The sequence below is a fragment of the Pelophylax lessonae genome (genome assembly GCF_965119305.1).
Source record: "Pelophylax lessonae genome assembly, chromosome: 1".
NCBI lineage: Eukaryota > Metazoa > Chordata > Amphibia > Anura > Ranidae > Pelophylax > Pelophylax lessonae.
In genome coordinates, this window is record NC_138768.1 from 310406715 (window position 1) to 310549336 (window position 142622).

A 142622-nucleotide genomic window follows, 5' to 3' on the forward strand; every position below is an offset into this window, starting at 1 on the left:
GCCCGTGCAGCAGAAAACTGTGGAAGGAGAGGGGGGGTCCCCTCCACTGTTGTAAAAGCAGTCTAGTGGCTAATTAGCCTCTAGGATTGCTTTTACATGAAAGCCGACTTCTGTAAAAAAATTATACCAAGATGATGCCTAAACCTGCATGCATCATCCAGGTATGACCACTCAAAGTCCAGCAATGTACCAGTACTTTGCTGGTCCTTGTTGGGCATACATTGTAAGGCTCTTTTTTTATGCAACCTGTGGGCTGAATGGAAAAAGAGAACCTAACATATTCCTCCATTCACATCGATCTATGTGAATGAAGAAATCTCTGCCAGAAAGTGTGTGGTATGCTCACCATTAGACCTCCCTGCATCCACCGACTTCTAATGATGGGCATACATGCAATAATCTTTTTTTTTTTTTTTTTTTTTACTTTCAGCCCATGGGCTGTATGAAAAAAAAGAACATGACAGATTCCTCCTTTCACATTGATCGCTGTGGATGAAGAAATTTCTGCCAAGAAATAAGTAAAAAGTATATGGCGAAGCATAGGAGAGATCCGCCCTCTGTGTCCACTCTATCCCCTATGCTTCGCCATATATGCTCTTTTTTTAACTGCGGTGCTGTAATCACCTCTTACAGCGCTGCAATCATTGATTGACAGATATGTTGCAAGCAAACGCTGTTGCTGTCAGGATAAACAAATCAGTGCTGCAGCTGATGGGCGTAACTGCAAAGCAAATAATGGTTAACAATAAAACACAGTAACAATAAAACATTGCAATATAATAGTATACAGTACAGTAAACCAGTAAAATGGCGGTATTTGCAAAGCAAACTATGGTTAACTATGAAAAACACAGTAACAGTAAAATATTACAATATAATCGTATACAGTACAGTAAAACAGCATACCTCCCAACCATCCCTGACTCGCCAGGATCAACCCGGAAAATGGTCCGTGTCCCGGAATCAGGCTGAGTCCTGAATGCCCGCAGCGGTGTGGGGCGGCTTGGTTCCCGCATGCTGCGAGCAACACATGGCAGCTGGTCTCTCTTCCTGGCTGCCTCTGACACAGTGCAGAGAGTGGAGTGCACTGAACATGCCCCTCCTCCTTCCTGTGTTTTCCTGTACATAGAGGAGGAGGCGGGGAGCAGCACACCACTCTGCCACAATACGGCTGTGATTATAGAACTATTACACTAACTTGCAGAGGAGGGAAGCATGGGGAGGGGGTGGATGGAGCTGGGGGGTAGATGGAGCTGTGGGGGGGGCATTTGGGGTGGATGGAGCTGGGGTGGGCATTTGGGGTGGATGGAGCTGGGGGGTGGATGGAGCTGGGGTGAGCATTTGGGGTGGATGGAGCTGGTGTGGGGGTTGGATGGAGCTGGGGTTGGCATTTGGGGTGGATGAAGCTGGGGTGGGCATTTGGGGGTGTATGGAGCTGGGATGGGTGTTTGGGTTGGATGGAGTGGAGCTGTAGTGGGTGTGGGGGGTGGATGAAGCTGAGAGGGGTGTTTTAATGGAGGGAGTTGGGAGGGGAGGTTGGGATGGATGGAGCTGGGATGGGTGTGGGGGATGGATGAAGCTGGGATGGATGTGGGGGAAGGATGGTGCTGATATGGGATCAGGGGGAAGGATGAGTTGGGATGTGGAGGATGGATGGAGCTGGTGTAGGTGTGGGGGTGGATGGAGCCAGGATGGGATTTGGGATATGGATGGAGCCAGGATGGGTGTGGGGGATGGATGGAGCTGGTATGGGATCAGAGGGAAGGATGGAGCCAGGATGGGATCAGGGGGAAAGATGGAGCCGGTAGGAGATTGGGGCGATGGACAGAGCTGGGATGGGATCGGGGGATGGATGGAGCTGGGATGGTATCAGGGGGATGGATGGAGGCAGGATGGGATCATGGGATGGATGGAGCCAGGATGGGATTGGGATATGGACAGAGCTGGGATGGGATTGGGGGGATGGACAGAGCCAGGATGGGATCATGGGGGATAGATAGAGCCGGGATGGGATCAGGGGATACATTGAGCCAGGATGGTATCGAGGGGGAAGGATGGAGCCAGGATGGGATCGGGGAAAGGATGGAGCCGGAATAGGATGGGGGGGAAGGATGCAGGCAGGATGGAATCAGGGGATGAATAGAGCCTACGTGGGATCGGGGGACGGATGAAGCTGGGATGGGATTGGGGAACAGATGGAGCTGGCATAGGATCGGGGGAACAAATAGTGTTGGGATGGGATCGGGTGCCAGAAAAGACCTGGGGGCAAGTGGCTATTGTAGTAGTAAACCGCAAAAAAAAAATCCAAAAACTGGACCCTTGCAGGATAATAGCATATTGTGCTAGTATGCATCGCATACTAGCACATTGACAAAGACTTATCTTAGAACGAATCCCTCCAGTGGTGCGCTGTCACGGCTCCACGACACTTTCATCTTTACCAGGTCTTTGGCTGTTTGACTGGCCGATCTGCGATGACGTCACTCAAGTGCATGCACACGGGAAGATGCCGCGGCATGGCTCTCTCGGCCGCAGTCGATAAGAGTACAATGCACCTTGGGGTTATCTGAGGGAATTCTTTCTAACTCATTGTTTGTTTGACTTTGCAGAAGAGTTAAGACTGTCACTGCTGTCTGAGATCTGTTATTGGATTTGGATGACAAGCTGAGATCTGTACTGATTTGTACTACTTGGTCTATTTTATTGACTCAATGCTTCATTGGTGTATTTGGGTGCGTTTTCTCAATAAACGTTTCTCTTGATTTAAAAAAAAAAAAAAAAAAGTACAATGTACATGTGCCAGTGATGCCACCGGCTGCTACAATAGTATATATCTCTTAAACAGTGCACGTTTAGGAGGTATTTACTATACCTACAGGTAAGTCCTATTTTACGCTTACTTGTAGGTACACGTAAACCATGGGGACTTTACTACCACTTTAAATGTTGCAATATTAAGGCAAAATGTGCACTATAGTGTAGGTTCCTTTTAAAGTTCTAGGAGTTCTGTCTTTTAAAGTTCAAAACGAAAAGACAGCCAGTACAAGGGTGGCTTGGTAGGCTAAGATTTTACCTCAGGGCTAAATCTCTGACTCTTTGTAGGGTGGAAAAAATTGGCTTGCATGCAGTTGGGTTAATTTTAGGTTAAAATATGCGGTGAGGAGGCATTACATCGCCTGTGAAAAGCGTTCCTTGCACATTTCTCCTCCTCTTATTGCCACTGCCCACCACTGTAATCTTCCAGTGTGGCAGGGGTATTGGAGCTGACAGGGCTGTGACAGATGCTCATTTTGTGTGCCCGACTATGCACGCACTTTTAGCGTGATCTTTGAAAAGAGGATGGGCAAATGATTGAAAGGTCAGCTGCTGCAGCTTCTACTTATCTCTACCACATAAGACCATGGGCTCAGGCAGGAGGATGCGCTCAGGCTCAGAGTGAGCGCACAGCACACTCGGAAGTCGGGGACGGCAGGCCACCGGCGCAGCACTTTTCTGCGCCCCTCTAGACATTGTGCCTGGGGCGAGAGTCCCAGCAGCCCCCCCCATGCTACGCCACTGCTCTCCAGTAGACTTTTCAGCAGGCAAAGTTTTACCCCTGGCGTTCCAATCCAGGTAATCACATTCCTGTCCCACTTTTCCGGGATATACCTTCCAGCAGGATAGCAGAAGGGGAAAGACACTAGACTTGGGATACTCTGTATCACAGGCAGCACACCCTCCTTAGATAGCAGACCTGGGAGGACCAGAAACAAAGCCTGGAGGGCAAAAGGACGTTACAAGGTCATTCCTAGGTACATATATCCTTCCCCGCATACACCCTTGGCAATAAACCAAGGAGAAATAAATATTTATAACTCAGGTTTTTTCATCCTCCTATGCTATTGCCAGGGATAATCTCCAACAGCAGGAAGAAGCAAATAATATATATATGAACTTGGATGATCCTTGGTTAATAGTGCTGCTGTAGTGATAGCGCATATCTAGCTTGGCAATAACATCTGTCCAATAGTGCACCAGGAATAGAAGGGCTCACTTTTTAGTATGACAGCCTCTCCGGGATGAAAAATTACCAAGCAAGTGGCAGCTTCATTCTACCAATTTCCTGATTATATTTTATATAGGTACCTTTTAACACGTTTATAGAGGAAAATACTCTTAAGACAGTTATCACAACATAGTGTTTAATGAAAAAAATGCAGTTTCACATAGTCATTACAGTGCACTCTAATGATATTGTACAGCAGAAGCAAACAAACGAGACACAGTGATAAAAGTAGTTAGAAAAAAAAAACAAGTCTAATTAAAGCAACCGTGAAATTATAGTATGAGCACCAGACTGGTAAATAAACATTCCCAGGATACCCAATGAGTAATAAAAAAGAAGATTTCAATATAAATAAGCCAGTATCCACAGTTACAAACAATTAGCAATATTAGTCCATGCTCCAGCAATACTAAGTCATTTTTAAATCATCATAGTGAAATGAAATGTTATTTAAACGTTGTACCTTAATGTTCGTGCTCTGATTGTAAATAATGCATTGAACATTTTACTGTGCTGATTTCATTTTTTGCTTTTTTTTTTTTTCTCTGAAGTTTCATTTGACAAATTACTGACCATTATGTGAAATTAGTAGTATCCAAAGGCTCCATCCACACCTGAGCGTAGTGATTTACTGGCGTTTTTTTTAAGCGTTTTTTCAGCTTTTTACAAGCATTTTTAAAGCATTTTAGAAGCGTATTACAAGCGTTTTATAGCTTCAGACATTTTTGTTTAGCCAATAGAAAGCACTAGGGGGGGGGGAGAGCTGCTGTTTGAGCAGAAAACGAGCGACAAAACGCTGATAAAATGCTCAAGTAAGGCATTTCTATTGAAGGCTATTGGGCCACAAACACTTGTAATTTTCCCTAAAAGAAGCTCATGTACGTTTTTGAGCGATAGGCATTTTGCTTTAGATGACAGAATGCTCATATCTGAACAGGGGTCATTGATATGAATGGGATTTGTGCTTGTTGAGCATTTTAGAGCTATAAGCTTCAAGCAGAAAATCGCTCAGGTGTGAACGGGGCCTTGTAGGAATATGCAATGACTAATGGTTGGAATGTGCCTAGACTGCACACGAATTTTCTCGGCCAACAAAAATCTACTTCAGAAGTGATGTCATGTGCTGGTTTACTTTCCGTGTGTTTTTTCTTCTCTGAGCATGCCCAGTCTTGCTCATCAGATTTTTGTCTGCCGAAATCTGTACTGACTGACGGAAAATCGGCCGTTGTGTTGACGGCCAACAAAAATTTTATAGCCTGCACACCAGATTTTATTCGGCCGAAAAGTCGGAGTCGGTTGTCGAAAGCATCATACTAACAAGCTGAAAATCGGCCGATCGGACGTTGGCCGAAAGTTCACGGCCAACTATCAACGCGTGTGTATGGGGCATAAGGCTGGCCATACATTATACCATTTTCTTGTTCAATTTCCTTTAGATTTGCCTTCAGCTATGTAGTGCAAGGGCCTGTCTGATTGCATATAAATTGAAAGTGTTTAGGTTTGACCTCATATTATATGGTTTTTGTAAATCTAAAGGAAAATTGTACAAGAACATTGTATAGTGTATGGCAAGCCTAAGTCAGTCCAAATCAGACATTTGAAATGTGAGTGGACACTTTTGGGTTTTCTCACTTGCTGGTCTTTCATATATCTTAATGACTTTGAGTTTAATTCCTCTTTCTTTATTCTCCATAATTTAAATATAGAGAAATCCAGCAAGGAGAGAATCTTCTAGTATCAGCACCTGGTGAGATTGAGGACTATCAGATGTCTCCCTACCCATTGTTCTCAGGCCTTATTTAAAATATCAAAATGTATACAAAATTTAGAATACCAGTTTTGGATGGATTTAAATTCCTTTTGAAGTGAATATTCAAAAAAATGTGGCTGAATGTAATAAATTCATCAATTTTGTCATAAATATTTTAATATTGTTTCAGTTCTCAACATAACAGTATCTATTGATGAGGTAAGGATAATGGTCACCCCCTGCAGAGGATGTGCCACCAATGTTAATGTCGCCTACCCAGCTGGGTTTCAAGAAATCTATCTCTTTCATATAGTGAGGCAGCACAGAGTGGCTTAAAGCAGAGTTCCACCCAATAGTGGAACCTCCGCTTTAAGTGCTCCTGACCCCCTGACATGCCACATTTGGCATGTCATTTTTTTGGGGGGGGATGGGAACCTAGATTTGACAGCTACCCGCTCCCCCTCCCTCCCTGCAATCTTCTGGGACACGTCACAGGTCCCAGATGATTGCCCAGCCATTCACGACACACAGTGCAACTTGCACATGCGCACCTAGCTGTGCAGCTACAAGCTGTCACAGTCGGGTGCCCACACTAGTGATGCCGGGGAGAGCCAAGGGAGAGAACCAACAGGTACTGGGACAGATGAGTGTGTTTATTAAAAGTCAACAGCTACACTTTTTGTAGCTGCTCTGACTGTTAATAAAAACAAAAACGGCTGGAACCCTGCTTTAAGTTTCCAAAAGGACGTAAGAGAGAATACAGGATATTAAATAATTGATTAAAGTATAAAGACGTTCTCAAACAACATTGTCAAACACCAAGTCTCTCTGCTGCCAGAATACATTAGCTCAGGGCGAAGGTTATATGAAAAACGGATTCATCTATGGGCTGCCTAGTTTATTTTATCTGTGCAGTTAGCTATGAAAGACATATATTGAGTCATAAGTCAGATTTGATAGTTGTTGTCTTTACCCTACATATTGTATTACACAAGCATCATAATTTAAAGCTGAATACTTCAATTGCATGGACTCAATTGGGGCTGATTTTCTATGGCCATAACTATGGAAAAAACACATACATTATATTTCCAAAAGTATTGGGATGCCTGCCTTTACACACACATGAACTTTAATGGCATCCCAGTTTTAGTCCATAGGGTTACATTTTGAGTTGGCCCTCCCTTTGCAGCTATAACAGCTTCAACTCTTCTGGGAAGGCGGTGCACAAGGTTTAGGAGTGTGTCTATGGGAATGTTTGACCATTCTTCCAGAAGTGCATTAGTGAGGTCAGGCACTAATGTTCGAAGAGAAGGCCTGGCTCGCAGTGTCCGCTCCAATTCACCCTAAAGGGGTTCTATCAGGTTGAGGTCAGGACTTTGTGCTGGTCAGTCAAGTTCCTCCACCCCAAACTCACTCATCTATGTCTTTATGGACCTTGCTTTGTGCACTGGTCCAAAATATTTTGTGGAAGGGGGGATTATGGTGTGGGGTTGTTTTTCAGGGGTTGGGCTTGGCCCCTTAGTTCCAGTGTAGGGAGCTCTTAAGGCGTCAGCATACCAAGGCATTTTGGACAATTTTATGCTCCCAACTTTGTGGGAACAGTTTGGGGATGGCCCCTTCCTATTCCAACCTGACTGTGCACCAGTGCACAAAACAAGATCCATAAAGGCGAGTTTGGGGTGGAGGAACTTGACTAGCCTGCACAGAGGCCTGACCGCAACCCAATAGAAGACCCGATAGAATTAGAGCGGAGACTGTGAGCCAGGCCTTCTTGTCCAACTTCAGTGCCTGACCTCACAAATGTGCTTCTGGAAGAACAGTCAAACATTCCCATTCTGTAAACACACTCCTAAACCTTGTGAACAGCCTTCCCAGAAGAGCTGAAGCTGTTATAGCTGCAAAGGGTGGGCCAACTCAATATTGAACCCTATGAACTAAGACTGGGATGTCATTAAAGTTCATGTGCATGAAATTTTGTGCCACTTTGTGTTGGTCTATCACAGGTGTCTCCAAACTTTCTAAACAAAGGACCAGTTCACTGTCTTTCAAAGTTTAGGGGGGGGGGGGGCGGACTGTGGTATTAGTGGGGGATAAACAATGCCCTAACTTTGGTATCAGGGGCATGAATAGTACCTCATTTTCAGTGTCAGTGGTAGGAATTATGCCCCATTGTTGAAGTCAGTGGGAGAAATACGGGTTGATTTACTAAAGGCAAATAGACTGTGCACTTTCCAAAGGGCAGTTACACCCTGGAAGTTCAGTTGCTCCAGAGCTTAGTAAATGAGCAGAAATTCTGCTGACCGCCATCATCCAATCAGGTGCAAGAAAAAATTCTGTTTATTTTTTTATTTTTTTTGCACGTGATTGGGTATTCTTTGCAAAGTGAAGCTTTACCTCATTTACTAAGATTTGGAGCAACTGCACTTGCAGAGTGCAATTGCACTTTGCAAAGTGCACAGCCTCTTTGGCTTTAGAAAATCAACTCCATAGTGTCTCTTATTAGTGGGAGGCATATTGCCCCAAGGGCCGCAGTTTGAAGACTACTGGTCTATCACATAAAATCCCAATAAAATACAAATATGTTTTTGGTTGTAACATGACAAAATGTGGAAAATTTCAAGGGGTTTGAATACTTTTTCAAGGCACTGTATGAAATGAAGTCGGATGGGTTTTCAATGCACATAAAAAACGCAGAAAGTTAACATTTGCTAGTGTGGCATTGTCCTGATATCTGATGGCATTAGGCTTGCATACTCCTCAAAACCAAGAAATCACATGTCATGAACTGTTATTTTCACTAAAGATCTCCCTCACGATAGCTGAACTAAAGCTTTATTTAAAGTGTAACTGAACTCCCAAAAGGAGTTTGACCATCCTCCCCCCACAAGCAGAATTGCAGGAACTTTTTGTTCTAATTTTTTGGCCCTACCTCCACTGCCTTTTCTGCCTAGGCCAGAATGATGTGTCTCTGGAGCCTCCTGGGATACTTACATCATATCTCCCAGAAGGCTGCATTATTGACACACAGCATGGCCGGGGGAGGGCTGGATCCTTTGGTTCGTGCCTTCAGCAAAGTTCACCTGATATGTAGTAATTGGCAGGCAGCAAGCCCATCAAACGCTACAAATTCAAGTAAATGGGAAATGCCCTGCTACTGTGTGCAATGGAATGGGGTTAAAAAGGGTGGTGAGGAAGCATCGTATCGCTTCCTCACTTCCTGTCAGTAGCTTCTGGAGCGCGATGGCATGTCGCATGGTGCATGTCTAAATCTAACCTTAGTGAAAAGGAGCTAGCCCTCCCTGGGACTAATTTATGTATGTCCTATTTGGAATTTCAAAATGTGTTTAAACACAGGAGACTAAGCGCCGGTTCACATTACCGCGACGCTACTTGCAGGGGCGACCTCCGAGATCGCGGTGCGAGCAGCGCGCCGCGACCTCGGAGCGGCCGCCACGGACTTCATAACATTGAAGTCTATGGCGGTCGCCTCCTGGTCGCCCCAAAGAAGCTCCGGACCCTTTTCTAGGTCGGAGCGACTTGTGTCGCTCCTATTAGAACGGGTCCGCAGCTTCCCTATGGGAGGCGACCTGCGGCGACCTGTGAGGACCAGTGTGAACCGGCACTTATATTGCATTCAGGATGAGGCAAAGACAATAGTTTGTGTAATATAAAAACATTGCCTGTCATCTACACTTTAAGGGCAAGTTCACACCACATGCAGTCCAGTACAGGTTCTTTTCTGCATCAAAACTGCATGGATAGTAAGTTATATGGTTTCCAATGGCATAGTTCCCACCAGTGCAGTCAGTTCCAGTGTGTTCCAGTGGTTCCAGTTCCAGAAAAAAAAGTATAACATGCTGTATTTTTCCTGCACTGGACTGTACTGGCATACCTCCCAACTTTCTAAGATGGGAATGAGGGACACCTATTAGTAAAAGTATGTAGGCATAGGATATACCCCCATGCCACACCCCCTTAAAGTAGAATTATATAAAAAAAAGTATTGGTTAAACCAATAAGTGCTTTTCTTATCACTACTATTACTTTATATTGGCTTTTAAAATGTAAAAATGCAACAATTTAGAAATTGGATGAAAGGTTTAGCAGTGGGAAATACTTTTAATAGTGCATTTTATATACACCTATATAGATTAGATCAAAATGAAGGACAAATGAGGAGGAAAGAGGGATAGAGGGACTTTGTTCCAAATCAGGGACAGTCCCTCGAAATCAGGGAAAGTTGGGAGCTATGTGTACTGGAACACTGTAAAGGGCTATACACACTATAAGATTTTCTGAAGACTTTTAGACTCACCAAAACCATATAATATGAGGTAAAACCTAAACACTTTCAATTTGTATGCAATCTGGCAGGCCCTTGCACTACATAGAAAAGGTAAATCTGAAAGAAATCTAACCACAAAAGTTGGATAGTGTGTATCCAGCTTAAATACGCACCAAAAATGCACTGGAACACACATGTCCTTATTTAAGGTTAATAAAAAAAGAGGGGGGGGGGATGCACTGGACTGCATTAAAAACGCACCAAAAACCCATCAAAAACACATATACAAAAAAGCCTCTGAAACGCATCCGGACTGCGTTTCTATGGTGTGAACTGGCCCTAAATGTTAACAAAAAGTATCTAACTAAATATATTTTACAGGTGTAAAAACTCCTCTACGTTACTGATCAGATATACATTATAATTCGACATATTTAAAAATCAAAGAGCAGTGTACAAAGTGCACAAACCTATAACGACATATCAGCTTTTTATTTCTGCTTTTCTTCTAATAGTCAGCTGAAATCTGATTAGTTGCTATGATATGGACTAATGCACTTTACACTTTCTACCCTATTAAACAATATGTTCACCTTTTGAAAAAAAATACCTTACCCTCTCTACTCCCATTAATACACTAAATTGTTCCCTTTCACCTCCCTGCCCAGTTAAAGGCCTCTAATATTAAATGAGATGTAACTTCTGCTACCAAGTTTCCAAAAGATGAACCTGTCCTTTAACCCCAAAAGGAGATGGATGAAAAAATGAAATGGTAATTGGTAAAACAGCAATGTGTTAGCATACAGTTCAGAATTCTAATTCATCTTGAACAACTACTTACAGTCTAGTGGCATAGCTATTTTCCAAAATGTAGTTCAATTCTCCTGCGCTCAAGTGCAATAATGGGAAGAAAGAGGAAAGTTTCCAACAAATTTGGATAGGTATGACCGAAGGTCCTGCTGCCACCTCAGGACCAAGGGTATCCAATACAGACTGGAGAAAGAAATTAAAAAGAGGGGTGCACCGACCTAGTGCATTACCACTAAAAACATTTATTAAAATACTAAAATGCATAAAATATACTCACAAAAATGGTGTGAAAATACACACATATCGACAAATCAATAAAACAGTCTCCAAGGTAGCCCGGCACTGCGTAATGCTGGATGGCATGCAGCGAACCGCATGGAGCTGCTGTGGCTAGGCTGACACATTTCAAGGACGGACCATCTTTCTCAGAGCCCAGAACTGCTGCTCAAGCAAACGCGTCAGCTTAGCCACAGCAGCTCCATGCGGTTCGATGCATGCAATCCAGCATTACGCAGAGCCGGGCTGCCTTGGAGACTGTTTTATCGATTTATTGATTTGTCGATATGTGTGTATTTTCACACCATTTTTGTTAGTATATTTTATGCATTTTACTATTTTAATAAATGTTTTTAGTGGTAATGCACTAAGTCAGTGCGCCCCTCTTTTTGTTTTCTTTCTCCAGTCTGCATAGCTATTCTCCCCTACAAGGTAAAAAGCATAGATATTACTAATGGCTGCAGTAACACCAGGAGTTGGTTACAAAGGTACAAAACAGATTAATTTTAATAAGAGTGGCCCAAGGGAAAGAATAAAGTAAAACCCATGATAAAACCACAAAAAGACAAGTTGCCACGGAATATCATATTCTAGTGAGGTTTCTGGGTTTTCCTTTATATGTCGCTAACTATTTTATCTTTCAGTCAATACAGCCTACTATAAACGTTACTCATTTATTAAATCACTTCAATAGAATGAAAGTCAAATTTACTTAAGCTTGCTGGCTCAGTTTCTATTAACTGTGTAATAGTACGTAGAAAAAACAAACTCATTCATATTAAACAAACACAAACTCCTATGCCAAGCGCTCTATATAGCTATTCTCTCCAGGCAATAAAATGCTGGCCTTGGACAGATTTGCTGCCTGCACACTTTTATAACAGGATGGTTTACACTTTTTTTTTTATGGACCGGAAGGATTTGCCCCCTTAACCACTTGCCGACCGCCGCCAGCCCCGTGCAGGCAAAGTGACGTATGGGTACGTCACTCGCCTGCGAGCCAATAGGGGGAGAGCGTGCTCCCGCCCCCGCTCGTTCACTGTGATCCCCGCGCGTGTGACCGGCGGACTCGCGATCGTCCGTTACAGAGGGAGAAAGGCAGGCGGCTAATGTAAACAAAGCCGCCTGTCATTCTCCCTTGTGTAAGTGCAGAGATCATACAATCCTGCTATGTAGGATTGTATATCTCTGTAGTTACACAAACAGCCACATCCCATAACAGTTAGAAGCACGCCCCTAGGGACACATTTAACCCCTCCTTCTCCAATAAAGTTAACCCCTTCCCTGCCAGTGTCATTTTTACAGTAACAGTGCATATGTATATCACTGATTACTGTAGTAATGTCACTGGTAACCCCAAAAGTGTCAAAAATGTCAGTCAAGGGTCTGATCTGTCCGCCGCAATATCGCAGATTGCCGCCATTACTCGTTAAAAAAAAAAACCAATAAAAATGACAAAAATCTTTCCCTTAGTTAGTAAACTCAATAACTTTTGCGCAAACCAATCAAAATACGCTTATTGCGATTTTTTTTTTACCAAACATTTGTAGCAGAAAACAAATTGGCCTAAAATATTAAAAAATTTAGATTTTTACATTTTTGGGGGGAATTTCAATTATTTTTGCAAAATTGTCGCTTTTTTTTGTTTATAGCGCATGATCAAAAAATCGCACAGGTGATCAAATACCACCAAAAGAAAGCTCTGTTTGTCGGAAAAAAAAGGACGTCAAATTCGTTTAGGTACAGCGTCACACGACCGCGCAATTGTCAGTTAAAGTCACGCAGTTAATGACCAGGCCATTTTTTGCGATACGGCACTGCATTATTTTAACTGACAATTGGCTGGTTGTGTGAGGCTGTACCCAAATAAAATTGATGTCCTTTTTTTGCCCACAAATAGAGCTTTCTTTTGATGATATTTGATCACCTGTGCGGTTTTTATTTTTTGCGCTATAAAAAAAAGAGCGAAAATTCTGAAAAAATATATATATTTTTTTTTACCTTCTGCTATATAACATTCCCAATAAAAAAAAGTAAAATCTAATTATTTCATCATTTCAGGCCGATAAATGTATTTTGCTACATATTTTTGGTAATAAAAAATCCCAATAGGTGTATATAGATTGGTTTGCGCAAAAGTTATCGCATCTACAAACTAGGGGAAAGATTTATGTCATTTTTATTTATTTATTTATTTATTTTTTACTAGTATTGGCGGCGATCAGTGATTTTTAGTGGGACTGCGGAAGACAGATCGGACACCTAACTGACATTTTTTGACACTTTTGGGCTAAAAATATGCACTGTTACTGTAATAATGATACTGGCAGGGAACGAGTTAACACCAGGGGCAATCAAAGGGTTAAATGTGTTCCTAGGGGGTGCTTTTCAACTGTGTAGGGTATGGGCTTGCTGCATGAACACAAAGACCTTTGTTCCTAAATAGGAGGAAGATAGGATTCCTGTGTCCATAACTGATAGAAAAGCGGTCTGCCGTGTTTACAACGGCAGACTGCTGTTCTGTCTCCAGGGGGAGCGATCGCGGGTACCCGGTGGCAATCGCGATTGCCGGACCTGCTGATCGGCTCCCTCTGTGGCCAATGGGCATGCGTGCCCCCGCTAGCGGTCCCGCGAAGCGATGTACAGGTACGTTGTTTCACGGGACAGAGCCGACCCGCCACCGTAGAACTACGGCGGCTAGTTGGCAAGTGGTCAATTAGGTCAGCTTATGGGATAATAGGGTGATAGCAAGAGATATTAAATGCTCATGTAATAGGGTTCTATGGTGTAAAAATGGTATGGTATGGTATGGTATGGTATGGTATGGTAATGGTATGGTATGGTAATGGTATGGTATGGTAATACTGTAAAGCCTTAAAAGGTTGTCAAATAAATTAGCTACTTATGTAGAACATGGAACGGCTTGTGACACAATACAATGGCCTTTTGTTTATATATCTCTCTGTGACTGTTGGTGTCAATTAAACATCCACTTCCTTACAGGATACTTTTTTTTTTTTTTACACTAGATAGACATCATTATAATTGCTATTTAAATATATCTTTACAGATACTAAGATGATGCCACTTTTAGGTAAACCCAGTGAAAACATTCACAGTATGTTAGGCAGGCCATACACAGTGCAATATTTTTTTCTGCAAACACGGGTTGCAGGAAAGAAATGCACACGATCGATCAATCAACTTGGTACATTCAGTCTGCCCATTAACGGTTCAAATCTCTGCCAGTTCCTGCTGAACCAGCTGAGATTTGAACTGTGTATGGCCGGCCTTATTTTATCATATTTCAACAGGTACAATAAACACTTTATGGATGTCAGTTATAGACACATAATATTGTTTATACTTTAGTGGTTAAAAAAGAAATGTTTCTTTATTGCGTACATATATGTGTAATATATGTATATTTCAAGTCTTATAGTATGGCTGACTGTGCAAAAATTTCAACTCTAAGTGCAAAGTTTACCCTATTATAGAGTATATTATTTACTTTGTTGAAAACATAATTGATTTACAGTGATATATATATATATAAATAACTGGGTGATCTATATATGATCTATAACTGGATAAGATCTATAATATATATGATCTATAATTGGAGCTTCATAAAAAATCAATACAATTAAGGGCCTATTTTCTGATTTCTCCCTCTTCCTCTCTCTTGTTGTGCTCTTTTGTAAATTAGTCATACTTTGTAATTAACCTACAACCCAAAACACCTATACTGATCACAAAAATGCCACAGCAATACAAGTATGGGATACAATCCGTATACAAAAGTGCTACCAAACTTGCTGCTGCCAGATACAGCACTTTATTGGTTCCCCTAAGCCAAATCTACAGTAACCCTACAGGCTGGTGATAAAACGCATGTTATAGCTGTACTGTACCGTTAAAAAGGGGAAAACGATGTGGACCAAAGATCGGCAATGTGTTATCAGTGTGTTATCATTGTCTTCTGATAACAGTTCTTATCAGTGCGTTTCTTGTTGGTAAGTAATACTTAATGCCGTTGAAAATTTTTTTTCTTTTTGCTCATAGTGTCTGGCTATGATATATTTTTGCAAAAAAAAGGAAAAATTGTTTTTTGTCTTTCTGTAAATTAGGTGGGAGAGATAGAGATCTAAGTAGTCATCATTTAACCACAATGTAACTCTGCATAAGGCCAGCTGCCTTTGGTGGTGGTAATGTTGAAGAATGTGCAGCTGGTATTATAGATGGATTTCTCCAACAAGCAGCAACTTCCCAAGTTTCTGCTTACTTAGGATGAACTCTCTCTATTAAAGGCTATGTTCACCTTAAGGCTAGGTTCACACTATTGCAATGTCAGACATCGCATGTGCTTCGCACTGTATCGCTGTGCAGATCAAATGCGATGTCTGTGCGATGTGATGTCTGTGTGAATTTGCATCGCATTCAGACAAAAATGGTGCTGGACCCTTTTTTTGGAACACCCATGCGATCTGATTTCTGCACCATTTGACAGTTCGCACTGCAATCTGCAAACTGATCTGGTGGTGTAATTTACTTTGTATTGACACCCGCAGCAGTTTGCATAGGGCAGTGTGATCTGCCTGCTGGAGACATGCGATGCACTGGAATTGCGCTGGTTCCCGCATTGCAATAGTGTGAACCCAGCCTTACAGAAAAGATAATATATGCACATATTTTTTTTGCAGAAAAAAAATGTGCACTTATTTTTTTTTTTTACCTGCAGGATCCTGGAAAAGCATTGCACCCGTGATCAGTAGATTATGGAAGCAATGTGGCATCCTGCAGACATGTCCTCTACCTTTTATCCCATACCTCTGTAGAGGCTTTCTATTTGAAAGCCGAAGGACATGTCGTAGGACTACAAGAGCACTCACCCACAGCCTGTTGAAAATACAAGTCAGTCATGCCTTGGTGGCAGACAGTGCTTTTACTTTAATAATTCACAGGATTCTGTGAATGGATGATGTGGCTGAGTGGGCAGAGCCCCACACAGTGAGCTGTTTTTTAAAAAGGGACAGCAGCTGCGGGGAGAAGAACCCCCACCTGCTGTCACAGGGAGATTGGGAATGGAGAGGGGGCAGGAGTTGGATCATCTTACATGTTCCACCCTAAATACGGGCTGAACGTGTAACATGTTTCAAAGGTGAACTAATGCCTCGTACACACGCAATGATTATCGGCCGACCGATCGTCCGACTTTTGTCCAGAGTTGTGTTTTGTTGGTTGGAATGTGCCTAGACTGCACACTAATTTTCTCGGCCAACAAAAATCTACTTCAGAAGTGATGTCATGTGCTGGTTTACTTTCCGTGTGTTTTTTCTTCTCTGAGCATGCCCAGTCTTGCTCATCAGATTTTTGTCTGCCGAAATCTGTACTGACTGACGGAAAATCGGCCGTTGTGTTGACGGCCAACAAAAATTTGATAGCATGCACACCAGATTTTATTTGGCCGAAAAGTCGGAGTCGGTTGTCGAAAGCATCATACTAACAAGCCGAAAATCGTCCGATCGGACGTTGGCCGAAAATTCACGGCCAACAATCGACGCGTGTGTACGAGGCATTAGACTTTAAAAGCAATAGACATCCCAGTGGAACACAGGTTTCAGTATTTCTTGATGTGTTTCTGATTTTTGAATACAAGCTTAAGTATGTACTTCAGACAAACAGCAAAATACATAGTTGAAATACTTGAATGGGAGATGTTTTGCCCGCCATAATAATTGTATTTCTGTCTACAGTCCTGAGATTTACAGAACTCTGACACATAGGGGTTGTTTTACTATAACTATGAGAGTGAAAAATCTTCTGCAGCTCTACATTGTAGCCAATCAGCTTCTAACATATTCCCAGTACTACAGCTGCCGCTCACTCCCCCCCCCCCCTCCTGTCTATTGCAGCAGTATGGGGGGAAATTCCCCATACTAGCTGCCAGTTTTTGAAAGCAGCGGCCGTGCGGGGCTCCACCCACACAGCCGCATCATTCATACACAGAGCTCTGTGTCTGAATGAACTGCAAGTCTCGACTGCCTTAGTGGCTGTCGGCTTGTAGTTCTTAATGAACTACCATGGCGCCGTGGTAGTTCACTGAGTGTTCATGTATGGGATGTATGGGTAAGCCCATACAATCACAGTTTGGAGGAGACCTGCATGGCATTAGTGATCTGCTTATCGCTGGTGCAACAAAAAATAATAAATGCACATTTTTCTACCTGCAAAAAAATGTGCATTTATTTATTTATTTATTTATTTTTAAAAAGTGAACTTATCCTTTAAGCTTTGATAGAAAAAAAACGGGAAGCTGATTGGTTTCTATGCAGAGCTGCCCTAGATTTTTCACTCTCCAGTTTTAGTAAATCAACCCCATAGTACAAGATCGCTGGTGACCAAACTTTTCTTTGTTACAGATAAGCAATAAAATTAGGGTCATCTCCTTGCTCCCAGCCTGCAACTGGACAGTAAAGGAACAACAATAGTTTATCTCTCTGCCCTCATTGCTCCCTCTGTTAGCATGTTCTTTGTCAGCAAATGTTCTTGTAGTGTGTTTTTTTTTTATATATATATATATATATATGTATATATATATATATACAGTATATATATATATATATATATATATATATATATATATATATATATCTGCCTGGATTTCAGCTTTAAAAGGTTGGTAAGAAACTGCACCTGCATCCCCTAGAATGAATCTGTATCCTCTGCAAGATGCCATCAAAAACTTCATCCAGCAGCCCTTGGTGCACACGGTGAGCTGCGGAGAAAGCACAGGCCCTAATAATTCCTACAAACAAATGGATCATGTATGATACGGCAGCTTTTTCTTTTTCAGGAAGGGTTACTGGCTTCTCACAGGCAAAGACAATAGCAATCGTCTGGAAAAAGAAATCTATCCTAATCTGTCCACTACCCCCCCCCCCCAACCCCCGCAAATTTTTTTTTAAAGAAAAGCTCTTAACGCTGATGTCACTCATGTCCCATGAACAGTCTACAAAAATTTAGTAAGTTCTCATAATGCTGTTACAAAAAGAACTGGTAAACAATCTCTAATGTCTGTAGGAACCTTTACAATTTAAAGACAAACAGCCCACTGCATGTACTAGCATGCTTGTGCTAGCATAAAAATTCTATCATCTAGTGTTGTACTAATCAATGAACAGTTACATAAGGCAGAATATCCCAGAGGCCAAAATACCTGCAGTAAATACACATTTGGTGAGAGGTGGTGCACAGTTACCATTTCTGCTCCTGTGATAACCCAGGAGTCAGATGATGACCAAGAGGACAAACAAACATTCAGACAGTAGATCTATAAACCAGGTTACACAAAGAATACCAAAACCCAAACATCTTTGCTTAAATCAATAGGGAGCGGTAGTGCTTATCAGAGGTTTATGATCCTAATACTAAAGAGATACATGGACTTATTCAATTAAATAATGAGAAGTTATAAAAAGTACCAATCAAAATTAAAATCTAGTACTGCTCCGACATCAGAGAGTGACGTTTTGTCTGGTTATTTTACTTTTACATTTAGCGCTTTGTTCCTTGTAATGTTCACGGAATAAACTCAGTATTGTAGATATGGTTTTATTATTCTACTCTGGACTCGCAGATCTAAGCCCTCAATATAAAAACAAAACATTAGTTCACAAAACTAGGAAAAGGATAGAATAATGGGGATTTATACATAATAAATTAGGTTTAATTAGATATCTTAGAACTAGGGGCACCATACATGTTACCAAAGATACACTCTCTACCCCTTCATCACAAATTAAGAATAATTCTAGTGCGTTTCTCACTATAAAGGTGATATTCAGAAACTGCCTGCATCTGTCTTCTTTACATCACAGTCCCATTTGCTTAAGTAAAGAGCTCTTGCTGGCAGATTGCAGTTGAGAACACTTCATAGTTAATAATTCTCTTGTTTCATTTTTACAAAAAATACCCTGTATAGATACTGTCCATGGCAGCAATGTTCAACAAGCACGCCCTTCTGAAAATACTGATTCTAGAAAAATACTTGGAAAAAAAGGAATCCATTATATTATCACATTATAACAATCCCATCAGTCAGTTTACTGGCCTGCTGTTTTTTAGACACCATGTTGTTCTTATCTCTCTTTGGCAAAGTCTTGTTAATTCACATTCAATTTCCCCATCAGTGTCACCAGTTCAGCAGTCTCCTAATATTACCCCATAGTCTTGTGACCCAAAGATCTGCTCCCAGCCGACTCATGTACTGTATTTCAGGAGTCAGCATACTTCTGCAGAGTTGTCTGTGCTGGGGCAGAATGTTCTTATTCAAATTATATCCTTGAATAGACGTTTTCCCCAGAGGCTGCCATGGTTGCAGGCCAGACTCTTTAATCTTGCTAGCATCTACTGGGCCACCTCCTGCAATACATTCCTGCTTTAGTTCTTCATTCTTCCTCCTCAGTTCTATGACATCCTTCTTCATCCTCTCCATTCCATATTTTTCTACCTTCTTCCAAAATGTAGTATTAAAATGTTGATAAATAAGTAAGTCAAGTGCATTCCACTCCTGTGCCAACTGGTATATCTCAGGGCTTAGACGGGAGCCACTTAAATCTTTACGTGCATTTAGCTTAAAATAAAGTATATCATCCATCTCCCAACACATCAACTCACGCAACAACAACAGTGACTCATCAAAATATTCCAAGAGCATGACCAAATGAAATCGTTTATCAAGCTCCTCCAACATATTTTGCACTCTAGCATCTCCCATATCGATTTCATTATCATAACCCAGGTCAAATGTCAACAGATTGCGCAGGTAGTGTGCATTAAATCCACTGGAATCGTAGTAACTCAGGGGACTTCGTAGAAAAGCATCCATCTTTTGCTCACTCCCTGATCCTGGCAGAGTCCATGTTAATGGTACCACACGAGCAAAGTACTGGAATGAGGATTCGAAAAGCAGAGCTGGATTACGGAGAACAGTGACAAAGGTGGTATCTTGAGGTATGAGTAGGTTCACTTCGGAATGCCTGTAGCGCATATGATTGCAGATTATATTAAAGCACATGCCAGGCTGGTAGCCCTCAACCTGCCAACGCTGAAAATAGCTTGGATACTCAAAGTCATTGCGCCCACGGGGGAAGGCGAAATGAAGATTGTGCTTCTCTCCATAGCGGAACAGAATGTTAAGGATTGTGCTGCTTCCTGTTTTGTGGGTTTTCAGGAACATAAGGTTGTGCCGTGGTACACAGAGCAGTGAAGAACTAGAACTAGAATTGGCTTTTCCTAGATGGGAGCCAGAATTTGAAGATGGCTGACAACGGAAGGAGACAGAGTTTCTGCAAAAAACAAAAAAAGATTATATACTTTCCTGCAAGACCATGCTCTAAAAAAACAAAGCGAGGTATACTAAATATTTTATTCATATGTATTTTATGTTTTTGTTTTTAAAAGCATTAGAAAAACTGAAGCACAAATGTGTTTTATGCACTTTGGATTTGTTATACCTGTGCTGTATGCAGGAGCACCACCAGTGGAGGAATATAAAATAGTTAGGTGTAGTCTATTCAACTAAATGTAAGTTCGCCTGTCAATATGTGGTGTACACAAAAAGACCTGTACACATAGGAAGAGAGGAACATATGAAAGGCATTGCTACAGTGGGTCAGAACATTTTGCTAAAAAAATAATTTTAACCTTGCAAAACCACAGTGGGTCAGACCATTTTGCTTAAAAACATCATTTGAACCCTGCATGACTACTATCTTTGAAGGTTTTGGCATGTGTTGTGGGACAGCTTTCAGGGTGGTCTGCATTGAGAAATACGCTGTACCACAAGGCAGCCACTCTTGCTTTTATTTCCTGGGGCATACTGTTGTCTCTATCATGGAACCCTCAAACAAGTAAACACGTCATTTGACGTGATGTGGTCATCACAAAATGTATAAAGGTTCAATGTTTATCCAATCCTAAACCTAAAAGATGTACTGCAGTAAAAGGAAGGATGACCAACTAGTCAAATGACCAGTGGTTTACTGCTTAGCATAACTTGCAGCCACATGTATTTCTTGGACTTGCAAACCAATATAGTGAATCACAGAACAAATGAACATAAAATAGTTTCAGCTATTCTCCACCCATCAAGAAAGCCCCTCTAACATGTTTCAATCATGTAGGGCTTAAAGGGTAAGTTCACCCCTGGTTGCCACAAACTAAAAAAAAAAACTGTTTTGTGAAAGGGAAAACTACAACTCCTGACAGCCTTTGCGACTGTTTGCTTGTAATTCTCAATTAACTATCAGAGCACTGTTGATAACTCTAGGTAGTTAATTGACCTTCCTCTCAGTGTGTAACTGCCTGCCTGTTTCGGAGGTAGGGACTGACAACTACACAGACAGTCTGCAAGACCGTGGCACTACAGCTACAATCTGCTAAACATGGGTGAAATGGATGCGATACCGGTCCCTAACAAAAAATAAATAAATAAATAAATACATATTTTTTACCTTAAAACAAATGTGCATTTATTCTTTTTTTTTTAAAGTGAACTTATCCTTTAAGTCGGCCATAGACGGTTCAAATCTTTGCTGGTTCAACAAGGACCTGACGAGATTCGACCCATGTATGGGCAGGCTGTTTGTACTTAAGTCAATCCATCGATCCACTTGGTTATAACCAGCATGTAGGATTTTTAGGATGCGATTATTTTCAATAATCAGCAATAATCACTGTGATCTCCTGGCAGGAACAGCTCCTCACCAGAGAACTCAATAGCTCCACGGGAGGGATTCTCCCATCAACACTGACTCAGTTAATGGGGAAGATGAGCCATGATGATAGGAAATAAAATTGATTCATCTATGACCTGCCTGAATCATAGATCTCTATGATTTTCTTAATCATAATCTCTATGATTAAGCCCTACAAGAGGCAGCTCATCATCCTCTCATCATCTCTTCTAAGCTACTTTACATAAATGAAAGTAACATCTGCCTTGTTGTTGTCATTGGTAACCACTGACCTGATTCAATTTTCAAACCAAAATCTGTTGTGCATGACTATAAGTGACATCCGCATTGCTAAGACCTATTGTAACTGCTGGTTATGCTTGTCTATATTGAGTTTAACTGACTTTCATAGTGCCCTGCCCAAGACCAAACATCTAGCCTTAATTTGTTTTCTCCATCCTGCTTTGCAAATTGTTTGGGGCACAAACCTCCATTTTCACAATGTATACTTTGATTAGCTCCTAATTGATTAATTGTCCAAACCTCCCCCACACTATCCAAGTATAAATTCAGTACAACTCTTCATGACCAAATTGTATTAAGGTGTTATCGGTGCTATGGAAATAGTATGTGTTGTTCCAATTGTGTTATGCTCTGCACATAAACTGACCAATTGAAATGTAAATTGAACAACGCTTATGAGTATAAACAAAACTGAATATTATAAGCAAAAAAAATCTGTGTTCATGCAATAAATAATACCAATCTAACAAACATCAGTGCCCTTTAATGACTCCGTGTGAATGAACTACAAAACTCAGATACAAAAGTGCAAAAGTCCTGAGGAAATTTTCCTCAAAAGTGTATTCCTCCAAGAATATATAGTCCACAAACCAATTTCAAGTACCCGTGCTCAAATCACAGTGAAACTTCACTTCACAACAACACTTTGTGCCATGCTCATGTGCCTCTAGGTTGCCATCTCATCCCTTTAAAACCGAAACCCATAATAATTACACAGGTTCTGTGGCTAATTAAGGTGGTAATTAAACTCACTTAGTACCTTATCTGCATTAAAGAAAGCCTCAGGACCTGTGTCATTAATATGCGTTTGGTTTTAAGAGGTGGCAACCCTATATGCCCCACATAGATGCCTAGATCAATGACAATGTATTTTCTATCTGTATTGCTCCCAGCCAAACAGAAAAAAAATGGCCTTTATCCGAGCATGCAGCCTGGCACGTAGGAAATGGGGGGGGGGAGTGAGTGAACCATACCATGGCACATACCCTCACATGGGGAGCCTACCCCCCCATCCCAAAGCACCTTGTCCCCATTTTGATGGGGACAAGGGCCTCTTCCCAACAACCCTTGGCTGTGGTTGGTGGGGTCTGCGGGTTGATCGGAATCTGGTTTCAGATCCTGTGCCCCCCTCCAATGTGAATGGGTATCGGGTGCACCCTGCCTGTACCCATTCACCAAAAAAGTGTAAAAAAAGTAAAAACCACAGGAAAGTTTTTAACAAGTCTTTTATTAGAAAGAAAAAAGAAACAAAAATAGTGTCCCTCGATGTAAATCCATCATCAATCACGACACCAGCCGACCTGAAAAAAAGAAAAATTGCAAAAAAAGATTAGCCTCCTAAGAGTCTACCCACCGTATGCCCGCTCTTTGGCTTTGAAGGTTCTTTTATAGGCAAGGGGCGGGGCCACCCGGTTACGTCACCCAGTGGCAATGCCCCCCCTGACATCACGTGATGTCATTTGACGTCAGAAGGGGTGGTGCCGCCGGCTGACATAGTCGGGTGGAACTGCCCCTTGCCTATAAAAGAACTGTTAAAGCTGAAGAGTGGGTGGTTTTTAATTTTTTCTATTTTTCTAGTCCGGCGGGTGTTGTGATTGACGATGGATTTACATCAAGGGACTATTTTTTTTTTTTTAATAAAGGACCTGTCAAAAACTTTTTTCCTGTGGTTTTTACTTTTTTACACTTTTTGGGTAAATGTAGATACGGGTACAATGTACCTGATACCCATTCACATAGGGGGGCTGGGATCTGGGGGCCCACTTGTTAAATTTGGCTTCCAGACTCTGAAAAGCCCCTCACCTGCAGACCCCTACAACCACAGCCCAGAGTTGTCAGGAAGAGGCTCTTGTCCCCATTAACATGGGGACAAGGTGCTTTGGGGGGCACCCCAAAGCACTCTCCCCATGTTGAGGGCAAGCGGCCTGGCTTGTTTCAGGAGGGGGGGTGCCCGCTCTCCCCCCCCCTTTCCTGGCCTACCAGGCTCGATGCTCAGATAAGGGTCTGGTATGGATTTTGGGGGGGGGGGGCACGCCATTTTTTTTTTCAAATCTTTGCGTGAATTTCCCCTTAAAATCTATATCAGACCCTAAGGGCCTGGTATGGATTTTTAAGAGGGGGACCCCATGCCATTTTTTTTTTTTAATTCTGTCATAGGGTTTCCCTTAATCCCTTAAATACAGTACACTTTCACCCCCTTCCAGCCCAGACCAATTTTCAACTTTCAGCACTCATTGGCGTCTATGGGAAATCTTGGTCAGCTTGACATGGCACTGCTCCCAGTCTTTAACATTTATGTTCATGGGAAATCTTGGTCAGCTTGACATGGCACTGCTGCCAATCTTTATCATTGGCATCTATGGGAAATCTTGGTCAGCTTGACATAGCACTGCTCCCAATCTTTATCAGTGGCATCTATGGGAAATCTTGGTCAGCTTGACATGGCACTGCTCCCAAACCTTAAGTGACAGGGATACAAAACTTGGGGAGCACCGAGAGGGGACCCAGGACTACAACATATCCATTCATTTTAAAACTGGGGTATGCCTGTACAGTACACTATACTGACTGCACTAAACTGTCTGAACACACTATCCACTACCTGCCTAATCTCTATTGTCACACACTATACACAGCTGCCATGTAAGCAGCAGCCTTATACAGTATGGGGCATGGACTTAGCCCCTGAGCCATGATTGGCCAAAGGCACTCTGCCTTTGGCCGATCATGGCTCTCACAGTACATAGTGCTGTAAGTGGCTAAAGCAAACAGGTCAGGCATATGTTTTGGCCAATCATCAGCAATCAATGCATTGCAAGAGCGCACTGCCTTATGGGGCGCTCATCGGTGGGCGAACTTCCCACCGAGCGCCCCATTTGTTTGTGTGTTCAGAGAACACACGAACAGCTGATGTTTGAGTCAAACTTACCTTCGACCCGAACACACAGTTCATCCCTAGTCTCCATGGTTCTGCTCTTTCCTGGTTCTCCTCCTACCTATCTCAGCGCGGCTTCAGTGTCACCTACAACTCTATCTCCTCCGCTCCTCTTCCTCTTGTGGTTGGGATACCTCAAGGCTCTGTCCTTGGGCTTCTCCTATTCGCTTTCTACTCCTCTTCCCTGGGCCAGCTCATAACCTCTTATAGCTTCCAATACCACCTCCACACTGAAGACACCCAGATCTATCCCCCACTCCTATACCCTCACATATCACAAATTTACCGAGCGACTTATCAGTATGGATGTCACACCATTTCATCAAACTCAATCTGTATAAAACTAAGCTTGTATTATTTCCTACCCCCCCAATCACCCCCTCATGACTTTACCGTTGAGATCAATAGCACACACTTATTGGTCCCTCCACACATGGCAAGGCTCTAGGTGTATTTCCAGACTTGACCTCTCCTTCTAAACCCAAATCCAATCACTGGCTAAATCATGCCACCTTACCCTCTGAAACATTTCCAGAATTTGCCATTCTTAACTAATGACACCACAAAACAACATATTCACTCCCTGGTTATCTCCTGCCTTGTCTACTGAAACTCCCTTCTTGCTGGCTTACCTCTTCACAGGCTAGCCTCCCTTTCAGTCTAGCATTACTGCTGCTAGACTTATACACTTTAACCAACCTGCAGCTGCTGCTCCTCTCTAATAATCCCTTCACTGGCGTGAACTAGCCAGGTGTAAAAAATGTAGAACTTGCCTTCAAGATTTCTCCAGAACCTCTTCCATCTGCTGGAATTGCCAACCCCAGTATGTCTGGTTAGCACCTATCCTGCTTACCTTTAGGCAATCCATGAAAACTAATTTATTCAGGGAAGCCTACCCGAGCTCCACTAAAAACTGTACTTCTGCTACCTCCATCAGATCATCCCCTGTAGCTATTACCTTTTGCAGCACTTCCTCCTTTAGATTGTAAGCTCCATGAACAGGGCCCTCCTATTCCTTCTGTTTTGAACTATCATAACTGTACTGTCTCCCCTTATATTGTAAAGCCCGGCGCAAACTGTTGGCACTATATAAATCCTGTATAATAATAAAAGTAATATTATTATTAATGGAGGAGTTAAACAGGGAAGGTGGGCATATTTGGTCTCTCACGGGCATATTAGTGCCTGTCATGGCCCCAATGTACTGGGGAGTGGGGAGCATTGGAGGAGAAAGGTTTTGGTGAAAGGAGGACACAGCAGCACAAGTATCACATCCCACTGAAAGAATGTAATGTCCCTTGTGCTGTTTTTGTTTTTTTGGTTAAACTAAGGCTTTAATAGTGCAAAAAAAAAAAAGTATTATTCATGATTTAAGGGGGGGGGGGGGCATGGCCGGATGAGGACCTGAGCAGACATGCCTGTAGTGAGCTCCTGCCATCCTGACCTAATCCTGTGGATTTCTGCAGTGTGTTCGGCCTTCCTTGCTGACCTGTGACACCCGGAGGTCCCTGGTGCAGAGCTGCACATTCTTATGGCACCCAAGCGGCGATCCTCCGCTGCCCAGAACCACCCGTGGATAGGTGGCAGCTCTGGTTCTCCCTTCATGTACTGACGCCATCTTGCTCAGCAAACTGCAGGCTCTGCTCACACAAATGGAGGGGGACGGGGCAGCAAGCTCTAACATCCCACCACTAGACAACCCGACAGCGCCAGACACATCCCTGATCCTGGCATCGATCGAGCAGAGCAGGACATCCCTGCTAGTTCGTATCAATCACTTGGCAGAAGAATGCAACCTGATCAGGAATGACCTGGGAAAGATCAGAGGCCACCTGAAGGAATCAGAGACACGTGTTTCAGCTGTAGAGGATCGCACAGAGCAACATGCCGGTATAAGTGCTGATCTGCAGCAAACAGTGAAGGATTTGCTGACCAAAACTGATGATGCTAAACATCGAATGCGTTGCAAAAATGTGTGGGTGCTTGGCCTCCCTGAACGGGCTTAAGGAGAGCACCCAGCAGATTTTGCAGAGGCTTTCTTCAAAGATCTTTTACACCACCCGGATGCCCCTGACACTTATGAAAGAGCCCATTGGGTACCTATGGGTTGATTTATTCCCAGGGCCCCTCCTCACCCTTTCCTTGTTCAATTCCTGAATTATCAAGACCGTGATCACATCCTCTCTGAAGTCAGGAAATATCAGAGTATACAGTATGGAAATGCAAAGGTCATTCTATTCCCAGATTTTTCACAAGAGCTCCAGAAGAAGCAGAAGACCTTCAATGATGTCCACAGATGTCTCAGAGAGTGCAACATGAAGTACAGCATGCTTTACCCAAGTTGCCTACGGGTCCAACATGACGGTATGACCAAATTCTTTGATAAGTCTGATGAAGCAGATACCTGGCTCACTGGGCTTCGGTGAGCTTCCGGTGCTGCTCACTCCACTCACAGGCCTGTTTATTGTAACATGGTGCCCATATATTGTTTTGTTCAAGCAGACTCCTGCTATTACCTCTGAAGCCTTGTTCACCAGCTATGCCTAGCTGCTTATTTACCTTTCTTACAGTTCCAAGTTACCTTTGATCGTTCAGGAGCGATTCCACAGTTCCCACAACCAGAAAGAATCCACTGCCTTCCACCCTTGGAGGTGTTTTTCCCCAGAATGGGAAAAAGAAAACTGATTCTGGTCGGATCTTGCTGCCAAGGAAGAGTTCGTAAACGGTTTTTAGGTTTTTAGGTATAAAACTGACCTTTTTAGTGGTCAGTAGGGAGTTCATAGATTTTTTTTATTATTATTGTTCTGTATGCTCTATGTCCACTGCACGAGTGGTTCTTTAAGCACAAATTGTCGGTAATCATCCTACTCAGGGCTGTTATGCATTACATTCTCTCTCAGAGGTCAAGTGGGTTACACTCCCACACTTATTTGCTAACTAGTTCTTGGATTAAGGGTATCTGATAGTAATGGAGCCTACACTTATGTCATAAAATGCCTGGGGAATGAACGACAAGATTAAGAGAGCTTTGATGTTTAAGTATTTGACTCAACATAAACCTCATATACTATTCCTGCAGGAAATTCATCTCCTGGGCAATAAGAATCTTGCTCTTTGCAGACCCTGGATACAACAATCATTCCATGCTACATATTCCAGTTATGCAAGGGGAGTGGCTATCTTGCTAAATAAGTCATTAGCACACAAGATTTTACCTCAAACCCAAGGAGCAGAAGGGGTGCGCTGGGACCGGCAGGGACCCCAGATCATCAAGGTAATGTAGCACCCTTGTCTTAATGCAAGGTTGCTGTTAAATTTAGTTGCTGGGCCTTAACTAGCCTGGCTGTAATTTTACTGTGGTTAATTGAACTTCCCCTCTTAATCTGGTTTGACTGCGTTTCTCCCTTCCGTCAGTAGGTGGCACTGTTGCCTCTGACACTAGTGTGAGAATTACAGTTAAACGAACTGTTAATGTCCATGTCTCTCTCAGCCAATTACAGTGTCACTACGGCATTCTGGGAGATCTTATTTAAGAGGGGGAGGTCCAATAATCGCTCTCTTCCCGCCCGGACCCCCTTGGGGGAGGGTGTGTATTGCTGTGCTGCTGCTGGCTAGGCCTGAAGTCTGAGGCCTGGTCACATGCCTGGGATTCTGCTGAGGAGAGCCAGCGACCCACATGGGAAAGATCATCCACAGACATCCAGCAACCTGTGTGAGTAACCTGCCTGTTTCTTATGGAGGACAGCTGTCCAGACAGTACAGACCACAAAAGGGGATTGAATCTGGTCGAGAGAAGTTGCCTCCCAGATCGATCTGAAGTTTTATGGATACCTAATGATTCTCAAGGTCTGTTATCCTGTACCGCTGTCTGAGTACCTGTCTTTTGCAATGGGAGTCTGCCTAATAGCCTGTTCTTAAAGGGTGTCCTGGACCCTACCCCTCTCTCCCTCAGTTTATTTTTGACCTGTTGAGAAGAAATAAACTATCCTGTTCCTTCAGCATAAAAGTGACTGGCGCCCATCATTTATTTTACCTGCATCACTACCCACCATGCCTGACAATCCACACCCACAGGAGGTATGTAGCCCCTCTCTGCCTCTGAAGGTCATCACTAGGCCCTAGGGGGTTCTGGGGGTCCGCTACAGTAAGAAGAACCAAAAGCATCCTCATGAATCCCCCCGCAATCAGCAGCCACATCAGGAAAAGCACTTAGGTCAGCCCATCCCCAGTGGGTCTAGACAAACGCCGCAGGACTATCAAGCCAGGTCTGCCAGACCTTCTCAAATTTCCTGGTATAACCCCTACATATGTATGTAGCTTTATAGAGTGGCAACATTTTATTGATTAGCCCCTTCCAATAGGAGACCATAAGTGTGATAGGCTTTTTCCAAAACAAAATCAGTGCCTTACGAGCATAATAAAGTAATAAGGTCAATAGTGTGCACTGAGCTCTAGTAGGCTCCAATCCCTCCACCAGACCAAGCAGACAGACTGCCACCGTCATGGAGACATGTATAGAGGTGACCTCCATTGTACATTTAAGTATTTAATTCCAGTAACCCTTGACCAGTGGGCAGTGCAAAAACACAAGGTCAAAGTCAGCCAGAGAACAAGAGCAGCGGCAGCATTCCGCTGAGACCCCCGGATAAATTCCGGCCAACTTAGCCATAATATAGTAGATACTATGCAGGAATTTAAAATGAACTAGCCTATCCCTTGCCGATACCAGGTGATTAAATGGCACACCCCAGATGTCATCCCATTCCTCACCTCCAAGATCAGGGACCTCCCCCACCCATTTCTCCCTACATCTGACCACTGAGGGAGAAATGACAGGGAAAAGCTCCTTATAAAGCTCTGACAAAGGCTTTTTCATGGACTTGTTCAACAGAATATTTTCTAGGCCTGACATCTTAATCTTCACCTCAGTGGAGCCAAATTGAATAGTGAAAGCATGTCTCAGTTGTAGATACCTAAAAAGATAAGGGTTTGGTAGGTTGAACTTCAGCTTCTGATCCTCAAAGGACATTCGTTTACCCTCCCTCGTGTGTATGCTCTGGTTAATTTGTACGTACCCCCTCCTTTAAACCAGCGGGTCCTGTACACTGTGTATGAAAAATTAGCCACTTTACAATTTTCCAGACTATACATAGCTGGAGATTTCAACTCAATTCTAGATCCATACTTAGACTCGTCCAACCCAAACAGAGTGTATTCCTCTGAATTACCTCAATGGTCACAAGCCTTTATTTACACTGAAATTTGGAGATTGAAGCACTGGACCTCTAGGGCCTACTCCCTCCACTCCAACACTCACAAATCCAAGTCTAGGATAGACCTGGTTTTTGGTAACACCTGCGCCCTGGCAGCAGTGCGGGAGGTTTTGTATTTACCTGCGGGCCTCTCAGATCATGCCCCTTTAGCTATTATATTGAGGTTGTCAGAGAAAAAGGGTCAAAATTGTTGGCAGTTAGCTACTAAGTGGTTGCAGGACTCCAAGGTTGACGAGATGGTCTCGCCTAAACTAAAACAATACCGGGAACTTAAAGAAGGCACTGTCTCAACTCACGTGGTCTGGGAGGCCTTTAAGGCCAATGTGAGGGGAGACTACTTCTGAGTTATAATAGCAAGTGCAACAGTTAGAAGAATCCAAGCCAGAAGAGGCTTTTTCTGTCCCCCCGACTCCGGATCATTTTGGCCGATTGGCTGACGCGAGAAGAGCACTGTCTCTACATTTCGCCACAGCTACACATTTAGATCTTAGTTCTTTGGCCAGAAGGATCTTTGAGTCTGGGGACAAAAAAACAAACTCCTAGCAAATCTAGTAGCTGATTCCAAAATGCAAACAGTGGTGTCTGAAATCTGTTCCTCAGACGGCCGAATTATATCTGCCCCTGACCTCATCCTGAATGAGTTCAGGACATTCTATGAGCACCTCTACAGAGCAATTCCTGGTTTGCCAGCTGAGAGGCTCAGTGAGTACTTGCGAGCCTTGCAATTGCCCACTTTCTCAACAGAGGACCTTGAGTTTTTGGACAAAGATTTTACTGTTGAAGAAATTGAAATGGTGAGCCGTTCGTTTCCCAGCAGTAAAACGCCAGGCCCGGACGGTTTGCCCGGCCAATGGTACAGAAACTATGCGGCCCTAATCACACCTAAATTCTTACAGATGTATGTCGAGTATAAAGAACAGATGTCCTTGCCCCCTTCTTTGCAACAAGCACATATCATTCTCATCCCTAAGCCGGGCAAAGACAAAACCCAATGGACCTCCTATAGGCCAATTTCCCTACTAAACTATAACTTCAAGATACTGACAAAAATGTTTGTTTGGGTTTTGGTGCCTCAAACCAAAGGAAGTGGGACTTTAAGGGCAGTAATAATAAGATCGTGTACCATATATAACATTTCAACAATTTATTTTTATAAAGTTTTACAAGATAATAGACAAGTTTGTCGTGGATGGGTTAAAGGCCCATCAGTGAAGAAGTAATGAAGTTAAGAGGGTAAGTGACAAGGTGAAAAATGGTGACTTATTGGGAACATTTATCTCTGTTGTTCCATGCGTATAATTCAGGCTTGGAACTTGTTCAGAGGAAATATCCAAAGATTATCCTATGCGTTTTGGCTACATAGAGTATTAGTGCCTTTGTCAAGGATTAGTCACCATGTCTGTAACAACAGCGGCTTGTTTGTTTAAATACACATGTGTAATCCAAAAAACAAAATTGGTGCAATGTGTTTTTTTATTACATACATCTTTCTTTTGTCTGATCCATGTGTGACGGCTTGTTCCCTCTGGTTCCTGAATCGCATCAGGAATTATTGCTGCTTCTATAAAGGATATGCATATATGTGAATTTGAGATTAGTTAGGGGGATTTTTAGATATATAGGTATATAGAAAGAAGCCAATTTTACTTACAGGCTAATTCTTAGTGGATTCCTATGTTTGGATTCTCATCTGGCAGGTAAGTTTTAGACTAGAAAAAATAGGTAGATAGATAAATACAATCTGTACTAATAAGTACAAACTAACAATCCGCTGTTGTTACAGACATGGTGACCAATCCTTGACAAAGGCACTAATACTCTATGTAGCCGAAACGCGTAGGATAATATTTGGATAGTTCCTCTGAACAAGTTCCAAGCCTGAATTATACGCATGGAACAACAGACATAAATGTTCCCAATAAGTCACCATTTTTCACCTTGTCACTTACCTATATCCCAAAGTAGAGAAAGTAAGGGTTTTCAGGGCCCAATTGAAAAAGGAAAACCAAGAATCCATAGTTTATAAAAAAATTGAGCATTTTATTTATTTATTTTTTTTTTTATTGTCACTTACCCTCTTAACTTCATCACTTCTTCACTGATGGGCCTTTAACCCATCCACGACAAACTTGTCTATTATCTTGTAAAACTTTATAAAAATAAATTGTTGAAATTTTATATATATGATACACTATCTTATTATTACTGCCCTTAAAGTCCCACTTCCTTTGGTTTGAGGCACCAAAACCCAAACAAACTATTACCCTAGGGACATTGGCAAAACCATACTATCAAGGCTTTTTCAGAGGATCGCAAACCCCTTTTCCACTGACAAAAATGTTAGCAACCAGGTGACAGATGATCCTCTGATCTTTGATTAACATTGGCCAAAACATAAAAAAGTACGCTTACACCTCAAAGAAGTCTGTCAAGAGCAGATTCAAAGCCCATGCAGGGGCACAAAAAAGAAACAATACAACAGAAGTAAGGCAAGATAACTTTGAAGGTCATAAAGCTATGCAGCCCAAACAAGTCAATATACCTGTGTTCATCAGGCGCTCCAGTCTCGCCCCCCTCAACCAAGAGTATGGGTCAGCATTTACAATGTGAGAGGAGAAAATATTTTTTTTTTTGGCAATTACAACTGTTAACCGTCCACAGCCGTGGAGGGCTCCGCTAACCATTTGACCCAAATTCTATCATATTTTTTAGGACAGCCCCAATGCAAATATGTATCTTTGTAGAAAGGGAGAGTGTTATTTACCATTTTTTTCCAGTAAGGTAGACCAGGAGGGTTCTGTTTTTTCCAATGAAGTGTGATTGCCTTTCTCGCATAAAACAGCAAGAGACCAACAAGGGTCCTATCCGCCACTCTGGGAGTCAAATCTTCCACTAGACCCAAAAAACACACCCCCAGGGTGGGAGAGACGTAGATATTAGTCACTAATTAGATAGTTTCCAGCACCTGAGACCAACACACACTGATCGCAGGGCAGGACCAGAATAACTGTGTCAAGTCTCCCGGGGGGTGGTTGCGTCGCCAGCATGCTGGAGAATGGGTAGGCCCCATTTTATGTATTCAGTGAGGGGTATAATATGCCCTATGTACCGATTTAAACTGTATAAGATGATCCAACTCGGGATCTTCAGTGATCCAGCGTTGGCGCAACAACTCAAAATCAGACGGGGATACCCTAAGTAGGTGTGCATATAGGGTAGAAGTAGGCTTTTCTAGACTCTCATCACTCAAGATCCTTTCTAAGTCTGAGGCCACCAGCTAATTTTCCCCAGGGGTGGAACGGGGTTCTGAAAGCGTGGGACAACTGTAAATATAGAAAAAGGTATGAAGGGGGGACATTGTAAGTAGAAACAAAGTAATCAAAGGGTGAATTGATAAAACTGCGGAAACGTCTTGAACTATTTTTATATAAAATTTTGTCCATGCTATGGGTTCAGAAAGTCTAAAAAGATGAGGGGACATAGGATTTTACCACAATAGGGCTTTTCGGAGAGACTGCAGTGTGTAGGTAGCGCTCGCAGGTAAGACCAGCCCTTCAGGCTCTAAGGGGTAGTTATCATAGAAGATGTGAGGTCATAAGGAGCTTTAGGACCATGGAACGGCAAAAATCTAAGGACTTCCACTGACCCTACCACTGCAGCCTCCAGGACAGTAGAGGGGTTGAACAAATCCGGCCTTAGCCACCAGGAGGCAGTAACCAATTGGGCCGCTAAGTAATATTTGTGGCAGCCCGGAATCACTAACCCACCTTGGGAAGTGGGGCGCATTAGTGTGGACATCCTGAACCTGAGGAGGATGAGGACCCCACAGAAAAGAGGAGAAAAGAATATTCATCTGCAAAAAAAAAAAAGCAGGCCTTGGGTATCCACTGTTGGGAATTTCAAAACAAGTAGTTGAATTTGGAGAAAGTTTTAATTTTATTGAGATTAATCCACCCCAGGAGGGATGGAGGGAGATTCTCCCATGCCTTCAGTTTAGCTCTAACCTGCTTAACCACTGAAGATAAATTGTGTGATGCATAGTCATTTATATCTCCAGAGATCAGTACCCCAAGATATGTGAAGGTATCTACCCTTTGAAATTGCAGGTCAGACATCACGTTATCCTTAGCCTCTGGGTCAATAGCAAATAAAAGGAACTTGGAACAGTTCACCTTGAGGCCCGTCACTTCAGAGAATGTATTTAGAATCCGCAATGCACCCTGCAAAGATGGGCCTGCGTCTTTGAAAAATAGCAGGAGGTCATCCGCTTACAGAGTTACCCTCCCCTCCAGCCACTCCCGCCTAAGGCCCCTAATATGGGGAGATATACAAAGAGCTTCAACTACTGGTTCCATGGCAAAAGCAAAGAGAGCAAGAGAGAGAGGACAGCCCTGCCGGATACCTCGGTGTAATCAAAATGGGGGCCTCCCAGCCTAATGATAGCCGTCGGGGAGCAGTATATCACCTTTAGCCATTGAAACAAAACTAAGGGAAACCACATTCTCTGAAGAGTCTCTCACAGGAAGGGCCATTCCACTGTATCAAATGCCTTCTCTATATCCAGGGAAGCAATGACCCTAGAGCCCTGATTGTCATGTTTGGAATGAATATTCGTAAATAGCCTGCGTAAGTTGATATCTGTTGATTTATGAGCCATAAACCCAGTTTGATCCAAATCAATTATGGAGGGTAGAACATGAGCAATCCTAGACGCAAGGAGTTTAGTTAAGATCTTAAGATCTTTATTAAAGAGTGCAATAGGTCTATATGAGGCACATTGTTTGGGATCCTTTGCGGATTTATAAATGAGAATAACATGCGCCTCCGACATCAAAGGAGGGAGGGTGCCCTCCACTAGGCAGTGTGAATAAAGGGAAGCAAGTAAGGGGGCTAATATATCACTGTGTGCTTTATAAAACTTTGTGGGAAGACCTTCAGGGCCCAGGGATTTGCCACAAGAGGGATTGGATTACTGATAAAACCTCATCCGAAGTCATCGGACGCATTAAGCGTGACCACTCCTCATCCGAAAGCCATCCCAGAGCCACCAGGTCCAGCAGTGAGGCTAAAGAGGACAAAGTCAGAATGCAGCTTGGAATTATAGAGGCATTGGTAGAAATTTTGAAACTTACTAAGGATATCCGTGGGAGAAGTAATGGCCTCCCCTGTGGGAGAGGTAACCTCAGAGACCACTGTTAGGGGGGCATCATGATGTGACAGCATGGCTAACAATTTCACATTTTTGTCCCCTTGTTCGAAAATTCATTGTTTGGAATGATATAAGTCTAAATGGGTAACCTCTGATATATGCAGATGCAATGCCCTCTTAATAGTCTGCAGTAAATCAAAATTAACAGTTGAAGGGTCAGAAGCAAATCTTTTAGACATATTTTGAATTTCTGCTTGTAAGGAAGGTGTGGCTGTTTGGTTATTTAGCTTGATCGCCTTAATGAGTGAGATATAATGACCTCTAGTGAATGCCTTAAAGGCGTCCCACACTGATTCTGGGGAGGAGGACCCCGCATTTATGTCCCAATATTCTTTCAAGGCAGGCCGAGATTGATCGGCTATGTCGGGGTGGGAGATCCAGTAAGCGCCAAGGTGCCACATGGAGCCACAACTCACCAAATGGAATCTCAAGGCCAAGGCCAAAGGACTATGGTCCGGCAGTCCACTGGGTGGGTAGTCCACAGACACAATATCAGCAAGCATAGTGGGGTTAGCAAATGCCAGGTCAATGCTAGAGGAGGTCTTATATAGGTAGAAAATCATGAGTATAACCTGGTAGTAGGGTGTTTCCATCTCCAGACCCCTGTCAGATCTGCTGACAGGGCCCATCTGGATAAATCACCAGAGGATGACTTTTGTGGGAAGGGGTCTATCTTGGTCTGGTGAGAGCACAATTTTTAAAGTCACCCATTAGAAGTAAATTGGCAGGACAGTAGGGCGTGATCTTCTCCAGAATCAAGTACAAGAAAGCTGGTTGAAATGGCGGAAGAATGTAAATACCAACAAAAACATAGTGCTTATGCCATAATTGTACCACTAATATTATGTATTTCCCCTGTAAATCTGTGTGAACTGCTTCAATTACACAAGCCAATGATTTGTTTACAAGTAGAGATACACCCCTAGCATAAGTGGAATATGAAGCATGAAATGCCTTTTTGAACCCACAGTCTGTTGAGAGTCATCAACTTACTGCCCATCAAGTGCATCTCCTGTAAGATAAGTATGTGGGGGTTATATGTTTTAGCGTATTGAAAGAGCAGTGCTCTCTTGAGTTTGGAATTGAGGCCTGATTGTCTCAGCATCATGGGGTGCCATAGATATCCAGTTTTGTCATTAACCAGGAGTAGAGAAGTATCTCGCAGGGCAACACAAAGTGGGCAGCATGATGACACAGGTCTTTGAAGAGGTGTAGAGCAACCAAACACAACACAAACAACATAAAACAAAAAATTAAACCAACCCAGCACATTATGGTTTCCCTGCTGGTATCTGGCGCCCCTAAAACGGAAAGGGGATCCAGATAACGGCCTATACCCCAACCTAACTGTTGTCCAAACCAACTGGATCTAAAGGACTACTGCATCTAGTAACTGAGTTCAATCCTATTGAGGCAGATCAGCGTGTATCCACCACTAATAGAACCCCAGTTGAGGATGGAGGGAGGGGGCAGAGGGAGCCACCAGTGGCGGACAACTTAAGTCGAGAGGTAACATCAATAACCAAGTAAAAGTAAGGTAAAAAGAGAAAGAAAATGTAGTAGTAATAATCATTTGGAGAATCATATCTGGTTGGCAGCTTCACTCCAGAAATCGGACTCCATCTTGAGACTGCATGAAGATTAGGCCCACAGGGGTGTCTTTCACAGGACAAATAGCCCTTTTGCAGGATATGACATTGCGTGGGAAACCACTTGTTAGGAGATCATGCGGGAATTCCGTTTTAATGACCATCCAGCCAGGACACTACTGCTTCAGGGGATTCAAAGAATCTGACTTTGTCGCCGTCAACCACACGGAGCTTGCTAGGCTATTGCTAGGGAGCCTGTTTTTGAGTCGCTTGCAAACTTTTGAGAAGGAGTGGAGTCTTTGTTGGATTTCAGGCGAATAGTCGGGAAAGAGAAGGATCTTTGCATTCTCGTAACGTAGATCTTGTTTTGCGCGAGCCGCAGCCAGGATACGATCCCTGTCCCGATAGTTAAGTAGTCGGAGCAGGAAGGGTCTTGCTGTTGCCTCAGGAATTGGAGGAGCCGGGGGAACCTTATGGGCTCTTTCAACCACAAAAGTGGATGGCATGACAGGGAGATCCAGTAACTTGATTAGGAACAACTCCACAAACTCGGCAGGTATGAAGCCCTCTGTCTTTTCTGGCAGGCCCAGAATACGAATATTGTTCCGTCTAAGCCTATTTTCGGTTTCCACCACTTTTTCTTGCAATGCTTTTACTTGCAATTGTAGGGCATGAAGCTCTCGGGAGTCTGACCCTGGATCTGAATTTATCCATATCATGGCGAATCAGACTAATTTTGGGTGCCAGACAATCAATCTTGGTAGTGAGGGTGTCTTACAGGCTTTGATAGCCTCCTGGATGTCAGCTGAGGTAGCGCCAGTCTGTACCCCGGGCTCTGGGGTACTCTGTGTGTTCACTGACATTGCTGGGCCCCGCCGCCTCATATCCAAAATGCTCGCCGCAGGAGAAGAGCAAGGGACACTTGCAGGGCGGGATGATCTGAGCTTGCCGGGTGAGTGTGGGGACACCCGCGGCGAGCCTGACACCTTGTCAGACGGAGTAAAAAACGTTTTCTGAGGAAAGCGAGCATGGAAAGCGCAGAGAAGGGCGGGAGCATGAACATCAGCGGAGGGAACACAGGAGCGCTCCCCAGGACCATAACCCTTCCAGTGTACCTGGTACTGAACCTGACCTCGGAACAGACGAGAATCCAAGATGCTGCTAACCTCATATTCCTCATGATTGCCTACAGGAATGGGACGAGGGGGAGGAAGTGAAGAAGTATAAGGATTTCATACCAGTGGCTTCAAAATTGACACGTGAAAGACAATGGAGATACGCATGCCAGGGGGAAGACGAAGGGCATAGGCCACTGGGTTCACCTTATAGAGGATGCGAAAACGCTCAACAAAACAGGGTGCCAGATTTGGAGTGGGCACCCCAAGGTTAGGATTACGGGTCGACAACCACACCCTCTCCCCGACCTGGTACGAAGGAGCAGATAAACGTCTCCGGTCTGCCCGGAGCTTTTGACGCTGTGCAGAGACCCGTAAAGACTCTTGAATCTGCACCCAAGAGGAACCGAGGGCATGAAGATGATCCTCCACAGCCGGGATGTTCTGTGGCGAGAACGACTCGGGCAACACAGCGGGTTTGAACCCATAATTGGCCATGAATGGAGACATTCTGGAAGACAAGTTGATGGCAGAGTTTCTTGGCAAACTCTGCCCAAGGTAGCAGATCAACCCAATTGTCCTGATGGTCAGAGATATAGCTGTGGAGAAATTGCTCCAGAGCTTGGTTGGAACGGTCAGGGGCCCCATTGGACTGCGGATGGTAAGCCAAGGAGAAGGAGAGTCGAATACCCAACTGGGAGCAAAAGGCGCACCAGAACCTGGAGACAAACTGGCTCCAACGGTCCAAGACAATCCCGTGTAAACTGAAGACCTCCCTGGCAAACACCAAGGCAAGCGCCTGAGCAGTAGGAGGCCACTTAAATGGAATACAGTGGCACAGTTTGGAGAACCAGACGACAACCATGAGGATAACCCGTGTAACCTTGAGGCGCGGGAAGTTCCACAATAAAAATCCATGGCCAAGTGAGACATTGGGAATGGGATGCAGTAGGCCCAAGGGAAGGTTCTGAGGAGATTTGTTCTGGGCACAGACCGAACAAGCAGCCACATACGCAGCAACATCAGTGCGGAGAGATGGCTACCAGAACTGACAGGAAATAGCCCAGGACATTTGGTTCTTACCAGGATGACTGGCAGTCTTGGAATTGTGGTATGTGCGCAACAGTCTGATGTGCAACCCCTCAGGTATAAAACATTTGCCAGCAGGTCTCTCAGTGGGAGAATCGGGTTGGGTAGCCAAGATCTGTTCCCCAAGAGTAGAGGTTAAGTTGGTGCGAATGGCAGCCAGGATTTGATCTGAAGGTATGACCGGTGTCAGCGCAGAGTCCTCCCTGGACAACTCAGAATACTGACAAGTATCAGCCTTAACATTCTTGGAGCCGGGCAAATAGGAGATCACATAGTTAAAATGAGACAAGAATAAGGCCCCTCTGGCCTGACAAGGTGTGAGCCTCTTGGCCTCTGAGAGATACGTCAGATTCCTATGATCAGTAAGAATGAGAACTGGAACCACAGAACCTTGGAGCAAGTGTCTCCACTCTTTGAGAGCCAGGATAATGGCCAACAGCTCTCTGTCTCCAATCTCATATTTTGCGTTCAGATGGAGCCAGCTTCTTGAAGTAGAACCCACAAAGAAGTAAGGGTCTAACAGGTGTCCGACGCTGAGACAGCAGGGCGCCTACTTCTGTCTCAGACGCATCCACCTCTAGTACAAAGGACAAAACAGGATTGGGATGAGCCAGAATGGGAGCCAAAGCGAAAGCAGACTTGAGGACCTTGAAAAGCTTGGATGGTAGCTGGCGTTAAATTGTGGGAATCGCTGCCCTTTTTGGTCAAATCTCAGATAGGTCTGACCAAAGAGAAAAAGTTCCTGATACATTTCCGCTAGTAGTTGGCAAACCCAGGAAACGCTGAATGAAACTGAGAGCACTGGGAAAACCCTTTAGCAAAAATCATGTAGCCCAAGAAGGCAACCTGAGACAGGTGGAACTCATATTTCTTAAGCTTACAGAAAAGACCATTCTCACATAACCGTTGCAGCACCCGTCTGATATCCAGATAGTGGGATTCAATAGTCCAAGTAAATCAACTTATTATGAAAGACATCCTTGATGAACTCCTGGAAGACAGCGGGCGCATTGCACAAGCCAAAGGGTATCACCAGAGATTCTTAATGACCAGTTCTGGAATAAAAGCGGTCTTCCACTCGTCGCCCTCCTTGATCCTTACGAGATTATATGTGGCCATTAGGTTAAGCTTGGTAAAGACCGTGGCTCCCTTGAGGCGGTCGAACAATTCATTTATCAACACAATCGGGTATGTATTCTTGACCGTGATGCGATTGAGGCCCCTATAATCAATGCAAGGCCTCAACTCACCCCCCTTCTTCTTTATGAAGAAAAAACTGTCACCCGCTGGAGAAGTGGACTTGTGAATGTGCCCCCCTGGCAAGCCCATCTGCCACGTACTCTTCCATGGCCTTATTCTCCACAACCGAGAGAGGATAAACCCTGTCACAAGGGAGAATGGCACCAGGTTGCAAGTCTATGACACAATCGTATGGACCATGAGGAGGAAGAGTACCAGTGCGCACCTTGTCAAATACATCTTGATACTCACGATATTCAGTAGGCAACAAGGAATCCAAGGAGGTACAAATAACCTTACATGCCCATTGATACAAACAGCGCACACTGTGGAGACCAAGAGAGGATCTGGACCGACTGCCAATCAAAGGTCAGTCTGTGTTTCTTAAGCCAAGGGTACCCCAAAACAAGGGAGTAGTGTGGGGACGAAATAACCTGGAAACAGGTCAACTTCCTGTTAACTGCCCCTATCGCTATATCAACCAGAACAGTCTCATGGGTAACCTGTGCTGGTTGCAGGGGTCTGCCATCAATTGCCTTGATAACTAGTGCAGAAACACGAGGCTGCAAGAGTATGGAATTTGCAGTAGCACACGTACTGTCAATAAAATAACCGTCAGCACCAGAGTCTACCAACGCCCGAGTAACCACCGAACCCACTGCCCAGGAGAGGACAACTGCGATTAGCGGTTTATTTTTACGGGAAACCGGGGATGATGAAATTCCACCTAAGATCTGGCCCATACAGGACCTTAGGTGCGAGCGTTTCCCGGATGGGTCGGACAAGATTTCAGGAAATGGCCACCAAGACCGCAATACAGGCACCGGCCCTCCCTCCTCCTAAAGGCCCACTTAGCCTCGGAAAGGCTAGTGAACCCCAGCTGCATGGGTTTACCATGCCCAGAAGTAGTGGGAGGTGAGGTAGGAATGGGTGGGAAAGAAAACATAGGAGCCAAACTGGTAGGAGCCTCTGTAGGCGCTCCTTAAATTATAGTCTCTCCCTGAGCCTGGTATCAATCAAAATCAGGAGGAAATGAGAGCCTCAAGCTCGTCAGAGAGATCCTTGCCTGTAATCTCATCCTTCAATGCATCGGAGAGACCATGAGACACCAGAGTCTCATTATTCCATCCCACCTCTGCTGCCAGGGTATGAAATTCGATGGCATACTCGGCAATGGTTTGTGTACCCTGTTGAATGGACAGGATCAGCTTAACAACAGAGGCAGAGCGAGCAGGCACATTGAATACCCTACGAAAGGAGGCAACAAAACTCGGGTAATCGAGTATCATAGGATTATCGTTCTCCCATAAGGGATTTGCCTAGGCCAAGGTCTTGTCCGAGAGCAACAAGATTAGGAAGCCTACCTTGGACCTGTCTGAAGGAAACGCCTGAACCATCTCATAATAAATGCCCACTTGGTTTAGGAAGCCACGACACTGACTGGGTTCACCCCCATAGCGCTGCAGGAGGGGGGCTGAACCAGTTATCCCTCTGGTAACAGCGACTCCAGCTACAACTGCAGGAGCAGAAGCGGCAACAGGAGCAGCAGCAGGTGCAACAACAAGAGGAACCACCAGCCTAGCAGCACCAGAAGCGAGATGAGCTGTGCGTGCAAGCAACATCCGCAATGCCGGAGCGAACTGATCCAAAAGGTGATCTTGTTGATAAAGCCTGGTAACCAGCATGGGGAGCGAAGGAGCCCCTGCATCATCAGGATTCATGGCCCTTGTGTACTGTCAGGGAGCCAGGAAACCAGACTACACAGGGATGCAGGTAAAATAAAGCAGTTTATTGGAGGAAACAACAATAAACGCACAGCAAGAGTGAGGAAGTGGGAACAGGAACAAGTCAGGGTCAAGTCCAGAAGCGGGTTGTCATCCAAACCGGGGTCGAGTCCAGAAGCTGGTAATCTGCCGATGCCGGGTCAAGAGCCAGGAGAGTAGTCAGCCAAGCCAGGTCATACACAGAGGAACACGGAGAACAGAAGACTGCAAGCAGAGATGCACCTTGGAGCACAAACACAAGGGCAAGGACTACAGCCCATCAGGCGATAGATATAGTCAGGTGTGCTGCATCATCACTGTGCGACGCCCAGGCAGCAGGCAAGTGATGATGCAATCAGAGTCTATAAGAGGTAGCAGTCTGCACATGTCCAAGATGGCTGCCAACAGGAGGGCAAGGTAAGACCTTGACACACCTTCCTGGAGCCCAGGGTGATGATCATCATTGCTGCTGTGAAGGAGAGATGGGTCCCAGGATTACAGTAGGATTACCGGCAGGATCAGACCTCAGCCGCCGCACGTCCTCTCAGGCTCACATCCCAGCCACATCCCCCGTTTGGCTCTCCTTTTTTTTGGGCTCAGGTGAACCCAGATTTAAGTTAATAGTGTTACAAAGACCATGGGGTGAGGGTGGTCTGGCTTGTCCTGACCTTTATAAATACTTATTGGCCGAGTTACTGTCCCATGCACATAACTGGCTAATCTCAGACAAGTCCAATGCAGCAGTGATTCTAGAGGCAGCTTGTTTGGGATCTTATGAGGTGCTAAGGAATCTGCTTTATCGAAGGGCCCTGCGCACCTTTCCTCCTGACAAAGGCTATTAAAACTGTTCTAAAAGCATGTTCCGCAGCTAATTCCTTACGCCCTATACCTCCCGAACATATCTAACCACATAATCCTCTCTGGTTTAATTTGAAACTGCCTTAGTTCATGTGGGTACCTGATCCTAGTGTATGGGCATCCAAATATACAGACCAGATATGTACTGGAGGCCAAATGCGGACATTTGATGAGTTAAAACAATTACAGTATATGGTTTGCCCAACTCGTACCTGTTCAGATTTTTACTGCTCAGGCATGCTTTTAATTCCCAGTTTGAGTGCTCCAAGGTGACTTTCTATACTTCGACTCTGGAGGATCGGCTCAGGGGCGAGTCTATGGTCAAGCCTTTATCTAATATCTAAAAAATGTATTGCCCAACTTACAGGTGGGGATGGAGTCTCTCAAGGTCAAGTGGGTGGGAGACTTTCCTTCATTAGAGGCAGAAGATTGGGAGGATATGTAGGGGTGCTCCTTCTCTTACCTGGTCTCCTCCAGGGACAGATTAATTCAATTTACAATCTTGCATAGGATCTATTTCGCAACCATGCGACTACATAAAGTATACCCTTCCATACCAGATTCCTATTGGAGGTGTGCTTCCCCATCAGCAGACTTTACTCATGTGTTCTGGTCCTGTCCTCAGATTAAAAAATTCTGGTCTGAGGTCAGCGCATGCATACTGTCTGTCAAATACCACTAACAGTGGAGGTATATCTGTTAGAACTTGTTGACCCCTTGGTCCCTGGCCGAGCAGTCAGAACCCTCATGGGGTTGCTAATTTACTATGCACGCAAAGCCGTTGTTCAGTGGAAATCCCCCACAGCACCATCAATTAACTTTTGGAAGAATTTGGTCAATTTGGCTCTGCCACTGTATAAGGCCACTTATATATCTTGCGTCTGTGCCAAAAAATTCCATAAAGTGTGGGACAGATGAGTGAAAGCCTCTTCTACAAATGCAGATGCTATAGACAAATAATCAGTACACTATCCTATAATTAAATACAAGTGTAATAGTGGTTTAGTTCCTATATACTCTGGTAGGAGGTTAATCCCCTAGGTACCTGGGTTCTGGGAGAATGTGTATTTCATAATTTTCCTAAACTTTAGCCCTGAGTGCTACAAACATTCCTTGCATTATCCTTATGAGCCGACCTGCCTATGTGGTCTGAGCGTACCGACATATAGGTTGTTTTATTTTTAGTTTTGGTATTTTATTTGTTCTTTCTTTTTTTTATTTTGTGTTTGGTTCCTGTTTTGTGTACAAGCCTGGGTATGCCTGATAGGTTGTGTTTTGTACTACCTTTTAAAAAACGACAATAAAAACAATTTTCCAAAAAAAATAAATACATAATTTAAGGAAATTTATTTAAACTTGCAGTTATAATATTCAAGTAGATGACTTACTCTGTGCTGCTAAGACTTAGAGGTGGAGCTGCATAAGAGTACAATAGAATCAAAAAACTGGTGAAGACGGTTCCCAAGATCAAGCCTTTCCATACTGACCGGCAAAGTTTACCCTGGGCCTGCAGGCACATCCTCTGCAAAACAGCAAAGACACCATATATTATGATCAATTGATGCATATCAATTTACAAACATCATATACAAAGCAGTAAATAGAAGTAAATAGATTGGAAGATATATTATATTTTGAACATCTTAAGACCCATCTCTCTGCTCTGATTTGCCTCCAAGCATCTTGATCACCTTGTCCACAACTGTATGAGTTGCTACCTCATTGATAACAATTTTCTGTAGAATCCAAACAGGGAAGACCGCTCTAGGTGAGGCTGGAATCAGGTGCTGGTCGGATCCGCAATCCAGGATAGCTTCAAACAAAAGGAATGACCGCACTTCCGATAAATTTCAAAGAAAGGAGTGTCTTTATTCCACATCAATTGGCAAATACAGATACACAGTGTGAGTGCAGGACAATCGGTGGACGCGTTTCACGACTGGATGTGTCGCTTATTCATTCATCATGATGAATAAGCGACACATCCAGTCGTGAAACGCGTCCACCGATTGTCCTGCACTCACAGTGTGTATCTGTATTTGCCAATTGATGTGGAATAAAGACACTCCTTTCTTTGAAATTTATCGGAAGTGCGGTCATTCCTTTCGTTTGAAACAATTTTCTGTAGCCCTACAGTCTGACTTCCACCCGCAACATTCCCCTGAAATGACCCTACTAGAACTCACTAATGTGCCAAAACCCAAATAGCCAGCGCTAAAGGAATCCTTACCAATAAAAAAGCTTGTCGAGCAAAACAAAAAAGAAGATCCATATACCGAGCTCCTCTTCACAAAAACCTACAGCCAATATAAAATAATGATTATACAACAGGACAAAATAACACTGAGAGTCTGCAGAAGGGTTGATAAAAAACTTTCTTAAAAAATTCCTATGGAGAAACTCCAACTTTTGCAGAAACCTCGGCATCACACACAGAGATTGTTGTTACAAGGTACAAAACTTACCTCTCTTGATTTATCTGACTAAGACATGCAGCCACAGCTCAGCTCTATCACATTCAGTGTGACTCACAAAGAGTGCGATCTTGGTTGTTAGTTACACTGAACATAAAGGAGGTGTGGCTGAATGTCATGTTCATACAAATAAAGAGGGATATGTATTGTACCTTGTAACAACAATCTCAGTGTGTGATACAGACCTGATCTCTCAGGTGGACAGAGCAAAACTTTCCTTGTTGCAAGCGAGACAAAAACGTATCCATTCAACAGGATTACTGGTTTGATTGCAAAGAGGAGCCTGGTATATGTATTTTCTCTTTTTTTGTTTTTCAATACGTTTTTTTTTATAGGTAAGTGTTCCTGTAGTAGCTATTTGTGGTTTGGCATGATAATCCACTTATTCCTCCTCTTCTCTGATCCCCTGCCGGCACTCCTCCCTCCTGCTGAGTGCCCTCATAGCAAGCTGCTTGCTCTGGGGCCACTCGTGCACACTCGCTCCTGAGCCACATCTGTGTGTCCATAAGACACACAGAGAGCGGTCTGGCCCCGCCCGCCACTCCCTCCTCACTGCCTGTGATTGACAGCAGCGGGAGCCAAAGGCTCAACCAATGAGGAGGGAGAGACCTGGGACAGCCACTGCTCTCATGCACATCACTGGATCAGGCTCAGGTAAGTATCGGAGGGGGGAGGGGGGGGGACCTGCACACTGAAGGTTTCTTACCTTCATGCTTAGAATGCATTTAGGTAGAAAAACCGTCACCCTTTAAAACCACTTTAATATTACACTTCCTTCACAGCAGGGCGCTCCCGCCCCCGCTCAGCAGCGGCGAAGCTGATGCACAGGTCAGGCGGCTCCGATTGCCGTCTGACACCCGCGATCATTCCCCGCTGAGAGAGAAGAACGGTCAGCTGTTGTAAACACAGCTGACCGTTCTTCTCCCTGGAATGATCATATAGCCCCTGTGATCCTTTTATATAGGATCACAGGTCTCTATAATCATTTCATAAGCCATACCCCCCCACAGTTAGAATCACTCCCCTTGGCTCACATCTAATCTCTTGATCACCCACAATGTTAACCCCTTCCCTGCCAGTGTCATTATTACAGTAACAGTGCATATTTTTAGCACTGATCACTGTAGTAATGTCACTGGTACCCCCAAAAGTGTCAAAAATGTCAGTTAGGGGTCCAATCTGTCCACTGCAATGTCGCAAAATCACACATCGCCGCCATTACTAGTAAAAGAAAAAAAAACAATAAAAATTACATAACATAGTTAGTAGACACGATAACTTTTGCGCAAACCAATCAAAATATGCTTATTGCGATTTTTTTTACCAAAAATATTTAGCAGAAAACAAATTGGCCTGAAATGTTAAAAAATTTAGATTTTTATTTTTTTTTTTTTTTAGAATGTTATATAGCAGAAAGTGAAAAATATTGTTTTTTTTTTTTTTTTCAGAATTGTCGCTCTTTTTTTGTTAATAGTGCAAAAAAATAAATTGCACAGGTCATCAAAAGAAAGCTCTATTTGTGGGGGGGAAAGGACAGCAACTTTATTTAAGTACAGCATCGCATGACCACGCAATTGCCCTTTAAACTAACGCAGTGCCGAATTGCAAAATATGGCCTGGTCATTAAGGGGGAAAACCTTCCGGTCCAGAAGTGGTTAAAGGCACAGGGGCACAATGGACACTCAGCACATAGCACAATGGCAGCAAAGGCATCCAGTGTGTCCCCTTACCAGTATACATCAATAACAAACAAAATGGTACCCGCCCCACCTCTAACTGACCTTCACAGCAAGGAGCACATGAGCAGCAAGTTAGCACAAATGTGTGCTAACTAAACCCCTGTTTTTAACGCATACTGTTAAACAAGTTCATTTGTTTGCTAAGCAAACTGGTTGGTGAGTTGAGCTGGGAATGTTCTGGTTTTGTCTTTTATGTGTATTGCTCAATTTTGATGTTGGGTGATAGAATTAGTCTTCGTGTTGTCAGGATGGTTTAGCTCAGAGAAGCTTATCCCAGCTAACCATTTCTTGATTGTTTTTTAACACAACTACGTGAGATAAGCTGACAGCGTTCTGGTCTGTATTACTCAAAATACAGTCTAAAAAATAAACTTTGCATGTACAACATACATACAGTAAGTACTACACTATATTACCAAAAGTATTGGGAGACCTGCCTTTACATGCACATGAACTGCAATGGCATTGCAGTCAGCTGGTCAATGGCAGCTTTAGCGCACTGTTGGTTGATTTTGGGTCGCAGGGGAGAAGAACTAAGTGCACTCCTGTGTTCCACATGATACATATTGCCAAAAGAGCTTTGACCATACAGTATGTCTCTTTTAAGAATAATAGATGACTAATCTTGGCTGAACAGATGCAATCATTTATTACCCCAGTAATAGGCTACCCATGGTTCTAACTAAAAAGGGAAAGCTGGGGTTTTCCATTCTTCCCTTCACTCTGGGATGTTTCCTCTACTGCATTTCTTGTCAGAGGGGTACTTGAGTCTCCAATCAGAAATCCATATATTTAATCCCCCCCCCCCCTTTTATGTGAAAGTCGAACCAATTGCACCACTTCTTATCATATGATTGAGGCAAACTCAAAACTTTTTCCCCTCTACAGAGTTTCAGACACTCTGTAAGGCTTTAGAACTGACCCAATATGGCTTATTTCAATCTTATCATATTTTGACATATCCTCCAGAACCATCCACCCCCATATACATCATAAATTGGGAAGAGGACTTTGAGACTACTTTTACAGATGAACAAAATAATAGGATCAAACAAGGTTTGCATCTCCGATTCTTGTGACCCGCATAGAAGAAGGAGGGTGCTGGTGTGCAAATGAGCCCATCCTGGCTCAATAAATGCTGACAAAAAAAGAAAAACCCCTCCAGTTGCTGCACACCAACAAAGCCAGAGTGTATCCAAAATTAAAGTGGCTTCAGGACACACTCAGGCTTTGTCAGTGTGTGTGAAATGAACCATAGAGCTTCAGTATCTCACACTTACACACACTTACTAAGGATTTCTCAAAAAATGTAGCAGGTACTAGCGTTTGGACCGATTCCAGCAGGGGATGCTGCTTCCGCGTTCCACAGGGATAGAGAGAGAGAGGGGGGGTGACAGGGAGAGAGAGAAAGAGAGAGAGGGGGGTGACAGGGAGAGAGAGAGAGAGAGAGGGGGGTGACAGGGAGAGAGAGAGAGGGGGGTGACAGGGAGAGAGAGGGGGGTCGACAGGGAGAGATAGAGAGGGGGTCGACAGGGAGAGAGAGAGGGGGGGGGTCGACAGGGAGAGAGAGAGGGGGGGGGTCGACAGGGAGAGAGAGAGAGGTGGGGTTGACAGGGAGAGAGAGAGAGGTGGGGTTGACAGGGAGAGAGAGAGGTGGGGTCGACAGGGAGAGAGAGAGAGGTGGAGTCGACAGGGAGAGAGAGAGAGGTGGAGTCGACGGGGAGAGAGAGAGAGAGAGAGAGAGAGGGGGGTGACAGGGTATCTCACAAAATCTAATAAAACAGCTAAAAGATCCTCTCTAGGTGGTATAGGGTCCTCAAAATACTTCACAAAGTCTTTGTGCAATGCTTCCTATCGTGCTGGGAATTTAAAAAAGAAGGTGGTTCCCTCCTACATGTTTTTTGGTCCTGTGCAGTTATTTAAGACTTCTGGGCCCAAGTAAAGCAGTTAAAATTAAAATTGACAGAAGTATAGACACTGCAGCAGCTTTCCTCCATCTATGGGCTCCACTGCCATTGAAATGATACAAGCGTTCTCTACTAATAAATGTACTAAATGCAGCATTGCAATTCATTGGAAAAAAATCACATCACCACCAGTTAGTTTATGGTTTTTCAAAGTCAACAAAATCAAGTCCCTTACTTTTTTTTTCTAAATTTGTTAAATACTGTTTTATATAAGACTTCCTTTGGGCTCATTTTGACCATGAAAACCATCTATCCCCCTTTTATGTTCATTTGTATCATTCATGTAGTAATAGTGCTCTTCAGTTAACCATTTTGTTTTTAAAAGAGACCAGTATAAAGTTAAAAGAGGCATCTAATATAGTCAAAGTCAGTTTCCATGCGTTCTCAGTGGGTCCTATATTGTGGACATAATGTAAATGGACCTCATTTACTATAGGATAATGTAATTCTCCCTGAAATGTCTACGCATACTTATGTTGACTGACAAATGATTGTTCTTTCTTTATGTACACTGATAGTATTCTCTGTATGACTGTGCAAACTGAAAATAAAGAATTTGAAATAATCCAGTTTTCAAATGACAATGCTATTACATAGGGGCGGCACAGTGGTGTAGTGGTTAGCACAATCACCTAGCAGCAAGAGGGTCGGTCGTTCGTAACCCAACAACGACACTACCTGCCTGGAGTTTGCATGTTCTCCCTGTGCCTGTGTGGGTTTCCTTCGGGCACTCCGGTTTCCTCCCACACTCCAAAGACATGCTGGTAGGTTAATTGGATCCTGTATAAAAATTGGCCCTACTGTGTATGTATGTGAGTTAGGAACCTTAGATTGTAAGCTCCTTGAGGGCAGGGACTGATGTGAATGGGCAATGTATATGTAAAAGCGCTGTGTAAATTGACAGCGCTATACAAGTACCTGAAATAATAATATTACATAAAATTGTCAGCTGTCAAACCTTGTTAAGCATTGACTCATCTAGTAGTAAGCAGGCAGCTGACATGAACTCTATACAACACCATTCTAAAACTTTTTGCAAATGACCTTTGTCACAAACATAAAACATCAACTGAAAACCACCCTGAAACTACTCCTAATTTAATGGAAACATTTAGGTGGCAATGATTTATCCCTGTAACTATTGACCCACTTCACATACTAATTTCACCTATAATGGTATCCAGACATCAATGAACCATCTGTCAGACTGTGTATAATTCAGTTTCAGATCATTAATATTGCATTCAGTTCATTTGGAATTATTTTTCGGTGCATACTCTGCCCAGCTGTCATCAGAATTTAACACAACTATTTTGTTCTATAAAAATAGACCCAATTAAAAAATATATTTTTGGAAGATTTTTCATTCATCACACACATCACCAACATACACGCACCACAATTTGTACAATAGAAATTACACCACAAAAGCTGTATTCAGATTTTCGCCAGGATTTATCACATTTTATGCATTTATTCCTCTTTTAAAAGCAGAATATTTTTAATATCCAGTCACTGCAACCTAAAAGGAGAATATTAAGTAATAAAAACAAAAGAAAGAGAATACTGTCAATGTTAAAACCACTCCCTACTGTACATAAACTGTGCATCAGGCTGACACCACCAGATATTTTTAAGATACTCTATATTAGTGGCAGGGAGCTAATGGAGGAAACGTGAAGTAGTCTCTAGTTATACCAACCTTCTTGCTTTACCTTTTCTTTATTTTTTTTTTTATATTTCTTTATTAACGATTTTCAACAACAAAGGTAAAAATGTAATACAGTTCATTACCTTTTCTAGTTTGGTGTCCTGTCTGTCTTTTGTTACTGTCTTTTTTTTTTTTTAAGTTTCCTGTTCTCATTTAAGTATCTATTACAGGTGTATCACTTGAGCTCACTCTGCATTTGTAAACGTTTCTGTATTTGAAAGAAACCATTGTTCTTTTGAATTACATTTTTCTCATGTTCTGTGTGAGAACAGTAAGTAGATGTTTTACTTCTTACAAAATCCTGTACATACACAAAACTGTGTAGTTGATCTCAAAGTCCGGCTATCTACATATAAATTTCCTCCAGCTGTAGTTATTAATTTTTTTCTTTATTGGTTTTAATTTTCTCAAGTAATAAACTGCTCTTTCCAGTCCTGATTAAATATATATTCATATACTGTATGGGCCTCTTGACTTATATTGTCCTAGAAGCATAAGCCGTTGTCCTCCAAATGGTGTGAAAAACTGGGCACCACTGTGGGAAACCTTTGTTAACTGAAGAAAAATAAATAAATATTTATATATATATATATATATATATATATATATATATCACATATAATAAAGTACAAGTGTCTCTGCGTCCAGTCCTTGTGTCCGTGGGATTGCGCTACTGCCCCACGGACAGCCGTTGAGACTTGTAGCGCAGAGACTTTGGGCGGCCGGGCGAAACTGTTGAAGGTGCGGGTGTGCGCGGGCACGCGGCGGGTGCGCGCTCGCGTGGACTTACTGCTAAGCGGCAGCGGCCGTTACAAGTGGCGGCGGGCGAGCGATGTCACGCAAGAGCCGATCGGTCAGCTCTGCGCGTGTCCCCGATATTGCTAGGGCAGGACGCTATGAACATAGCTGGCTACGTCATGCGGCTCTCGCGTTGTTAGAAAAAAAGAATGAGATAAGCAAGAGACGCTCAGTCAGCTCTGCGCATGTCCCCAGGGTTGCTAGGACAACAGGGACGCAGAGCTGACAGAGGCTCTCGCTTAACTGGAGCAAGTATGTTTTTACAAATGTCCACCTCCAGAAGCAGACGTGTTAATAGAGCTTATGTTATAAAGCATGCTGGTTATGTGGGGAATGAGCATTATTTAACACAAGCTTATCATGCAAAGTTTTCAGGCTTACTTAACAGTGCAGTGCAAAGTGCGACAATGATCAGCAAAAGACAAGACCTAATGACATCCAATTAGATACCAGTTTACTGAAGGCAGAGATGATGATATGGGTTACTTTACACATCCCTGCTCTTTGTGTTACTGAACATTTCTAAAGAATAAATACGATAAGATAGAAATCAACTGCATGGTTGTCCACTTTTTTGTACTAGAACAAGTCTGTTTTTACAAATGTTTGACCACATATGTTCTAGCGCCCGTTAATTTAACTGGCTTAATGTCTAGTATATATATATATATAGGGCGTTCAAGTCAAACCGGGACATTTTTGAGTGGAAACTGCAATTATTTTTCAACATACTCCCCTGCTACATTTATACACTTATCCCGGCGTTTAACTAATGCCTGGAAAGCTTTAGAATTTAAAGATTTGTCAGTACACCTGAACCATCCTGGGACAGCCTGCTTCACTTTGTCATCAGTGCTGAAATGCTGACCTCCGAGGAACTCTTTTAGGGGTCCAAACAGTGGCGGCTGGTGAAGTTTTAAGATGGGGGGGTGCAAGACCCTGCCCTTCCATTTTGACCCCTCCCATTTCTCAGAAGCCCCACCCCTTATAGACTCCACCCATATTGTCCCCTGTATTTTGCTTGCGTGAACCAATTCTCCCAATATATCACATATTAAGGGGTCCATCAGTACTAGTATATCCCATAATAGGGGGCCCAATTATGGGATATACTGTGAGAGACATCCTATTATGGGATACATGGACTGAGAGTGGCACAAACCCCATAGTACAGACCCCCCCAGCACAAACCCCTCAAGCACAAACCCCGCACAAACAACTCAAGCACAAACCCCACAGTACAGGCCCTCTAGCATAAACCCCACAGTACAGACCCCTAGCACAAACCCCACAGTACACGCCCCCTTCAATATAGTGACCAGTATAAATGTCCAGTTTCAATGTAGTGACCAGCATACATGTCCCCAATGCAGTGACCAGTATACATGTCCCCAATGCAGAGCTATGCGTGCGTGCCTCCAGTGCAGTGACCACCAGTGTACATGTCCCCAATGCAGAGCTATGCGTGCGTGCCTCCAGTGCAGTGACCACCAGTATACGTGTCCCTAATGCAGAGCTATGCGTGCGTGCCTCCAATGCAGTGACCACCAGTATACATGTCCCCAATGCAGAGCTATGCGTGCGGGCCTCCAATGCAGTGACCACCAGTGTACATGTCCCCAATGCAGAGCTATGCGTGCGAGCCTCCAGTGCAGTGACCACCTGTATACATGTCCCCAATGCAGAGTTATGCGTGCGTGCCTTCAGTGCAGTGACCACCAGTGTACATGTCCCCAATGCAGAGCTATGCGTGCGTGCCTCCAGTGCAGTGACCACCAGTATACATGTCCCCAATGCAGAGCTATGCGTGTGTGCCTCCAGTGCAGTGACCACCAGTGTACGTGTCCCCAATGCAGAGCTATGCGTGCGTGCCTCCAGTGCAGTGACCACCAGTATACGTGTCCCCAATGCAGAGCTATGCGTGCGTGCCTCCAATGCAGTGATCACCAGTATACATGTCCCCAATGCAGAGCTATGCGTGCGTGCCTCCAGTGCAGTGACCACCAGTGTACATGTCCCCAATGCAGAGCTATGCGTGCATGCCTCCAGTGCGTGCAGTGACCACCAGTATACATGTCCCCAATGCAGAGCTATGCGTGCGTGCCTCCAGTGCAGCCAGTGACCACCAGTATACATGTCCCCAATGCAGAGCTATGCATGCGTGCCCGACAGAGCAGTGCACTTACCTGTGAGTCACGGCGGCTTCTCCCTCTCCTCTTCTTCGTTCGGCGGCGGGAAGGTGAGCGGCGCTTCTCCCTCTCGGCCTCTTCTGCGGCGGGCGGCGGGAAGGTGAGCAGCGCCGGCTTCTTCTCCGGACTGGACTCCTCTTCTGAGGCGGGAAACTGACCGGGCGGTGATGGTGAGTGACTGATGCACGCACCGGCACCGCCCCCATTGCGACATCAGCGGGGTCACAATCGGATGTCCTGGATGATGATTGGTCCAGGCTGGATGGCAATGACCTGCGCCCAGGTTACGGCCCCAGAAGGCAGCCAATCGGCGCCTCTTCTGGGTCGTAACCCCCCCCCCCCCATAGCCACCACATAGGCCAGCGAACAAGATTTTTTTTTTTTCAAAACTTTATTGTTCTTTTTGTCATTTTTTTTCCTTTTTTTTAGGGGGGGCGGCGCCCTGGCGCCCCCTATGCACGGGCCGCCACTGGGTCCAAACAAGTGGAAATCGCTCCAGGCTGTAACGGGGATGTGGCAATACCTCCCAGCTGAGTTGCTGTACGCATAGTGCGGTGAGCAGTATCAGCTACTTCATTGTCCTGGAGAAACAGGACGTCCTTAGTGATTAAACCAGGCCATTTTTTCTGCCGACGCGTATGCACGTCACTTAGAACATGACAGTAATATTCACTGTCGATAGTGGTATTACGGGGTAGAAATCCACATGAATAATGCCATGTTTGTCCCAGAAAACACTTTTCATCACTTTAACTGCAGACGCAATTGTTCAAAATTTTTTTGGTGGTGGTGATGATGTTCTTTTTGATTCCAGAGTGAAATGCAGTGCCCAGATTTCATCGCATGTAATGATGCGATCCAGAAATCCAGGCCTTTCCTGTCAAAACGTTAATTCAATGCAGTGCAGACATCAACTCTTCTGTGCCGGTCAAAAGCAGTAAGCTGTCTTGGTATCCAGCGTGCACTGACTTTTGGAAAATGCAAATGTTCATGATTGATTCACTGTATGGCCACCTTTGAAATGTTTACACCATTCAAATGTCTTACTGTGGCTGAGCGTCTCATCACTGTACTGTGCTTGAAGTCTTCTGTAGATATCCACGGGCTTTACACTTTCGTTCACAAGAAACTTCATCACCACACACTGTTCAATGCAGGCACTAACACTGTTGTCTGCCATCTTGATTACGGGTTTCTGGACTGGCCCATGACACGTGCGCGGCCTATCAATAATAGGACACACTTATTACTTACTACTGCGTGTAGTACAACCAAGCTAGCATCCCTTTTTATACCTGTACCTTTTTTAAACATATACTCTTAAAAGTCCCGGTTTGACTTGAACGCACCTCGTATATATGTAGCACCCTCCTAGATAGGTGCTAGGTTTGAATAGATAGAATTAGTATGTGTTTTGAAAGGTAAATTTAGTTGCCTAAGTGTAGCCAGTATGGCTGTGATTGTTAGGTAAAAGTATAGTTTGTTCACTGCACTTAATACTAGTCCGGTCTGCTCAGTGTGTTCAGCTGCTGCCAGTCTGATAGCTCCCTCTGCATCCAGACAGCTTGAGAATGTTCAGGATGATAGGCGTGGAGCTATGAAGATGGCAGTATGAATATTGATACAGCCCTAGCCTATCCCAGGGAGGCAGGCTCTGATGGCATGCTGGGAGGCTATGTACACTGTGCTCTGGGTCCTTTCCTGGAGAGGATTAGTCCAGCCTGGAGGGCATGCTGCCTCCCAGGCAAGGCTGCTATGTCTGCTGTCACGGGGCCTCAGGTGGGGGACCTGAGGGCCTGGATGCTGAGACTCTGGAGATATACAGTATCTCACAAAAGTGAGTACATCCCTCACATTTTTGTAAATATTTTATTATAAATTTTCATGTGACAACACTGAAGAAATTACACTTTGTTACAATGTAAAGTAGTGAGTGTACAGCATGTATAACAGTGTAAGTTTGCTGTCCCCTCAAATTAACTCAACGCACAGCCAATAATGTCTAAACTGCTGGCAGCAAAAGTGAGTACACCCTGTCCACATTGGGCCCAATTAGTCATTTTCCCTCCCCGTTGTCATGTGACTCTTTAGTGTTAAGAGGTCTCAGGTGTGAATGGGGAGCAGGTGTGTTAAATTTGGTGTTATCGCTCTCACTCTCTCATACTGGTCACTGGAAGTTCAATGGATGGCACCTCATGGCAAAGAACTCTCTGAGGATCTGAAAAAGAGAATTGTTGCTCTACATAAAGATGGCCTAGACTATAAGAACATTGCCAAGACCCTGAAACTGAGCTGAAGCACAATGGCAAAGACCATACAACAGTTTAACAGGACAGGTTCCACTTAGAACAGGGCTCACTACGGTCAACCAAAGAAGTTGAGTGCAGGTGCTCACCGTCACATCCAGAGGTTGTCTTTGGGAAATAGACATATGAGTGCTGCCAACATTGCTGCAGAGGTTGAAGGGGTGGCGGGGGGGGGGGGCAGCCTGTCAGTGCTCAGATCATACGCCGCACACTGCATCAAATTGGTCTGCATGGCTGTCGTCCCAGAAGGATGATGCACAAGAAAGCCGGCAAACAGTTTGCTGAAGACAAGCAGACTAAGGACATTGATTACTGGAACCATGTCCTGTGGTCTGATGAGACCAAAATAAACTTCTTTGGTTCAGATGGTGTCAAGCGTGTGTGGTGGCAATCAGGTGAGGAGTACAAAGACAAGTATGTCTTGCCTATAGTCAAGCATGGTAGTGGGAGTGTCATGTTCTAGGGCTGCATGAGTGCTGCTGGCACTGGGGAGTTACAGTTCATTGAGGGAACCATGAATGCCAACAGGTACTGTGAAATATTGAAGCAGAGCATGATCCTCTTTCTTCAGAGACTGGGCCGCAGGGCAGTATTCAAACATGATAACAACCCCAAACACCTCCAAGGCGACCACTGCCCTGCTAAAGAAGCTGAGGGTAAAAGTGATGGACTGGCCAAGCATGTCTCTAGACCTAAACCCTATTGAGCATCTGTGCGGCATCCTCAAATGGAAGGTGGAGGAGCGCAGGGTCGTTAACATCCACCAGCTCCTTGATGTCGTCATGGAGGAGTGGAAGGGGACTCTAGTGGAAACCTGTGAAGCTCTGGTGAACTCCATGTCTAAGATGGTTAAGACAGTGCTGAAAAATAATGGTGGTCACACAAAATATTAACATTTTGGACCCAATTTGTACATTTCCACTTAGGGGTGTACTCACTTTTATTGCCAGCGGTTTAGACATTAATGGCTGTGTGTTGAGTTATGTTGAGGGGACAGCAAATTGACACTGTTATACAAGCTGAACACTCACTACTTTACATTGTAGGAAAGTGTCATTTCTTCTGTGTTGTCATATGAAAAGATATAATAAAATATTTACAAAAATGAGAGGGGTGTACTCACTTTTGTGAGATATTGTATATATACTTATGGGGAGGCCTTTTCATACAGCTTTAAGGACATTATAGAAAATTTACAATTCCAGATGTTTTCATGGTGTTACAGAATCACTTTTGTACACAGGGGCAACCTCAGTGACAATATACTTTTTTTTGGTAGCTTTATCAGCAACATGTGTGTTTTCATCAAAATGTTGTCTCCCAATAGACAGTCATGTTTGCATGAAGTACCAATACATACAGAGAGGGAAGCCACAGGTAGGGGTCTTCTTACAGATTAGAGCTACTGCCCTCAGGTATTTTTAAAGCAGCTCCAACAGGGCTATATTTAGAGACATTAGCCCCAGGGGGTTGACTGTCTTCTCATAAAATTAGAGCTATAGCCCTCATATATTGATTGATAAAATATTGACCATTGTCACCAAAATTTGTTGGTACCATGCTAGTTTTGTGGTACCACACTGTATTGTTTTAAAAGTTAAAAAAGTGTGTGCATGGAAAGCACTTCACACCATCCCCACACACCTGTACCCTCCAATTTCTTCTGCTGCACCCTGTAAAGGGGATGGAGGGTTTGCTAGAAGGGTTGAATTGTCTGTTCTTTCCTACCACCAGCACTGAAAAAGGTAGAGGGGCATGACTAAAAACTATGAGATGTATTCTGGAAACTTGGCTCTCACCAATACCCACCCCAACATTTCCTCGAGAGACTCCCACTAGCAGAGTTTACCCAGTACTGGAGCATAAATTAAATCAACCTCTATGTCAAACATCTGAAGGTGATTTTGGCTAAGCTACTGGCATTCCAACTCTTCCCATACCATCTAGCAGTATATGGGGAAAGGGGGTTAGCGGTTTTAAGGCCCCCCTTTACCTCATGGTACCACCACAGCTGTTAGGTGGTTTCAAGTTCCCCGGCAGGTGAGGGCGTGGTCTTATAGGGGCTTGACACCTGATAAGTTCAGGTATAGAGAAGATGCTAGAAGCTGCTAGAACAGGGCAGAAAGCTAATAAATAAGGGTTTCTGACTGGAATTAGTGCCAGTCCTCACGGGAAGATTAAGAAAAGCGGAGCTCACCCAACCCCCCCTCCCTTGTCGCGACCTTGTTAATGTGGTGGGTCACCTTTTCGTTAGAAAAGGGGGACAGTTTATTTAATAGTAAAATGTGGTTATTCAACTCGAGCTGTGATAGCTGAGTTGGAATTGTTATTGAAATAAAGTTAAAAGTGAGTTGTGATACATATAAGTTGATGTTTGAAAGTAATACCTTTAAAACCAATTAATAAAGGCCACGGCCATAAGTTTTGCCAATAAAAAATGGATTTTTGTAAGATCTTACCGTAAAATCCTTTTCTCTTAAGCTCATTGACAGACGTAGTCTTCTTGATTCTCAAGAGCTGGGTTATGTTGTCTCCGCAGGAGTAGGACTAGGCAGAAAGACAAAACGTTCTGGCTCCACCTTAGGGGCAGTCCCTGAGGGTATATCCTCCCTCTCTCTGCTACAGGGAATCAGTTCTGTTCTAAAGCAGTAACAGAGAATTTAACCCAACCCAACTCAATGATAGAGGGGCGGGTACTACGTCTGTCAATGAGCTTAAGAGAAAAGGATTTTACGGTAAGATCTTACAAAAATCCATTTTTCTCTATCGCTCATTGACAGACATAGTCTTCTTGATTCTCAAGAGCTGGGACATCCAGAAGCAGTGCCACAAATGAGGGGTGGGATTGACAAAAATCAAATCCGATCTAGAAGGCCCAACCGGTGCCAAACTAGAAGTTTTAAAGGCTCATTATAAACAAAGAATGAGACTCGAAAGAAAAATTTCCAGCGGAAAAAAACCTTTGAGGCAGACCACTGGTCTCCTCAAATGGCGGCCTGCAAAACCTTGCGGCCAAACACGGCATCAGATGATGCCATTACATCAACTTTATAATGTTTTGTAAAGGTATGCACCGACGACCAGGTAGCCGCCTTGCACACCTGGACCACTGACGCCTGATGGCGAAAGGCCCATGACGCACTAAGCGCCCGAGTGGAGTGCGCCTTAACAGGGAACGGGGGCTCCCGACCCTTAATAGAATAAGCCTGTACCACCGTCTGTCTGATCCATCTGGAAATGGTCGCAGCAGATGCAGGCAACCCCTTTTTGGGTCCATCCGGGATCACAAAAAGTGAATCCGTCTTGCGAAACGAGTCTGTCGTTTTCAAGTATACCCTGATCGCCCGGACCACATCCAAGGAGTGTAAAGCAAACTCCCGAGGATGACTGGGCTTAGGACACAGGGAAGGTAATACAATTTCTTCATTCAGATGAAATTCTGAAACCACTTTTGGTAGGAAGGATGGGTTCGGACGAAGAACCACCTTATCTCTATGAACCACCAGATATGGGGAACGACAAGATAAAGCGGCCAGTTCTGACACCCTGCGTGCAGAAGTAATAGCCACCAAGAAGGCCACCTTCTGGGACAACGTAGGTAGAGGAATCTCCCTAATATCTTCAAAGGGAGGTTTCTGAAGAACCGACAATACTAAATTAAGATCCCAGGGTGGTAACGGCGCGCGCACTGGCGGAGCCAGATGTCGCACCCCCTGGATGAAATTCCGCACCAAGGAATGAGTAGCCAAAGGCTTCTGAAAGAAGATAGCTAATGCTGAGACCTGACCCTTGATAGTGCTCAAGGCCAGTTTCTGCTCAACCCCTTGTTGCAGAAAAGCTAATATTCGACTAACCGAATAAGACCGTGGACGGAACCCCAAAGGTTCACACCATGCAATGTAGGACTTCCATGTGCGATGATAAATCTTTCTGGAAGTCGCTTTCCTTGCTTCAACTAGAGTAGGAATAACTGAAGCTGACAATCCCTTGTCCTTCAGCACCTGGGTCTCAATAGCCAGGCCGTTAAAGCCAGCGATCGTAAAGCAGGATGGAAGATCGGTCCCTGATACAGTAGGTCCTCCCTGAGAGGAAGTCTCCACGGGACGTCCGCCACCAGTCTGACCACGTCGGCGTACCAAGCTCGACGAGGCCAGTCCGGAGCTACCAGAATTACTGGAATTCCTTCCTCCTCTATCCTGCGAAGAAGTCTTGGCAGTAACGCGAGAGGAGGGAAGGTATACATTAGCTGGTATTGCCCCCACGGGGCGATCAGTGCGTCTGCGGTCTCTGCTAGAGGATCGTGGGAGCGAGCCACGAATCTCTGTACTTTCCTGTTGAATCGTGATGCCAACAGATCCACATCCGGGGTGCCCCAACGTAGGCACAACTGGTGGAAAACTTCTGGATGGAGGGACCATTCCCCCTGATCCAGAGTCTGACGGCTGAGATAATCTGCCTGCCAATTCTCCACCCCCGGAATGAACACCGCAGAGATAGCTGGAACAAATCGTTCCGCCCAGCGAAGAATGCAAGCCACTTCTTTGGCCGCTCGGACACTCTTGGTGCCCCCCTGGTGATTGACATAAGCCACGGCCGTGGCGTTGTCCGACTGGATCCGAACCGGGCTGCCCTGGAGCTGCTCTGTCCAGTGAATCAGACAAAGTCTGATCGCTCTCAGTTCCAATACATTTATCGGCAACCTGGATTCTTCCAGGGACCAAAGTCCCTGGACAGATAACTGACCGAGAATTCCTCCCCATCCGGATAGACTGGCATCCGTGGTCACTATCGTCCAATATATTGGCAGAAATGACTTTCCCTGGCTGAGCATCGGAGACCGAAGCCACCAGACCAGAGACTCTCTGGTCTGTTTGCTCAATCGGATCTGATTGTCCAGGGATTCCGGATTCCGATTCCATCTGAGAAGAATCTCTTGCTGAAGAATTCGGGTATGGGACTGGGCAAATGGGACTGCTTCGAAGGAAGCCACCATCAACCCCAGAACCCTCATGCAAGTTCGAAGAGAAGACCAGCTGTTGGATAGTAACAACTGGACTGCTAATTGAATCTTCCGGAGTTTCCCTACCGGAAGGAAAACTCTTGTCCTGACTGTGTCTAGAATTAGACCCAGATATTCGAGCCTCTGGGTGGGAACCAGAAATGACTTTTGCTGGTTCACCAGCCACCCGAATTCCTGTAAAGAAATCATAGTAATTTCTATGTTTTGTAGCAAGGTCTGAGGTGACTCTGCATGAAGCAGAAGATCGTCTAGGTAACCAAGAATCGATATGCCTCTTTGGCGCAGTAGTGCCAACATTGGGGCCAACACCTTCGTGAAGACCCGAGGAGCCGTGGCGAGACCGAAAGGTAACGCCACAAACTGATAGTGGTTCTCTTCTACGGAAAAGCGTAGAAACCGCTGATGTCCTGCGAAAATGGGAATGTGAAGATATGCGTCCTTGATGTCTATGGACGCTAGGACATCCCCTGTATGCAGGAAGGCTGCTACTGTGCGAATGGACTCCATTCTGAATTTTCTTATGTTGACAAAAGAATTGAGTGCCCTTAAGTCCAGAATTGGACGCACTTTGCCCTCTTTCCTGGGTATTGTAAATAGGTTTGAATAAAACCCCTGAAAACGTTCTGTCCAAGGAACGTGGACTACCACTCCTTGTTGTAGTAAATCCGTGACTGCTCTCCGCAGATCTTCTAAACGATACGGGGATAGTCGAATATTGGAAGGGAAGAATCGCGCCGGTGGGAGAGATCGAAACTCGATCTTGTACCCTGACCTTATGACTTCGCAAACCCACTTGTCCGGGATTCTGGAAAGCCATGGATTCGGGAACCGGCGAAGACGTCCCCCCACCCCAGTTATGGGTGGGGGCGCACCTTCAGGCTTTGGACGATTTATCTTCAGGTCTGGAGAGGGCGGGCTTTTGCTTACCCGACCAACGTCCCCTGAAGCCTCCTGAAGGAGCTTTGGAGGACTTAATTTTTTCACCCGCGGGACGAAAAAACCTCTTGTGAGCAGAAAAAGAAGGCCCTCGTTTTTGACGAGTTCCTTTACCTTTAACATTTTGCGGTAAAAAGGTGCTCTTTCCACCGGTGAGATCCTTAATGATCTCATCTAAGTTGGCTCCAAATAGACGCTCTCCTAAAAAGGGGATATTAGCCAATGCTTTTTTGGAACCTTGGTCGGCTAGCCAACCTTTTAGCCACAGTGTACGCCTGAGAACCACCGCTGAGACAGATGCTCGTGCCAATAATGGAGTGGCGTCTAACGCCGCATCACACACAAACTGTAACCCCTGTATCATTTGCTCCAACAAATCTGATACCGCCTGAGGGACCTCTTCTAAGTCCCGGCGTAACCACTTGGTCCATTCAGTTACAGCCTGCGAAACCAGACCAATAGCAATTATTGGTCTGAAAGCTGATCCAATCAAGGTAAACATGGTGCGAGACATAGCTTCTATCTTGCGATCCACTGGATCTTTAAAAGACGGAGCGTCTTCTAGAGGAATAACCGTGGCTTTATTCAATCTAGCAATTGGTGAATCCACCACAGGTGGTTCTGTCCATTTCTTAATGAGGGTTTCCTCAAACGGATAACGCCTGTTAATGTGTTTAGAAATAGTAGAAGTGCGTTTTGGCAGACTCCATTCTTCTTTGATTGGATTGCCAAAACATTTGGGCAATGGAAAAACCTTCGCCACTTTGATGCGTTTTTTAGTCCCAAAAGGGATTTCAGTTTCAGCTATTTCTGACGGAATACCCTGTAATCTTAAGGTTTCTTGAACAGATACAATGAGTGCGTTTACCAACGCTTCCTCTTTGGCTATGGCTGATGCCGAAACATCCTCCTCACTGTCTGAAGAGACAGTACACGAGACACCAATCCCAGATGAAGTACCTGCAACTGCAGAAATAGGCTCAGAGTCTGAATCCGAGGTTTCAGATAATAAGGGGTTAGGCGGGGGTCGCTTTCTTGCGCCCTGTCCCTGACAAGCCACTTCCACCCGGGACACAAAAGTTTCCATAATAGCTGACAATGATTCAATCGTCAGTGGGGTGCTGGAGGATCCTGCAGACCCCTCGAGGGGATCCGGAGGAGATACATGAGTGGCAGGGTCCATGTTAATTCAGGACACCTTTGCCAGAAAACACAAAAAAAACTTTCTTTTATTTTTTTTTTTATGTGTCTCCCCCTAGCGCAATAGCGCCCCTCAGAGTACCTGCTTCTCGATCCCCACAGAGAGAGAGAGGGACCCCCAAGGCTCACCAACCGATGCAGTGAAGTTTCCCACCAACTGCAGTCAGCGTCTGTCTTTTACAGACTGGAAGGAGCTGTTGCTTTTTCCCGGGTAGAAGGACGTGGCTCCGCCCCCTGTGTACGCCTTCCGGCATTCCCAGCTCTCCACGAGGTAGCTGGGCTCATGAAACATGGCCGCCCCCATACAGGAGACATTAGACTCCAAAAACATGGCGGCCGGCGTGACCTGAGGACATACATGCACCTGGTCTACGGCAAAATGGCGGCGGACCGCCAAAATCGTTTTTCCCAGCACATCCACCTGCATCTCTGCTGAGTGGCGATTTATTGATCTACAGGAGATACACTACAAATAAGGTAGGATTATACCTCCTATGTCTGCTGTAATGCTACAGTCTGCTGGGTAGAGTGTTACCATACCGAACCGACAGGCACCCTCTCTTCACAATACCCTCTCCACCGGGGTGGGGGGTTGTGGACCACTCCGGACGCCTCGACTCTCTGGTTCCTGGCGTCCAAGCGAGACTTTTAACTCGCAAGGTCAGTCCCTCCACTGGGACTCCGTCGTGGCCGACCCAGCGCGGAGCTCTGGTCTGCACGCGCTCGTAGGCAGAAACCGAGGTGACCACTGGATCTCAACATCCAGCCCGTCGCCCGGCCCCGCATACTTACTTGAATGTGTCGCGGCCGACCAAGCGCAATGCAATGGTCTGCGCGCGCTCGTAGGCCGGCTGGGGTGACCTGACTAGACAGAAAAAAACTGATTCCCTGTAGCAGAGAGAGGGAGGATATACCCTCAGGGACTGCCCCTAAGGTGGAGCCAGAACGTTTTGTCTTTCTGCCTAGTCCTACTCCTGCGGAGACAACATAACCCAGCTCTTGAGAATCAAGAAGACTACGTCTGTCAATGAGCGATAGAGAAAAGTAGTTGCGTTATTCATTGAGCTTGTTTGGAGGTTGTTTGGAGTATGAGTGCTGCGTGTGGTACCATGATTATAGGAGAGCAAAAGCCACTGCATCAGATTCTAATGTTATTGGTACAAAGGATGTCTAGGTCAGGGATAGGGGGAAGGCAGCACCAAGGAAGTCATAGAAGCACGCCCATCCCAGTGTGATCGGGTTTCTGGCTGTGCCTCGAGCCCAGCCTGTCTGTCCTCCAATGGTCAGACTTGTGCTTACACACCCCACTGCACAACTCTTTACTGGGAAGATTAGTGTACTGCTGTTTCTCCACCTATCCAGGCTCTGTATGCAGCTCAGAAAAGAGGTCATGTGATCACTTAAAAAAAAAAGAAAAAAGAAAAGGCATTTAACCACTTCAATACCGGGCACTTTTATCCTTTTCCTGCCCAGGCCAATTTTCAGCATTCAGCGCTGTTACACTATGAATGACAATTACGCGGTCATGCAACACTGTAACCATATAATGTTTTTATCATTTTTTTCAAACAAATAGAGCTTTCTTTTGGTGGTATTTAATCAACACTGGTTTATTTTTCATTTTTTGCTAAATAAATTAAAAAAGGCCAAAAAGTGTTTAAATTAGTGATGCTATTCTGGGCCTTTAACTTCAGGGGCTCAAGCTTCAGCGAGCCCACCCAGAGATGCACATATCATTTTCACCTATCTGCTTAGACAGATTGGTTTTCATAATCTGTGGCTACCAGTATTTAGAGACTACATAATTTATTTTTTTTCCACTCACGCAGACCAAGAGCATCAGCAAGGCACAAAAAAAGTAGAGCCTGCATATTTAATGAGCAATTATGTGCATAGATAAGTACAAGCTATAGATATAAAAAAACATTTAGCACATCTAAATACACACACTGATAATTTGTTTAGGCATGCATGATTGCACAATAGTGGGTGATGCTTTCCTACAGAATTATTTATAGTCATAGCATTATCTGTAATTAAAAGTGGGTTATAGGCAGTCCCGGGTTACAAACATCCAAATTACAAATGACTCCTACTTACAAAAGGAGGGAGACAAGAAGTGACAGGAAATCTAGCCCTAGTAAGGGAAATTAACTCCTGTAAGAGTTCTCATGGGAAAAAGGTCTCCACCAAAAGCTTTATCACTAATCCTTGTTTCCACAACAGCCCAAAATTTTCAAAATCCAATTGTCATAGGGACAGAAAGTGAGGTGACATCTTCTGAACAGACAGCAAAAAAAATGGTACAGAGGTGTTAACCCTTCCCTATGCTATCCAAAAAACGTAAAAATTATTCTTTTGGCTGGAGCTACACTTGAAAAATGTACCTGTTCCGACTTACAAACAAATTTGACTTAAGAACAAACCTACAGACCCTATCTTGCTTGTAACCTGGGGAACGCCTGTATAAGGAACATATAGGGTTGAGTGCTAGGACCATGAATTGTTACTACACAACCGAAGCATTGCTAAAATTCTCTAGGCTTTATGCAACACTAAAAAGCACTCATCTAACCTTCACGCCTTTAGCCTGGTCATTAGCTTCTGTTGTTTCTAAAGTGTAGGTTTTAATAGCTCACAAAAAAAGACATTATTTGTAAGGTTCACTGCACAGGTCTCATTGCATATAAACTTACAAGCATCGGAGCAAAGCAAGTCAGGCCAACCTGCCACTAGGAGATTTTGAACTGGTTCGGACATACTGAATCTTAACCACTTTACAACCGGAGGATTTTGCTGTCTTCCGTCCAGGCCACTTTTTGCGATTCGGCGCTGTGCGACTTCAACTGACAATTGCGCGGTCGTGCGACGCCGTACCCAAACGAAATTTACGTCCTTTTTTTCCCACAAACAGAGCTTTCTTTTGGTGGTATTTGATCACCTGTGCGATTTTTACTTTTTGCGCTATAAACAAAAAAAGAGCGTTTATTTTGAAAAAATAACAATATTTTTCACATTTTTTTATATGAAATTCCCCCCAAAAAAGATGTAAAAACCAATTTTTTTAAAAGTTTTTGGCCAATTTGTTTTATGCTACATATGTTTGGTAAAAAAAATCGCAATAAGCGTATTTTGATTGGTTTGCGCAAAAGTTATTGCGTTTACTAACAAAGGGAAAGATTTCTGTCATTTTTGGTGTTTTTTTTTTAACGCGTAATGGCGGCGATCTGCGATTTTTTTTGCGGGACTGCGACATTGCGGCGGACAGACCGGACCCCTGACTGACATTTTTGACACTTTTGGGGGTACCAGTGACATTACTGCAGTAATCAGTGCTATATATATGCACTGTTACTGTAAAAATGACACTGGCAGGGAAGGGGTTAATTTTATTGGAGAGGGAGGGGTTAATGTATGCCTGGTGCTTACTGACGTGTAGGGGGGGAGGTGACTATGTGATTCATGGACAGATCGGATGTCCAGCTATGCTGAACAGTCCGATCTGTCACTCCCTGTCACTATGGAGATCCGCCCGCTGTGTTTACACACAGCGGGCGGATCTCCAGACTCGATCCCCGACGATCGGGTAAGAGCAGCGGCGATCGCCGCTGCTCCTCCCCTGGCCCGACTCCCGCTGTGAATGAAAACAGCGGGAGCGAGCCTCCGGCGGCGCGCAAGCGCCGCCCAGAAGGGGAGGAGTCCAGTCACGTTAATACTACGTGGCTGGACGATAACGAACCACTCTGCCGCAGTAGTATTACTGTGAGCGGTTGCAGAGTGGTTAACTTAGTAAGATTAGCTTACATTTTCTTGATCTGCTTATACTTCTTTGTCATAGCATTTATATTTTCCTACTTTCACATGTTTTTTTTTTTTTTTTAATATGAAGTCTTTTTAACCCTAAAAACCTTAAAGAGGAGCTCCAGGCTCCCCCCAAAAAAAAGTAAGTCGGCTGCTACAAATACTGTAGCTGTTGGCTTTTAATGTTAGGGCACTTAACTGTCCAGCAGGATCCTCACCTAAGCAGATTCTTTAATTGGCTATTGGGTGCTGGCGCCACCACCTTGACTAAGGGAAACCGGCAGTGAATTAGTCTGCACTCTAATTCATCCCAAAGGCATTCTATCGGGTTGAGGTCAGGACTCTGTACAGCCCAGTAAAGTTCCTCCACCCCAAATTTACTCATCCATGTCTTTATGAACCTTGCTTTGTGCACTGGTTCAAATCATTTGGTGGAGGGGGGGATTATGGTGGTGGGTTGTTTTTCAGGGGTTGGACTTGGCCCCTTAGTTCCAGTGAAGGAAACTCTTAAGGCATCAGCATACCAAGACATTTTGGACAATTCCATGCTCCCAACCTTGGGGGAACAGTTTGGGGATGGCCCTTCTTATTCCAACATGAGTCCTGACCTAAACCTGATAGAACATCTTTGGGATGAAGTAGAGTGGAGACTGCAAGCCAGGCCTTCTCTCCAACATCAGTGCCTGACCTCAAAAATGCTCTTCTCGAAGAATGGTATGGAAACATTAATGGAATATTCCCATAGATACACTCCTAAACCTTATGGACAGCCTTCCCAGAAGAGTTAAAGCTGTTATAGATGCAAAGGGTGGGCCAACTCAATATTGAACCCTACCAGCTAAGGGGTTGATTTACTACTAAAGGCAAATCCACTGTGCACTACAAGTGCACTTGGAAGCAGTGGCGCACCTGGTGCGGTAAAACATGGTGTCACCCCCCCCCTATATTCGGGCCGGGCAGCAGCTCAGCGTTGGAGTTTTTTGGAGCAGGTTGCGAAGGGTCAATAAGGCCTACAGGATAGCAGGTTAGGCACTTCCTAATGGCTCAGTCCCTAGGAGCAGTTGGGGAGTGCTGCAGCCAGTGAAGGGTTTAGGATACATAGTGCAGGCTGCAGGGGTCCAGGGTGTGTAATGCAATGGGTTCAAGATTTAGATGAATGTAATGCACAGAGGGCTGTAGCCAGTGCCAGGTTTAGGAGTACATGATACACACAGAGAGCATGGTCCAGGAGTACCTAATGCACAGAACGCAGGGCCCAGGAGTGTGTAATGTATAAAAAAAAATTAGGAGTACAAAACAAAAAGAGTGCAGGAGACAGGGGTGTGTAACTCAGTGTAGGGGTAAGGAAAGGGCAAAATTCCTCCCACATACAAGAGATGGTCAGAGACTGCAGACATGATACAAGAGATGGTCAGAGACTACAGCCATGATACAAGAGATGGTCAGAGACTGCAGACATGATACAAGAGATGGTCAGAGACTGCAGACATGATACAAGAGATGGTCAGAGACTACAGACATGATACAGGAGATGGTCAAAGACTGTGGAAATAATAGAAGAGATGGTCAGAGACTGCAGACATGATACAGGAGATGGTCAGAGACTACAGACATTATACAGGAGATGGTCAGAGGCTACAGACATGATACAGGAGATGGTCAGAGACTACAGACATGATACAGGAGATGGTGAGAGACTGCAGACATGATACCAGAGATGGTCAGAGACTGTGGAAATAATACAAGAGATGGTCAGAGACTACAGACATAATACAGGAGATGGTCAGAGACTGCGGACATGATACAAGAGACTGTCAGAGACTGCGGACATGATACAAGAGACTGTCAGAGACTGCGGACATGATACAAGAGAATGCCAGAGACTGCGGACATCATACAAAAGACTGTCAGAGACTGCGGACATTATACAGGAGACGGTCAGAGACTGCAGACATGATACAGGAGACGGTGAGAGACTGCGGACATTATACAGGAGACGGTGAGAGACTGCGGACATAGTACAGGATACAGTCAGAGACTGCAGACATTATAAAGGAGACGGTCAGAGACTGCGGACATGATACAGGAGATGGTCAGACACTGCGGACATGATACAAGAGACTGTCAGAGACTGCAGACATGATACAGGAGACGGTCAGAGACTGCGGACATTATACAGGAGACGGTCAGAGACTGCGGACATTATACAGGAGACGGTGAGAGACTGCGGACATTATACAGGAGACGGTGAGAGACTGTGGACATTATACAGGAGACGGTGAGAGACTGCGGACATTATACAGGAGACGGTCAGAGACTGCGGACATTATACAGGAGATGGTCAGAGACTGCGGACATTATACAGGAGACGGTCAGAGACTGCGGACATTATACAGGAGACGGTCAGAGACTGCGGACATAGTACAGGGGTGTTGGAGACTGGGAGCATGCTTCTGTAGTATACAAGAGACTGGAGACATATTACAGCAGCACTCTCCTAAAACGTAAAATACTGTTGAAGTTCAATTTTCTTGAAGTTAAAAAGAACATGAACGATCTTTCCAGTGATAATATGTCAGCAGTGCAAGGGTTACCTGCAATTTATCTCGTCCAGCTTCTCTTATCCTGATGGAGAATGCCATATCTGCAGCGTGCTGTGCCTCCTCCCCCCTCCTCCTCTGTGTATAGAAAGTAAACATCACAGCAAGAAGAGGAGGGGCGGCTTCAGTGTACTCCGTGAGTCTGTACACACAGACAGTGACAAGAGAAGACTGCAGGCACTGGCAGCTGGAGAGAAATCCCGGGGATATCGGCAGTACACCGGCCAACATACAAAGTGTTGCCCGCGGCGTGTAGACAACCCGCACACACCGCGGGCATTTCAGAAAGGTTGGGAGGTTTAGGCTTAGGTGGTGTCACCCCTCTGGCGGGTGTCACCCGGTGCGGACCGCACTCATCGCACCCGCCTAGTGACGCCACTGCTTGGAAGTGCAGTCGCTGTAGATCTGAGGTGGACATGCAAGGAAAATAAAAAACAGCATTTTTGTTTGCACATGTTTGGATGATAGAAGTCAGCAGAGCTTCCCCTAATTTCAGATCTTCCCCTTAGAGCTACAGCGACTGCACTTCCAAGTGCACTTGTAGTGCACTTGTAGTGACAGTGGATTTGCCTTTAGTAAATAAACACCTAAGACTGGGATATCATTAGAGTTAATGTGCGTGTAAAGGCACGCGTCACAATATATTTGGTAATATAGTGTATATCTTTGTTTAACATATAAACAAATAACAAAGGATTCATAGAGCACTTTGAGCTATCTACAGAGATACCACAACAGTGCTGCTTGCTTGCTTGCTTTGAGGCATACTTTGTCTTACTGAAACTTTAACCACTTCCCGCCCGCCCTATAGTTGATTGACGGCGGGAAGGTGGTTACATTATCCTGACTGGACGTCATATGATAGCGGCGGGATAATACGCTCTGCGTGCCCCCGGGCGGGCGCGCAGAGCAGCGGTCGGTGTTGCGGCGTGTCACTCTGACACACCGCATCACCGATCTCTGACGTAGGCTCTTTACCATGTGACCAGCTGTGTCCAATCACAGCTGGTCACATAGTACACAGGAAGAGCCGTTGATCGGCTTTCCTTAGTTCGTGCCTGACAGGCACGAGTAGAGGAGAGCCGATCTGCGGCTCTCCTGACAGGGGGGGTCTGCACCGGTAATCAGATCATTGACTCCCAGTACAGACCCTTGGGGGGGGGGGTGCCACTAGAACCACCAGGGATGCCCACCCAAGGGCCCAATGATGCCCACCATGGCCACCAGGGATGGCAATCAGGGCTCAGGGAGCCCGCCAGTACCCTCCCCATCAGTGCTGCCCACCAGTGCCCTCCCCATCAGTGCTGCACACCAGTGCCCATATCATTGCCATGTATTAGTGCCGCCCACCAGTGCCCATTATTGCCCACCAGTGACGCCTATCAGTGCCCATCAGTGCCACCCATCAGTGCCGCCTATCAGTGCCCATTAGTGCCACCTATCAGTGCCCATCAGTGGCACCTATCAGTGCCCATCAATGCTGCCTATCAGTGCCCAGCAGTGCCGCCTATCAGTGCCCACCAATGCTACATATCAGTGCTACCTATCAGTGCCACATATCAGTGCCCATAAGTGCTGCCTATCAGTGCCACCCCATCAGTGCCTCCCCATCCTTGCCTCCTCATCAGTGCCTGTCAGTGCAGCCTCATCAGTGCTCATCAGTGCAGGAAAAAACGTATCTATTTACAAAATTGTGTAACATAAACAAAAAACTTTTTTTTTTCAAACTTTTCGGTCTTTTTTTATTTTGTTTAGCAAAAAAGAAAAAACCTGTGGTGATCAAATACCACAAAAAGAAAGCTCTATTTGTGGGGGAAAAAATGACATAAAAATGGATTTTTGTAAAATCTTACCGTAAAATCCTTTTCTCTTAAGCTCATTGACAGACGTAGTCCTCGTTGATTAATAACAACTCGGGTTATACTGCCCTCTACAGGAGTAGGACTAGACAGGAAAGAAAACGTTCTGGCCACACCCTAGGGGCAGTCCCAGAGGGTATATCCTCTCACTTCCTGCTACAGCAAATCAGTTATGTCACAAAGCAGTGTTTAGAGAATTTAACCCAACCCAACTCAAAAACAGAGGGGCGGGTACTACGTCTGTCAATGAGCTTAAGAGAAAAGGATTTTACGGTAAGATTTTACAAAAATCCATTTTTCTCTGTCGCTCATTGACAGACGTAGTCCTCGTTGATTAATAACAACTCGGGACGTCCCAAAGCAGTACCACAAATGAGGGGTGGGATAACAGAAATCAAAATCCAGAAGGCCCAACCGGAGCCAACCAGAAGCATCAAGGACTCATCGAGCAAAAAGATGAGACCTAAGTGAAAAACCCAACAAACCCTTGAGGTAGACCAACAGTCTCCTCAGATTGCGGCCTGCAGAACCTTGCGGCCAAAAGAGGCATCTGACGATGCCATCACATCAACTTTATAAAATGATATAAAGGTATGAACCGACGATCAAGTCATCGCCTTGAAAACCTGGATCGCTAACGCCTGATGGTGGAAGACCCAGGAAACACTAGGCGCCCGAGTAGAGTGCGCCTTAACAGGGAACGGAGGATTCCGACCCTTAATAGAATAAGCCTGTACCACCGTCTGACTGGTCCATCTAGATATGGTCGCGGCAGACACAGGCAACCCCCTTCTAGGGCTATCCGTGATCACAAAAAGTGAGTCCGTCTTACGAAACAAGTTCGTAGTAGTCAAGTGTACCCTGATTGTCTGAACCCCATCCAAGGAGTGTAATGCAAACTCCCAAGGATGGCTAGTCTTAGGACACGGGGAAGGTAACACAATATTTTTATTCAGATGAAAACTCTGAAAACCACTTTAGGAAGGAAGGATGGATTCGGAAGAAGAACCACCTTATCCCTATGAACCACCAGATATGGGGAACGACAAGATAATGCGGCCAGTTCTGACACCCTGCGTGCAGAAGTAATGGCCACCAAGAAGGCCACCTTCTGGGATAATGTAAGCAAGGGAATCTCCCTAATATCTTCAAAGAGAAGTTTCTGAAGAACCGACCACACTAAATTAAGATCCCAGGCGGTAAGGGTGCACGCCCTGGCGGAGCCAGATGTCGCACCCCCTGGATGAAATTCCGCACCAAGGAATGATTAGCCAAAGGTTTCTGAAAGAAGATTGCTAACGCTGAAACCTGACCCCTGATAGTGCTCAAGGACAGTTTCTGCTCAACCCCTTGTTGCAGACAGACCAAGATTCGGGTCACCGAATAGGTATGTGGGGGAAATCCAAGAGATTCACACCACGCAATATAAGACTTCCATGTGCTGGAAGTCGCTTTCCTAACTTTAACTAGAGGTAGGAATAACTGAAGCTGACACTCCCTTGTCCTTCAGTACCTGGGTCTCAATGGCCAGGCCATTAAGCCAGCGATTGTAAAGCCAGATGGATGATCGGTCCCTGAGACCGCAAATCCTCCCTGAGAGAAAGTCTCCAAGGAGCGTCCGCGACTAGCCTCACCAAGTCGGCGTACCAGGCTCGACGAGGTCAGTCCGGAATTTCCAGAATAACTGGAATTCCCTCCATCTCTATCCTGCGAAGAAGTTCCCGCAGTAACTTGAGAGGATGGAAGGCATGCCGTAGCTGATACTGCCCCCACGGGGCGATCAGCGTTTCTGCTGCGTCCGCTAGAGGATCGCGGGTGCGAGCTACAAACCTCCGCACCTTCCTGTTGAGCCAAGGTGCCAACAGATCCACATCCGGGGTGCCCCAATGAAGGGACAGCTAGTGAAAAACCTCTGGATGAAGAGGCCATACCCCTTGATCCAGAATCTGACGGCTGAAATAATCTGCCTGCCGATTTCCCACCCCCGGAGTGAACACTGCGGGGAGATCCGGAACAAACCGTTCCGTCCAACGAAAGATGCTAGTGGTTTCGATGGCCACCAGGACACTCTAAGTGCCCCTTTCTTGACATAAGTCACGACCGTGGCATTGTGCGATTGGATCCGAATCGGGCTGCTCTAGAGCTGCTCGGTCCAGTAAATCAGACAAAATTTGATCGCTCTCAGTTCCGATACCCTTATTGGTAACCTGGATACTATCGGAAGGAATGACTTCCCCTGGTTGAGCATCGGAGACTCCCTGGTCCGCTCGCTCAACCGGATCCGATTGTCCAGGGAACGAACAAACTCTTTATGAGCAGAAAAGGAAGGTCCTCGTTAGTTACGAGGTCCTTTTATCCTAACAGTCTGTGGCAAGACCGTGCTCTTGCCCCTAGTGAGATCCTTTATAATCTCAACCAAACTAAATGGCAACCACTGGCCTAAGGGTTGACCCTATCAGGGAAAAAATGACGCGGGATTCCGCTTCCACTTTTTCGATCCACCGGATCCCTAAAGGACGCAGCGTCCTCCAACGGGATAACGGTGGCTTTATTTGGAAATTGGTAAATCCACTACAGGTGGTACCGTCTATCCTTTTAAAGAGGGATTCCTCAAACGGATAGCGCCTAGCCATGCGTTTGGAAATAGCAGGGGTTCGTTTCAAAACGACCCCATTTGGGTAAAGGAAAATCCTTTGCCCTTTTTGGTAGGCTAACAAGTACCAAAAAGGAATCTCAGTCTCAGCTACCTCTGCCGGTGTAACCTCAAGACTAAAGGTTTCCCGGACGGACACAACTAGTGCATCCACCACTCTTGTGCTATGGCGGAGGCAGAAACGTTCTCCTCACTGCTGAGGAGACCTTACCTGAGACAACAGCCCCATAAGAGGGACCTGCAGCTGCATTGACCAGCTCCGAATCCGTATCTGAAATATCAGATAAAAAATAGGGGTAGGCGGGGGTCGCTTCTTGACCCCCGTCCCTGACAGGCCACCTCCACCCGGGATACCAAAGACTCCAAAACTGCCGAAAATGCATTAAAACAAGTGGGGTACTGGAGGGTCCTGCGGCCACCTTGAGGGGATCAGGTGGGGATACATATGCGGCAGGGTCAATGATTATACAAGACATTTGCCAGCGACAACAAAAAAAAAAAAATGACAAAGTAAAAAACTTTTTTTTTTTTTTGTAATCCCCCAGCGCAAAAGCGCCCCTCAGTGTTACCTGCCTTTTTGGACCCCACAGAGAGAGAGAGACCCCAAGGCTCATCCCTGATGCACAGACGTTTTCTATCAGCCTGCTCAGTGCAGTCCTGTTACAGACAGGAAGTCTTTGGCCCTTTTTCCTGGGTAAAGGAGGCGGCTCCGCCCCTTAACACGTCTTCCGGCGCCTCCCCCTGGCTCCACGAGGTGTTTGGTCACCTCAAACATGGCCGCCCCCATGCTGGAGACAGGAGGCTACGCCAATATGGCGGCCTCGTGTGATCCGCAAGACAATGGCGGTGGCCTGTTAGGATAGCGGCGGCTAGCAGCAGCCTGCGGGATGCTGTATTCGGCCTAGTGGCCTGCGGGAGTGCATCGGCCCCACAAACTTCACCCTGGATGGTGATAAGCCTGGCCGACGTTACAGGACCCTGGCGGGCCGCATGCGGTCCGTGGGTCGTCGGGAGATGCCACAAAACAGTGCTGTGCTGCCCGTGGAAGCTGGAGGAATGGCGATCTGGACTGTAGTACTCAGGCATAGGCATCAGCCTGTGTACCTCCGACAGGTAGGATACCTCTTACTTCAATAGTAACGCCCCTTTTAGTGCTGCCACTGACTTCAGTCATCCTTACAGACTTACAATGACTTTAGATCGTCAACTCCCAAACCAAGCCTCCTGGTTATTTTTCACAAAAATCACACTCAAATTGTGGGATCTGTGACTTATTATAGGATAGAGGGGAGATCCATCCTACCATCCCAGAGAGGGGCCCGCGTCCACCACAAACCCGACAGGGGGAGAGGGGGAACATACTACTCACCATACCGGAACCAGGCGGGCGCCAACTCCTGACAGAACCCCTCTCCACCGGGGTGGGGGGGCTGTCGACCAATATGGATGCCGTGACTCTGTTGGTCATTGGCGTCCAGGCGAGACGTTTAACTCGCAGGGTCAGTCCCTGTCCAGTGGGACTATCTCGCGGCCGACCCAGCGCGGAGCTATGGCCTGCACGCACTCGTAGGCTGAACTGGGGTGACCACTGGATCTCAACATCCAGCCCGTTGCCCAGTTCCAGCTTACTTGCTTGAAGATCTCACAGGAAACTGGAGAAAAGAGCTGTCTAAAAAATCTTTCTAAGAAAAAAATCCTGCCAGGACCGAAGATCCTAGCAAGGCATCTAGGTCCTTACTCCTAACTAGACAGAAAAAAAATGATTTGCTGTAGCAGGAAGTGAGAGGATATACCCTCTGGGACTGCCCCTAGGGTGTGGCCAGAACGTTTTCTTTCCTGTCTAGTCCTACTCCTGTAGAGGGCAGTATAACCCGAGTTGTTATTAATCAACGAGGACTACGTCTGTCAATGAGCGACAGAGAAATTTGGTTTAGTTACAGTGTTGCATGACCGTGCAATTGTCATTCAAAATGCAACAGCGCTAAAAGCTGAAAATTGGCCTGTATTGAAGTGGTTAAAGGATGAGTTTCGGTTAAATTGTTATTAGGCTGCTTGAGAGAAATCATGCACCACATCATTTTATATAACTTTTATTCGGCTTATTAGGGCAACTAAGTAAAAGGTAAAAGCAATATATCTGCCTATGTTACCTATTTATTTATAAATCCCTTCAATATTTTGAGATCATTACGTATGTGATTCAGGGGCTGCATGAAGTCCAACTAGTGAGGGACAATCTAAAATTGGTGAACCATAAATATATGTAAAAATAGATGATAAAAGATGCTAAATGGTAATAAATACTTATGAATTCTTCATCAATCTTCAAACAATAAATAACAAAGTGCTCATGTGCAAGATTGAGTATCACAACAAAATACTAATAAAGTGCTAAGAGTGATCTGAAAGGTTATCAAGAAATAGCTGATATTCACTGAGTTGCAATCGATTCAGCTATTTCTTGACCTTTCAGATCACTCTTAGCACTTTATTAGTATTTTGTTGTGATACTCAATCTTGCACATGAGCACTTTGTTATTTATTGTTTGAAGATTGATGAAGAATTCATAAGTATTTATTACCATTTAGCATCTTTTATCATCTATTTTTACATATATTTATGGTTCACCAATTTTAGAGTATCTGCGCTGATTTTTTTTACCTCCTTATTTTACGCTGTTGTATTTGGTGACACTACAGAATTAGCTGCAGATTTCTGGTGCTCCATTGATTTTCCTCTGCTTCCTCCTCATTTCTGTCTCCTTTTCTCTATTTGGTAGCGCATAGGTTTATCTTTATATATACAACTAGTGAGGGAATTGTGGTGCTAGTCACAACTATGTTTTTATTTAGCAATTTTAGTATTAACAGTTTTGGGTTTGGCCTGAGGGGAAGGTTAAAGTACACCCTATCACAATTCAAAATGAGTTTAGAATGACACATAAACTCTGGATTGAGAGAATTTAGGTGTAATGCATGCAATCAAACCTTACCCTTATCTATACTGTATATCTATAAACTCTGGAGTTCTTTAAATGTGAGTTAAAATAAAGGTTAGGTTAAGGGGGTTAGGGACGGGTGAGTGGAGACATACATTTTTATACTTTAAACACAGTTGAAACTACACCCATATACATAGATCCAGGTAGGCTTCAAATGTCATTGTAACCCAGTGAGAATAATAGGTCTAAAAATATGACATATTATTTCATAGTGAATTATAGGTGAACAAGTGATGGGAAAGGCTGGGTGGGGAGTGATTTAATGGCTGCCGGTGAATGAAGCAGTAAACATGAGCTCTGTCACAGCGTCTTAGTTTATGAACTGCTCAGCAATGATATTCCTAAACTAAAAACACACACAGCACATTTTTATCTACAACCCCAATGCCAAAAATGTTGAGACGCTGTGTAAAATCTACATAAAAACAAAATGCAATGATTAACATATTTCATAAACTATTTTATTCACAAATGAAAATAGGAAACAGAGAAATGTACCTTATTAAGAAATAAAAAAAGGTTCATTTTTAAAATTGATGGCAGCAATACATCTCAAAAAAGTAGGGACAGGGCCATCATTTCCACAGTGTAGTATTTCCTCTTCTCCAGTTGCTGGAGTTTTGTCCCATTCTTGCCTGATATAGGTTTCTAACTGTTCAACAGTCCTGACTGAGTCTGCTTTTTTGTATTTTTCATTTCAAGATGTGCCAAATACTTTCAATTGGTGAAAGGTCTGCACTGCAGGCAGGCCAGTCAAGCACATGGACTCTTCTACTACGAAGCCATGTTGTCACAGATGTAGTATGCAGTTTAGCATTGTCCTGCAGAAATATGCAAGTCCTTCCCCAAATAAGACATTGTCTGGATGGGAGCATATGCTGCTCTAAAACTTAGAAATATCTTTCAGCTCTGATGGTGCCTTTCCAGATGTGCAAGCTGTCCATTCCATACGCACTAATGTACTCCCATACCATCAGAGATGCAAGCTTTTGAACTGAGCACTGATAAGTCGAAAGGCGCCAATGGTTGCCAAGAAGAATGTCAAATTTTACATCGTCTGACCACAGAACAGTTTTCTACTTTACAACAGCCCGTTTTCAAAGAGCTCTGGCCTAATGAAGATGGTAGCATTTCTGAATCATGTTCAGATATGGCTTCTTCTTTGCAGCATAGAGCTTTACCTTGCATTTTTGGATGGCACGGCAAACTTTGTTAATTGACTTTGTTTACTGGTTTTTGGAAGTATTCCTGAACCCATGCAGTGATGTCACTAAGAGAATAATACTTTTTTTTTTTTTTTAATGTGGTGCCATTGGAGGGCCCGAAGATCACAGGCATCCAATATTGTGTTTCCGCCTTGTCCCTTTTACACAGAAATTTCCCCAGGTTTTCTAAATCTTTGATGGTATTATGAACATTATTCTGAATTTGTTTGACAATTTTTAGAAACAGATAGGTGGACCTCTGCCCATCTTCACTTCTGAGACACTCTCACTCACTTTTTATACCCAATCATGTTACTGACCTGTTGCCAATTAACCTAATTAGTTGCAAAATGTTCTTCCAGCTCTTCCTTGTGAGTACCACTTACTTGCCAGCTTTTTGTTGCCCTATTCCAGTTTTTTTTTTTAGATGTGTTGCTGCCATCGATTTAAAAATTATTATTATATTTGTTTCTTAAAATGGTACATTTACTCACTTTAAATTGATTGATATGTTTTCTATTTTCTATTCTAAATAAAATATGGATTTATGAGGTTTCCAAATCATTGCGGTTAGTTTCTATGTAGGTTTTACACAGCATCCAAAGTTTATTTGGAATTGGGGTTGTATAAAGCTTTAGGCCCCTTTCACACAGTGGAGTGCATCGGCGGACTCTGTTTTTCTCAGCGGGGGATCGATCTGCCAATCCCCCGCTGAGCAGGCGAATGGCAGCTCTATCTCCGCGCTGTGTGCAGAGACGGAGCTGTCAGGTCCCCATTCTTCTCTATGGGGGAATCAGATGAGAACGGACCATCTGTCCATTCTCATCCGATCCGATCCGCCAGATGGATGGAAAATAGGGTTTCCATCCGTCCGGATTTGACGGATCGGATGTCAGCGGACATGTCTACGCTGCCATCCGATGCCCCATAGAGATGCATGAGGCATCCGTTCAGATCTGCCTGAGAAACTTACAGGCAGATCTGAACGGTCCGCTTGTGTGAAAGGGGCCTAAAAGCTAAGTTTAGTTGAATAAAAAGAAAATAAGCACAAGGGATGGTACTTACTGTACATTGAATGAAAAGTGTTCCTTGTGCTGGTCGCTGCTCTCTTAGTTGGTATCTTCTGTCCTTTACCTCTTAGCTTGGACACCATTTAGAGTATGCTTTTCTACAAAGTGTTCTCTCATTGGATGAGTTGGATAGCTTTATGTCACCTTTCCACCTCTCCACCTCGTCCAAACAGAGAACACTTTGCATTCATTCAGAAAATGGTTAGCATTCTCTAAATAGTGCTCTTGCTGAGCAGTTGACCTCCTGTGTTCAGAAAGCAGAAGTACAGACACTTAGCAAGGGACCCTGAAGCAAGTGGAGATCACTGGAGTAGCAGTGGCTACTTCGGTGATTTGGTTGCTAGGATGCTGCCAGCTGTCTGCATCCTTGTATCCAAGTAAGCTGTCCTAGCAACTGATGATGTCATGGGTACTAGGATGCATGGGGCTACACATTCATTAGTTGTTATGGTGTACATATCTAGTGTGCAGAGGCTGTCAAGCTTAGCCATTTTCAGAAACACTGGCCCATTCATAAAAACAGGCATAATTTAAACTAGAATGCCCTGCTGCCAGAAATCACACTGTGGAAGGGAGTGGAACAACTACCTATTTAACAACTGAATGTGTTGTGGTCCACTGTTTTCTTGCATGTGGATGCTTTGACAGCCAAGAGATCATTTGTCTTTTTGATATTGGCTTGCAAGTAACTGTTCTGTCAGAACTGGTGTTCCTGGGATACTTTCCCAAGAAGAAGATGCGCTTACCCACGCCATGGATCTCATTGACAGCCGCTAATGAGCTCCCCATAGAAGTAGCCAGGTTTACCTGGATGAAAGTGGAGCTGTGAGAGCAGAACCTTGGACAGAAGCCATAGTGATCACCAATAGATGGGAACCACAAGTGATATTGGACATGAATGCTGTCAGGGGACTGAGCTCTAAGATGCTGAAGGGGTACCCTTCAGACACTTGGAACCACCTAAAGAAATCAGGCAACTGCTGAGTGATCTGGAGACACTGAAAGGCCCTAATCCTAATGCATGCTCTGTAGACATGTGAAAAAAATCTGGCATTGTGTTAAGATTGAGTTCATCGCCCAACCTACGCCTTTATTACTTCGCCTCCCAGTTGGCACATGCACATTGGTGGTTCCATCCCGAGGACAATCATGCTGCGGCGGCCTTGGAGGCGGCTATTTTTACGTCCTATGAATCTCTGCAAAATTTACTGCACCGTAGATCTACTATGGGCAGGCCGAACACTGCACTTATCTCGGTCACTCTACGGGTTTTTGCGGCTACCGCATTGGGCGAGGCCGACCCTCCGGGGTCGTACTCCCCTAATGCCCCCCTTTGGCACAATCCACGGTTTCGGGAGTTTTTCGGTCGGGACGACTGTATTTTTTGGGCCCGCCTTGGGGTGAAGTCTGTTGATCACCTGTATGTCCGGGGAACCTTCCGGTCCTTTGCGGACATGCAGTCCACTTTTGCTGTACCATCTACGGCTCATTTTCACTACCTCCAGCTGAGACATGCGGCGGCTGCGCAGTTTGGCCTCCGGGAGGTCTCGCTGGAGCCATCCCCCTTGGAATATCTCCTTTCTGACTCTTCAAATGAGAAACTGGTCTCCACATATTATCGTAGGCTGTTGCATTCTAGGTCTAAGCGCTTGGTGGTGGTTGAGTCCCAGTGGCGTGAGAACGTCCCGGACTTGACGGAGGAGGTGTGGCATGACGTCCTTCCTGAACAAATCCCAGTTGTAATTTCCTCCAGGGATAGAGTCATACAGTTAAAATTCCTGTATAGGGCTTACTACACTCCCCTGTTTCTTCATAAAATTGGTAAATTATCCTCCCCCCCTCTGCTCTAAGTGCTCTGATGGTGTTGGATCATTCTTTCATAGGTTTTGGGATTGCCCCCCTGTCCGTGCCTTTTGGTCAGGGGTGACGGCCTTTATAAACGATATCTCTCAGTTGTCCAATGTCTGTAACCCCCTTCGTTGTCTCCTAGGATATGTGGATGATGAGGATGCTCCGGCTCGCACGAAACTATTTCTGCGTTTGCTCTTTTTCTATGCTAGGAAAGCTATTACTCTCCGTTGGAAATCTTCCACACCCCCTGACGTTCCATTTTGGATCTCTATTGTTAATCAGGCTCTGCCTTTGTATAAACTGACGTATGAGGCCAGAGGATGTCCGAAGAAATTTAGTAAAATCTGGTCCTTCTGGGTAGACTCTGACCTTACTGCCTCCTTGGTGTCTAACGCTACCTAGGCGATGTCTAAAGTGCCTTTTTTTGCTCCGCATGTGTTGTTATATATTGCTTATGATATTGTGTTACCCCCCCCCCCCCCCCCCCCGGGGGTTTTTTTTTTTTTTTTGCTGTGTTCCTTTTACCACGATTACTGTGTATTCTCTGTACTGTTGTTCTATTTTGTCAGATGATTGGAGAGGATGCTTTATATGTTCTGTATCCTCTCTTTTCTGCTGTACTGCCATTTTTCTTTTGGTGTACTGTGTTTTGTTTGTTTAATAAAAACCTTTAAAAAAAAAAAAAAGATTGAGTTCATCTGCTGGTGGAACTGTGCTGCTCTGGGCTGATTGCTGCAGTTCCAGTGTCCACCAGCAGGTGTCTCCCAGAAGCCAGCAGGCTGTAATGATCAGTTCCACCTGTGTTCAGCTGCCAGGTGGCTATTTAACCTCCCTGGCGGTCTGATTATGACCAGATTTCTGTGCTAAAAGCGGTACATTCTTTTGCATGGAAATCTCTTGTTTTACATTTTAAAACTCACCTTCCCCTTTGATTCCCCGCCGTCCTCCCACTGTGTGCTTGGCCGATGCTGGCACCTGTCTTCCGGTTCCCTTCCCTGCGAGCGCTGCAATTTAAAAAAAAGAAAATACACTAAATTACATGATACAAAGTTGTGATCCTAACTGATACACTGTATCAAGCCATTTCACCACAGGATTGCACCTGGTGGCTTTTCCAGTGCCCTGCCTGTGCTTTTCCAGTTCTTTGTGCCTGGAAAATTGAGAACGACCATGGCATCCAAAAAGCGTTCTTTTTGCGCAAAAGCTCTTTTAGACGAACTGGAAAACAGCAACAGCGAAACTGAGTTACTTGAAGAAATGAGTGATAGTGATTCGTGGGAAAATTTGTCATCAGTTACGGAAAGTGACAACAGCGACGATTCTGATGTCTCTTCGCTGTCGCTGTTTTCCAGTTCGTCTAAAATCTCTTCTGCGCAAAAAGAACGCTTTTTGGACGCCATGGACTTTCAAAATTTTCTAGGCACCAAGCACTAGAAAAGCACAGGCAGGGCACTGGAAAAGTCACCAGGTGCAATCCTGTGCTGAAATGGCATGATACAGTGTAACCTGTTAGGATCACAGCTTTGTAGCTTTGTATTTACACTTTTGAATTTGCCGCTGGTTCCACCCCCTTGCGTCGCAATGCTCGCAGGGAAGGGAACTGGAAGGCAAGTGCCGGCAATCGGCCATGCACAGAGCTGGGAGAGAGTGTGAGGATGCCGGGGAGGATGGCGGAGGGATCGCAGGGAAGGTGAGTAACATTCTGGGGTAATCCCAAGTGTGGCTCAGGGTTACCGCTTTTAGTACTGAAAGTTAACCCCGAGCCACACTCGGGAATACCGCCAGGGGGGTTAAGGCTGCTCCTCCCTTTCTCCAGTGCGTCACTATTCTGATTGCCTTCTTGTTGCCAGAGCCTTGTTCCTGTGATCCTGATACGTAGCCATATCTATCCTGTACCCCTCTGCCTTGCTCCTGCTCTCTGCCCTAGTACCCAGTCTTGTTTTCCTACTTGCATCCCTGTACCTGGTGTCCTTACATTGTATATATTTGTATACAGCCACTTGTTAGGTGCATTAGTTATTTTTGTCTTTGGGGTTGGCGTTTGTTTGCTGGAGTTACCTATGTTCATTGTTTGCTGTGTATGCTTGTTTGTGTGTTTCACTGTAAATAAATCTCACTTAAAGATTTATATATTGTTGGTCTCAGATTACATGTGTAGCTACATATATCTGGTCTCCCTAGCTGCCGAATCTTGACATAATAGTGGTGCCTAATACTGTATGTCAGGATCCAACAACTAGGGAGACCAGATATATGTAGCTACATATGTCTACACTCAGTTTTGCCATAGGGAAATAGCAGGTCACTGTTGCCAAGGTGGACTGGCCAGTACTTCATTATTTCAATAGATATGTGAAAGGATGCCTTTTGTTTTGAACACCGGACCCACTGCATTCCAGAAGATGATGGAACACTTGTCTTATACTGATCTATGCAAGCAATGTAGTGGTGTTTTTTTTTTCCACATTTTGGGACCATCTTTAACACTTAGATGCTTTTTTGCTGGGCTGCACCAGTATAGGCTAAAGCTCAAACCTAAGATGTGCCATCTAAACATGAGTTTACGTTCTTAAGACATGCCATGTCAATGACTGTGACCAGTCAGAAATTTTATGGTATTGAAGGAAATTACCAGAGTTTGTCAAGCACTTAAAACTAAAAGGGGGTAGGCCAGAAGGGGGGGCACCATGAAAGTGAAACAGGACTCAGTACAATAGGAGACATCTGATTTCTTGAAGCAGCACCTGAAGACAGCTCCCATGTTGGCCACTGCTGATAATTCTCGTATGTTCTGCCTAGGACCAACATCAGTACACAGTGCCTGGGGGCAGTGGGGAGTGTACTCTCACAGGTACAAAGTGGCCAGGAGAGGGTCATCACCTATGCCAGTGGAAGCCTACGTGCAACTCAGAGAAGCCCTGCAAACTACAGCTCTAAAGTCACTAAACACATTGCTGAGACTGACAGATGTCAATCCACAAGTGCATTTTCAAACCGCTAAATATGGCACTCTGGAACAATGTTGGCAATGCCGTCCAGCAAAGTATACATTTTCCTTCCATTATCGCCCTGCAAAGCAACACAGTGGCAAATGCCCTATTAAGGTACCCACTAGCTAGGTTTAACAAGATGTGGATAAAGAAACTAAAGACGTAGACATCCCCGTCTTGAAAAGAGAAAAGCCTAAAAGTGAGCCCCATGCATGTACTGAAAGAGCATAACTGGGCAGAAACACACAGAGAGGTTGCCCCCCTAATAGAGGTTCTTAGGTAACAGCGGTGGCCAAATCCCAGAAAAAGCTTTTATTAGAAGTATTAGAAGTCAACATACTACTGAGTGAGTGGCCCTGTCTCATCCTGAAAAATGGTATATGTACCATAAAATAAGAGTCCGTTAATACACAGTAGTGATCTTGCAGTTCATACTACCAAGGGCCCAGGCGTGCTCTGGGTTAGAGAAACTCCATGTTAAGCTGGACACTAGGGTGTCAACAAAACATTCACCTGGTTCGAAGCACATGCCATGTGTGTGAGTTTGTTCCAGTTGGTTGAACAAGTTTGCCAACATTGTGTGGTCTGTTCAGGGTTGAAGGATGTTGAGGTTGTAACCTGGGGTAGCTCTGGAATGACCACCAGCCAGTTCGGTGAAAGCAAAACAGTTCATTTATTTGAATCGCAGCAAAACAAAAGGCAGCTTATTTCAGCCAAAGTAAATAAATAGTCCAAATTCTGGTATTGGTAATAAAGCAGCAGGCTCACTGCTAGTCTTTGGTCCCATACAGGGGTCAGGCTCCTCCAAAGTCAGGGTGTCAGGCAGGCCACACAGGGGGGAAGTTAGCAGCCCATGTCTCAGCTTGTCTGAGAGCTTCCACTCACTACACAGCTTGTGAGTCTCTCTCTCTCTCTCTCTCTCTCTCTCCCATTCACTTCCTTGACGCAGGTGCTGATTTCCCTCTGCTGCCTTTCAAGCCTCCCTCATCTGGGACTTAACCCCTGAGTACCCCAAAAGCTCTGCAACTGACCCCATTAAAGGGATCAAAACTCAAATTTCCGGTGTCCAACGTCCAAATTTCAGCCTCAGAACATGTGTTACCACTGGAACTACTGAACATCAACTTTCTTACACCTAACATTTCAGAAGACAGATGCCATTACATTCTCATTATAGTGAACCACTTTACCTAGTTTTCAGTGCTAGTCTTAATCCACAACCAGACAGCCAGGACTCCCGCCCAGATGGTGTGGAAGCAGTGATGCCTTCCTTATGTTTATCCACAGAGAACACATTTAGACCAGGGACCCTGTTTGCAGTTTTTCCAAAAATGGTAACACTGACTAGTCACACTATCTCTTACCACCCATGAGGCAGTGGGGGAATGTGAGAGGTTCAACTGCACCCTGATACAACTGCTGAGAGGCTTAGCTCATTAAAAATGAAGAAAATTAATCAAATACTTATCCAAAGTGGTCTGGAAATGCAACCACAACATTCTTTTACCTGCCACTCACCCTACCATGTTATGTTTAGTCATGCTGTTGACAAACCTATGGGCCACGGTGCCAACAAAAGAACTTAAGCACACTCCAACTTCCTGGATTCAGCAGTGCCAACACTGGCAGTCTGAAATCACACTGTTTGTAGCAGACTGGTAATGAGTGGAACAAGGAGTTGGAAGCATTTAACTTTGACCTTAAGCCTAGAGACAAAGTGCTAGCCTGACTTAAAGGTGCATCACAGCAAGGAAAATTACACACACCCTGGGGAAAGGTCCCTGACATTGTCCTACAACTGCCATTCCAGGCGCGCCAATCTATGTCATATACTTGATGGAGATTGAGCTAGGGAACTTTTGCACCTTTTGTACAACAACCCTGGTAGTGGTGTTGGGGAATGTGAGGACAGAGGGTGGCATGAGGACTATTGTTGCAGGCAGCACTGACACTGTCAAAAGCTGAGCAGCAAGGTACCAATTTATAGGACAGAGACAGCATTAGAATACTAGCCAAGGTCAGAAGGGAAGAAGCAGAGTCCAAAACACAAGCTGAGGTCACAACAAGCAGACAAGGGCCCAGAGCCAGGTCAAAGGCAAGCCGGGTTACACACGGAAAGACAGAAGTAGCAAGTCAGGTCACAGCTTAATCAGGAAACTAGCTGAATACCACTCAGTATTCTACCCATTTCACACTTCAGCTTGTATAGATCATTTGGTGGCAATACCAGTGACGTGCCTGTTAATAAGTGTGAGTATGCATGCTAATGCACCTTGGCAGTGATCGTTTGCACATGATCGTGTATACATAATTCACTATTTGTAAAGTTCATATTTGCTGCACATAAATTATAGATGAACATGTGAGTTGTCCAAGGATGTGCGGTAACCCATAAAAGGGCAAGCTAACTTCTGAGCAGAAACAGGGGCAAAAGGGCCAAAGAACAGAATATGTCCAACATGAAGGAAGGTAAGAGTTCACTACAGGTAGCTGTGAAATCCTGAAGAGTTATTAGGTAGCCGTGAAAGCGGAGCTCCAGTCTATTATAATCAATTATTTTTAAAAGCTTCCAAATGATTGTTAGTACTAGTACATTAATATTTGGATACTGTCCTAACTGCCTTCATGCTTGTTTTTTTTTTTTTTTTTAAATCTGTAATAACTTACATGATCTCGGAAGCAGGCAGGGGCCATCAAGGATATGGGCATCTGAAGCCTGCTTGTGTGTTTTTCCAGGATAAGGTGCAGCTGGCTACCCAGCATGCACCTCCTGCCACTGAGCAGCTCTTCCTCTTCTGGACAGGTTGCCATAGCAATGGCGGCGTCGGCAGAAGTTGCTATAGCAACCTGTCAATCAGGTCATCCAGGTATTCTGACAGATTGCTATACCTTGTGTCATCCCACAGCTGGTGCCGCATAGAGCTCACTGAGAGGAGGCGGGGCGGAGCGCGGACTGAAAGCAATACATCCCGTAGAGCTCACTGAGAGGAGGCGGGGCGGAGAGTGGACTGAAAGCAATACATCCCTGAGCACAGCTGGTGCCGCGTAATTGCAAGATTTCGTCACTAGGCGATTTGCATGGGCTGCTGGGATACATGACGCCGCTATCCCAGGAGCCCTTGCAAATCGCCTAGTGACATAATCGCCTATAGGCGGCCGGACTCGGAAGTGCAGCTGAATTAAGAAGAAAAAAGGTATTTCCTTACAAACAAAAAAGTTTACATTGGTAAAAGCCTTTTTAAAGGGGATTACGTACATCTCAACTATTTAAAATGGGTGGAACTCCGCTTTAAATAGGTACCATATAAGGTATGTAGCATATATGTAATACACAATGGGGTTGATTTACTAAAGGCAAAAACACTGTGCTTTTTTGCAAGTGCAGTTACACTCCTCAAGTGCAGTTGCTACAGAGCTTAGTATTGGAAAGGAAAAAAAAAAAAACATTTTTGCTTGCACATGATTGGATGATGGAAGTCAGCAGAGCTCTCCCTCATTTACTAAGCTCTGGAGAAACTGCACTTGCAAGAGTGCTCAGTCTAGCCACTTGCCGACCGCCCACAGTATATTTACTGCGGCAGTCAGCCCCTCACAGGCAAAGCGACGTAGGACTTCGTCGCTAGCCTGTGAGGCTCTAGGGAGCGAGCACACGCCGCCGGAGGTGCGCTCCCGCCCCCGCTGGTTCACGTTCACGGACCCCCCCCCCCCCGCTCGTGTGAGCGGCGGACCCGATGTCCGCCGCTCACTCTCGATCGTCGGTTACACCGGGAGAAAGGCAGGCGGCTAATGTAAACAAAGCCGCCTGTCATTCTCCCTTGTGTAACAGCAGAGATCATACGGTCCTGCTATGTAGGCCTGTAGATCTCTGCTGTTACATCACAAGCCACATCCAATCACAGTTAGAAGCACACCCCTAGGGACACACTTAACCCCTCCTTCTCAAATAAAGTTAACCCCTTCCCTGCCAGTGTTATTTTTACAGTAACAGTGCATATGTATAACATTGATTACTGTAGTAATGTCACTGGTAACCCCAAAAGTGTCAAAAATGTCAGTCAAGGGTCCGATCTGTCCGCCGCAATGTCGCAGTACCGCAAAAAAAATCACAGATCACCGCCATTACTCGTTAAAAAAAAACACCAAAAATGACAAAAATCTTTCCCTTTGTTAGTAAACGCGATAACTTTTGCGCAAACCAATCAAAATACGCTTTTTGCGATTTTTTTTTACCAAACATATGTAGCATAAGACAAATTGGCCGAAAATGTTAAAAAATTTTGATTTTTACATTTTTTTGGGGGAATTTCATATAAAAAAATATTGTTAGTGAAAAATATTGTTATTTTTGCAAAATTGACGCTCTTTTTTTGTTTATAGCGCATGATCAAAAAATCGCACAGGTGATCAAATACCACTAAAAGAAAGCTCTGTTTGTGGGGAAAAAAAGGACGTCAATTTCATTTGGGTACAGCGTTGCACGACCGCGCAGTTTTCCATTAAAGTCACGCAGTGCCGAATCGCAAAATAGGCCCTGGTCAGGAAGGGGGTAAAATCTTCCGGGGCTTAAGTGGCTAGTCACCTTTAGTAAATCAACCACAATATGTCTAGATTGCATATTTGATTTAGCTTCAGTTATTATTGGTAAAAATACATAAATTACTTATAAGCTTTGGCATATGAAAAGTTATTCCTGTGGAAGGGCTGTAATAGATAGTAAATGACCAAGGCTACAGTGGTCTTGAATGGCAGAGAGGAACCTCAATGTCAGCCTATATAAGCCTATTGTATTGTTCTAAACAGGGTTCATTTCCCTAGTAGTATATCAAATTGTATTTATGTCAAGATAAGAAAGAACCTATATTTACCTAAATAAAATATGATATACTGCTAGGGTAATTAAACTCTGTTTAGAGTGATACAACTTGTTTTTATAGGCTGAGATTATGGTACCTCCCTGTCATCCATGTCTACTGTGGCCTTGGCCATTTACTATGGATTACGGCCCTGCCTAGAAATAACTTTTTGTATGTCCAACCTCATAAGGTATATCTTTTTAGCATTAATAGGTCAAGTTAAACCAAATTATACTATCTACACATATTGTATAATATGTACATGATACTTACCTGATACTTGGCTTATACCTACTCAATGTCTACCTAGTAAATCCTACCATAATTCCACAGCCACCAGGGGTAAACTCTTACCCTCCTTCATGTTAGGAATATTCTATCCTTTCCCACTCTTGCCCTTGTGTCCTCCCAGGAGTTAGATTTGCAATTTTAAGGGTTATCGTTCACCCTTAGACAAATCACAGGTTCATTTATCAAGTATGTGTAGCAAATATGAATTTTACTAATACTGAATTCTGTATGTATCTTGTTTCTTTAAGAAATATTAGGTTTCTCATTAAGTCCTTTTATGATAATTATGGCGCTTTTCCACTGCATGGAACCGAACGGTTCGCCTCGCTTTTGTGCTTTTCCACTGCTGGTACAGCATGGTACGGTGTAGGAACGGTTCGGTACGGTATGGTACGGTACAGCGGCGCTTTTCCACTGCATGGAACTGAACAGTACGGCTCTCTAAAACAGTACCACCTCAATTGTGGTTCCAAGAGGTACCATACCGGTACCATATCCCACAATCCTTTGCATGCAGTCACTACTAGCCACTGATTGGTCAGAGAATCATTGTTATCCCACCCACTTAACTTTAGTACTACTTTAGTGGAAAAGCAAACCATAACAAACCGTACCGAACCGTTCCAACATCGTACCATGCGGTACCAGCAGTGGAAAAGCAAACCGGGCCAAGCAGGGCCGAGTAGAGCCGAGCCGGTACTTGCAGTGGAGAAGTGCCATTGGTGTCCCATCGTTCCATCCTGCAGAAGCAGATATGTCCGTGAAACTCGTTGAAGTGGTAGGACGCTCTGCCAGTGGTCACGACCCTCTGATTATACTTGAGTAATATACTGCCCCAAAAAATCATGAAGTTGCATTAGAGTGTCATCGGCGATAAATGTACCTCCCTTTGAAAACAGACATTTCACTGTATACACCTATGATGAAAAACGATCTGGTATGTGTGGATCCACACATTTTTTTGCTGTCAGTAAACAAGCATTTTAACATGGAATCGTTGTCTTTAATGGTACCTAATGGTTTTCTGTTTTTGGCTTGGATATTTACAATAATTGATGGATGTGGTATTAGGTTGGCCCTTCATGTACCCTATAGTATCTATCCAAAATGGTTGCTGAACAGAGCAAATATCCTTGATTCTTTGAGTTTAGACATTCAAAAAATCAAAGAGCAGCTATGGGACATATTTTGTGCAACTTTTTTTTTTCATCAGTGTATGTTAGAAAGTGGTAATTATCTACTATCCTAAACAAGTTATAATTTTGAAATCCTATTTAGAAAATGCGAAGCGACTTACTGTTACATACACATAGAGCATACTTTTAAACATTGTATAATAAATGAATATTAAAAAAAAAATAAATAACCACTTTTTAAAATAGGGAACAACGTGTGTAGAGGAGAGCTGAAGGGTAAAGAAAGCAAGCTGTATTTATTCAGACAGAGAGAGTGGAATCTGAGCATGGCATTAATATTAATAGGTAAGTGTGACCTGATAGTCCGTAACTGAATGAATGTAACATAAGGTGTACAATCTGTGACCTAAAACTGATTAGCAAGGCTCTGCATGACCAAGGATGTACTTTGAGCAATAGTGTTTATGAACAATAAAAACACATTGCCCAAGCTTCAAATGGCTCACTGCTTTTATTTTTATTCATGGTAAATATTTTTTTTATTACTGTTACAGAATGGGCAATATTCTTTTTCTGATATCTTTTACTATAAGAAACAATATGGCAGAACTTCCCAATTCACAGTTTTTTTTTTAATGCTGCAGAATTGTGAAATGAATGGTTATCTATGGTATGTATGGCTCCCATGCTGTCAGTCTAGACAGAAAACAAAAAAATCAAATGGAAATGAATATGTACTACCCCATGCATACATAAGCAAGAGCCAATACAGCAGCACCCACAGTATGGGAACCTTTTGAGCAGAATTGAAAACATGCTGTTTGAGCTACAGAGCTCTGTAAACAACAGGTTGCTTACAACAGAATGAAAAAAGGAGTCACTGGAAAAAAAAAGAAAAAGAATGAAAAAAAGAAAAAAAGCTCCAACTACTGTCTAAAACATCTGAAATATGAATATGTCATATTTCATACACTGTATTGTCAAAAGTATTGCGACACCAGTCTTTCACACACATGAACTTTAATGGCATCCCAGTCTTAGTCCGTAGGGTTCAATATTGAGTTAACCCACCCTTTGCAGCTATAACAGCTTCATCTCTTCTGAGAAGGCTGTCCACAAGGTTTAGGAGTGTGTCTATGGGAATGTTTGACCATTCTTCCAGAAGCCCATTTGTGAGGTCAGGCACTGATGTTGGAGAGAGTCTGCTCTAATTTATCCCAAAGGAGTTATATCGGGTTGAGGTCAGGACTCGGTGCAGGCCAGTCAAGTGCACTGGTCCAAATCTTTTGGTGGAGGGGGGATTATTGTGTGGGGTTGTTTTTCAGGGGTTAGGCTTGGCTTCTTAGTTCCAGTGAAGAAAAACTCTTAAGGCGTCAGCATACCAAGACATTTTGGAAAATTTCATGCTCCCAACTTTGTGAGAACAGTTTGGAGATGGCCTCTTCCTGTTCCAACATGACTGCACACCAGTGCACAAAGCAAGGTCCACAAAGACATGGATGAGCAAGTCTGGGGTGGAGGAACTTTACTGGCCTGCATCTCAACCCGATAGAACACCTTTTGAGATGAATTAGAGCAGAGACTGTGAGCCAGGCCTTCTCATCCACCATCAGTGCCTGACCTCACAAATGTGGTTCTGGAAGAATGGTGAAACATTCCCATAGAGACACTTCTAATTCCCAGAAGAGTTGAAGCTGTTATAGCTGCAAAGGGGTGGGCCAACTCAATATTGAACCCTACGGACTAAGACTGGGATGCCATTAAAGTTCATGTGCATTGACAATATAATGTGTTTTTATGAAAAAAGTAAAATACTTTAAAATTATATTTTTTATTCCTAACCATAAAGAAATAAAATATGTACAAGCCACTTACTACTCTCCTTTCCACTTAACAGCTCTGTGGAGGATGCCCATGGGAACAAGGAAAAAGGTAGGTATTTAACCTTTTTTTCTATCCCCCTAAAACTACACAAGCAATTCAACATTTGCCGTTCTGGGAGGGGGAGAAAGTCAGAGTGAAGTCAGATCTCCTGATCTGCATACTTGTTCTGAGTCAGTGACCTAGAACACATTGATGCCATTGGATTACCATGACAACTAGACTACTAGTATTTTCAGAAAGAGAGGTCATTTCTGCAACTTCCCCATTTCCTTCTTCCTATAGGGCTTCCTATGAAGGCATAAGCTGATATTTTGGTCTACGTGGAGCTCATGTCCCACCTTATTAGCCATATAATAAATACAACACGATTACATTAATAGGGAGGTGTTATATGTTTATAATCTTTATTTTTGGCTTTTGTGAAATATTATATATGAGGTAAGATTATGATCACTCCATTTATTACCAGTCAAAATATTCACAGCTGAACAGTTTAATTCAACTTTACACAATACAATACTTTGGCATCCATTCTTCAACAGAAACTGATGTACGTGCAGATTGGAGGCCACCCCTTCATTGTTACTTTCTCTTGGAATACTAAATACATATCTGTTGGCCTAATATTGACATCGCAATAAGTAATAGGTTACTAATTAGTTCATTCAGTAACTAGAAAAATACAACCCATGTAGTGCAGTTTATCCTCTACACTTTGCTGCAATCACAAAGCACCACAAATCAAAACAGACAGGTAATATTGCTTAACAATTGCAGAGAACTGATTCTGCAATTAGCAACTGTAATATTTTAATACTAAAAATGTCCAAATCCTATTAAAAAAAATATGCAAATAGTAGCTGTCTACTAGCATACAGAGGTAAGGATTTTTCTACTTTAGTCCCAATTTAAGACAAATTTTTAATGTGGTATTTAACTTTTCGTATAACCCCAGTGTGGCTTAGAATTACTGTATTGAAATTATTCTGTCTAGCAATGTATGGTAAATGTTTGTTTTACAACTGGCTGAAGTACAGTACACTGGTTGTAAAAAACGCCACTTTAGGGGACGTTTGGCTTTTTATTTCTGCCTCTAAACGCCCCTCTATGTTAGTCTATGTATTTTATACCTTCATAGTGCAGCGCAACAAAATGTGCATACGATGAATCCTTATGCAAATGAATTATACACATAATATATTTTTTATAATTTTATTTATGTTTTATGTTAGTCTATGTGTCCATGCACACATAGGCATTTACAGGCATTTAGAGTTAGGAGTGTTTAAAATTTGAAAAAAACAAAAAACACCTCTTGCGTATTCAGGAGAGGAGCGTTTTAGAAGAAAAAAAAAAGATTGATGTGCCTAAACATGTGTAAACGCATCTAAACGCGCCTAAACACTAGGCATGTTTAGAGCTTGAGTGTTCATTCATTCCAGTGGCCAGAATAAATGAATATCCTGGTCAATGGATTGAATTAATGCCCAAACGATTGACGTGCCTAAACACATTTGAAAACTTGGCATTAGCCACTTTTTTTAGCTGCCTTTTCCCTGCCAGGAGCGAAGGCATTCAGAGTAGCTGGGTCCAGTGTGCACGAGGCCTTAAATCAGTAGAGAATAAATGTTCAAAGTGGCAACGCCATGCTGGCCGATCCACAGTCTTCTGCTTTGCCATGGGCATCCGCAGGTAGGGGCAAGGGGGGGCAAATTCGCCCTGGAATCTCAACTTCCTCCTTTCAAGTGATTGTTAAGCCACTTTAGGCCACCCTGTCTGTTCTGTTTAATAATCCTGTGTGCCCCATGTGTTTGTGTTTTTAAAAAAAATAAGCCTTTCATCACAAGTTTTCAGAGGGCTGAACGCCGCTCATGTGACCCGTCGGCTCTCTCCTCTCCCTGTCTGACAGCTGCCTGCAGCAGGCGGGCCGAGGATTCCTCTCTGATGTAAGTCGGGAGGGGAGGAGAAGGGGAGGTGGAGAGACCGAGAGGAGGGAGGCGGCGGGTCACGTGATTGGCGAGTGGCGCTCTGAAAACTTGTAAAGAACGGCTTATTTTTCTAAAACACAGACACAGGAGCAAACAGGATTATTAAACAGACTATAGACAGGAAATGAAACTTTAAATAAAACTACAGGAGCAGACAGGCAGGGAGGGGGGGGGGGTGGAGAGAGGACAGAGTAGGACGAGAGGGCTGCGGATGATGGAGGCACGTAAACTAACCACAGTGTCAGGGCTTATCCGCCAAGGTATACTGTGGTCAGTTTATAGAGGGGAGGACATAGCCAGGCAGGATCAGCCAGATATTTTAGGTGATAGAAGGGACCAAATTACACAGAAAAGCACTGTGTTGTATAACATGCTTTATGGGAACAGGAAATTTTTTTTCTTTTTTAGGTTAACAAATGCTTTAAAAATAAATGCTGCTGTTTATCCTTTAAAATAAATACTCAAAATAGGTATAATGACTAAGCCCCTCCCCTTCAAGACATTGTTGAAAATGGGCAGAGCATGGGTGACCTTTATAATGTTCCCCCCCCCCCCCTGAAAAAAGTTCTGCGGACGCCCATGTGCTTTGCCACTCTGCCTCTCCATTTTCAAGCCCTGCACTCCTTCCTCCCACCCTCCCCTAGCTAGCTGCCCCAAGGGTCACTCATGCGTGTCTTGCAGGATGGCTCCAAAACCATGGCTGACAATGGAGCAATCCTTGTGATTCTCATGTAACATAAAATCAGAATACCAATAACATTATTTTTTTTAAATGTACAGCGTGCTCAGAAAACATCATATGGGCTGGATGGCAAGGAGGAGAAACTAGGAAGTACTAAGCTGTCAACCACCCACAAGACTGCAGGAGTCCTATGTGGTGTGGCAGAGAAGATTATAAGGAATTTAGTTTTAGGTTAAAGTAGAATTAAACCATCAGTGCTTAATCTTAATACATTGAGCACAATTAAACTAAAGTTACCCAGTAAACTTTTTGTTAAAATTCTTACTCCAGAACTTTCAGTTTATAGCTTTTAGTGCTGCTGGCTCCTTCTCTTTCAAGTGATTGTAAAGTCTCATTTTTTTGGTTTTTTTTTTAATAACAAACATCTCTTACTCAGCTCCTCTGTGCAGTTGGTTTTGCACAGAGCAGCCCAGATCCTCCTCTTCTCGGGTCCCTATTCTTTGCTCCTAGCTTCTCCCTCCTGTTGAGCGCCCCCACAGCAAGCAGCGTGTGTCCATTCAGACACAGAGCCATGACCCGCCCCTGCCCTCTCTCTTTCCTGATTGGCTGACTGGCTTTGATTGAGAGCACCAGGAGCCAATCGTGCCACGCTGCTATCTCAGCCAATAGGGAGGGAAATTCTGGACAGCTGAGACATTCTTGCAACATCGCTAGATAAAGTTGGGCTCAGGTAAGTATTATTAGAGGGCAGAGGGGGCTGATGCACAAGGAAGGTTTTTTTTTATCTTAATGCATATAATGCATTAAGATAAAAAACCTTCTGCCTTTACAATCTCTTTCAATCCTGTTTCCTTAAACTTCCTGTCTTCACAAGAATGAGATAACAGTGGACAATGCAGTCTCCAGCCAGTTTGTTAGCTTAGAAAAGTGAGGGGGGAAGACAGGGAGGAGCAGGGAAGTGCCTTTCTATCCTATGCTACAAGGCTGTATATTTCTATTGTTGCAGGCAGAATATTGAGTTGATATTGAATATTGAATATTGAGTTGAGAGGAACTGGGAAAAGATCACATAACCCAATTACCGAAGATAAAAAAAAAAGGTATTTGCGGGCATTCAAATGCTACTTGACTGTAAAGTAAATATATGAAAAGAAGTCGTATTTAATAAATAATATTTTTGAATAAAAGGATAACTGTGGTCCATGTGTTTCTGTTATTGTAGTAATCATGCAAAGCAGTTAGAATAAATGTTACATGACAGGAAGTTGTGGATCTGTTATCTATCTTAAAGATAAAGAACAAGATCTTCAAAGAGTCTAGGGCCCCTATCTCCTACATACAAACACACTTATATCACATAGAGCCAATTTAGACAGAAGGCAGATAAAGTGGACCTTCACCCTCCCTTGGCACTCTCCTCTTCTCCACCCGGCCCCCCTCCGCAGTGTCGATATCGGGTTCCATTTTTTTTTCTTGTATTTTCTGGCTTAAAAGGCTTGCCAACCCCCTCCCAACTTCTGGAATTCGCCTAGGCAAATTATGCGGTGCCCCCTGTGCCTCCTGGATTTAGTAAAGAGGAGAGGGGCAGGCCTGGTGGCGCCTGCACCCGGAAGAGACAACAGCTGTCACAGGCAACATGGTGGTGCTGAACCCGTGCAGCAGCTGCAGAGAGGGGGATCCCAGCAGCTCAACACTAGATCTACTGGCTAGGTAAGTATCCTTACTCTGCAGAAGACAGTAAAAGGTAAGCAGATGGAAATAAAATGGGGGAGGAGAAAGACTGAAGTTCCTCTTTAAGGTTCCAGCATGTCTTTGGAGTGCGGGAGGAAACCATTCCAGTTTCCAATGTCACATGGCTTGCTATGGGAGCACCCGCAGGAAGAAGGAGCAGACTGCGCCGGCGGGGGATCGGCAAAGAATAGGTAAGGGACCACTCTGTGCAATATTGTTGCACAGCGCAGGTAAGTATAACCTTTTTTTTGTTTTTAATTAATAAAACATTAGAATTACTATAAGTCAATGCAGAATATCATAAAGGTGTAGATAGAAGGATGGGACACTAATTCTTACGGTGCAAAAGTATAATATACCGTGCATCACATTTCATCACATCACATTTCATTGGGAGATTTTCAAGTATTTGCTATTGCTTAGACACAGGCTGTTTTCTTGTAGTTTAAACCAGTGTTGGGCTGTTCATTACATATGGCTATGCCCTGCAGTCACTGCCTTCATGTAATCAAACTGTCAGGGTGGAAGCAAAAGAAAATCTTTGGTTTTACAAGTACAAAGATATAGTCTAGTCATTCACATAACTATAAGAAGCACATGGCTACAGCAAATCCTAATAGAGATAGTCATTATTATTATTGTTTGAATTACGGGTAAGGTGATTGAGTACAGGATTAAATTTACAGCATATCTTTACTTAAAAGACACATTTAAACAGCACTGCTGAAAGGTCCACTATTAGAAATCACAGGGCCCCGTACAACCTACCTGGCAAGCCCCCCCCCCCCCCCCTGAATTTATCAACACAATATATTTTACTAAAAATACACTAAAATCATTATTAGCGGACACAAATATAACAGAAAGCCTGTGTGAATTATCCCTTTTTAATTGTTTTTTGAAAAAAAATGTATAACTTTTTTTAAATGTTAAAAATGTTTACAATTATTTTATTTTACAATTTTTTAAAAATTTTAAGTGACAGGGAAGTTAGCAGCGCTGCGGTGGTGGGGGGCACAGTGAAAGGGGGGCACACAGGAATGGGGGGGGGTCAGAAGCAGGCAGAACAGGGAGATGTATCAGTGTCATTAAAGCAATTGCAGGAACGATGCCCTGTGTCTGTGTCTCTCCCTGCAGCAGGTGAAAGTTGGCAGGAGGGGGAGAAACTGGCTTTCAGCTGCTGCAGAGAGCCACGCAGGGCTTCCTTTCATAATTGCCCCTTTGCCCGACCGCATGAATCCCCGTGTTGTTGGGGCCCCCCCCTTGTGCCCAGGCCCCCTACAGGAGGACTGGTGGTCCCCCCCTATTAGCGGCCCTGACTGCAGAAATCACCCTTGGCTCAGTTTACATCTGTTTAGTCCGTGGTGGCTGGTGCTCCATGGGCCGGGGGGGCTTCAGACTGACCGCATCATACCCCCCCCCCTCCCCCGGACCACAGCGAGACAGGAGAGACAGGAGAGACAGGAGACAGGACAGGACCCCCCCCTCACTCACTCTGCCTGGATGCAGCAGCAGGCGGCGGCTTTGGCTTCTTGCCCCTGTCTTCTGCGTCTCCTCCCTCCTCCTCCATGCCCAATGGCATGGCTTCTCCTTTCGGACAATCGGGAAACGGGTCTCAAAACCCGCTTCCTGATTGGCCAGGAGAAGGATTCGTGTGACAATAGCAAATTTTCATTCGCTATTGTCAATTGTCACACAACTGGGTGGGCTTGGGGCGCACTGCTCTGCGCCCCGAGCCCACCCTTTTTTTAGCCTGTGAGAGCCTCTGGCTCTAATCACATGGTTTAAAAAAAAGCCCCATTGAACTCCATGCGTCCGGCGCCCCTCATGTAGATTAGGGGGCCAGACGCATGGATGGGGGGGCGGCGCCCCTGCGCCCCATATACACCAGCCGCCACTGCATTTAGTGCCCCCTTGCTGCAGGTTGAAGCCAGTTTCTTTGCCAAGGCCTACAGAAAAAGTTTTCAGTGATGGCAGGTCCAAAACCCCAGCCACCATCCCTCTACTTCACTATTTTTTGAGGTTTCTCACTCAACTCGGTTTTCAGGCCACATCGGGAATCACACGCTTACACATTTATAAGAAAGCCTCTCTGACTCCAGTGGTTGCACACCTAGTCCACAAGTATCTCGTCAAACACCCAAGGGCCATGAGAAATGGGGACCCAGGTTACCAGGCGCATAAACCCTGGGAAACCTTCCTACCACTGATAAGCAGGCAGACCCTCTTTTACCAGGCCACCACTCATTCCTCACTTGAACCAAATGCACTGCCTTAACACTAAAGGTATTTGCTGTATAGAAATGTTCCTCCCAAAAAAAACCAGACCAGTATAGCACTTATTTCAGTAGCCCAGATTATTTCCTTACCACTGATCCCACCAAGTCAAGCTTGGCTTACCCATGCAGTCTTCATCAAACACACCACGGAGGCACCACTGAGTTAAAATATTTAATTAACTTTTTTCTATACATTTACAAATGGATCCATAGTTTTTGTCAGATAATGCAGTGTTGAATGTAGATTTAAAATTTGGATATACTGTAACTGTATACTGTAACTCATTCCACTTATCTTACAATAAGGGTGCTGTGGTACTCACAAAAATATTCTGATCCGCCCATGTGATTCTCCTTTTTATTTCCATCTACAGGTCCATCTACCTGTACTACTTGTTTCCCTCAAAGGGAAAACCATCAGTGCATGTTTAGTGCCCTGTGTCCTTCTTATTCTTAAAAGCCACACACAGACTATTCCTCCTCTCAAATATCCTGCTCTTACCTCACCTGAGTGACAATACCATACCACTAAAACAGGAAGTGCTAAGTAACACGGGTTTTACCCTATTACACACAGACACTATGTACAGAGCTGATCCAAGCATCTCTGTACCATGTGACAGCTGTGATGACCAGTCACATCAATCACCATTGTCAACAGTGTAGAGTTTTAAATTGGCAAGTATGCCCCTTCATCTTTCACACCATGACCTACATTTTATGAAAGGTGGTGGTGGTATCAGCACTCCATTTTTGATAGTCCCCTGAGAGTATTTTACAGCTTGTAGGAATTTTTGAGGCTGCTTGACCTAAAGAGGAATTTAAAAAAATTGGCCTGAGGAACTTCTAGCCATAATGTGCTAGTATGCACTGCATATTAGCACAATATGGCAGACTTATCTGGCAAGGGATTCCCTCCAACACAGCAGTGTCAGAACTTTAGTCTGTCATGGGCTCCTCCATCTTTTCTCCCAGTCTTCCTTCTGGGTTCGGACTCTTCAGCCGCAATGGTCTCACTCCCATGCAAATACAGAGAAGTGCCAAAAAAGTACGCTGTTACAGCTCAGTGTACCCAAACCATGACAAACAATAGGGTCACTTCTGCCATAAAAATCCCACCTGTCAGCATTTTTTTTTTTTTACTTTTTAGGTTTAATGCTACTTTAAAGTGAAACTTCGCTCTCTAAATCCACAGTGACTATTTTTAATCCTTGTGCCGCTAAGCATTAGTAAATAGATAGGAAAGTATATCATATTTACTATATTTTCCAGCATATAATATGACTGGGCGTATAAGACTACCCCCCTTCCGAGGCAAAGCGAGGCAACACCATATACCATATACGCAGAGTATAAAAATCCCAAAGGTATTTAAGTAAGTGTAATCTATGAAAGCCCAGGCTGTCTGTGTCCTATTCATTTGCAAGGTACCATAAATATATTCTCTTATAAATCTCCAAGGTATTGTAAGTATAAAAATCCTAAAGGTAATTAAGTAAATGTACCGTAATCTATGAAAGCCCTGGCTGTCTGTCTCCTATTCATCTGCATGTATTCTCTTAAATCTCCAAGGTATTGTCAGTACGAAGTATTACCGGTAGATGTATCATCTCTCAAGACGCTGACTGTGCGGGAATCCTGTACCGGTATACCGTATGTGCCGGAGCTTCGGCTACAAACAGTATACCGCGCTGAGCCAATCACTGTGAGCGATGTATTCTATTATTGAATGCAAAAGCCTGCTTGGTTTGGTGGAGTCAGAGAGGATGGATTATGTTACTCTCTCTGACTCTGCCAATCCGAGCAGGCTTTGCATTCAATAATAGAATACATCGCTCACAGTGATTGGCTCAGCGCGGTATACTAGGTAGCTGAAGCTACGGTACAGTATACCTATACAGGATTCCCACACAGCCAGTGGGAGAAGATTATACATCTACCGGTAATACTTTTACTTAAAATACCTTGGACTTATAATACTCGACGTATAAGACGACCCCCCCCCCCCATTTTTGGGGGATTTTTTTGAGGTTCAAAAGTAGTCTTATACGCTGGAAAATATGGTACCTGTTTTAACCTTTTTTTTTTTATTTCTTCAGTTACTTCCTGGTTTCTTGGAAAAGGAGAGAAAGGAGGCGCAAACACCTAGTGCATTACCCGTGGTCACTGTTTGCAAAATTTTTAATAAAATGCCAAATGCATACTCACAGACATAAAGATGATAAAATCATGTTACAAGCATCCACCATGTGTGAACTGGAACAAGTCCTTCAGTCAGGACCGCTAACGCGTTTCGGGGGTCAGGCCCCCTTCTTCAGAGCTCTAAAGAAGGGGGCCTAACCCCCGAAACGCGTTAGCGGTCCTGACTGAAGGACTTGTTCCAGTTCACACATGGTGGATGCTTGTAACATGATTTTATCATCTTTATGTCTGTGAGTATGCATTTGGCATTTTATTAAAATTTTTGCAAACAGTGACCACGGGTAATGCACTAGGTGTTTGCGCCTCCTTTCTATCTTTTTCTATGTACCAATGTTGGAGTTCCCTGCCTGAGGAGAGCAGCACGCCAGTCTTCCCCTTCGGAGTGAGCGATAGGCTGAATTTTGTACTTCCTGGTTTCTTGCCTAGGCAAATGATGTCATACATCCCAGGAGTCTTCAAGAGGGGAAGGGTTTTCCCAGCTAAGCACACTCTCCTGCCCGCATGCCTGTGTTAAGGGGAGATAGATTCCAGGAAGTAAATGCTACATGAATCATCTGCCCTTACTCAAGATGGCTATGGAAATGCTAAGAGGTGCTTTTCACGGCAATTCCTCCGCAAAATAAAACATGGAGACGTGGATGGATGGGCGAGTTTGCTTTGAATATTAATAAATTAATCAAAGGGATTGTAAAGACTCATTTTTTTTTTTAAATAACAAACATGTCCTACTTACCTGCTCTGTGAAATGGTTTTGCACGGAGTGGCCCAGATCCTTTTCTTCTCGGTCCCTCTTCTGTGCTCCTGGCCCCTCCCTCCTTTTGAGTGCCCCCACAGTAAGCAGCTTGCTATGGGGGCATCCGAGCTGAGTCACAGCTCCCTGTGTCCATTCAGACACAGAGCCATGACCCTGCCCCGCCCTCTCCTAAATGGGTGACTGACTTTGATTGACCGCAGCGGGAGCCAATTCTGCTGCATTGCTGTCTTAGCCAATGAGGAGGAGAGGCCTGGGCAGGTGAGAATCTCCTTCAACATCGCTGGATAAAGATGGACTCAGGAAAGTATTAGGGAGGCTAGGGTTGCCACCTCATCCCTTTAATCCAGGAGACACATATTAATTATACAGGTTCTGAGGCTAATATAATGCACATAAGGCACTAAGCGAGTTTAATTACCACCTTAATCAGCCACAGAACCTGTGTAATTAATATGTGTCCTGGTTTAAAGGGACGAGGTGGTAACCCTAGGGGGGCTGAGAGCAGCTGCTGCCAGTGCCGGAACAAGGTCATCCAGCGCCCAGGGCAAGGATGCCAAACTGCACTACCCCTTCCCTTAGGGTTAGGGTCAAGGCGACCTCCCATTCCAGCAATAACCATTGCGCGCATGGTAACCGCCCCTCCTGCCCACCCCTTGTCCCGGCCCTGGCTGCTGCACACAGGTTTTTTTTATCTTAATGCATAGAATGCATTAAGATGAAAAAAACCTCCTGCCTATACAATCCCTTTAAATAGTGTTTTGGGTTTGTGGTGCTCAGATGCAGTATAGTTCTGCTTTAAAGCGGTTGTAAACCCTAAAACATAAAAAAAAAAAAAAAAAAAACCTGCAAGACAAAGGCATAATGAGCTAGTATGCATCGCATACTAGCCCATTATGTGTAACTTACCTTAGAACGAAGCCCCGACACGGACCCCCGGACATCGCTGCGGGCGCTGCCATGATCCCTCGCCGTCTCTTCCGGGTTCGGCGGCTCCGGCGCGGTGATTGGCCAGAAGAGACGGCTCCGGCGCGATGATTGGCCGGAGCCGCGATGACGTCACTCCCCCGGACCTTCAGAGCGCATGCGCCGCTCGCGCGAGCGGCTGCATGCACTGTAAATATCTCCTAAACCGTGCCGGTTTAGGAGATATTATTTGTACCTGCAGGTAAGCCTTATTATAGGCTTACCTGTAGGTTAAAGTGCCAAAAAGCGGGATACTACCGCTTTAAGATCTAACTTCAGCCTAATAATGGTTTGGATAGAGCAGGAAGAAATACATTTCTTTATCAGGTTTCTATATCAGTCGGTGACCCGAGTGTGAATATTTTCCCTCGTTTTTGGTTCCTATGACACCAGTACAAGATATACAGTATGTGCAGGGGTTGTCGCCATGACAGGAAGGCACAGACTGCAAACAAAATGGTTCTAATTGTTCTCTAGATCACATTCTCTGTCTTCTAGTTGGCTACCCTAGGCTGATTACTATTGATCAGGAGAATACAGGAGACTGATATAGAGTATGTTTTTAGGTCTGCTTTTTAGATCTTCGTGTGTTAACCATGGACTACTTTCCTATTACTTTTCCAGATACAAAAGCAATACAACAACGGGACATGCTGCATTTATAAACACATTCAACAATGCACTGCATAGCAAAAGCAATAAGAAACACAAATTTATACTAAGCTGTACTATTCTATCCAAAATTCTAACACTGCGTTCTTGATCTTTAGGAAATGCATGTCAGCAGCAAAACACAAACGCTTTTGTACCCAACACCTAAATGTGGGAGACTATGCTTTAGATGCAAGCTCTGCTTTCTAGCTCAGCCCGAATCTTATGTTCTACAATCTTGTAAGAGTTTGTTGTATACTTTTGCTAGCCCCAAGGTGGGAATATAATAGGAGTCTATAATGCTGCATACTAAATACATCTGCAGAGAAGAAGGAATTTAGACCAACAGAATGTTATTTTTGAATCCCAGTTTTTATTATTTTAATGCTGTTACATGCATATTCATCAGTTAACATCAAATGACTTCCTCAGTTCACATACTGTACGTTTATCAATTATCATTAGTTACCATCACCCTATGTCAGTTTTCTTCAGTTTGCATTTATCTACATTAATTACATTTTCTACAAAATAAATACCCAAAAATGCACTTTCCTAATTACTTGCTTTTCTTTTTTTTTTACAAAATAGGTAAAAGCAGCTTGGTGTTATCTGCAAATACTGAAAAGAACAAATTTTCCAACCGTAGGCACCAGAGTTATATAAAGTACTCAAAACCCATACTTGAGTAAAAGTACAAATGCCGATCAAAAAGTGACTTGAGTAGAAGTACTAAAGTATTGAACATTTTTTGTACTTAAGTATTGCAAGTAGTTTTTTTTTTTAATTTTGCTACTCAAGTACTGAAAGTAAAAGTACCAGTAGTTTTTTAAAAAAAAAAATTGCTACTCAAGTATTGAAAGTAAAAGTACAAGTACTGTGTTATGTGGGTATTAAAATAAGAAGTCAAAAGTTTGAACATCATATTGTTTTTTATTATTTTAAATGATTAACCTAAAGGACAATCTCAATTCCTTTGGCTGTAACTTTTTGTAAACAAAAACAGATAAAATATGTCCCTCCCTTCCCCCTTTAAAGCATCCCTCCTTCTCTTCCCTGCATGTTTTTTTTTCTCCACAGCTTATTGGTGCACAAAATCATATATAAACCAATGTGATATACAACTATATATTCCAATAATGAAATAAAGGAAGAGTGTATGAAATCAAAGTCAATAAAAAGTCCAAAATATTGGGAATCTTCAAATATATATGTGTGACAAAACAAGATGAATATATTTTCAAAGGTGCAGGAATCAAACAGGTGCTATTCCAAATAATAGGTGCAGACTCCCACCACCTTGTGGATTTCCCCCTTACCCGGCGGATGAAGGGAAGTGCAAAATAATATCCAAATAGACTCTTCCAGTGAAACAAAACTGCAAAACCTGTGCTCTCATCTTCCAGTGAAAAAAGCAAAATCAGCCTCTTACCAGAAAAAAGGTCTATGTACGCTTGTGACTCTCCTTGGTTGGGAGGTTCTCTTTCCCCTTAACAGCAGATATGTAGACCAGGCTTGAGTGGCTCCCATACAGATACCACAGTAGACAAGACTCATAGAAGTTTCCAGATGCAGAGTGCCGGGCTCAAACAGCCGCTTCACATAGTGCAAGCAAGTCAGAGAATGGAAGAGCTGCCAATCATCAGGGAGCCTTGTCTACTGGTATTTGTGGGAGCCGCTCAAGCCAAGCCTGGTCTACATATCTGCTGTTAATGGGAAAGAGAACCTCCCAACCAAGGAGAGTCACAAGCGTACATAAACCTTTTTTCTAAGAGGCTGATTTTGCTTTTTTCACTGGAAGTTGAGAGCACAGGTTTTGCAGTTTTGTTTCATTGGAAGAGTCTATTTGGATATTATTTTGCACTTACCTTCATCCGCCGGGTAAGGGGGAAATCCTCCAGTGCGGTCTTAACTTGTTAACTCATGATGACAGTCTGCTGGTAGCGGCGTGAGCGAGGCTGTGGATTGATTGAATTGATTGATTGTGCTGCCTACTGCTAGGCTACCTACTACTAAATTGTGAGTCAGTATATTTTATTTCATTTTATTATCTAAAAGAGCAGTATTGTTAATGAGCACTACTAGCCGCTAGATCTCCTGGCTGTCACTGTGTCACATGTTGGGGAATCACAGCGGCTCGGCTCCAGAAGTGGCGGGTGTCCCCATCCCGCCAAGAAGTTCATCACCTAATCTCTTATAATATCTCTTTATGAGGAGAAGACCTATGAGAATTGAAATAATGAATTATATACGGCTTTTTGAACCAGTGCAGTGCCACTTCCAGTGCTAAGGTGAGAGGCTATCCACCATTAATAACAGTGTTGGTGGGTCACTTGAGCACTGAAGGAGGTGGAAGCATCTGACAAGCGAAGTGACAAGCACTTTAGAATTGGAATTAATTTATGGACTTTTCGTTATAGTTTTACACAACACAGGTTTCAACTTGTTGCACCTGACCTAACTTATTTCATAACTTATTTTATTGTGATTTTATTGTCATATTTTATATGAATTTACATTGTGGGAATAATTTGCACTGCATTTTGGCTTTAGCACATGTCACTTTATTTTTGATACTGTGTGGAGTGTGGGCACTTGGGGCAATGATGATATATATATCTATTGCAGGCACTTTATTTGCACAGCCACTTTGTTAGTAGTTTTTTGATGCACTTTTCACTTTAAGCGCCGTACCCCCATTTATTTGTTTGTTTCATATTTTCTTTTTAGTGGAAAGATTTGGTGGTATAGCAGCTTTTATTTCTACATACAGTAGCATTTATTTTCGTATGCACTGATTTATACATGACATTATACACATTTTTTTTGAGCTTCATGAAACCTGCCATCTACTGTTCTGGCAGTGGTAATTTTTATAATTGTAATGAGTAACTATGCAGCACAAAAATATCGGAGTAGAAGTATTGAAATCATCAAAAAAATGTAGTGAAGTAAAAGTGGAAGTAGGAAAAAAAGTTCTACTCTAGGAAAGTACAGATACCGCCTTTCGGTACTTAAGTACAGTAGTGAAGTAGTTCTACTTAGTTACTATACATCTCTGGTAGGCACTGGTCCACTCATAGAGCAGAGCACATAAGTGCACATTGGAATGGACCCTAAAAAAAATAATAGGGAGATTAATGTACCTGCCCAAAATGATGGTGATAACAGGGCATGACACAGAATGAAAGGAAAAACAAAGGGATAGAAGATGGGGAAGAAAAAAAGCGTGGGGATGGGATCACCTAACCCCGGGGGAATACGTGATAGTCATCGCTAGCAAGTCATTGCAGGTTAGAAATCTAGAAACTGCGTGAACGACTGCATAGCTGGAAAGTGATCAAACCAAGGTTGCAAGATCTGGAATTTATTATGTGCATTGTTTAGATTCGCCAAAAGTTTCTCATTAACCAACGTGCCGTGCACTCGCCACTTGACCTCATCAAGGGAAAGAATCGGGGTCTTCAATGCTTTCACGATTGCCTGTTTGGTAGCCATAAAAATGTGGGTAACCAAAATATGTTTTTTTTTGTTAGTCCAACGATAGGTTTGTGTAGCAGTGCTTCCCATGGGTCCTTGTGTAAGTTCAAATGTAGGATTGTATTGATGATGTTATAGACTTGTATGCATAACCATTTAACCCTCAAGCATGTCCACCATATTTGTATCATATCGCCTGGGTCCAAGCACCCCACATGATGCAATGCATTCTTACTGCGGTATATCACCTGGACAGCACCTCAAACAAATTTTCCAAAGCCACCAGATTATGGGAAGAGAGGAATAGAGCCTCCCACTGTGATGCTCCAAGATCCATATCCCAGTACAATAAGGAGGAGCCTGAGTCCCAAAAGAACTCAGCAAGGAGGAATACAGTGAGGATACCAAGCTTTGTAGAGTGGGATGGGATGGGTACAACAGTGAATTTCAAAGGCCATGGTTGGCGTGGACCAGTTGTGGTTCTTGGTCAAAGATTTGAGAAAATGGCGGATCTGGAGATAACAAAATCGGACATAGCCTAACATTATTTTTTCTAGCATAAGCTCTTCTATATGGTCTATATCTACTGTGGTAAGCGAATGCTTTGCGCCAGATCACGTACCTAGTACGTGATCTGAAACTTCTCTGGCAGCTCACTCCTGCCGCCGATGCTTCAGTACAGAGGGAGAACGACAATCTGCCTATGTAAATAAGGCAGATCGCCATTCTGTCAGTAAAGAAGCCATGGATCCTGTTTCTCTGCAAAGCAGGGGCACCAATCCATGCCTTCCCCTAGTACACGCACCTCTACCCCAGTAAAAAAACACCAGCTAGGCACACAGTTAACCCTTTGATCTCCCCGGATGTTAACCTCTTTCCGGTCAGTTTCATTAGTACAGTGCATATTTTTTAGCATTGATCACTGTAATAGTGTCACTGGTCCCCAAAAAGTGTCAAAAGTGTCCGTTGTTTCCACTGCAAAGTCACAATATACTGTAAGGCCACGTTCACATTGCCGCGATCCGACTTGGGGGGGGGGGCGACCTCGGAGCGGCCGCCATGGACTTCATAACATTGAAGTCTATGGCGGTCGCCTCCGGGTCGCCCCAAAGAAGCTCCGGACCCTTTTTCTAAGTCGGAGCGACTTGTGTCGCCCCTATTAGAACGGGTCCGCAGCTTCCCTATGGAAGGCGACCTACGGTGACCTGTGAGGCGACCAGGTCGCCTCACAGGTCGCCTTAGTGTGAACGGGGACTAAGTCGCTGATCACCACCATTACTAGTAAAGAAAAAATAAATAAATAAATAAAATATCCCATAGTTTGTAGACACTATAACTTTTACACAAATCAATATGCGCTTATTGGGATTTTTTTTTTAACCAAAGATATATAGCAAAATACATATTGGTCTAAATTGATGAAGAGGGTGATGGAACAAATAATACATAGAAGACAGTGGCAAGGGCCTTACTGAACAGTCCTAAACAATATGGCACAGAACATTAATACCACCAGAACTCAGGTACAACAGCTCTTAATAGTGTTGGAGGTACTTTAACACAGCCTCTGCACTTGAGCAGAAATTTGGATAGGTCTTACCTTACTAGAGCAGCATCTGAGAGAAGGGGGCAGCTGATAGGTAGAGCAGTGGACTTTGTAGACTGGTGGAAAGATCCTTGTCCCTACTCCCTAGAGTCCCCAGGTAGTGGAACCAGAAGTGGAATCCCTGCTCTGTCACCCAAAGTTAGTTGAATTCCTTATTTAAACAGTTGTCATTGGAACAGACATTCCAATCCAGGTCCAAGTTTTCTCCCCTGAGATGGGCCTTAAAAAGTGAATTTAAAACTGGGCACTTTAGCCCCCTTCCTGCCCTGGCCACTTTTCAGCTTTCAGCTGAAATTTTTATCATTATTTTTTCCACACAAATAGAGCTTACTTTCACAACTGGGTTTTTTATTTTTTGCTAAATAAATGAAAAAAGACATAAAAATATTTCTGTTATACAATTTTGCAAGTAAATATTCTTTCATCAATGGATTCTGCTACATTTCTTGGGGGAAAATAACCCAAATCAGTGTTTATTAGTTAGTCTGTAGGAAAGTACAAACTATGGTATGTATATATATATATATATATATATATACCGTATATATCTGAAAATCGATCCTGATTATCTAATTTCTTGAGGGCCGAAAATGCTATCCCACAAATGACCCCTTTTTGTAAAGTAGACAGTACAAGGTATTTATTAAGAGGCATGGCCAGTTTTTAAGTTGTAATTTTCTGCCACAATTATTTGGAAAATTAAGAAATAATTATTTTTTTTTATTTTTTTTACATACGGTCACCAGTGCAGTACAGCGTTATAATATAGCTGGTGTGGTGGTAATCAGGGACACTCACTGGTGACAGTATGTAGAAAAATTCATAATTATTTTTTTTTCAATATGTTTTTACATTTTTCTTCTTTATTTTACTTTTTTTTTTCTAACACACTGTGACCAGAGCAGTACAATGTTAACATAGTAACACTGTACTACTCTGAGGAAGTGATCAGGATTTTTGTATACAATATGTTTGCTTATATCAATGAGTTTCATTGGTATAAGCAACCATTTTTACTTAATGAAACTGGTTCATTCAGCGTCTTTTGCTGTGATTAGCTGTGATTGGGCAAAGCTAATCATAGGGTACAGATGGGCTGTGATTGGCCCTATCTGTACCATGTGATCACAGTGACCAACCACAGCTAGCAACACAATTGCATACAATAGATGGCATGAAAGAAAGCCATCCCTTGTTTACCATTGTCATGTGATCTGCTGTAATTGGTCACAGTGATCACATGGTACTGGCAGCTGGCCGGTACATTTATCAGTCATCGGCTGTGTCCGGTGATAGATTGCGCCACTGCGCAGCCACGCATTCCGGGAGGACGTCATATGAAGTCCTCCCAGAACAACAGTGCTCCTGCTTGCCCATCATTGTACTATTGGCCATGTGGGAAGGTGTTAATCTATGCAGTATTATTATATATGTGCTCCAACTCAAGAGCATCTCAAAATTATAGAGTTAAGACTGCAGTACACTGGGGTGCCATGATGTGGCCGTTGAGCTTACGCATGTATTTTCAAATGTGTGCAAACCAAACCCCTTGGTTTTAACGTGAACTGTTAGACAGGGTCAATTTGGTTTGTTGCAGGCTGGCTGGTAAGTGAGCTGGGAAATTGTAATTGTTGTTTTTTGACATGCGTCGCCCTTCCATGTGCTCCTTGCTGCAAAGGCCAGTTATAGGTTGGGGTGGTTGCCATTTGTTTGTAGCAGTTCACTTGTTGCTTTCACATATATTTTAAAATCTAATTTGTAAAAACAATACAATATACATATATAATATATGCAAAATACACACAGATGTGTCAGTTTAACTGTAACCAGAACAAAATTTGAAATTCTTTTAGAAGCATTCAAGTATAAACAAACTAATACATGTGGCTGATATCACTTTAAATGGAGAAATTGGACTGTTGCATGTAGTAACCAGCTGGGTTTCATGTTTATTGATTTCTAAAGATTCTAATGAATTATTGAGCCACAAAAGCTGATTACTTGCAATACCAATTGCTAAAATTCCCATAAATTAGCCTCAGCAAAAATAAATGATGAGGTTCGAAAAGCATCTATGTGTATAATAACTCTTTGCATATTGATGTAATAAAATACTCCTATCTACACTGGATCTTTCAGCCAGGGGCTGGCAGAAAATCCAGCATAAAAAATGCTTGTTTTGGATTGTAATTACATGCATTTACAAGTGTACAGTGTTTAAAAGCATATTGGTGTCAGTTTATTCTATTAGCTAGGATATTCATTTATTCTGGCCACTGTAAATAATTTACATGCATACACGTGCATTTATTTGTATATGTAGGACCTCTCTGAACAAAGGTTTGAGGCTTTTTTTTATTTTTTATTCTATTGAACGATGCTTTTTCCACTTAAGGAATGCCCCACGTACATTTACTGCGGCAGGGCGACCCTTAAGAGCAAAATCACGTACCTGTACGTGATGTCTTCCACCAGCTCTGGCGCACATGCGCGCGCCCCCAGGAGCTACGCTCCCATTGTGATTGGACACAGCAGGAGCCAATCAGCGGGTCCGGTGCCTGCGATGGCCGCCGACCACCCGTGATCATTTGGAATGACAGAACGGCGGTCTGCTTATGTAAACAAGGCAGACCGTCATTCTGTCAGAAAGGAAGAGAGAGATCTTGTGTTCCTACTAATCAGGAGCACAGATGTCTCTCTTCCTGCAGTCACTCCATCCCTGACACAGTTAGAAAGCACTCACTAGGGACACACTTAACCCTTTGATCGCCCCTGATGTTAACCTCTTCCCTGCCAGTGTCATTTATACAGTGACAGTGCATTTTTTTTTTTAGCACTGATCACTGTATCGGTGTCACTGGTCCCCAAAAAGTGTCACTTAGTGTCAGATTTGTCCTCCGTAATGTCGCAGTTGCGCTAAAAATTGCTGATTGCTGCCATTCTTAATAAAAACAATAAAAAAAATTTGTAGACGCTATAACTTTTGCGCAAATCACTCAATATACCCTTTTTGGGAATTTTTTCTTTACCAAAACTATATAGCAGAATACAAATTGGCCTATACTGCTGAAGAAATTAGATTTTTAATTTTTTTTTATTGGATATGTTTTATAGCAGAAAGTAAAATTTCAAAATCATCGGTTTTTTTTTGTTTATAGCGTAAAAAATAAAAACCGCAGAGTTGAACAAATACCACCAAAAGAAGGCTATATTTGTGGGGAAAAAAGACATCAATTTTATTTGGGTACAACGTGGCACAACCTCGCAATAGTCAGATAAAAGCAACGTAGTGCCTTATCGCAAAATAATGGCCTGGTCAGGAAGGGGGTAAAACCTTCCGGGGCTGACGTGGTTAAATTACAAACCTCAATAACACAATGCACATGAACACGTTGGCTGTAAAAATGTACATGCATACACATGCGTTGATGTAGCACATACCTGAACGCAGATTTGAGGCTTTTTTTTTCTCTTGAACAATGTTCTAAAATACAAACCTAAATACCACAATGTACATGAACACATTGGCTGAAATACAGCTATGTTTAGAGACTTAAAAAAAAATGTATCCAATCCAACATCTCTCTTTTTTTAAACAAATGGGGCCAGACTGCGGTCAGAGTAAGTAGAAAATGCCCTAGTGTGGGAACAAACAATACTTCAACATTGGTGACAGTGGGAAGAATAGCGCCCCATCACTGGTATCAGTGGGAGGAATAGCGCCCTATCACTGGTATCAGTGGGAGGAATAGCGCCCCATCACTGGTATCAGTGGGAGGAATAGCGCCCCATCACTGGTGTCAGTGGGAGGAATAGCGCCCTATCACTGGTATCAGTGGGAGGAATAGCGCCCCATCACTGGTATCAGTGGGAGGAATAGCGCCCCATCACTGGTATCAGTGGGAGGAATAGCACCCCATCACTGGTATCAGTGGGAGGAATAGCGCCCCATCACTGGTATCAGTGGGAGGAATAGTGCCCTATCACTGGTATCAGTGGGAGGAATAGCGCCCTATCACTGGTATCAGTGGGAGGAATAGGGCCCCATCACTGGTGTCAGTGAGAGGAATAGGGCCCCATCACTGGTGTCAGTGAGAGGAATAGTGTCCCATCACTGGTGTCAGTGGGAGGAATAGTGCCCTATCATTGGTGTCAGTGGGAGGAATAGTGTCCCATCACTGGTGTCAGTGGGAGGAATAGTGCCCTATCATTGGTGTCAGTGGGAGGAATAGCGCCCTATCACTGGTGTCAGTGAGAGAAATAGTGTCCCATCACTGGTGTCAGTGAGAGGAATAGTGTCCCATCACTGGTGTCAGTGGGAGGAATAGTGCCCTATCACTGGTGTCAGTGGGAGGAATAGTGTCCCATCATTGGTGTCAGTGAGAGGAATAGTGTCCCATCACTGGTATCAGTGGGAGGAATAGGGCCTTATCACTGGTGTTAGTTGGGAGGAATAGTGCCCTATCACTGGTGTCAGTGGGAGGAATAGTGTCCCCATCATTGGTGTCAGTGGGAGGAATAGTGCCCTAACACTGGTGTCGGTGGGAGGAATAGTGCCCTATCACTGGTGTCAGTGGGATGAATAGTGCCCTATCACTGATGTCAGTGGGATGAATAGTGCCCCATCACTGGTATCAGTGGGAGGAATAGTGCCCCATCACTGGTATCAGTGGGAGGAATAGTGCCCCATCACTGGTGTCAGTGAGAGGAATAGTGCCCCATCACTGGTGTCAGTGGGAGGAATAGTGCCCTATCACTGGTGTCAGTGGGAGGAATAGTGTCCCATCATTGGTGTCAGTGAGAGAAATAGTGTCCCATCACTGGTATCAGTGGGAGGAATAGGGCCTTATCACTGGTGTCAGTGGTGGCTGGTGTATATGGGGAACAGTGGCGCCGCCCCCCCTATCCATGCGTCCGGCCCCCTAATCTACATGCGGGGCACCGGACGCATGGAGTTCAATGGGGATTTTTTTTTAACCATGTGAGTAGAGCCAGGGGCTCTCACAGGCTAAAAAAAAAGAGTTGGCTTGTAAATTCGCTATTGTCACACGGATCCTCCTCCTGGCCAATTAGGAAGTGGTCATGAGTCCCGTTTTCCGATTGGCCAAAAGGAGAAGCCATGCTATTGGCCAATGAGGAGGAGGAGGGAGGAGATGCCAGGGAAGCAGCTGCCGTCGCTGCCAGGGGAAGCCGCCGCCGGAGATGAAGCTGATGGGAGGATTCTAATGGGGCCAGGCAGGAGTGTTCCAGGGCATCTTTAGCGCTTTAATGTAAGTGAGCCAGACTGCCGCAAACCCCCCCCCCCCCCCCCCGGCCAATGGAGCACCAGCCACCACTGGTCAGTGGAAGGAATAGTGCCCTATCATTGGTGTCAGTGGGAGGAATAGTGCCCTATCATTGGTGTCAGTGGGAGGAATAGTGTCCCCTCATTGGTGTCAGTGGCAATAATGATTCCCCATTATTGGTGTCAGTGGGAGGAATAATTCCTTTTATCGTTGATAATTATGGCCAATTGTTGGTATCAGTAGGAGGAATACTAGCTCATATAAGTGTGAGGAATAGTGCCACAGGGGCCAGGCAAAAGCAAGGGCCACATCTGGCCCCCCAGGCTGCAGTTTGGAGACCACTGCTTTATAGTACTAAACTGACCTGACATTACTTTAAGACTGTTGTTAAAGACATACAGTACTTATCAATGTATCGTTTTTGTTTTTAATCTGTTAGCCAGACTGTGGTTTTAGACAGTGAATCACCCCTATCATATTTGTTCTTTTTTCTTTATTCTTTTGGGTCTGCTGAATATACTAGAGTCATTGAGCTCACAAAGTTAACATAAAAGAATCATAAGTTACAATGAGTTCTTTTTGCTGAGTCCAATAAGATTTACCCCCTGTTGTCATGCTATTTGACAGTTTCGAATCGCATGACAAGTCGCACCCTATTGCTGGCAATGGAACCATTCATATTGCTACAACTCATGTTGCAGCAATTATGAAAAAGTTTCCTGCACTTGTTTTTACTGATTTCATTGCGACTTGCATAGACTTCCGTTACATGAAGCTGCAAGCCACAATGATATCAGCAGTGCAAATCGCGCAAATGTGCGGCTTTGAAATCGCGCTGAGGTAGTGCAATTTCAAAGCCGCACCGGTGTGAACCAGGGCTTAAAAATAAGTCAGATGGTTGCAAATAAAGATCTTTATCCTTTGTGTTAAAGGGACAATTAAGGAGGTAAACCCCCAAAAAAATGTTTTTAAAAATAAAAACCTGAAAGGCAAAGACATAATGAGCTAGTATGCATTGCATACTGGCTCATTATTAAATACTTACCTTAAAACAAAGCCCCGCAGCGCCGCCCACACAACACTTACACGGCCAACATATTTACCCGTCTTCCCGCCGGGTTCGCATCCTCCGGCCATCTGATTGGCCGGAGCCACGATGATGTCACTCCCACATATGCGCACAGGAGCCACTGTTCACGGCACAGGGCTCTGAAGGAATGGCATAGACAGCTATTCCTTCAGAGCGCATGCGCCAGTGATGCCACTGCCTGCACGCAAAGTAAATATCTCCTAAATGGTGCAAGTTTAGGAGATATTTACACTATAGGCACAAGTTACAGAGGAAGTTTTAATTCCTCTTTAACAATATGCTTCTTCTCCATATGCATTCACTACTTAAAGTGTTACTAAACCTAGGAGCCTGCATCCACTATATCTGGTCTTCCACAGTACACAGAACATGGAAAGGCAACTACTTTAGTAAATATAAACTGCTAAATACCTTTTCTCATTAGCAGTATACAGCAGTCTTGTGACTTCTATCAGTGTCTTGTCACTTGTAGGAGGAGTTTTCATTCTCTCCTATTCTGTCCTTTGAGTCTGCAGGACCCCTGAACCTCTGTCTGGACAGTGCTGATTGGCCCTGTGCTGATCACATGCACTCTCCCAAGAAAGAAAACAAAAATTCTCTAGCAATACACACCAAACTGAGCATGTGCAGCCTGTCCCTAATGTTCTGTTCTATCAAGATATTGGTTGGAGTCAGTTAAAAAAGGGGGGGGGGGAATCAGGAGGAGACAGGATCACACAAACTTTTTTAATCAATGCAGAGAGTTAACCCCTTAGGTTCCACAGTGAGTATACCAAGCATGCTTTACTGCATATTAGAACTGCACGATTCTGGATAAAATGAGAATCACAATTTTTGCTTCGAATAAAGATCATAACTCTCTCATGATTCTCGGTGTAACATCATCTTTTACATTATACAAAAAAAATTGTACTAACAACTTTTTTCTTTTTTTTTAGAATTAAAGTGTATTTTTTCCCAAAAAAAAAAATGCATTTGAAGGACTTTGGCGCAAATACAGTGTGACATAAAAGATTACAACGATTTCCATTTTATTTTCTAGGGTCTCTGCTAAAAAATATATATATATATAATGTTTGGGGGTTCTAACTTCTAAGGAATTTTCTAGCAAAAAATACAGATTTTTAACTTGTAAGCAACAAGTGTCAGAAAAGGGCTTAGTCTTTAAGAGGTTAAACTGCCCTCACTTAGGATTGGTTCACATTTGTGCGATGCGGGAACGCTGCGAATATGCAGCGTGATCCCGCATCGCATCCGCACATCTGGCAGTTTCACACTGCCATATGCGATACGCTGGGGATGTCACTTAAAAGTTAACGATACCCCCAGTTTGATCGCATATCACAGTGCGATCTGACAGTTCGCACAGGATCGGTGTGTGTGAACCACTGTGCGATCCGATTCCGATGCGGCTCAAAAAAAGCCTCATGTGCGAGTTTGCTGCGGATACAGTGCGAATTCAGCCATACAAAGTGTATGGCTGAACTCGCATCTGCACAGGAGATCGCATATAATGAAGGAGCAGTGCGCTCCGAATTACATGCAATCTCGCAAGCCGCACTAGTGTGAACCGGCACTTACAGACGGAGGTCCATTCCTTTGATCTAAAAGAAGGAATGATACATTGTAAAGCATTGTGTTTTTTAGCAGCCTTAACAATGTTGACAAACCTTTGCCAGGGCTCTTTTTTTCTTTTTTTTTGACAGCTGTGAGTGAGCAAAGTGCAGCTCTGTAAGAATCGAGGACAAGCTGTTTTAAAGAGGAAGTAAACCCTCCTCTGACACTTTTACCTATAGGTAAGCCTATGATAAGGCTTACCTATAGGTACTGTAAATATCTCCTAATCATGTACCGTTTAGGAGATATTTACCTTACATGCAGCCAGTGATGTCACTGGCGCATGCGCTCTGAAAGAACGGCCGCTGGTGCCGTTCCTTCAAAGCCCCGTGCCGTGACCGTCGGCTCCCGGCCACCGCGATCCCGGAAGACGGGCAACTGGACATGTCGCCCGTCATAGAGGTAAGCGGGCGGCACGGCGGGGGCTCGTTCTAAGGTAAGTATTTCATAATGAGCTAGTATGCGATGCATACTAGCTCATTATGTGTTTCTCTTTCAGCTTGTAAAAAAAAAAAAATAATAATGTAACTGAGTTTACAACCTCTTTAAGATCGTGAGGTGGTGGGGGGGGGGGGGGGGGGGAATCTGACAGAGGAGAGCAGGGATCTGACAGATCTGTCTCTGCAAAGTAAGTGTAGATGGACCTGTCCTCTGCCTGCTCAGCGGGGATTGGCGGATCGAAACGGGGTCCGGTCGGAAAGCCCGTGTGAAAGAACACTTAGGCTGGCCATAAACTATACAATTTTCTTGTTCAACTTTCCTTTAGATTTACCAAAACCATGTAATATAGGGTCAAACCTAAACACTTTCAATGTGTATGCAATCAGGCAGGCCCTTGCACTACATAGTTAAAGGTAAATCTAAAGGAAATTGAATAAGAAAATTGTATAGTGTATGGCCAGCCTTAGAGGAAGTCAGAGCACAGCACAAACACAAAAAGAAATCTCTGAAGATTTTGTGAAGGCTGAGTGCAACAGAAGGGACTTTTTTGAGTTCTGAATACATAGAATCTTTTTTAGGCCTCTTTCACACGAACGATCCGATCAGATCCGCATGTCAGTTTTTTAGTCGGATCTGATCGGATCCTCCACGCATCCCTATGGGGCAGCGGGTGTCAGCGGTGACATGTCCACTGACACCCGCTGCTATCCGCATCCGATCCTGTCCGTGAAATCCGGATGGATGGAAACCCTATTTTCCATCCGTTCAGGGGATCGGATCGGATGGGATTGGATGAGAGCGGACAGGCAGTCCGATTCTCCCATAGAGATGCATGGGGCTCTGACACCTCCCTCTCCACACACAGAGCGGAGACAGAGCTGTCACCTGCCTACTAGCGGGGATCTGTGTATCCATCCCCCGCTGAGCAGCACGGAATCCGCCGACAGAGGTGGACCATGTGAAAGGAGCCATAAATGAGAGTTTAGTGTCACTTTAAAGTTATGTGAATTGAGGTGAAAAGGGAGTACAATAACAATGTGCGCTTAACTTGCCTTTGTTCTGTAAATTTATTTGATGAGTCAAAAGATTCCCAAACAGCATTTAGCCCACACGCCTGTGCTTCTATGTACTATGAACAAATGTCACTTACCTCTCTCACTGGAGTCTCTGGAGCAGGCTGTAAGTTCTTCCCAGTGTCAGTTGTTTTTTCCCATGCTTGCAGCAGTCCACATACACGATAAGAGAATCATTTTGTGCTATTAAAGAACAATTGTTCTGAAAGTCTGCCTGGAAAGCTGAGACCTCAATACACTGTGCAGCCTTTCTCTGCCACTGAGCTCACACTCTGTCTGCTTACACTCCTCCCTTATTGCATCCTTATCTCTCCTTCTCCTGTGTTTACCTTCATTGCTTATGTATACATCTCTGTAGAATAAGACAAAATGTCATTTTAATGCTGCCAAGCAGAGCAAAAGACTTTCTTCCTAACCGAAGAATGACTTCAAATGACAAAGTCAATGTCTCCATCCCCCTGCCCTCCCCTCCTCTATAAAAACTCTCTCTCCACCCCTCTCTCTCTCTCTCAGTACAGAGAGTCCATTCAGCTTCTATAGAGAACAAGGCTTTTCTTATCAGCTAGAAGAACAAATAGCAGTCTCACAAGATTGACTCTGGGGGTCCCACTGTCACAGAGGAGGGAGGCCTGTGACTTACAGGTGGGTGTTGCTAATAGGGCCTGTCACTGCAAGAAGAGGGTGATTATTAGAACTGTCCCCTACAAATATGATCTGTTTAGTAGAGATCCACTAATAAGAGGGCATGTACAATTCATCAGTAAGTACAAGTACTATTCTACATAAGTTGTGGCCTTGCTGAGAACATAACATGTTGTCTCGGTCACTCGATCGATTAGAATTGTCTCCTACGAATATGATCTGTTTAGTTCAGATCCACTACTAGGAGGGCATGTACAAGTCATCAATAAATATGAGACAGGCTATTCCGCATGAATCTTGGCCTCATTCATTCTGATACCATGTACCGTGACCATCTACTAAAATTGTCCTTGTCTTTAAAAATAAAGAATTTAAAAAGAAAAAAAGAAGAGGGTGATTATTAGATCTGTCTCCTACAAATATGATCTGTTTAGTAGAGATCCACTGATAAGGGCATGTACAATTCATCAATAAGTACAAGTACTATTCTACATGAATATGTGGCCTTGCTGAGAACATAACATGTTGTCTCGGTCATTCTGATGCCATCTACTGTGACCATCTACTGAAATGTGATGTTATTCTGTCCCTGTCTTTGAAAAAGAATTTATAAAGAAAAAAGAAGTGGGTGATTATTAGCACTGTCTCCTACAAATATGATCTGTTTAGTAGAGATCCACCAATAGGAGGACATGTACAATTCATCAGTAAGTACAAGTACTATTCTACATATGTTGTGGCCTTGCTGAGAACATAATATGTTGTCTCGGTCACTCTAATACCATGTACTGTGACCATCTACTGAAATGTGATGTTATTATGTCCCTGTCTTTGAAAAAGAATTTATAAAGAAAAAAGAAGTGGGTAATTATTAGAACTGTCTCCTACAAATATGATCCATTTAGTACAGATCCACTACTTGGAGGGCATGTACAATTCATCAATAAATACGAGACAGGCTATTCCGCATGAATCTTGTCCTCATTCATTCTGATACCATGTACCGTGACCATCTACTAAAATTGTCCTTGTCTTTAAAAATAAAGAATTTAAAAAGAAAAAAAAAAAGAAGAGGGTGATTATTAGATCTGTCTCCTACAAACTTGAGCTTTTTAGTAGAGATCCATTAATAGCAGGGCATGTCCAATTCATCAATAAGTACAAGTACTATTCTACATGAATATGTGGCCTTGCTGAGAACATAACATGTTGTCTCGGTCACTCTGATACCATGTACTGTGACCATCTACTGAAATGTGATGTTATTCTGTCCCTGTTGTTGAAAATAAAGAATTTATAAAGAAAAAAAGAAGTGGGTGATTTTTAGAACTGTTTCCTACTAATATGATCTGTTAAGTTCAGATCCACTACTAGGAGGGCATGTACAATTCATCAATAAATACAAGACAGGCTATTCCGCATGAATCTTGGCCTCGTTCATTCTGATACCATGTACCGTGACCATCTACTAAAATGTGATGTCATTCTGTCCTTGTCTTTGAAAATAAAGAAAAAAAAGAAGAGGGTGATTATTAGAACTGTCTCCAACTAACATGACCTTTTTAGTAGAGATCCATTAATAGGAGGGTATGTACAATTCATCAGCAGGTACAAGTACTATTCTGCATGAATTGTGGCCTTGCTGAGAACATAATATGTTGTCTCGGTCACTCTGATACCATGTACTGTGACCATCTACTGAAATGTGATGTCATTCTGTCCTTGTCTTTGAAAATAAAACATTTATAAAGAAAAAGTAGAATATGATTATTAGAACTGTCTCCTACAAATATGACCTGTTTAGTATAGATCCACTATCAGGAGGGCATGTACAATTCATCGATAAGTACAAGAAAGACTAACATGAATTGTGGCCTTGCTGAGTACATAACATGATGTCTTGGTCATTCTGATACCATGTACTGTGGCCATCTACTGAAATCTGATGTAAAGCTGTCCTTGTCTTCGGAAATAAAGAATTTATTAAACAAAGAAGTCAGTGATTATTAGAACTGTCGCCTACAAAATGATCTGTTTAGCACATATCTACTACCAGGAAGGCATGTACAATTCATCAATAAGTACAACACAGACTATTCTGCATGATTCATGGTCTCGGTCATTGTAATATCATAGATATTCACTACTAGGAAGGCATGTACAATTCATCAATAAGTACAACACAGACTATTCTGCATGATTCATGGTCTCGGTCATTGTAATATCATAGATATTCACTACTAGGAAGGCATGTACAATTCATCAATAAGTACAAGACAGACTATTCTGCTCAGAGGCCTAACTAGAACCTTCAGGGCCCTGGTGCATGCCCTCTGACCCTTGTCTGGGGCACCCCACGGTGGCAGAATGCCAGGGCAGGGTCACAAGTGCAACCTCTGAGGCCCTGGTAGTTCCACCACTGGTGTCAGTCGTTTTTTATTTTTGTTATTTTTTGTTATTTTTTTATTACTTTTTACCATTTTATTAATGGATTAATTTTTTTTTTTTACAATTTTATTTTTTTCTAGGAGCCCTGTTGGCTTTGGTGAGATACACTATATTACTAAAAGTATTGGGGCACCTGCCTTTACATGCACATGAACTAATGGAATCCCGGTCTGTAGAGTTCAATATTGAGTTGGCCCACCCTTTGCAGCTATAACAGCTTCAACTCTTCTGGAAAGGATGTCCACAAGGTTTAGGAATGTTTGGCCATTCTTCCAGGAGCGCATTTGTGAGGTCAGGCACTGATGTTGGAGAGAAGGCCTGGCTCACATATATACAGTAGCTCACAAAAGTACGTACACCCCTCACATTTTTGTAAATATTTTATTATATCTTTTCATGTGACAACACTGAAGAAATGACACTTTGCTACAATGTAAAGTAGTGAGTGTACAGCTTGTATAACAGGGTAAATTTGCTGTCCCCTCAAAAATAACTCAACACACAACCATTATTGTCTAAACCACTGGCAACAAAATTGAGTACACCCCTTAATGACAATGTCCAAATTGGGCCCAATTAGCCATTTTCCCTCCCCAGTGTTATAGTGATACATTAGTGTAACAAGGTCTCAGGTGTGAATGGGGAGCAGGTGTGTTAAATTTGGTGTTATCGCTCTCATTCTCTAATGCTGGTCACTAGAAGTTCAACATGACACCTCATGGCAAAGAACTCTCTGAGGATCTAAAAAAAAAGAATTAATGCTCTACATAAAGATGGCCTAGGCTAGAAGATTACCAAGACCCTAAAACTGAGCTGCAGCACTGTGGCCAAGACCATAGAGCGGTTTAACAGGGCAGGTTTGAGGTTGAGTGCACGTGCTCAGCGTCATATCCAGAGGTTGTCTTTGGAAAATAGACTTATGAGTGCTGACAGTATTGCTGCAGAGGTGGGACATCAGCCTGTCAGTGGTCAGACCATACACCGCATCAAATTGGTCTGCATTGCTGTCATCCCAGAAGGAAGCCTCTTCTAAAGAGGATGCACAAAAAAGCCCGCAAACAGTTTGCTGAAGACAAGCAGACTAAGGACATGGATTTCTGGAACCATGTCCTGTGGTTTTATGAGACCAAGATAAACTTATTTGGTTCAGATGGTGTAAGGCGCGTGTGGCAGCAACCAAGTGAGGCGTACAAAGACAAGTGTGTCTTGCCTACAGTCAAGCATGGTGGTGGGAGTGTCATAGTCTGGGGCTGCATGAGTGCTGCCAGCACTGGGGAGCTACAGTTCATTGAGGGAACCATGAATGCCAACATGTAATGTGGCATACTGAAGCAGAGCATGATCCCCTCCCTTCTGAGATTGGGCCGCAGGGCAGTATTCCAACATGATAATGACCCCAAACACACCTCCAAGATGACCACTGCCTTGCTAAAGAAGCTGAGGGTAGAGGTGATTGACTGGCCAAGCATGTCTCCAGAACTAAACCCTATTGAGCATCTGTGGGGCATCCTCAAACAGAAGTTGGAGGAGCGCAAGGTCTCTAACATCAACCAGCTCCGTGGAGGAGGACTCTAGTGGCAAACTGTGAAGCTCTGGTGAACTCCATGCCTAAGAGGGTTAGGCTGCATTCACACTTGAACGTAGCGATTTTTACGGCAATTTTTACCGCGATTTCCAGGCGTTTTTGGAGGCAGGCATTGACATCTATCAAAAACGCTGGTAATCAGCCCAAAGAGAAGCTCATGTACTTTTTTCAGCTACGTTTTGCTTCAGGCGTTAAAACGCTCAGATGTGAACAGGGGCCATTTAAATGAATGGGGTTTTACTTGTTAGGCATTTTGTAATGTTTTTTTAGCGTTTTTGGAGCTGAAAAACGCTCAAAAACACCCAGGTGTGAATGGAGCCTTAAGGCAGTGCTGGAAAATAATGGTGTCCACACAACATATTGACACTTTGGGCCCAATTTGGACATTTTAACTTAGGGGTGTACTCACTTTTGTTGCCAGGGGTTTAGACATTAATGGCTGTGTGTTGAATTATTTTGAGGGGACAGCAAATTTACACTGTTATAGCTGTATACTCACTACTTTACATTGTAGCAAAGTGTCATTTCTTCAGTGTTGTCACATAAAAAGATATAATAAAATAAAGTGAGGGGTGTACTCACTTTTGTGAGATACTGTGTGTATATATATATATATATATTATATATATATATATATATATACATACACACACACACACAGTATCTCACAAAAGTGAGTACACCCCTCACATTTTTGTAAATATTTTATTATATCTTTTCAAGTGACAACACTGAAGAAATTACACTTTGCTACAATGTAAAATAGTGAGAGTACAGCTTGTATAACAGTGTAAATTTGCTGTCAAACACACAGCCATTAATGTCTAAGCCACTGGCAACAAAAGTGAGACAAGTCAAAATGTCCAAATTGAACCAAAAGTGTCAATTTTTTGTGTGGCCACCATTATTTCCCAGCACTGTCTTAGCCCTCTTGGGCATGGAGTTCACCAGAGCTTCACATGTTGCCACTGGGATCCTCTTCCACTCCTCCATGACAACATCACAGAGCTGGTGGATGTTAGAGACCTTGCGCTCCTCCATCCTCTATTTGAGGATGCCCCACAGATCCTCAATAGGCTTTAGGTCTGGAGACATGCTTGGCCAGTCCATCACCTTTACCCTCAGATTTTCTTTAGCAAGGCAGTAGTCGTCTTGGAGGTGTGTTTGGCGTCCTTATCATGTTGGAATACTGCCCTGTGGCCTTGACTCTGAAGGGAGGGGATCATGCTCTGCTTCAGTATGTCACAGTACATGTTGGCATTCATGGTTCTCTCAATGAACTGTAGCTCCCCAGTGCCGTCAGCACTCATGCAGCCCCAGACCATGACACTCCCACCACCATGCTTGACTGTAGGCAAGACACACTTGTCTTTGTATTCCCACCTGGTTGCCGCCACACACGCTTGACACTATCTGAACCAAATAGGTTTATCTTGGTCTCATCAGACCACAGGATATGGTTCCAGTAATCCATGCCGTTAGTCTGCTTGTCTTCAGCAAACTGTTTGCGGGCGTACTTGTGCATCATCTTTAGAAGAGGCTTCCTTCTGGGACTACAGTCATGCAGACCAATTTGATGCAGTGTGCAGCGTATGGTCTAAGCATTGACAGGCTGACCCTCCACCCCTTCAACCTCTGCAGCAATGCTGGCTGCACTCATACGTCTATTTCCCAAAGACAACCTCTAGATAGGACGCTAAGCACGTGCACTCAAATTCTTTGGTCGACCATGGCGAGGCCTGTTCTGAGTGTAACCTGTCCCGTTCAACTGCTGTATGGTCTTGGCCACTATGCTGGAGCTCAGTTTCAGGGTCTTGGCTATCTTCTTATATCCTAGGCAATCTTTATGTAGAGCAAGAATTCTTTTTTTCAGATCCTCAGAAAGTTCTTTGCCATGAGGTACCATGTTCAACTTCCAGTGACCAGTATGAGAGAACAAGAGTGATAACACCAAATTTAACACACCTGCTTCACACCTGAGACCTTGTAACACTAACGAGTCACATGACACCGGGGAGGGAAAATGGTTAATTGAGCCTAATTTTCACTTAGGGGTGTACTCACTTTTGTTGTCATTGGTTTAGAAATTATTAACTGTGTGTTGGGTTATTTTGAGGGGACAGCACATTTACACTGTTATACAAGCTGTACACTCACTACTTTACATTGTAGCAAAGTGTAATTTCTTCAGTGTTCTCACATGAAAAGATATAATAAATTATTTCCAAAAATGTGAGGGGTGTACTCACTTTTGTTAGATACTGTATATATATATATATATATATATATATATATATATATATATATATATACACACACACACACACATTATGAATTTAAATACTTTTTTTTTTTTAAGTGATTACATAACCTCTGTTCTCAGCTGCATAAGGGGCGTGAAGAGGTGGGGTGGAGACTGCAAGGGAGAGAAACAGCGGAAGGCAGAGAAACAGCAGCACACTAATCTTCCCAGTGAAGATCTGTGCAGAGGAGTATTTCAGCAGAAGTCTGACTACTGGATTACAGGCAGGCTGTGCTTCCAAGTAGAATGAAAACAAGCAAACTGATCACGCTGGGATGGAAAGCTTCCATGCCTAGCATGGTCAGTTTGAAATAGGAAAGTGGGTGAACAGGATCACAAGGTATTTCACACAAAGGAAGCAATGCAAGGAGAATAGGATACTTTTTCATACAAGTACATGGTAACACAGACAGATATCAGAAATATGAAATGTTGGGGTAGCATACACTTTAAGGAACTAACCATCCTCCAAGTGTTTGCCTGGACTTCTAGCTGATTCTCTGAGATCTTCATCAAATACTATACTTCTCTGCTGATATATGTGACTTTGTCTCACATTAGTGTCATATAAGTCTGGGAGATTTCTCAAAGTTGACATAAAAAGAAATATGAATACTAAATTGACTATCTGCTTCTCTGTAATGCACAACCTCTTGCTTTGGGTTACTGAACTAGAATGATTATACATATTAAAGATTTCTGACTTGTCTGCATACTTGTTCAAGCTTAGTGAAATCCATGGGAACAACACAACATCTAGCAGAAGGCAGGCAATAACCCCGTATTTGCACAGTGGGGCCGGGTGCACATATATGCAGCCTTGGTTTCCAACCTGGGGTCCAGTGCGTTTCTGTTCACCGGTTCAAGTGCCATTCAGGTCTGAATTTTTCCCTGAATTTGCACCTGAACCAGACCCAAAATCACACTGGACCCTTTTGGAATTCACCCCGCGGCCGCCCCGGACATGTGCGAACTACCTCCATTGAGAGCCGGTCACAATCGCATGTCATGGGAACTGGATGCTGTGAAAACTGTATCCAATTCTCACATATGTGAACCCGACTCGAGAGAATTCGTTTCACAAGAAAGAGCAGTCCATCCAGTCACACAATCACTCTTAACGTTGATTTGTATTACGATTGCTAAATGCAGTCTTAAAACATTTTAGGAAACCACCAGTTCTTTCATCACTTATGCAACAGGGACCAACTACATATTTTTGTTATGGTGGTAATCTTGTCATGTCATGTTGTCACCAGAGGGACATGTAGCTGTCTATGGCCAGCCTTGTGACAAAAAAGCATGTGTCCTGTGTGTGAGTTTTTACTAGAGAGTGATCGGCAGGTCAATGGACTTCGGTAACATAACCCTTTTAGACTTTAAACTTTGCTAGCAATCTCTAAGGTCTTCAAAATAAACAACGTGCATTTGTTATCCAGATTACAGTACACATGTGGGACTGCTCTGATGCAGATTATTGCACATATAAATATGTAATAAAATGATAGTATTTTAATGCCTCTTGTTAATGTATTTAGTATTTTTATTATAATGCGGAGCTTCTGAATTGGCAAGAAGCATGAACACAGGAAAATGTCCAAAGAAGAGCTGGACGACTTGCAATGGTTTACCTTTGTACAGGGAAAAAGGCATCCAGGGTGTTCCTGTATTTGTAGGTAATAGATAGTAAGAACTGAAATTCAATCTTCCCCGCATTTAGCTTACATAAGAAGAGTATGTCAGCAGAATTCTTCAAGAGGAACTTCACTCCCACTCCACCTGAAACTTTTATTTTAACCACTTCCCTACTGGGCACTTTTAGCCCCTTCCTGCCCAGTCCAATTTTCAGCTTTTAGCACTGTCACACTCTGAATGACCATTGCGTCGTCATGCAAGACTGTACCCATAATACATTTTTATCATTTTTTTTCACACAAATAGAGCTTTCTTTTGATGGTATTTAATCACCACTGGGTTTCTTATTTTTTTGCCAAATAAACATTAAAAGACGACAATTTAAAAAAAAAAAAAAACCTTTTCATAGTTTGTCATAAAACTTTGCAAACAGGTAATTTTTTTCAGCACTGATGTGCGCTGATGAGGCTGCACTGATGGGCACTGATAGGATGCACTAATATGCACTGATAAGTGACACTGATGGGCAATAGTAGGTGGCATCGATAATTGACACTGATGAGGAGGCACTGATTGGCAGCACTGGTGGGCTCGCACTGATAATCAGTGCCCTTATTATCAGTGTACATGTCCATTTTAGACAAGCCGAATATCGGCTCTCCTCGCCTCTCCTCATGTTGTGAGCATAAGGAAAGGAGTGCCGATAACTGGCTTCAGTTTACATTGTGATCCACTGTGATTCGACACAGTTGATCACGTGGCAAAGAGCTGCTGATGACTCTTTACCTCAATCTGATCAGCTGTGTCCGGGGGACACGGCGATCACAAAGCGCCGCCTGCACGCCGCAGATGGTGCGTGGGCTTGCGTGATCATATGAGGACATCGTATGATGCCCTCCCAGAACTGGCCGGCTGCGCTGTAGCCGTCATATGGCTATAGCACGGTCTGCAAGTGGCTAGCCCCCTCTCAGTTCTTTTGTAGCATTGTCGTTAAAGGGTAAGTCCACTTTTGCAGGGGAAAAACTAGTAAATAAAAAAAAAAAAATATTTAGCGTATACCATTGGTACACAAGTCATATTGTAATTGAATATTAAAAACAAGGATGACCAGCGCTATGGAGTGTGTGTGAAACAATAAATAGAAATTCAAGATAAAATTAATAGGTGTAAGCTGCCACCAACCAACCCCTGGGTAGCAAGGGTTAAAAATTTAATAAAAAGAAGAGAAAGGTTGGTAAAAGGTGCTACCTGTGAATATACTATTAAGATGATACTTTGTATAAAATGTGCATAAAAACGAATAATGATATTCAAGTTAGTATAAAGTGCAAAGGTGCCAGTGGACCACAGTAAAAAGGGGATTAAATCTCACATTCCCCAAATAGAGTGCTCAGTATATAAGAAATGCTATAACGTGAGCGGAATGAAGTACAATAGGCAATAATTTGAAGCGGAGGTGCATAGGTGGTGTTAAAACTTTATTGTAACTAATATACTATATAGTGCAGGTGATAAAATTCAAGTGATAAAATTCAAGTGCACAAATTAAAATGTCAAAGATAAAATTCATATAAATAATGTGTAAATGTATATATTTCCTTTGAGTTGGTAAGGAAATAAATGGTGAGTGAAATAAATATAGGAAAGGGAAAGGCTCTTTCCTAAAGGTGCTGTGTGCAGTGTCCGTGAAAAACAGTATTCCAGTGAATAAGAAAATATAGGAGAAGGTGGCTACACCTGTGTAGTCCACTAGGTGTCGCACTTCCAATACAACCTGTTGGTATGCGGTATGATGGTATTAGACAGGCTGATACATCCAGGGGTCCCCTCCGTTTTTACTTAGTAGATGTGTTTGGCGGATGATGTTCAATCGATCTGTGTGCTCAAACATAAGGAAACCCCATGGTACAGTATACAAGGCAATCGAACAAAGAGTTATATAGACTCACTGTGTAGGCTGGTCGAGATCAGTGTAACAGCCAGGAAGCTCCAGCAGACGTCCTATGACGAAACGCGTAGGGTGGAGTTTAACGTCAAACGCCACTTCCGGTTTCGGAGCCTGAGCCGTGGAACGTGGAAGCTTCCCAGCTGTTACACTGATCTCGACCAGCCTACACAGTGAGTCGATATTACTCTTTGTTCGATTGCCTTGTATACTATACCATGGGGTTTCCTTATGTTTGAGCACACAGATCGATTGAACATCATCCGCCAAACACATCTGCTCAGTAAAAACGGAAGGGACCCCTGGATGTATCAGCCTTTCTAATACCATCATACCGCATACCAACAGGTTGTATTGGAAGTGCGACACCTAGTGGACTACACAGGTGTAGTCACTTTCTCCTATATTTTCTTATTTACTGGAATACTGTTCTTCACGGACACTGCACACAGAACCTTTAGGAAAGAGCCTTTCCCTTTCCTATATTTATTTCGCTCACCATTTATTTCCTTATCACTTGAATTTTATCACCTGCACTATATAGTATATTAGTTACAATAAAGTTTTATCACCACTTTTATGCACCTCCGCTTCAAATTATTGCCTATTGCACTTCATTCCGCTCACGTTCTAGCATTTCTTATATACTGAGCACTCTATTGGGGGATTGTGAGATTTAATCCCCTTTTTACTGTGGTCCACTGGCACCTTTCCACTTTATACCAACTTGAATTTCATTATTAGTTTTTATGCACATTTTATACACAGTATCATCTTAATAGCATATGCACAGGTAGCGCCTTTTAACAACCTTTCTCTTCTTTTTATTCCATATTGTAATTGAATGTTATTAAAAATTACTTTTCCTTTCCAATCTGAAGCGCTGTCATTTTCTGTAAAATGTAATACAATATAGCAACCTGGAGGCGTTTTGTACACAGATGGTGTACAGAATGCCTCCGAGGTACAGTGCTTTGCGAAAGTATTCGGCCCCCTTGAACTTTTCAACCTTTTGCCACATTTCAGGCTTCAAACATAAAGATATAAAACTAATTTTTTGTGAAGAATCAACAAGTGGGACACAATCATGAAGTGGAACGAAATTTATTGGATATTTCAAACTTTTTCAACAAATAAACTGAAAAATTGGGCGTGCAAAATTATTCAGCCCCCTTAAGTTAATACTTTGTAGCGCCACCTTTTGCTGCGATTACAGCTTTAAGTCGCTTGGGGTATGTCTCTATCAGTTTTGCACATCGAGAGACTGAAATTTTTGCCCATTTCTCCTGGCAAAACAGCTCGATCTCAGTGAGGTTGGATGGAGAGCATTTGTGAACAGCAGTTTTCAGTTCTTTCCACAGATTCGATTGGATTCAGGTCTGGACTTTGACTTGGCCATTCTAACACCTGGATATGTTTATTTGTGAACCATTCCATTGTAGATTTTGCTTTATGTTTTGGATCATTGTCTTGTTGGAAGACAAATCTCAGTCCCAGTCTCAGGTCTTTTTCAGACTTCATCAGGTTTTCTTCCAGAATGGTCCTGTATTTGGCTCCATCCATCTTCCCATCAATTTTAACCATCTTCCCTGTCCATGCTGAAGAAAAGCAGGTCCAAACCATGATGCTGCCACCACCATGTTTAACAGTGGGGATGGGGTGTTCGGGGTGATGAGCTGTGTTGCTTTTATGCCAAACATAACGTTTTGCATTGTTGCCAAAAAGTTTGATTTTGGTTTCATCTGACCAGAGCATCTTCTTCCACGTTTGGTGTGTCTCCCAGGTGGCTTGTATCAAACTTTAAACGACACTTTTTATGGATATCTTTAAGAAATGGCTTTCTTCTTGCCACTCTTCCATAAAAGCCAGATTTGTGCAGTATACGACTCATTGTTGTCCTATGGACAGAGTCTCCCACCTCAGCTGTAGATCTCTGCAGTTCATCCAGAGTGATCATGGGCCTCTTGGCTGCATCTCTGATCAGTCTTCTCTTTGTATGAGCTGAAAGTTTAGAGGGACGGCCAGGTCTTCATAGATTTGCAGTGGTCTGATACTCCTTCCATTTCAATATTATCGCTTGCACAGTGCTCCTTTGGATGTTTAAAGCTTAAGAAATCTTTTTGTATCCAAATCTGGCTTTAAACTTCTCCGCAACAGTATCTTGGACCTGCCTGGTGTGTTCCTTGTTCTTCATGATGCTCTCTGCGCTTTAAACGGACCTCTAAGACTATCACAGTGCAGGTGCATTTATACGGAGAATGGATTACACACAGGTGGATTCTATTTATCATCATTAGTCATTTAGGTCAACATTGGATCATTCAGAGAACCTCACTGAACTTCTGGAGAGAGTTTGCTGCACTGAAAGTAAAGGGGCTGAATAATTTTGCACGCCCAATTCTTCCGTTTTTTATTTAACAAAGTTTGAAATATCCAATAAATTTCGTTCCACTTCATGATTGTGTCCCACTTTTTGATTCTTCACAAAAAATTACAGTTTTATATCTTTATGTTTGAAGCCTGAAATGTTGCAAAAGTTCGCAAAGTTCAAGGGGGCCGAATACTTTCGCAAAGGCACTGTATGTCGTTTTCTGCCTGTGTGATTGGCTTACTGATTTTCCCAAAAGTCTGTCCTAAGATACAAGTCGGGTTTTGAGCATCCCCTGCAACAAAAATGTAATTTCTCAAAGGAAAATCCTGTCTACAGGGATGCTGACACCAACTTTCCTCATTAGAGCCGTGCAGCTGCAGCAGGTGATTAATAATTGTAAAATCACTCCCATACAGAATCACTCTGCACATAGACACAGACAAACAGCTTTTCCTTCAGAATAACAAAAGGTAGGAATTAATAATCGACCGAAATAGTTTTTTTAATGCTGTAACTGATATTTTGGTCATCGGATATTTTCGGACATGTAAAAAATTTTTTTTTTTAGTTTTGTATTTTTACTTCTTGTGGAGGGATCTGGGGGTCTAAAGGACCCCAAACCCCTCCTCGGTACTGAAAAGCATTCAAAACGCCAAGTTTGGCTGTTTTGAATGCTGTCAGTTTTTTTTAATGTGGCGCCGAGTACCCGAAAGTGATGTCATGACATCACTGCCGGGTTTTTTAAATGGAGACCCGATCAGAGCTGAATGCGGCTCGGATCAGGTCTTCGGCGGCCATGCAGGTAGGATGCCCAGGTCTCCCGGTTGGACGGGAGACCCAGGCGAGCCGTGGACGGCGGCGGGAAACGTCCCCTTCCGCTCCTTGTAATGACGGCTTCTCAGCCGCATCAGTTGTCATTACAAGACAGTCGACCGTTGGCTATGGGCGCCGGTACCGGGGTGATGCCTCTAGCTGCAGGCATCACTCCGGTACAAGCACTTTCCCGAAATATCGGCAATATCGGTAACCTCAGGGGCCGATTCTGATATATCGGGGAAAGTGCATATCGGCCCCCGATATATATCGGTGGTGCCGATAATCGGTCAATCCCTAGTAGGAATCTACAACACAGTTTATTAAAATCCCTCCAATGTACATAGATCATCCAGAGGGAAATGATTTTTTCTCAACAAAAGTGGAGGTACTCTTTAAATCACCAGATGTTGATCCTGCCAGCAAAACTGTTGCTTTTCCATTTCTTTTCATAGTTTGACAACACGGTACTACCTTTATTATTTTCAGGGCAGCACTGTCATAACTGCTTGGGCTACAGTAAGCTGCCACGGTGTCATGGGTCATCTCTCAGTATAGCCACTGATGAGTAATAAGCCCCTGGCTTGTTAATTATAGCCTGGCCACACCTAGCTCACCTGATGCAATCAAACGTGCCAATAAATTCTATATGTGGCAGCTTGCACATCATAGAGCAATAACGTTTAAATGCTTCTGTAAATCATCCTACTATGATCAGCAGACTGTTAATACGGTCTGATGATTATGGTGGGAGAGTGGTGGAATTCAAGGCAACATATAGGGAGAGTAAAACCATCAAAATTAGGTAATTAAAAAAAAAAAAAAAAAAAAAAGAAAAAAGAGTCTGCTGAATTCAATTACAGAAGTGTTACTGACATTATTATTTTTATAATAAGAAACATTTAATTGTACTTCAATTTATATCTTGAACTGCCAACTTGGAGTTTTTACAGAGCAGATCTCTCTCCCCATTCTTTCACATGATCACCAATACACAAAAATACTTGGCATGTCACTTCATTACTGATGCAAAGCACTTTCACTATTAGCAAAAAGCACATGTATATTTTGTTTAAATATACAAACCCGATTCCAAAAAAGTTGGGACACTGTACAAATTGTGAGTAAAAAAGGAATGGACTAATTTACAAATCTCATAAACTTATATTTTATTCACAAAATAATATAGACAAATCACATTTTAAAAGTGAGACATTTTGAAATGTCATGCCAAATATTGGCTCATTTTGGATTTCATGAGAGCTACACATTCCAAAAAAGTTGGGACAGGTGGCAATAAGAGGCCGGAAAAGTTAAATGTACATATAAGGAACAGTTGGGAGGACCAATTTGCAACTTTTTAGGTCAGTTAGCAACATGATTGGGTATAAAAAGAGCCCTTTAAGAGTGACAGTGTCTCTCAGAAGTCAAGATGGGCAGAGGATCACCAATTCCCCCAATGCTGCGGCAACAAATAGTGGAGCAATATCAGAAAGGAGTTTCTCTGAGAAAAATTGCAGAGTTTGAAGTTATCTACAGTGCATAATATCATCCAAAGATTCAGAGAATCTGGAACAATTTCTGTGCGTAAGGGTCAAGGCCGGAAAACCATACTGGATGCCCGTGATCTTCAGGCCCTTAGACGGCACTGCATCACATACAGGAATACCACTGTAATGGAAATCACAACATGGGCTCAGGAATACTTCCAGAAAACATTTTCAGTGAACACAATCCACCGTGCCATTCCCCGTTTTCAGCTAAAACTCTATAGGCCAAAAAAGAAGCCATATCTAAACATGATCCAGAAGCGCAGGCGTTTTCTCTGGGCCAAGGCTCATTTAAAATGGACTGTGGCAAAGTGGAAAACTGTTCTGTGGTCAGACAAATTTTAGTTCTTTTTGGAAAACTGGGATGCCACGTCATCCGGACTAAAAAGGACAAGACAACCTAAGTTATCATCAGCGCTCAGTTCAGAAGCCTGCATCTCTGATGGTATGGGGTTGCATGAGTGTGTGTGGCATGGGAAGCTTACACATCTGGAAAGGCACCATCAATGCTGAAAGTTATATCCAAGTTTTAAAACATATGCTCCAATCCAGGCGTCATCTCTTTCAGGGAAGACCTTGCATTTTCCAACATAACAATGCCAGACCACATACTGCATCAATCACAAGCATACTGCGAAAGCAAGCAAAGAGTTTTTTAAGGGAAAGAAGTGGAATGTTATGCAATGGCCAAGTCAATCACCTGATCTGAATACGATTGAGCATGCATTTCACTTGCTGAAGACAAAACTGAAGGGAAAATTCCCCAAGAACAAGCAGGAACTGAAGACAGTTGCAGTAGAGGCCTGGCAGAGCATCACCAGGGATGAAACCCAGCATCTGGTGATGTCTGCATTCCAGACTTCAGGCTGTAATTGACTGCAAAGGATTTGCAACCAAGTATTAAAAAGTGAAAGTTTGATTTATGATTGTTTGTTTTTTTTATTTGATTTTGATTTGATGATTGTTAATCTGTCCCATTACTTTTGGTCCCATATAAAGTGGGCGGCACATGTACAAACTGTTGTAATTCTTACACCGTTCATCTAATTTGGATGTAAATACCCTCAAATTAAAGCTGAACGTCTGCAGGTAAAGCATGTCTTGTTTGTTTCATTTCAAATCCATTGTGGTGGTGTATAGAGCCAAAAAGAAAGGAAAGAATTGTGTCGATGTCCCAATATTTATGGACCTGACTGTATATAAGCAAGCATGTAAATGCAAGGTAGGCATATAATGGGCCTTGGCAATTCTTAAAGGGCCAGGCAGAGAACAGTAAATGAGCATTTATAAGCAAGCATGTAAAGAAGAGCATGTATTGGGCCTATGCAATTCTTAAAGGGACAGGCGGGGGACAGTAAAAATAAAAAAAGACTAAAATAAAAATAAATGTCATTTCAACTATTCTAATGTACATCTTATATGTCTAACTTGTTTGCTTAGTTGCTTATCTTCATTTCTTCTAGGAAAAAAATGGCGGTGGCTTAAGATCCATGTTCCTATGTTAGACTATGAAAAAATGTTGATGCTGTTCATCTATGAAGAGACAGAGAACTGCACAAAGGTTTCGATACCTTATTCAACAAGAAGGGTAAGTACTGTACATCTTGGTAGCGAATATTCAAATTGTTAACTGTTCATGTACATTGGTGATGCTGGGATCTCTCCTGCTGCACTATTGTATGCTGTCAGGAGAAAACCCCCTCAACTTCAGAAAACAATGATGGTTTGGCAACCTTTCGATAGAGGTGACCATGGAGCATCTTTGCTATGTGCTGGATAGATCATGGACATAGGTGAGTTTTCAAGGAGAGAAAATGGCCCAACTTTGAATTAATCAGTATCTGTATTCTTGCAGATGACCTCACAGATAAAAGGAACCCTCTCACTGTATTCTGAGCCAGCAGATATTCCTGGTTTAGGCTATAGACAACCTAAGGCATTCTCCAGAAGACCAGAACACCAACCTTATTCCAGCATCCTGCAGTTCCAAACCAACTGATGCCAACTTGAAAGTTTAGTAGATGTCAATGTCGATTTGATTTCTCCTACTCCACCAACAGGCATACAAAATGGGCTGCACAAATTGTTGGCACTATATAAATCCTGTATAATAATAATATTGCACACTCAAGTTTGATCGAGAACAACTTTTTTTTTTTAGCAACAGCAGTTTTAGAGGCTCCACTAAGCTAAAAAGAGCATTGTGAAATGTTAGAGGGTCATTTCAAGGCTATTGAAGTTGAAATTAGGGGCATGGATGCAGGAAGTACAACAGAGCACCAAAAAAAATAAAAAAAAATTGACTTAACACATCTTAAGGCATTCCTCTGCTGTTGTCTTTTCATTATGGAGGCAGGGCACCAGTTTTAGGTCGAATGCCTTTTTTTTTTTTTTTATATATGTTAATCTCGTATTGCATTTTAAAAAAAAGTGTAGCTAAAGGAATAAAAAATTGTTTTGGATACAGCAGAGAGGGATTTAAACATGTCAGTTTTTCTTGATGTCTGTGCCCTGTTAGGGGGGATTTACTTTCTGTATTTCTACCGTTTCTCTGACAGTGCAAGGACTAGAAAAGTTGTGCCCTTAGTTACACTTTAAAGTCATTTCTGATGTTCTATTTGGCAAAGTAATTGGTATATTTTTGGGCATGTCTGTTTGTTCTTTCTGTAGTATAGACATTGGGAGCTATCCCCACCATGACACTACCTGCCTGGAGTTTGCATGTTCTCCCTGTGCCTGCGTGGGTTTCCTCCCACACTTCATGACATGCTGGTAGGTTAATTGGATCCTGTATTAAAAAAAAAAAAAGAAAATTGGCCCTACTATGTATGTATGTATGTGAGTTAGGGACCTTAGATTGTACGCTCCTTGAGGGCAGGGATTGATGTGAATGTGCTATGTATATGTAAAGCGCTGCGTAAATTGACAGCGCTATACAAGTACCTGAAATAAATAAAAAAAATATTTACTAAAAAACTGGAGCCCAGAGAATCTGGTGGCCTTATTCATACTAATGAATCAGCTTCTAAATTCAGCTTGTTCTGTGGAGTTTTGACAATAGCACCTACTAGCTGATTGGTTACTAAGTACAGCTGCACCAGAATTTTATGTGCACCAGTTTTAGTACATTTACCCCATTTTCATTCTAGACCAGGGGTAGGCAACTTTTTGAGCAGTGTACTGAAAAATGTTTCCAAAGAAATTGAGAGTGCCAGCTACGTAAAAAAAACTTCACACTTAATCATGAAAAGTATGTTTTATAAAGTAAATGCGGCAAATTACTTGAATAATCGTAAGAAATATGGAGCTTTTCAAAATAAATGGTAATTGGCAAAGTAAATGGTAACTTACCCTGGTTTTAGAAGATGTGTGCTGTAAGGCAAGTACGGTAAGGTGGAAATAAAATATGCCAACCAACAACACCGTTCGAAATAAGGTGTGAGGTGATAGCAATTATCCTTATAACGTTGTCTCAGATCAGGTCCGATTCCTCAACCTTTACAACTCCGATATCAGCCCCAGTTCCTGCACCACTATGCCTCAGCTCAGTCCAATTCCTGCACCATCACACCTCAAACCACCCCAAATCTTGCACCTTCACACCTCAAGCCACCCCAAATCTTGCACCTTCACACATGTGCAGGATTTGGGGTAGTTTGAGGTGTGATGGTGCAGGAATTGGGCTGATCTGAGGCATAGTAGTGTAGGAATTGGGGCTGATATCGGAGTTGTGAAGGTGCAGGAATTGGGGTTGAGTTGTGAAGGAATTGGGCCTGATCTGGTACCCCCCTGCCAATAGGGGGCCCAGATACACAGATTATACAACTTCCACTGCCACCCCCAAATGTCTCTGAAAACCTCCAATCTTCAATGAACAAAAGTGAAAACTGGCTAAAAAATATAGCCCTCAGGCCTTCATGGTTAGCCAGGGGCAGAAACGCTTTGAATTTTTATGACTGTTTGTCACCACTATCAGTAAAGGACAATATGTTTTAGCTGATTTTCACTTTGGCGCAGGTACACAGGGGGGCCCGGAAAGCAGGAGGAATTGGTACAGAGGGGCAGGAATTGGTACAGAGGGGCAATTACAGAAGGATGCCTTGTGTGGTCCTCTGATGCAGCTGAAAGCCTGTTTTCTCCCTCCTGCTGGATTTCATCTGTTGCAAGGAGACACACAGGGCATCCTTCTGTAATTGCCCCCCTCTGCACTGACCCCCCTCCCTTGATATCGATAGAGGCCAGAAGATCCCCTTGATGAAGAGATGCCACTACCGTAAGAATGGACTCAATCTGAAACTTCTGTACATGCACAAAGCGGTTCAGGGCTTTAAGGTCCAGGATAGGACTAGCTTTGCCATTCTTACTGGGAACTGTAAACAGGTTTGAATAAAAACCCTGAAAACATTCAGAGTTTGGAACCAGTACAACCATCCCTTGCAGTAGCAAATCTTGTACCGCGCCAAAGAGACCATGCAAGTGGTTTAGGGACAAATGCAGGTTGGAAGGAAAAAAACCTCTCTGGGAGGATAAGACCGAATCAGCTTGTGGACCCACCTGTCTTGAATCAGGGAGGTCCACGGGTCCGGAAAGAAGCAAGACGTCCCCCCCCACCCCAAATACGGGTGAGGGCGCCCCTTCAGGCATAAGGGGGCTTGTCTGCAGGCCTGGAAGGATGTGCTCTCAGCTTACCAGGCCAGGGCCTCTTGCAACCTCCAGTGGCAGACCTAACAAATTTGGATCCTTTGCCTTGAAATCCTAAGGAACGAAAAGGCCGCTTATGAGCCGAGAAAAAAGGACCACACCTGCAATGAGACTCCTTGCCCCTGGAAGCCTGTGGGAGAAGAGTACTCCTCCCTCCTATAAGTCCTTCAATAATTTCATCTAGGGAAGACCTGAACAGGCGATCCCCCACAAAGAGGAGATATGATAAGGCCTTCTTGGAAGCTTGGATCGCAGACCAGCATTTCAGCCATATCATGCGCCAAAGGACCACTGCTGTCACAGACAGCTTAGAAACAAAGGAAGCCGCATCCAGAGAGGCATCAGATAAACTGTAACCCCTGGACCAACTGGTCTGCCAGTTCCGCAAAGGCAGGGGGAAGCTGTGCCCCTTCCAGATCCTGGTGCAAAAGCTTTGCCCACTTGTCAAGGTCTGGGACACAAAGGCAATGGTGAACACCGGCCTAAGGACTGAACTGGCCCTAGTAAAAAACATGTGCGGTCCAAGGTTTCCGCTCTCCTATCAAAAAAGAGTCTTTTAAAGCTCCAGAGCTCCACCAGAATTAGAGCAGATTTATTCAGCCTGGAAAAATGAGAATCCACCACAGGTGTGACTGTCCACTTTAACAGGGACTCTTCAAAGGGATACTTTCAAGCGTAACGCTTAAAGCGGAGTTCCAGCCATTTACTCACCTGTCCAACGGTCCAGCGATGCGGCCGCCCGAAGCCTCGATCCTCTTCCTCGGCGCCGGCATCACTGCTGTGGGCACCCGGCTGTTACAGTTTGCGGCTTCACAGCCGGGTACCCACTGCACATGCGCGAGTCGCGCTGCGCGCCGTGATTGGCCGGCAATCTTCTGGGACCTCTGACGTGTCCCAGAAGATTGCAGGGAGGGAGGGAGAGAGGAGAACTTCCGCTCAGGGCACCGCGGCGCTCCGAGCGGAAGTGGGAGCGGGTACCTGTCAAAACTAGGTACCCGCTCCCCCCCCCCCCCCCAAAAAATGACATGCCAAATGTGGCATGTCGGGGGGTCAGGACTCCCTAAAGCGGAAGTACAACCACATTGCGTTTAGGGCAACCCCACTGACTCACGACAACTGTCATAATAGGCAGGAAAAGGAGAAAAACCTTTTCTGCTTTTATGGATTTTTGGGTACCTAAGGTGACCGGCGTCTCCGACGCAGCTGCATCCTCCATTTTTAGTTTCCTGCAATCAATGCATCCACCAGCGCTTTTTTTATGCGCGGCTGTAGTAGAAAAGGAATCATTCTCACCATCAGACCACTCGCTGCATGGATGCAGACCCAGTAGGGCAACGCGGTGGCCAGATCAGACTCAGGATCTGAAGAGACAGAGGAGCCAGGTGGAGGATTTTTGCTGGTCCGTTTATGCAGAACCATATCAACCTCAGACACGAAGGACCGCCATTGCAGACAGGGTGGACTGGGACCCAGAAAGGCCCACCGCCACTGAGAGGGAATCAGGTGGTGAAATGTGCTCCAGGGACTCCATAATAAACCAGGGTAACCACACAGGCAAAAATGAGAACACGCCAAGTGACCCCCCGCTGCCGTGCTAGCAGCACCACAGGTCCCAACACAACCACCCGCTGCTACAGCAGAGAGAGGGAAAGACGGAAGTAACCCACAGGAACTCACCATCCCCAGTCAGGCACAGATCAGAGCGCCAGATGCTGCACACCATGCGGCGATAAGAGAAAAAGAGGAAATCCAGGAGTCAGCACTAGAGGTCCACTGCCACAATCCCCGCCCATAAGGCTCCAAAAACATGGCCGCCGCTCTATTTCATGGGAAACCACAAGAAAATGCCCCCCGGACAACACAAACCTGGCTGCCGACATACACACACATACCTCGCCCGCTTGACACCCCCAAAACGAACCTGGACAGGTATGGCCACCCCCTGGGGGAGGGGGGGAGCTAGGTGTTGGTAGAAGGGGGGTGGTCCACAGGGGACCCCGACATATGAGGGGGGATGCTGTGTGGGGAGGGGAACCCGGGGTCCCACCGTCCCAGGGAGGGGCCCACGTCCACCCCAAAAGGCAATCAGGGAAAGGGGGGGACGGGACACTACTTACCATATTATGAAACCGGATGGGCACCGCTCCGGGCAGACCACCGCACCATTGGAATGGGGGTTGCTGCGGGCCAAGAGGCACGCTGCAACTCAGGCCAGGACCAGGTCGTTTGTGCCCTCAAAAGACGTTTAACAGGCCAGCCCCCGTCCAGTGGGGCTATGTCATGGTTGACCTAGCATGGAGCGAAGGCCTGCAAGCGCTCGCTGGCCGGACTGGGGAGGCTGTAAGGATCTAGAATATCCAGTCCATCGCCCAGTCAAGCAGTTGATTGCAGTTCTCACAGGAACATAAAATAAGAAAAAAAATTCTGTTTAAAAAAGAAAAAAAATGCTAGGACCAGAGATTCCAACAAGGAACTAGGTCCTGACCAAGCAGAAAAAAAACTGAATTTTTGTAAAATCTTACCGTAAAATTCCTTTTTACGGTAAGTCCTCCGACAGTCGCCGCCCACTCATACAGTCTTCACCAATGGATTGGTGAAGGACGCCACCCCAACCTGATAGGCTGGCATCCGTGGTAATCACCGTCCATAGTAATGGTCGGAAGGATTTTCCTTCCAACACAGCCGGGGACTGAAGCCACCACTGGTTTGGCGACTCAGGCACTCTCACGTCCAAGGACTGAGGTAGTCTGTCCCACCTGGCCAGGATCTCCGCTTGGAGAGACCGCGTGTAAAACTGTGCAAACGGTATCGCCTCAAAGGCCGATACCATCAACCCCAGAGACCGCATATAGGTCCTGAGTGATGAGGATTCGTTGTTCCTGAGAAACCTGACCTCGGATTGCAGAGTCCGGAAGTTTGTCCTCCGGTAAGAACACCTTCGCTTGAGCAGAGTCCAGAACCATTTCCAAATACGGGAGACGAACCGAAGGAGACAAGGTCGACTTCTGAACGTTGATCGTCCAACCGAACTCCTGGAGCGTCTGGACCGCAGTGGACAGATCGCGCAGCAGGCTCTGACTGGCACTCGATCTTACCAGGAGATCGTCCAGATAACCCAAGACCGCAATGCCCTGTGCCTGCAGCAGTCCGAGAACAGGCGCCAACACTTTGGTAAAGACCCTTGGAGCCGAAGCGAGACCGAAAGGTAACGCCACTAACTGATAGTGTTCCTCCGCGATAGCGAATCGGAGGTACCTCTGATGACCCTCGAATATGGGGATGTGTAGATACGCATCCTTCAGGTCGATAGAGGCCAGGAATTCTCCCGGGCTCAGAGAGGCCACCATTCGGAATTTTCGAACGCGCACGAAGCGGTTCAGAGCTTTCAAGTCCAGAATCGGACGCACTTTGCCCTCCTTTCTGGGCACAGTGAACAGATTTGAGCAAAACCCCCAAAACCTGTTCCGATGAGGCACCGGAACAATTACCCCCTGAGCGAGGAGATCCTGCACCGCTTGATGCAGGTCTTGTAACCGCCCTGGGGTCAAATGAAGATTTGAGGGAAGGAATCTGTCCGCCGGCCGTGAAAGAAATTCGATCTTGTACCCTGATCGAATGATTTCCTGAACCCACCTGTCCTGAACTCAGAGCAGCCAAGGTTGGAGGAAACCGCGCAAACGTCCCCCCACCCCCGAAATGGATGAGGGCGCCCCTTCAGGCAGAGGCGGACTGAGCCGCCGCACCAGCCTGGCCAGATTTTTGTTTGCCGGCCCAGGGCTTTCTCTGGCCAACCTGGCCCTTGAAGGGTTTCCCCTTGTACTGTGACTTGAAGGCACGAAAGGAACCCTGATTAGGTTAAAAGGCAGGGCCCGCTTGCCACGGAAAAACTTGCCCTTAGGATTCTGGGGCAGCAGAGTGCTCTTGCCCCCAGTGACTCCCTTAACCAATTCATCCAGGGATTCCCCAAAAAGG

At 43.9% G+C, this 142622-nt stretch overlaps 1 protein-coding gene across 1 annotated transcript; it reads right to left on the bottom strand.

Moving 5' to 3' along the window:
• Nucleotides 1-18779: 18779 nt before the first annotated feature.
• GAL3ST1 (galactose-3-O-sulfotransferase 1) lies at nucleotides 18780-119090 on the bottom strand. Its single transcript, XM_082253477.1, has 3 exons — nucleotides 118736-119090; nucleotides 44670-44803; nucleotides 18780-20519 (listed from the first exon to the last, which is right to left on the bottom strand). The coding sequence occupies exons 2-3, from the start codon at nucleotides 44798-44800 to the stop codon at nucleotides 19364-19366; spliced, it is 1287 nt and encodes a 428-aa protein (XP_082109603.1). The 5' UTR covers nucleotides 44801-44803; nucleotides 118736-119090; the 3' UTR covers nucleotides 18780-19363.
• Nucleotides 119091-142622: the final 23532 nt, after the last annotated feature.

Excerpts from the sequence above, each read along its gene's own strand:
- GAL3ST1 (XM_082253477.1), bottom strand. The coding sequence starts at position 44,800 with ATGTGCCTGCAGGCCCAGGGTAAACTTTGCCGGTCAGTATGGAAAGGC. Across the intron at positions 20,520-44,669 it reads CTAAGTCTTAGCAGCACAGA|AAACTCTGTCTCCTTCCGTT; the intron begins GTAAGTCATCTA and ends TGTTTTTTGCAG.